The 144,179-nt window shown below is 43.3% G+C and overlaps 4 protein-coding genes, 1 long non-coding RNA gene and 1 pseudogene across 15 annotated transcripts in view; 2 read left to right on the forward strand and 4 right to left on the reverse strand.

The window, feature by feature from the left end:
- Positions 1 to 33,791: 33,791 nt before the first annotated feature.
- On the reverse strand, positions 33,792 to 37,273 carry LOC106581455 (uncharacterized). The gene is made up of 8 exons (XM_045703417.1): positions 37,207 to 37,273; positions 36,776 to 36,899; positions 36,615 to 36,685; positions 36,102 to 36,428; positions 35,661 to 35,951; positions 35,295 to 35,546; positions 35,031 to 35,144; positions 33,792 to 34,691 (listed from the first exon to the last, which is right to left on the reverse strand). Exons 1-8 carry the CDS (start codon positions 37,271 to 37,273, stop codon positions 34,621 to 34,623), a joined length of 1,317 nt encoding a protein of 438 aa, XP_045559373.1. The 3' UTR covers positions 33,792 to 34,620.
- Positions 37,274 to 42,825: 5,552 nt separating this feature from the next.
- LOC106581452 (vomeronasal type-2 receptor 1-like) lies at positions 42,826 to 45,872 on the reverse strand (annotated as a pseudogene).
- A 6,271-nt stretch (positions 45,873 to 52,143) lies between these two features.
- On the reverse strand, positions 52,144 to 80,991 carry LOC106581456 (GMP synthase [glutamine-hydrolyzing]). The gene is made up of 16 exons (XM_014163522.2): positions 80,736 to 80,991; positions 78,965 to 79,140; positions 78,128 to 78,242; positions 77,838 to 77,935; positions 73,787 to 73,890; positions 73,364 to 73,557; positions 72,896 to 73,061; positions 72,135 to 72,286; positions 71,612 to 71,785; positions 69,880 to 69,985; positions 62,255 to 62,370; positions 61,752 to 61,877; positions 55,550 to 55,665; positions 55,325 to 55,455; positions 54,216 to 54,388; positions 52,144 to 54,110 (listed from the first exon to the last, which is right to left on the reverse strand). Exons 1-16 carry the CDS (start codon positions 80,760 to 80,762, stop codon positions 54,009 to 54,011), a joined length of 2,076 nt encoding a protein of 691 aa, XP_014018997.1. The 5' UTR covers positions 80,763 to 80,991; the 3' UTR covers positions 52,144 to 54,008.
- A 6,095-nt stretch (positions 80,992 to 87,086) lies between these two features.
- On the forward strand, positions 87,087 to 98,675 carry LOC106581457 (acetyl-coenzyme A transporter 1). 8 transcript variants are annotated; one of them, XM_045704033.1, is made up of 11 exons: positions 87,169 to 87,397; positions 88,149 to 88,176; positions 88,897 to 89,339; positions 89,448 to 89,607; positions 89,699 to 89,894; positions 90,532 to 90,734; positions 92,806 to 92,910; positions 93,038 to 93,117; positions 93,237 to 93,354; positions 95,614 to 95,829; positions 95,977 to 98,675. In XM_045704033.1, exons 3-11 carry the CDS (start codon positions 88,939 to 88,941, stop codon positions 96,157 to 96,159), a joined length of 1,662 nt encoding a protein of 553 aa, XP_045559989.1. In that variant the 5' UTR covers positions 87,169 to 87,397; positions 88,149 to 88,176; positions 88,897 to 88,938; the 3' UTR covers positions 96,160 to 98,675. The 8 variants fall into 8 exon arrangements, with proteins under 8 accessions (XP_045559990.1, XP_014019003.1, XP_045559989.1 ...); XM_014163526.2 differs by lacking the exon at positions 87,169 to 87,397 and adding an exon at positions 87,407 to 87,968; XM_014163524.2 differs by lacking the exon at positions 87,169 to 87,397 and adding an exon at positions 87,408 to 87,983.
- Positions 90,526 to 90,934, reverse strand: LOC106581458 (uncharacterized). The gene is made up of 2 exons (XR_006761041.1): positions 90,905 to 90,934; positions 90,526 to 90,821 (listed from the first exon to the last, which is right to left on the reverse strand). It is a non-coding gene; the product is annotated as an uncharacterized lncRNA (long non-coding RNA).
- A 15,712-nt stretch (positions 98,676 to 114,387) lies between the features above and the next one.
- LOC106581476 (1-phosphatidylinositol 4,5-bisphosphate phosphodiesterase eta-1) overlaps positions 114,388 to 144,179 on the forward strand; it is a 154,715-nt gene continuing 124,923 nt past the window's right edge. For all 4 annotated transcript variants that reach the window (XM_045704035.1, XM_045704037.1, XM_045704038.1 and 1 more), the window contains exons 1-2: positions 114,388 to 114,593; positions 137,990 to 138,101. In XM_045704035.1, coding sequence (XP_045559991.1) covers positions 138,023 to 138,101 — 79 coding nt within the window. In that variant the 5' untranslated portion in view covers positions 114,388 to 114,593; positions 137,990 to 138,022. The remainder of the gene's footprint in view (positions 114,594 to 137,989; positions 138,102 to 144,179) is intronic.

Below are 144,179 nucleotides of genomic sequence, written 5' to 3' on the forward strand. Positions count from 1 at the left end.
TTTTTTGGTTACTACATGACTCCATCTGTGTTATTTCATAGTTTGGATGTCTTCGCTATTATTCTACAGTGTAGAAAATATTTTTTTAAATAAAGAAAAACCCTTGAATGAGCAGGTGTGTCCAAACTACTGACTGGTATTGTATATATATACTGGACCAGCCTGTGTTAAATGTGTCCTCAGGTAACAAAAACAGAATATTGGAGAGGAACATCACACTCTCACTGTTCACTACAGCCAATTCCTCCCACTGTTCACTACAGCCAATTCCTCCCACTGTTCACTACAGCCAATTCCACTAACTCCCACTGTTCACTACAGCCAATTCCTCCCACTGTTCACTACAGCCAATTCCACTAACTCCCACTGTTCACTACAGCCAATTCCTCCCACTGTTCACTACAGCCAATTCCACTAACTCCCACTGTTCACTACAGCCAATTCCTCCCACTGTTCACTACAGCCAATTCCACTAACTCCCACTGTTCACTACAGCCAATTCCACTAACTCCCACTGTTCACTACAGCCAATTCCTCCCACTGTTCACTACAGCCAATTCCTCCCACTGTTCACTACAGCCAATTCCTCCCACTGTTCACTACAGCCAATTCCACTAACTCCCACTGTTCACTACAGCCAATTCCTCCCACTGTTCACTACAGCCAATTCCTCCCACTGTTCACTACAGCCAATTCCTCCCACTGTTCACTACAGCCAATTCCTCCCACTGTTCACTACAGCCAATTCCTCCCACTGTTCACTACAGCCAATTCCACTAACTCCCACTGTTCACTACAGCCAATTCCACTAACTCCCACTGTTCACTACAGCCAATTCCACTAACTCCCACTGTTCACTACAGCCAATTCCACTAACTCCCACTGTTCACTACAGCCAATTCCACTCACTCCCACTGTTCACAACAGCCAATTCCACACATTCCCACTGTTAACTTCAGCTAATTCCACACATTCTCACTGTTCACTACAGCCCATTCCACACACTCCCACTTTTCACTCCAGCTCATTCTACACACTCCCACTGTTCACTACAGCTAATTACACAGACTCCCTATGTTCACTATAGCCAATTCCTCCCACTCCCACTGTTCACTGCAGCCATTTCCACACACTGCCACTGTTCACTATAGCCAATTCCTCCCACTCCCACTGTTCACTACATCCAATTCCACACACTCCAGCTGTTCACCACAGCCATATCAACACAATTTCACTGTTCACTACATCCAATTCCACACACTCCAGCTGTTCACTACATCCAATTCCACACACTCCAGCTGTTCACCACAGCCATATCAACACAATTTCACTGTTCACTACAGCCAATTCCACACACTCCCACTGTTCACTACAGGTAATTTCACTCACCCCCACTGTTCACTACAGCCCATTCCACACAAAGTGTTCTTTCTTTCTCTCTCTCTCTGTCTGTCTGTCTGTCTGTCTGTCTGTCTGTCTGTCTGTCTGTCTGTCTGTCTGTCTGTCTGTCTGTCTGTCTGTCTGTCTGTCTGTCTGTCTGTCTGTCTGTCTGTGGTGCGTCTATGGCTCTCCCAAACTTTTACTTTAATGCCTTCACAGGAACTTTTTCTTTGCCTTCGACAGGAACTTTATTTCTCGCTTGAATGCACCAGAGAGCGGGACACAACAGCAGCAACCACTAACTCACAGAAACCTCTTACCTGAAGGTGAGGGGAAGGACTTCACCGCCACACTCGTTCAATCATGGTTTCTGCGCCCAGAGCAGGCATATGCAGAGTAAGGGAATATTCCAGTCACGTAGGTAAGAAGGGGGCGGATGGCATAGAACACACGCTTCTGTTACTAAGCAAAACATCAGACAAGGCGTCTTCTAATCAGGCAAGTTCAGACAAAGTCACTGCATTATGACAGGGAGAGAACGAGAGAGGAGGAGGGGTCATGATATACAAGATGTACATTAGAATATAAAACGGTTTTGAAGAAGTGCTGATATTAATGTACTGGGGCAAGGACAAGGTTTAAAGTGGTATCTACTGTCGATGTAAGCAAGTAGGATTTGGTCAAGCAGTCCCATAATCAACCCAAGCTCAAGCAAAGACAGGGACAGGTGGCACAGTAACTACAGCACAGCAGTTGGGATGAAATGCTGTAGCTTTAATGTCTAAACTCTAGGGACAAGGACAAGTTTTTATGTGGTATCTACTGTGGACGTGAAGAGTACTCTGGTTGGAGGGAGGGGGTCTCCACAATGGGGGAGGGGGTCTCCACATTGGGGGAGGGGGTCTCCACATTGGGGGAGGGGGTCTCCACAATGGGGGGAGGGGGTCTCCACAATGGGGGAGGGGGGTCTCCACATTGGGGGGAGGGGGTCTCCACAATGGGGGGGGTCTCCACAATGGAGGGAGGGGGTCTCCACAATGGAGGGAGGGGGTCTCCACAATGGGGGGGGTCTCCACAATGGGGGGAAGGGGTCTCCACACTGAGAATGGCTTTAAATGTGTCCATAACCTTTAGGCAGTATCTATGAATATCCATAACCTTTAGGCAGTATCTATGAATATCCATAACCTTTAGGCAGTATCTATGAATATCCAGTATGAATACTGAGTTGATGAATTCTGAGTTAACCCAAACCGTGTCATCTCCTTCTGAGTAAAGGAGACACTCAGAGACTCTGGACAGATGAGTGATAGAGTCAACGCTAAATAACTGAACATGGTAATGACACCCTGGACAGAACGTGGACAGACCTGTGGGGACAGGACAAGGTAGGTAGGTAGGTAGGTGTCTGTGTGGTAGGTAGGTAGGTGTCTGTGTGTGTGTGTGTGTGTGTGTGTGTGTGTGTGTGTGTGTGTGTGTGTGTGTGTGTGTGTGTGTGTGTGTGTGTGTGTGTGTGTGTGTGTGTGTGTGTGTGTGTGTGTGTGTGTGTGTGTGTGTGTGTGTGTGTGAGAGATGGAGACACAGATATGGTAAAACTTTATGTGGATAGTCCACCATTAGATTATCTATCTACAGACTATCAGCGACATTTCAACTAACTATCTACTATCCCTAACCCTAAACATAACCCTTACCACCACCATAACCCTTATTCTAACCCCAACCTTAGCAAGCAGTTGCTTATACACAGACTGTTTGTTGATAGTATGACCATCTGTAGAGCATCTATAGGGACTATACGGACTATCCAAATAAAGTGGGACCAAATATTAAAAACATGGGACACTGGAGGAGACTGCAATCAATCAAGTCACCTAGACTGACCCCTGCTAATGCAGACAGACTGTCACTCTCTAGAAACAGACACTCTATACACAGAAACAAACACCATCTGACTCCTCATGTCCGTCACACTTTACAGCCTCAGACAGGCAACACAAACAAACATGAGAAGGACAGACAGACAGTCTACTCTGACTGAGTCGGGGAAAAAAACTAAGCTATAAGGACACACTGACGGCTAGGCAGAGCGAGAGAGACAGATAGACAGCATGACACTGACAGATAGACAGAGAGACAGCATGACACTGACAGAGAGACAGACAGCATGACACTGAAAGATAGACAGAGAGAGAGAGACAGATAGACAGCATGACACTGATAGATAGACAGAGAGACAGCATGACACTGACAGAGAGACAGAGCGAGAGAGACAGAGAGTGAGAGTGTGAGAGAGAGAGTGTGTGAGAGAGAGTGTGTGAGAGAGTGAGTGTTCACAAACAGACCCCACAGAGGCCCAGGACAACAACACAATTAGATCCAACCAAATCATGAGAAAATTAAAAGATAATTACTTGACATATTGGAAATAATTTACCAAACAGAGGAAACTAGAATGCTATTTGGCCCTAAACAGAGAATACACAGTGGCAGAATACCTGACCACTGTGACTAACCCAAAATTAAGGAGATCTTTGACTATGTACAGACTCAGTGAGCATAGCCTTGCTATTGAGAAAGGCCACCGTAGGCAGACCTGGCTCTCAAGGGAAGACAGGCTATGTGCACACTGCCCAGAAAATGAGGTGGAAACTGAGCTGCGCTTCCTAACCTCCTGCCTAATGTATGATCACAGGGACACATATTTATTATCTATTTCAGTTGCTTTTACAAACGTAAATGTGCCATGCCAATAAAGCCCTTATATTGGGAGAGAGAGAGAGAGAGAGAGAGAGAGAGAGAGAGAGAGAGATTGATTACAAGGTCTGAGGTCATCTGCCTTTGGCCTAAAGAGCAGGAACCCAGACTTCATCAGAGAAATTTGAAATACATGCACTGTCATCCTACAAGAAACATTGAATAGAGGACACTGACCCACTGGTTACCCTCTAGGTTACAGAGAGCTGTTTGTCCCATTCACCAAACTACTAGGTGTGACACAGCAAACATTTGGTTTAGACCAGACCTAACCCACTATTAAATTAGTCAAAGCAGGAACATATTACAGAAAAAATAAATAATCATGTGTGCTATCTATATCCCCCCACTAGAATCCCCATACTTTAACGATGACAGCTTCTCCATCTGAGAGGGGGAGATCAACCATTTCCAGGCCCAGGGACATGTACTAGTCTGTGGTGACTTAAATGCCAAAACTGGACAAAAACTTGACACTCTCAGCACACAGGGGTACAAACATCTACCTGGAGGTGACAGCATTCCCACCCAAATATGCTCCCCTAGGCACAACTATGATAAAACAACCAACAGAAATGGGTCACAACTCCTGCAGCTGTGTCACACTCTGGGTATGTACATAGTCAATGGTAGACTTCAAAGAGACTCCTATGGAAGGTACACCTACAGCTCATCTCTTGGCAGTAGTACTTTACTGTAGATTACTTTATCACTGACCTCAACCCTGAGTCTCTCAGAGAGTTCAGCCCACTGACACCCCTATCAGATCACAGCAAAATCACAGTCTACTTGAACAGAGCAGTACTCAATCATGAGGCATCAAAGCAAAAGGAACTAAATAATATTAAGAAATGCTATAGATGGAAGGAAAGTAGTGTGGAAACCTGCCAAAAACCAATTAGGCAACAACAAATTCAATCCCTTTTAGACAACGTCCTGAACAAAATGTTTCACTGTGACAGTGAAGGTATAAACAAAAAATGTCAATGCATAACACCTAAGAAAACTAACAACAATGACAAATGGTTTGATTAAGAATGCAAAAACCTAATCAAGAAATTGAGAAACCTATCCAAAAGCACAGAGACCCAGAAAACCTGAGTCTACGCCTTCACTATGGTGAATTACTAAAACAATACAGAAATACACTATGGAAAAAGAAGGAACAGCCCGTCAGAAATCAGCTCATTGTAATTGAAGAATCCATAGACTCTAACCACTTCTGGGAAAATTGGAAAACACTAAACAAACAACAACACGAAGAGTTATCTATCCAGAACGAAGATGTGTGGATAAACCACTTCTCCAATCTTTTTGGCCCTATAACAAAGAACAAACAGCAAAAACATACATGATCAAATACAAATCTTAGAATCAACTATTAAAAACTACCAGAACCCACTGGATTCTTCAATTACATTGAATGCACTACAGGACAAAACACAAACCCTCCAAACCAAAAAGGCCTGTGGGGTTGATGGTATCCTCAATGAAATGAAAAAATATACAGACCACAAATTCCAATTGGTTATACTTAAACTTTTTAACATCATCCTCAGCTCTGGCATATTCCCCAATATTTGGAACCAAGGACTGATCACCCTAAACAACAAAAGTGGAGACAAATTTGTTCTCAATAACTACCGTGGGATATGCATAAACAGCAACCTTGGGAAAAGTGCATTATTATTATTAACAGCAGACTCGTGCATTTCCTCAGTGAAAACAATGTACTGAGCAAATGTGAAATTGGATTTTTACCAAATTACCGTGCGACAGACCACGTTTTCACTCTGCACACTCTAATTGACAAAAAAACTAACCAAAACAAGGCAAAGTCTTTTCATGCTTTGTTGATTTCAGAAAGCTTTGACTCAATTTGCCATGCAGATCTACCATACAAATTGATGGAAAGTGGTGTTAGAGGAAAAACATACGACATTATAAAATGTATGTACACAAACAACAAGTGTGCTGTTAAAATAGGCAAAAAACACACATTTCTTTCCACAGGGCCATGGGGTGAGACAGGGATGCAGCTTAAGCCCCACCCATTTCAAAATAAATATATATATATAAACAAATTGGCGAGGGCACAGGAACAGTCTGCAGCCCCCGGCCTCATCCTTCTAGAATCTGAAGTCAAATATCTAGTGTTTACTGATTACTTGGTGCTTCTGTCCCCAATCAAGGAGGGCCTACAGCAGCACCTAGATCTTCATAACAGATTCTGGCAGACCTGGGCCCTGACAGTAAATCTCCGTAAGACAAAAATAATGGTGTTCCAAAAAAGGTCCAGTTGCCAGAACCACAAATGCAAATTCCAAATAGACACCGTTGCCCTAGAGCACACAAACAACTATACATACCTCGGCCTAAACATCAGCACCACAGGTAACTTCCACAAGGCTGTGAATGATCTGAGAGACAAGACAAGAAGGGCCTTCTATGCCATCAAAGGGAAAATAAAATTTGACATACCAATTAGGATCTGGCTAAAAATACTTGACTCAGTTATGAGGTTGTGAGGTCTGGGGTCCACTCACCAACCAAGAATTCACAAAATTGGACAAAACCAAATTGAGACTCTGCATGCAGAATTCTGCAAAAATATCCTCTGTGAACAATGTAAAACATAAAATTATGCATGCAGAGCAGAATTAGGTCGATAACCCGTAGTTATCAAAATCCAGAAATGAGCCGTTAAATTCTACAACCATCTAGAAGGAAGCGATTCCCAAACCTTCCATAACAAAGCCATCACCTACAGAGAGATGAACCTGGAGAAGAGTGCCCTAGGCACGCTGGTCCTGGGGCTCTGTTCACAAACAGAAACACACCCCACAGAGCCCCAGGACAGCAACACAATTAGACCCAACCAAATCATGAGAAAACAAAAAGATAATTACTTGACACATTGGAAAGAATTTACCAAAAACAAAGCAAACTAGAATGCTATTTGGCCCTAAACAGAGAATACATAGCCTTGCTATTGAGAAAGGCCAGCGCAGGCAGACCCGGCTATGTGCACACTGCCCACAAAATGAGGTGGAAACTGAGCTTCACTTCCTAACCTCCTGCCAAATGTATGACCATAATAGAGACATATTTCCCTCAGATTACAGACCCACAAAGAATTAGAAAACAAATCCAATTCTATTGGATCTATTGGGTGAAATACCACAGTGTGCAATCACAGCAGCAAGATTTGTGAGCTGTTGCCACAAAGGGCAACCAGTGAAGAACAAACACCATCGTAAATACAACCCATATTTATGTTTATTTATTTTCGTTTTTGTACTTTAACTTTTTGCACATTGTTACAACACAGTATACAGACAAATGTCTCTATTCTTTTTTGAGTGTAATGTTTACAGTAAAAAATATATATCTTGTTTATTATCTATTTCACTTGCTTTGGCAATGTAAACATATGTTTCCCATGCCAATAAAGCCCATTGAATTGAAGAGAGAGAGAGAGAGAGAGAGAGAGAGAGAGAGAGAGAGAGAGAGGACCAAGGGAGGTGGAGAGGTAAGCGACCTGAGGATGAATAAAAGAGGAGACACAGGAGAGAGGTAGAGGTGAAGAGAGAGGTATGAGGTGAGTAGGAGAGATTGTATAAGGTTGATAAAGGAGAAAGGAAAAGATAGAGGGGGAATCCAGCCGCAGGTGTCACAGACAGAGAGCCGGTGATACCCTATATTCCAAGCAGACAGCCAGGTGTCACGTCTCGGTAGTGTCACATTCTGCCCTGACGAGACAGAGGGATCCCTGGAACAAACCTTCACTTGCATGAAAACAAACACACACACTTTAGATTACATTTACATGATATTCAAATCTGAGCCCTCTCTTCCTGAAGGCTTTGCGTAACATATAGGAGTATATCAGAGAGCTATGTGTGAGGGGAGGATGTGAGGGGAGGGTGTGTGGGACAGATGTGAGAGGAGGGTGTGTGGGTAGGGTGTGTGGCTAGGTTGTGTGGGTAGGGTGTGAGGGGGGAGTTATACATTTCTGTAGAAACTGGTAACAGAAGTCTCAATATGAACAATAAGGGTTCTGTTGGGACAGGAGACAACCAGCCCTCTAGTCTAACTCAGTCTCCCAGCAGACAGGAGACAACCAGCCCACTAGTCTAACTCAGTCTCCCAGCAGACAGGAGACAACCAGCCCTCTAGTCTAACTCAGTCTCCCAGCAGACAGGAGACAACCAGCCCACTAGTCTAACTCAGTTTCCCAGCAGACAGGAGACAACCAGCCCACTAGTCTAACTCAGTCTCCCAGCAGACAACCAGCCCAATAGTCTCAGACAGTCTCCCAGCAGACAGGAGACAACCAGCCCTCTAGTCTAACTCAGTCTCCCAGCAGACAGGAGACAACCAGCCCACTAGTCTCAGACAGTCTCCCAGCAGACAGGAGACAACCAGCCCTCTAGTCTCAGCCAGTCTCCGAACAGACAGGAGACAACCAGCCCACCAGTCTAACTCAGTCTCCCAGCAGACAACCAGCCCACTAGTCTAACTCAGTCTCCCAGCAGACAGGAGACAACCAGCCCACTAGTCTAACTCAGTTTCCCAGCAGACAGGAGACAACCAGCCCACTAGTCTAACTCAGTTTCCCAGCAGACAGGAGACAACCAGCCCACTAGTCTAACTCAGTCTCCCAGCAGACAGGAGACAACCAGCCCACTAGTCTAACTCAGTCTCCCAGCAGACAGGAGACAACCAGCCCACTAGTCTAACTCAGTCTCCCAGCAGACAGGAGACAACCAGCCCACTAGTCTCAGCCAGTCTCCCAGCAGACAGGAGACAACCAGCCCTCTAGTCTCAGACAGTCTCCCAGCAGACAGGAGACAACCAGCCCTCTAGTCTCAGACAGTCTCCCAGCAGACAGGAGACAACCAGCCCACTAGTCTAACTCAGTCTCCCAGCAGACAGGAGACAACCAGCCCTCTAGTCTAACTCAGTCTCCCAGCAGACAACCAGCCCACTAGTCTAACTCAGTCTCCCAACAGACAGGAGACAACCAGCCCTCTAGTCTAACTCAGTCTCCCAACAGACAGGAGACAACAAGCCCTCTAGTCTCAGACAGTCTCCCAACAGACAGGAGACAACAAGCCCTCTAGTCTAACTCAGTCTCCCAGCAGACAGGAGACAACCAGCCCTCTTGTCTAACTCAGTCTCCCAACAGACAGGAGACAACCAGCCCTCTAGTCTAACTCAGTCTCCCAACAGACAGGAGACAACAAGCCCTCTAGTCTCAGACAGTCTCCCAACAGACAGGAGACAACAAGCCCTCTAGTCTAACTCAGTCTCCCAACAGACAGGAGACAACCAGCCCACCAGTCTAACTCAGTCTCCCAACAGACAGGAGACAACAAGCCCTCTAGTCTCAGCCACTCTCCCAACAGACAGGAGACAACCAGCCCACCAGTCTCAGCCAGACTCCCAATAGACAGGAAGATCAAGAAGAAGAACAACAAACAACAACAAGAATAAAATAAGAAGAAGAAGAACTCGTCTGTTACAACTCCTTCCCATAATGCTGCCTCTCTGGCCCATTTCCTGTTACAAGCAATTGATCATAGATTTTAAAATGCTTTTCAAGATTTTAAAGTTCTTTGTTGAGCAGTTAAAACACAATGATAATTGTTTATTATGCCTGCTGAGTCCTTTCAGGTTTACAATGGGGCACCAATACGTTTTTGGGCATTGGGATTTTACTGAGAAAACCCAGTGTATGTCCAGTAGATTGAATATCATTGTTGACAAGGCAACACTACACTTACAAAGCAGTAGTATCTGTGGGTATCCACCTCTGTTGGTCTGAAGCATAGACTGGACAAAGGTTGCTCCTACTGACAATTTGACAGAACTCAACACAAGCCTACACAGAGACAGACAGACACACACTAGCTGAACGATGGCTAGCTCATTAGACTTTAATTCCTTGCGTAAGGAGACAGAAAAGACGGAAAATCACACAGACACACAATCAAATACTTGCGCGCACCACACACACACACACACACACACACACACACACACACACACACACACACACACACACACCTGAAACAATGATTGATCACAAGGACGGAGAAATCAATCCCATCTTGATGATTACCGAGGCACCACTGCATCGTCTGTCTCTGCTGATTAAATGTTTATCTATTTTCTCCCCATTGGGGAGATGTCAGCAGCTCTCTGTAAACAAGGCTCTGTTTTAAAACCATCACAGGTGACTCCCTGAAACAAAAATTATAATATTCCCAAAACTCATTTCTAATTTGTTCAATGTTTCTTCTTTTATGATGCATCATCCTGAGTTTGAGATCAGACTGAAGAGACGCCTCCTAACTCTGGATAGGGACATTTACATGTCACTGATTTTGTCACACCCTGATTAGTTTCACCTGTCCTCTTTATTGTCTCCACCCCCTCCAGGTGTCGCTTGTTTTCCCCAGTGTCTTTATCCCTGTGTTTCCTGTCTCTCTGTACCAGTTCATCTTGTATGTTTCCAAGTCAACCAGCGGTTTTCCCGTTCTCCTTCTTTTTGCATTCTCCTCCTGGTTTTGACCTTTTTGCCTGTCCACGACCATTCTCTTGCCTACTGTCACGGGTGTCGTAGGGTTTAGACCAAAACGCAGCAGGAAAATGTATACTCATCTTCTTTTATTAATTTGGGATAGGGGGCAGTATTTTCACGGCCGGATAAAAAAACATACCCGATTTAATCTGGTTACTACTCCTGCCCAGAAACTAGAATATGCATATAATTAGTAGATTTGGTTAGAAAACACTCTAAAGTTTCCAAAACTGTTTGAATGGTGTCTGTGAATATAACAGAACTCATATGGCAGGCCAAAACCTGAAGATTCTATGCAGGAAGTGCCATGTCTGACCATTTCTTTTCCTTCTAGGGCATCTCTATCAAAAATACAGCATCTCTGCTGTAACGTGACATTTTCTAATGCTTTCATTGGCTCTAGAAAGGCGCCAAAAAGTGGAATGAGAGCTCTCCAGTCTCTGGGCGAAAAACAGCAGGGGTTTTTGTGAGTGGTCGTTCTGGGAACAATGACACTAAGGCACGCTTGCACGAGACGACTCCATTTTTTTCTTTCAGTGTTTGAACGAATACAACGTCGTGCGGTTGGAATATTATCGCTATTTTACGAGAAATTGCATAAAAATGTATTTTAAACAGCGTTTGACATGCTTCGAAGTACGGTAATGGAATATTTTGCATTTTTTTGTCACGAAACGCGCCCGTGCGTCACCCTTCGGATAGTGACTTGAACGCACGAACAAAACGGATCTATTTGGATATAACTATGGATTATTTCGAACCAAAACAACATTTGTTGTTGAAGTAGAAGTCCTGGGAGTGCATTCTGACGAAGAACAGCAAAGGTAATCCAATTTTTCTTACAGTAAATCTGAGTTTGGTGATGGCCAAACTTGGTGGGTGTCAAATTAGCTAGCCGTGATATCTACTCAGAATATTGCAAAATGTGCTTTCACCGAAAAGCTATTTTAAAATCTGACACCGCGATTGCATAAAGGAGTTCTGTATCTATAATTCTTAAAATAATTTATGTATTTTGTGAACGTTAATCGTGAGTAATTTAGTAAATTCACCGGAAGTTTTCGGTGGGTATGCTAGTTCTGAACAAAACATGCTAATGTAAAAAGCTGGTTTTTGATATAAATATGAACTTGATTGAACAAAACATGCATGTATTGTATAACATGATGTCCTAGGAGTGTCATCTGATGAAGATCATCAAAGGTTAGTGCTGCATTTAGCTGTGGTTTTGGTTTTTGTGACATATATGCTAGCTTGAAAAATGGCTGTGTGATTATTTCTGGCTGGGTACTCTCCTGACATAATCTAATGTTTTGCTTTCGCTGTAAAGCCTTTTTGAAATCGGACAATGTGGTTAGATAAAGGAGAGTCTTATCTTTCAAATGGTGTAAAATAGTCATATGTTTGAGAAATTGAATTATAGCATTTAATGTTTTTCGTATTTCGCGTCAGGCGCTACCATTGGATATTGGTGAGGCGTTCCGCTAGCGGAACGTCTGTCCATAAGAGGTTAACGGACAAAGAAGGAAATCCAAAAACAAACATGTATACAAAAAAACACGACAACAAAGAACAGGCCGGTAAGGCACAAAGCAGAGGCAACGATAACCAGCTGCCTCCAATTGAAGGTCCAACCCCAATTAACTAAACATAGAACTACAATAGACTAGACAGAACATAGAAATACACTAACATAGACTAACAAACCCCGGACCACATAAACCAAACACCCCTCTACCTAAATACATAGCCCGAACCACATAAAACAAACACCCCCTGCCACGTCCTGACCAAACTACAATAACAAATAACCCCTATTACTGGTCAGGTCGTGACACCTACCCCTTTGGATTAATAAAAATTGTAAGACTCCAACCATCTGCCTCCTGTGTCTGCATTTGGGTCTCGCCTTGTGCCTTGATAGATTTCAGGGGTTCAACTTCTTGCATAAATGTAGTGTTATAATGTATTTATGACTGAGCCCAAAGTGTAATGTTCCTCTCAGTGGACAATAAAGTTGTTTTAAAACATTGAAACAAACTGGGATAGGAGATGATAGGGACAGGAAGCATGGTAGAGACGTAAAGTCACAGTGCATGGTCGAGACAGGAAGTCACAGTGCACAGGACGTGATCTTCCTGTCCATGTTGGCGCCCCCCTCGGGTTCATGCCGTGGGGGAGATCTTTGTGGGCTATACTCGGCTTTGTCTCAGGATGGTAAGTTGGTGGTTGAAGATATCGCTCTCGTGGTGTGGGGGCTGTGCTTTGGCAAAGTGGGTGGGGTTATATCCTGCCTGTTTGGCCGTGTCCGGGGGTATCGTCGGACAGGGCCACAGTGTCTCCCGACCCCTCCTGTCTCAGCCTCCAGAATTAATGCTGCAATAGTTTGTGTCGGGGGGCTATGGTCAGTCTGTTATATCTGGAGTATTTCTCCTGTCTTCTCCGGTGTCCTGTGTAAATTTAAGTATGCTCTCTTTCTTCTCTCTCTTTCTCTCAGAGGACCTAAGCCCTAGAACCATGCCTCAGGACTACCTAGCCTGATGCCTCCTTGCTGTCCCCAGTCCACCTGGTAGTGCTGTTGCTCCAGTTTCAACTGTTCTGCCTTCGGCTATGGAACCCTTACCTGTTCACCGGACGTGCTACCTTGTCCCGGACCTGCTGTTCTGGAATCTCTCTCTACCTCACCTGCTGTCTCTATCTCTGAATGATCGGCTATGAAAAGCCAACTGACATTTACTCCTGAGGTGCTGATCTGTTGCACCCTCTACAACCACTGTGATTATTATTATCTGACCCTGCTGGTCATTTATGAAAGTTTGAACATCTTGGCCATGTACTGAGATAATCTCCACCTGGCACAGCCAGAAGAGAACTGGCCACCCCTCAGAGCCTGGTTTCTCTCTAGGTTTCTTCCTAGGTTCCAGCCTTTTAGGGAGTTTTTCCTAGCCAGCGTTCCTAGCCATCTGCATTGCTTGCTGTTTGGAGTTTTAGGCTGGGTTTCTGTACAGCACTTTGTGACATCGGCTGATGTAAAAAGGGCTTTATAAATACATTTCATTGATTGATTGATTGATTGATTGATTGATTGATTGATTGAGGAAGCATGGTAGAGACAGAAAGTCACAGTGCACAGGAAGCATGGTAGAGACAGAAAGTCACAGTGCACAGGAAGCATGGTAGAGACAGAAAGTCACAGTGCACTGGAAGCATGGTAAAGACAGAAAGTCACAGTGCACAGGAAGCATGGTAGAGACAGAAAGTCACAGTGCACAGGAAGCATGGTAGAGACAGAAAGTCGTATTCGAATCTCATCATAGACAACTTCATAATTTGCTAATTATCAACTCTGCAACTGGCTACTTTGAGATTACTTAGCACGTTACCTAACACTTTCCTTAACCCTAACCCCTAACCTTAACTCCTAGCCTAACTAGCGTTAGCCACATAGCTAACATGAACCACCTAGCTAAAGTTAGCCACAACAAATTGTAATTCGTAACATATACGTTTTGTGGATGCCCATTATTCATTTCGTATATATTACTAATTACAATTCATTTGTCATGTTACAAATTGCAATTCATACAATCAAATCAAATGTTATTGGTCATATACACATGGTTAACAGATGTTAATGTGAGTGTAGCAAAATGCTTGTGCTTCTAGTTCCAGCAGTGCAGTAATATCTAACAAGTAATCTAACAATTCCCCAACAACTACCTAATACACACAAATCTAAAGGGTGAATGAGAATATGTACATATAAATACATGGATGAGTGATGGCCAGGCGGCATAGGCAAGGTGCAATAGATGGTATAAAATACAGTATATACATATGATATGAGTATTGTAAGATACGTAAACATTATTAAAGTGGAATTATTTAAAGTGGCATTGTTTAAAGTGACTAGTGTTCCAATCATTAGAGGCTTTGTTTAAACTACTGATCCATTTGTTAAAGTGGCCAGTGATTGGGTCTCCATGTAGGCAGCAGCCTCTCTGTTAGTGATTGCTGTTTAGCAGTCTGATGGCCTTGAGATAGAAGTTGTTTTTCAGTCTCTCGGTCCCACCTTAGATGTACCTGTATTGACCTCGCCTTCTGGATGGTAACGGTGTGAACAGGCAGTAGCTTGGGTAGTTGTCCTTGATTATCTTTTTGGCCTTCCTGTGACATCGGGTGCTGTAGATGTCATGGAGGGCAGGTAGTTTGTCCCCGGTGATGCGTTGTGCAGACCGCACCACCCTCTGGAGAGTCTTGCGGTTGAGGGTGGTGCAGTTGCGATACAGCCTGACAGGATGCTCTCGATTGTGCATCTGTATAAGTTTGTAAGGGTTTGGGTGACAAGCCAAATTTCTTCAGCCTAATGAGGTTGAAGAGGCGCTGTTGCGCCTTCTTCACAACACTTTTGGCGTAGCAGTCGGACATGTGTTTGTCTTGTCCCGTGTAAATATCGTTTTCCCTCGTTTTTTTAATCTCACTTTTCATCTACGGACTGAATATACTCTCCTGCAACCCGCCTCACCCAATGTGGTACGGATCTGCTATTTTTATACTTTAGAACCGGAACTACTAGCTACTAGCTAGTAGTCAGTTAGCCACTGCTAGCGGTCTTCACCGTTAACTCGGACATCAGCCAGCCTCAGCTCGGTCAATTCCTGCCAGTCTGCACAGCGCGATATCAACCCAGAGCATATCGGACTGCTTTTTCTCTACCACATCTCCGGATTCCTACCGCAAACTTTGAATCTTTACACCGGATCATCACAGCTAGCTAGCTGCAATCTGAGTGGCTACTCCTGGCTAACGTCTCTGTCCCGAAGCAAGCACCAGTTAGCCTGGAGCTAGCCTTCGAGCTAGGCCCAGCTCCTGGCTAGCCGAAGAGGTACACCAGCCAATTCTTGGGCTACAATACCTCTTTTGCCAATTGGCCTGGACCCTTTACTGCCGACACGAAGCCTCGCCGATCCATCATGACTTGTCTGCCGACGTAACCGTCCGAGGTGGTTTCAACAGGCTCTTCCGTTGCGACGTCGCTGGCGGCCCATCTGCTAGCCCCGGCCCGCTAGCTGTCTGAATCTCCGTGTCTCCAGCTCGCCTAGCGTAATAGCGACTACTGAATCGGCTCCCTGACTCATCTATTGCTACTCATTGACCATATGATCACTAGGCTACACATGCCTCTCCCTAATGTCAATATGCCTTGTCTATTGCTGTTTTGGTTAGTCATTGTTGTCTTATTTCAATGTAGAGCACCCAGCCGTGAACAATATGCCTTAGACAGCCCTTTTGTTTCACCACCCACACATGCAGTGACCTCAACTGGCTTAACTGTTGCCTCTAGAGACAAAACCTCTCTCATTGTCACTTAATGACTAGGTTTACCTCCACTGTACTCACATCCTACCATAACTTTGTCTGTACATTATGCCTTGAATCTTTTCTTCCACGCCCAGAAATCTGCTCCTTTTACTCTCTGTTCCGAACGCACAAGACGACCAGTTCTTATAGCCTTTCGCCGTACCCTTACCCTACTCCTCCTCTGTTCCTAATGTAGAGTTTAACCCAGGCCCTGCAGCCCCCAGCACCACTCCCATTCCCCAGGCACTCTCATTTGTTCACTTCTGTAACCGTAAAAGCCTTGGTTTGATGCATGTTAACATTAGAAACCTCCTCCCTAAGTTTATTTTATTCACAGCTTTAGCATACTCCACCAACCCTGATATCCTAGCCGTGTCTGAACCCTGGCTTAGGAAGGCCACCAAAAATCCTGACATTTCCATCCCCAACTACAACATTTTCCGACAAGATAGAACTGCCAAAGGGGGCGGAGTTGCAATCTACTACAGAGATATAACTCTGCAGGCTGTCATACTATCCAGGTCTGTGCCCAAACAATTCGAGCTTCTACTTTTAAAAATCCACCTTTCCAGAAACGGGTCTCTCACCGTTGTCGCTTGTTATAGACCCCCCTCAGTCCCCAGCTGTGCCCTGGACATCATATGTGAAATGATTGCCACCATCTATCTTCAGAGTTCGTACTGCTCGGTGACCTAAACTAGGATATGCTTAACACCCCGATCGCCCTACAATCTAAGCTTGATGCCCTCAACCTCACACAAATTATCAAGGAACGTACCAGGTACAACCCCAAATCCGTAAACACGGGCACCCTCATAGATACGGTGGGGGGAAAAAGTATTTCATCCCCTGCTGATTTTGTACATTTGCCCACTGACAAAGAAATGATCAGTCTATAATTTTAATGGTAGGTTTATTTGAACAGTGAGAGACAGAATAACAACAACAAAAAATCCTGAAAAACGCATGTCAAAAATGTTATAAAATGATTTGCATTTTAATGAGGGAAATAAGTATTTGACCCCTCTGCAAAACATGACTTAGTACTTGGTGGCAAAACCCTTGTTGGCAAATCACAGAGGTCAGAGGTTTCTTGTAGTTGGCCACCAGGTTTGCACACATCTCAGGAGGGATTTTGTCCCACTCCTCTTTGCAGATCTTCTCCAAGTCATTAAGGTTTCGAGGCTGACGTTTGGCAACTCGAACCTTCAGCTCCCTCCACAGATGTTCTATGGGATTAAGGTCTGGAGACTGGCTAGGCCACTCCAGGACCTTAATGTGCTTCTTCTTGAGCCACTCCTTTGTTGCCTTGGCCGTGTGTTTTGGGTCATTGTCATGCTGGAATACCCATCCACGACCCATTTTCAATGCCCTGGCTGAGGGAAGGAGGTTCTCACCCAAGATTTGATGGTACATGGCCCCGTCCATCGTCCCTTTGATGCGGTGAAGTTGTCCTGTCCCCTTAGCAGAAAAACACCCCCAAAGCATAATGTTTCCACCTCCATGTTTGACGGTGGAGATGGTGTTCTTGGGGTCATAGGCAGCATTCCTCCTCCTCCAAACACGGCGAGTTGAGTTGATGCCAAAGAGCTCCATTTGGGTCTCATCTGACCACAACACTTTCATCAGTTGTCCTCTGAGTCATTCAGATGTTCATTGGCAAACTTCAGACAGGCATGTATATGTATTCTTGAGCAGGGGGACCTTGCGGGCGCTGCAGGATTTCAGTCCTTCACGGCGTAATGTGTTACCAATTGTTTTCTTGGTGACTATGGTCCCAGCTGCCTTGAGATCATTGACAAGATCCTCCCGTGTAGTTCTGGGCTGATTCCTCACCGTTCTCATGATCATTGCAACTCCACAAGGTGAGATCTTGCATGGAGCCCCAGGCCGAGGGATATTGACAGTTCTTTTGTGTTTCTTCCATTTGCGAACAATCGCACCAAATGTTGTCACCTTCTCACCAAGCTGCTTGGCGATGGTCTTGTAGCCCATTCCAGCCTTTTGTAGGTCTACAATCTTGTCCCTGACATCCTTGGAGAGCTCTTTGGTCTTGGCCATGGTGGAGAGTTTGGAATCTGATTGATTGATTGCTTCTGTGGACAGGTGCCTTTTTTACAGGTAACAAGCTGCGGTTAGGAGCACTCCCTTTAAGAGTGTGCTCCTAATCTCAGCTCATTACCTGTATAAAAGACAACTGGGAGTCAGAAATCTTTCTGATTGAGAGGGGGTCAAATACTTATTTCCCTCATTAAAATGCAAATCAATTTATAACATTTTTGACATGTGTTTTTCTGGATTTTTTGTTGTTGTTATTCTGTCTCTCACTGTTCAAATAAACCTACCATTAAAATTATAGACTGATCCTTTTTGTCAGTGGGCAAACGTACAAAATCAGCAGGGGATCAAATACTTTTTTCCCCCACTGTATCATCACTGTATCATGCCCCATTCAAAAAATGTAGAACTAAGAACAGATACAATGCCTTGGTTCACTCCAGACTTGACTGCCCTTGACCAGCACAAAAACATCCTGTGGCATTCTGCATTAGCATCGAATAACCCCCGCGATATGCAACTTTTCAGGGAAGTCAGGAACCAATATACACAGTCAGTTAGGAAAGCTAAGGCTAGCCTTTTCAAACATAAATTTGCATCCTGTAGCACTAATTCCAAAAAGTTTTGGGACATTGTAAAGTCCATGGAGAATAAAGGCACCTCCTCCCAGCTGCCCACTGCACTGATGCTAGGAAACACTGTCACCACCGATAAATCTTTGATAATCGATCATTTCAATAAGCATTTTTCTACGGCCAGCCATGCCTTCCACCTGGCTACTCCCTACCCCGGCCAACAGCTCTGCACCCCCTGCAGCAACTTGCTCAAGCCCCCCCTCTCCCCGCTTCTCCTTCACCCAAATCCAGACAGCTGATGTTCTGAAAGAGCTGCAAAATCTGGATCCCTACAAATCAGCTGGGCTAGACAACCCTAACCCTAACCCTCTCTTTCTAAAATTATCTGCTGAAATTGTTGCAACCCTTATTACTAGCCTGTTCACCCTCTTTCATATCATCTGAGAATCCCAAAGATTGGAAAGCTGCTGTGGTCATCCCTCTCTTCAAAGGGGGAGACACTCTAGACCCAAACTGTTATAGAACTATATCCATCCTGCCCTGCCTTTCTAATATCTTCGAAAGCCAAGTTAAGAAACAGATCACCGACCATTTCAAATCCCACCATACCTTTTCCGCTATGCAATCTGGATTCCGAGCTGATCATGGGTGCACCTCAGCCAAGCTCAAGGTCCTAAACGATATCATAACCTCCATTGATAAGAGACAGCCACCTTCATCGAACTGGCCAAGACTCTGTCAATCACCGCATTCTTATCGGCACTCAATAGCCTTGGTTTCTCAAATGACTGCCTCGCCTGGTTCACCAACTACTTCTCAGATAGAGTTCAGTGTGTCAAATCGGAGGGCCTGTTGTCCGGACCTCTGGCAGTCTCTATGGGGGTACCACAGGGTTCAATTCTCGGGCCGACTCTTTTCTCTGTATATATCAATGTCGCTCTTGCTGCTGATGATTCTCTGATCCACCTCTACGCAGACGAAACCATTCTGTATACATCTGGCCCATCTTTGAACACTGTGTTAACAAACCTCCAAAAGAGCTTCAATGCCATACAACACTCCTTCCATGGCCTCCAACTGCTTTTAAATGCTAGTAAAACTAAATGCATGCTCTTCAACCGATCTCTGCCCGCACCCGCCCGCCCGACTAGCATCACTACTCTAGACAGTTCTGACTTAGAATATGTCTACAAAAACCTAGGTGTCTGGTTATACTGTAAACTCTCCTTCCAGACCAAAATTAAATCTAGAATCGGCTTCCTATTTCGCAACAAAGCCTCCTTCACCCATGCTGCCAAACAGACCCTCGTAAAACTGACTATCCTACCAATCCTTGACTTCGGCAATGTCATTTACAAAATTGTCTCCAACACTCTACTCAGCCAACTGGATGTATTCTATCACAGTGCCATCCGTTTTTTCACCAAAGCCCCATATACTACCAACCTCTGTGACCTGTATGCTCTCGTTGGCTGGTCCTCGCTACATATTCGTCGCCAAACCCCAGGTCATCTATAAATCTTTGCTAGGTAAAGCCCCACCTGATCTCAGCTCACTGGTCAGCATAGCAACACCCACCCGTAGCACGCACTCCAGCAGGTATATTTCACTGGTCATCCCCAAAGCCAACAGTTCCTTTGGCCGCCTTTCCTTCCAGTTCTCTACTGCCAATGACTGGAACAAATTGCAAAAATGACTGAAGCTGGAGTCTTATATCTCCCTCTCTAACTTTAAGCATCAGCCGTCAGAGCAGCCAATATATTAATAGCACACCCAACTACCTCATCCCCATATTGCTATTTATCTTCTTGCTCTTTTGCACACCGGTATCTCTACTTGCACATCATCATCTGCACATCTATCACTCCAGTGTTAATGCTAAATTGTAATTATTTCGCATCGTTGGTCTATTTTTTGCCTTACCTCCCTTCTCTTCTACATTTGCACACACTGTACATAGATTTTTCTCTTGTGTTATTGACTGTACATTTGTTTGTGTGACTCTGTGTTGTGTTGTTGCTTTGCTTTATCTTGGACAGGTCGCAGTTGTAAATGAGAACTTGTTCTCAATTGTCCTACCTGGTTAATACATACCATACAAAACTCCACTATTAATACACACCATACAAAACTCAACCATTAATACATACCATACAAAACTCAACTATTAATACACACCATACAAAACTCAACCATTAATACATACCATACAAAACTCAACTATTAATACACACCATACAAAACTCAACTATTAATACATACCATACAAAACTCCACTATTAATACATACCATATAAAACTCCACTATTAATACATACCATACAAAACGTAACGTTTCATACTAATTGGAGTGTCCTGGAATTTATGTTACATCTAGCTTGACATAGGACCTGTACTAAAGATGTCTAATGCTGTCGGTCTTCACTACTTGTTTTGTTTCTGGCAATGAGAAGTGGACGGTTTTGAGTTCTGCTGTCAGGCATCTGCAGGAGACAAAACAGAAGGTTAAACAAGATACATGAAGTCACATGGTCTATTTTTACCTTGCAATCGATGGTCACTTCAATAATGGAACACTGGTCAATTTAATGTATTCTAGTCGATGCCACTCCGACATTGCTCGTCCTAATATTTATAATCCCATTTTTTTACTTTTAGATTTGTGTGTATTTTAGTGTGAATTGTTAGATACTACTGCACTGTTGGATCTAGGAACACAAGCATTTCGTTACACCCCGCAATAACATCTGCTAAATATGTGTATGCGACCAATAAAATGTGATTTAATGTGTGCAACTGGAACTGTGACGTCATGGCACGGTGTCTCTCTCTCTCTCACATACACACAAACCCTGGAGGTGTGATCTCACTGATGTGTGACTGCCAGCTTCACGCTCATTTTGAAAGCAGATACACACAAAAACACACACTAGCCTCTCAGCCGATCACAATGTCCCAGTCAGTGTCTGAGGAAGAGTATTTATAACCTGTCAGTATTTATAAACCGTCAGCCTGGGGATTACAAAACATAGGATGATATGGCTAAGCTCAGATCAGCAATATATTTGTCCACCGTAATAGCTACTGTAAATTGGACAGTGCAGTTAGATTAACAAGAATATAAGCATTCTGTCCATGTAAGACATGTCAATGTCCTGGAAAGTTTGCTGTTACTTACAACGTCATGCTAATCACATTAGCGCACGTTAGCTCAACCGTCCCGGCATAGGGACACCGAACTTAAGATCAGCTTTGCTTTTTAGCCATCTGTTTTTAATAATTGTTTAAGCGCACGCACACACAGTATTGTATAACTAAACCTGTGGGGACACACAATTCAGTCACATTCAAAATCCTATTTTCCCTAAACCTAACCCTAGCTCCTAACCCTAAACCTAATTCTAACCCTAATTGTAACCTTAACCCCCCTAGAAATAGCATTTGAATAACAAAATGTCCCCGGGACTAACAAAATGTCCCCAGTTGGTCGTAGTATTGTTAGTTTACTATTATTGTGGGTACATCTGGTCCCCACAATAATAGTTCAACACGTCCACACACACACTACTCCTGACCTGTGCTCTTGTAACACTCCTGTAAATTCTGTCGACACACTCCAAAATCACACACACACACACACACACACACACACACACACAGAGTTGTTGACTGTCAGAGGCAGGGCAGGGTGCAGGCTGACAATTTTCCACACGGAGTTCCTGAGAGTGTGTGAAAGTTGTGACAGGTGCAGGGAGAGGAAGAGAGGGAGAAGATGAGAGAGAGAGGGGGGGTGGATGGAACAGAGGGAGGCAGGAGAGGGAGAAGGGAACGGGAGGAGAGAAAGGGAGAAGAGATCGGGAGTGGAGAGAGGGAGAAGAGAATGGGAGGGGAGAGAGGAAGAAGAGATCGAGAGGGAGAAGAGATCGGGAGGGGAGAGAGGGAGAAGAGATCGGGAGGGGAGAGAGGGAGAAGAGATCGGGAGGGGAGAGGGAGAAGAGAGGAATGAGAGGACAGGATAGGGAGAGGAGCAGAGATGGGGAGAGAGGGAGGGGAGAGAGAACTTTGTTCTAAGAGCAGAATTAATCTGATTGGTTTAGGGCAGAACAAATCCAATTGGTTTCTAAAAGGTCAGTGCAAGCTAGCTAGCTAAGCATTTAGCAACCTCAGCTGCTCATGCTGAATTAATTAATAGATATAGCTAGCTACCCAGCTAGGTGTAAAAAATACAAGTCAGCTAACATTTGCTTTATTGAAATGTTAAGTTGAATAAGCTGTATAAACTTACAAATTGTAATGGACTGTTATGTTTCCCTGTGGACAAAAACGTCAAAATGTAGCTTAGCTGAGCAGAAAGCTACCTCCTAGTACTGTTGAATTATAAATAGAAATAGCTAGCAAGTTAGGTCTCAAATTTGCCAATAGGTCAGTTAACATTTGTTTTATTAAACGTTTAGTTGAAATGTTAGTTTGGGTCAATATCACTTGCGGCCATAAGGGCAGACTTCAAGCACAAAAGGTAATTTAAAGTCGTCAACGGCCCTCGGGGCAGCCATTTTTCTTCCATAGCCATTGCTAAGTAATAATTTATGTTTCCGCATTGTGCGGTTTAATAAAGTGGAGCCAGTTCAGAAGGGAAACCCAAGTGTGATCGTTTCAGCGGATATTGCACCAATCATATTCACACTTTACATACATGCGGTCGCTTTAAGATTTCTACACACACTTCGCAAATGCCGGATGTCAACTGATTAGTTAAGCTGTGATATATTTTCACACATCATCATCTGATCCAGGAAGGAATTTTCTGAATGACAGTCAAGTGGGGAACAGCTGTTGTGATGGAACAACAGCCCAATTGCAGGAAAAACTGTGTTCGTAGAGGAATGTCTAGAATATTTTGGTGTCTCATTCGTTACGCTGGTGAAGACAGTTGTGCCATATTGGATCTAATATCCACAGAGGGGGGAAGTATTTTGGGGTGGGGGTGCTGCTTTTGCCGGGGGGATGCAAAAATGTATTGCCCAGTGCTACAGACATCTATATAGGTCCTCTAATACAGGAATATAAAAATACTTGCTTGATATATGTTTTCCAGTTTCGTTAAATACTTTGCAAATGTAACTTATTTCTGTGAAAACTGAAATGGTCTATTAATTCCTTATCCATTTTAGTACAGTAGATGCTCTTATCCAGAGCAACTTACAGTAGTGAACTCTTTTTCAGACTGGTCCCCTGTGGGAATCAAACCCACAACCCTAGCTTTGCAAGTGCCATGTTCTACCAAATGAGCCACATCATCACATACCACTTCATGCCTCAATGCACTCAATTACTGTATTGTGCAATGTTTTTCTTAAAACCTGTTTAGGATAGAGGGCAGTATTTTCACGGCCGGATGAAAAACGTACCCGATTTAAACTGGTTACTACTCTTGCCCAGAAACGAGAATATGCATATTATTAGTAGATTTGGATAGAAAACACTGAAGTTTCTAAAACTGTTTGAATGGTGTCTGTGTATAACAGAACTGATATGGCAGGCAAAAACCTGAGAAAATTCCCAGCAGGAAGTGGAATGTCTGAGAATTGTCTGAGAATTCTTCTTTTGATTCTCTATCAAAACTACAGTATCTGTGGGGTTATGTTGCACTTTCTAAGGCTTCCATTGGCTGTCTAAAGCCTTCAGAAAGCGGATTGAGCCTTCTCCTGTCTCTGGGCAGAGTATAGTAGCTCAGTTTCTCAGTGGTCTGCCTGGAGACAAAGAGATTGGATATGCGCGTTCCCACGAGCACGCTGTTTTTTATTTTCCTCCTTGAATGAATACACTATTGTCCGGTTGGAATATTATCGCTATTTTACGAGAAAAATACCATAAAAATGGATTTTAAACAGCGTTTGACATGCTTCTAAGTACGGTAATGGAACATTTTGAATTTTTGTGTCTCGAAATTCGCTCGCACGTTAGCCTTTGGATCGTGACCTGAACGCACGAACAAAACGGAGGTATTTGGACATAACTATGGATTATTTGGAACAAAAACAACATTTCTTGTGGAAGTAGCAGTCCTGGGAGTGCATTCTGACAAAGATCAGCAAAGGTAATACAATATTTCTAATACTAATTCTGAGTTTAGTTTGCTCCGAACTTGGCGGGTGTCAAAATAGCTCGCTGCGATGGCTGAGCTATGTACTCAGAATATTGAAAAATGTGCTTTCGCCGAAAAGCTATTTTAAAATCTGACACAGCGATTGCATAAAGGAGTTCTGTATCTATAATTCTTTAAATAATTGTTATGTATTTTGTCAACGTTTATGATGAGTATTTTTGTAAATTCACTGGAAGTTTTTGGTGGGAATACATGTTCTGAACATCACACGCCAATGTAAAAAGCTGTTTTTGGATATAAATATGAACTTGATTGAACAAAACATACATGTATTGTATAATGTCCTAGGAGTGTCATCTGATGAAGATCATCAAAGGTTAATGCTTCATTTAGCTGTGTTTTGGGTTTTATTGACATATATGCTTGCTTGGAAAATGGCTGTGTGATTATTTTGGTCTATGTACTCTCCTAACATAATCTAATGTTTTGCTTTCACTGTAAAGCCTTTTTGAAATCGGACAATGTGGTTAGATTAACGAGAAGTTTATCTTTAAAATGGTGTAAAATAGTTGATTGTTTGAGAAATTGAATTGTGGTATTTTAGTAGTTTTTGTATTTCACGCCATGTGATTCCATTGGTTGTTGGCTAGGGGTCCCGCTGGCGCAACGGCGTTCCGCTAGTGGAAAGCCTGTCCACAACATTAATGGTGATGGAAAGTTTACAGGTACAATCCCAGATGACCAGCCAATATACAATACAGTAATGTACATTAAGTGGTTTGTAAGGATGGTAAATTAATACTACACAAAAAGTAGTTGTTTTCCATATTATTTGATCAAGAAAAATATTTAATTTCAAGTGGATGTTTTGTGTCTTTGCACATAACTTTGCACCTTTTGATGTAAATGTTTGAGGACAGGGTTTTGTTCTTTCTGGATTCCATTAGAATGACAATCACAGAGAAAGGGACAGGACAACAAATCTTACAATTCCAACTATTGAATCTTTCAAAATGCTCTTCTTAATTATACAACTACCTACTTTGCCAAATGGAGATGCTGAAAAAACCTTTTGGCCCGCGCTACAGACGTCCATATCGATCCATCAATACAGTGCATTAGGAAAGTATTCAGATCCCTTGACTTTCTCCACATTGTTAGCGTTATTCTAAAATGTATGAAATAGTTTTTTTCCACATCAATCTACACACAATACCCCATAATGACATAGCAAAAACAGATACTTTGATAAAAAAACTGAAATATCACATTAACATAATTATTCAGACCCTTTACTCAGTACTTTGTTGAAGCACCTTTGGCAGCGATTACGGCCTCGAGTTTTCTTAGTTATGATGCTACAAGCTTGGCACACCTGTATTTAGGTGTTTCTCCCATTCTTCTCTGCAGATCCTCTCAAGCTCTGTCATGTTGGATAGGGAGCGTCGCTGCACAGCTATTTTCATGTCTCTCCAGAAATGTTCGATCAGGATCAAGTCCGGGCTCTGGCTGGGCCACTCAAGGACATTCAGAGACTTGTCCTGAAGCCACTCCTGCATTGTCTTGGCTGTGTGCTTAGGGTCGTTGTCCTGTTGGAAGGTGAACCTTTGCACCAGTCTGAGGTCCTGAGCGATCTGGAGCAGGTTTTCATCAAAGCCGCTCTATCGGCTCTTAACCATCTATGCAATTTTGTTAGTTTTTTTGCGTTGTTCGTAACTTGTTTTGTACATAATGTTGCTGCTACCGTCTCTTATGACAAAAAAGATCTTCTGGACATCAGAACTAGGATTACTCACCTCAAATTGGACAAGGAGTTCTTCTTCAATGAGTCGGATGTGAGGGATATACTACGGACACCCGACCAGGCCCAGATCCCCGTGATTAGCAAGAAAAGGAAACGTAGGTTTCGTGGAAAGAGATCAGGATGCCTTGTGAGGATCAGGCGACGAGTGGCTAATCGGTCCTTGCCTTCCGTTCTGCTAGCTAACGTTCAATCGCTGGAAATTAAATGGGACGAACTGAAAGCACAAATATCCTACCAACGGGATATTAAAACTTCTTTGGGCTCAAATCCCGTTAACGGGATAGATTTGACAACATCCGGTGAAATGGCAGAGCGCCAAATTCAAAAACAATTATTACAAATATTTAACTTTCACAAGTGCAACACACCAAATTAAAGCTTAATTTCTCGTTAATCTAGCCACCGTGTCAGATTTCAAAAAGGCTTTACGGCGAAAGCAAACCATGCGATTATCTTAGGACAGCGCCCAGCATACATGAAAATCTGATTTCAACCCGCCAGGCGCAACACAAAAGTCAGAAATAACGATTTAATTCATGCCTTACCTTTGAAGAACTTCTTCTATTGGCACTCCAATATGTCCCATAAACATCACAAATGGTCCTTTTGTTCGATTAATTCTGTCGTTATATCTCCAAAATATCAATTTATTTGGCGCGTTTGATCCAGAAAAACACCGGTTCCAACTCACGCAACATGACTACAAAATGTCTAATAAGTTATCTGTAATCTTTGTCCAAACATTTCAAACAACTTTCCTAATACAACTTTAAGGTATTTTTTAATGTTAATAATAATAATAATAATAATAATAATTTAAGACGGGATGAACAGTGTTCAATACCGGATAAAAACAACGTGAAGCGCTTGACCTGGAGTGCGGGTCAAAACATTAGAGAGCACTCGGCTGGACCCTCATTCTGAACTGCCGTACTTCTTCATTTCTCTAAAGAAAAACATCAACCAATTTCTAAAGACTGTTGACATCCCGTGGAAGCGATAGGAACTGCAAGCAAGTGCCTTATAAATCTAGATACACATAGAAATCCCATTGAAAACACTGTCACCTCAAAAAACACATTTCCTGGATGGTTTGTCCTCGGGGTTTTGCCTGCCAAATAAGTTCTGTTATACTCACAGACATAATTTTAACAGTTTTAGAAACTTTAGAGTGTTTTCTATTCAAATCTACCAATTATATGCATATTCTAGTTTACTTTGGGCAAGTTTTTCATCCGGACGTCAAAATACTGCCCCCTAGCCCAAAGAAGTTAAAACTGTAATATCTTATGTTTCACCGAGTCGTGGCTGAATGACGACATTCAGAACACACAGCTAGCGGGTTATACACTCTATCAGCAGGACAGAACAGGAGCCTCTGGTAAGACACGGGGTGGGGGCCTATGCATATTTGTAAACAATAGCTGGTGCACGATATCTAAGCCTCAAGGTTTTGCTCGCCTAAGATAGAGTATTTCATGATAAGCATTAGACCACACTACCTACCCAGAGAGTTTATCTGTATGTTTAGTAGCTGTCTACATACCACCACCAACCGAGGCTGGCATTAAAACCGCACTCTTTGAGCTGTATTCTGCCATAAGCAAACAGGAAAACGCTCATCCAGTGGCGGTGCTCCTAGTGGCTGGGGACTTTAATGCAGGGAAACTTAAATCTGTTTTACTAAATCTCTATCCGCATGTTAAATGTGCAACCAGAGGGAAACCACACACAGAGAAGCATTCAAAGCTCTCCCTCGCCCACCATTTGGCAAATCTGACCATAACTCTATCCTCCTGATTCCTGCTTACAAGCAAAAATTAAAGCAAAAGCACCAGTGATTCGGTCTATAAAAAAGTGATCAGATGAAGCAGATGCTAAACTACAGGACTGTTTTGCTAGCACAGACTGGAATATGTTCTGAGATTTTTCTGGTGGCATTGAGGAGTACACCACATCTGGCTTTATCAATAAGTGCATCGAGGACGTCGTCCCCACAGTGACTGTACGTATATATATACCAACCAGAAGCCATAGATTACAGGCAACATTCGCACTGAGCTAAAGGGTAGAGCTGCTGCTTTCAAGGAGCGGGACTCTAACCCGGAAGTTTATAAGAAATCCCGCTATGCCCTCAGACAAACATCAAACAGGCAAAGCGTCAATGCAGGACTAAGATCGAATCGTACAACACCAACTCTGACGCTCGTCGGATGAGGCCGGGCTTGCAAACTATTACAGACTACAAAGGGAAGCACAGCCGAGAGCTGCCCAGTGACACGAGCCTATCAGACGCGCTAAATAGCTTCTGTGCTCGCAACGAGGCAAGGAACACTGAAACATGCATGAGAGCATCAGCTGTTCCAGACGACTGTGTGTTCACGCTCTCCGCAGCCAATGTGAGTAAGACCTTTAAACAGGTCAACATTCACAAGGACGCTGGGCCAGACAGATTACCAGGACGTGTACTCCGAGCATGCGCTGACCAACTGGCAAGTGTCTTCACTGACATGTTCAACCTCTCCCTGTCTGAGTCTGTAATACTAACATGTATGAAGCCGACCCCCATAGTTCCTGTGCCCAAGAACACTAAGGTAACCTGTCTAAATGACTACCGACCCGTAGCACTCACGTCTGTAGCTGTGAAATGCTTTGAAAGGCTGGTCATAGCTCACATAAACACAATTATCCCAGAAACCCTAGACCCACTCCAACCAACAGATCCACAGCCTATAGGGAGGAGGTCAGAGACCTGACCGTGTGGTGCAAGGACAACAACCTCTCCCTCAACGTGATCAAGACAAAGGAGATGATTGTGGACAACAGGAAAAGGAGGACCCAGTACGCCCCATTCACATCGACGGGGCTGTAGTGGAGCAGGTTCAGAGCTTCAAGTTCCTTGGTGTCCACATCACCAACAAACTAACATTGTCCAAGCACACCAAGACAGTTGTGGAGAGGGCACGACAAAGCCTATTCCCCCTCAGGAGACTGAAAAGATTTGGCAGTGGTCCTCAGATCCTCAAAAGGTCTTACACCATCGAGAGCATCCTGATGGGTTGCATCACTGCCTGGTATGGCAACTGCCTGGCCTCCAACCGCAAGGCACTACAGATGGTAGTGCGTACGGTCCAGTACATCACTGTGGCCAAGCTTCCTGCCATTCAGGACCTCTATACCAGGCGGTGTCAGAGGAAGGTCCTAAAAATTGTCAAAGACTCCAGCCACCCGAGTCACAGACTGTTCTCTCTGCTACCGCACGGCAAGCTGTACTGGAGCGCCAAGTCCAGTTCCAAGAGGCTTCTAAACACCTTCTACCCCCAAGCCATAAGACTCCTGAACAGCTAATCAAATGGCTACTCAGACTATTTGCATTGCTTGTCTATGCACAGCCACTTTAATAGCTCTACCTACATGTACATAATTACGTCAGTTACCTCGACACCGGTGCCCCCACACATTGACTCTGTACCGGTACCCCTGTATATAGCACAACTATTGTTATTTACTGCTGCTCTTTAATTATTTGTTATTCTTATCTCTTACTTTTTGGGGGGGATTTTCTTAAAACTGCATTGTTGGTTAAGGGCTTGTAAGTAAGCATTTCACTGTAACTTCTACACCTGTTGTATTCGGCGCATGTGACAAATAACATTTGATTTGATTTAAGTTCAGGTTTTGTGTCTTTTACATTTGGTTTTGTACACCAGCTTCAAACAGCTGGCATCACAATAGTTTTGGTCATGCAAAATATATATCACAGCAGTTTAGATGGTATAATGATTCTTTAGACAATACTTGCTTGTTTTGTCACATCATCTAATTTCAGTTTAACTGTTAGAATTTTAGCAACCAGGAAAATGGCAGAGCAATTTCTGCATAGTGCACCTTTAACTCTTTAACTAGCTAGTTAGTAGTCTTATGACTAGGGATTTGAAGCTGTTCATGGTCATATTGGTTCCAGACTTGGTTCAGAGAGAACAGTCTAAGACTTGGGTGGCTGGAGTCTTTCACAATTGTGATGATCTTTATGGCATTTTAAGAGCATTGTGGATTTTATAGGACCCTAGATATTCCATCCTCACCCCAGCCTCCACCTGTCTGGGTTCAGTGTTTCTTCCTTCAGGGGATTTGATATATACGGAAGTCCAGAGAGGATATATAGATCTCGTTATGTCGAGATCACGACTTACATATCTCATGATCACAACAAAACAAAAGTTATTTTGTCGAGATCACAAGAAAATGTTCTCGTGATCACGACATAACAAAAGTACACTTTGTAAATAAGAGTGGACGTATTGATGATAGATGGACAGTATGGCTGAGGCGGCAGAGCCCAGTGGATCAGCGCATACGTTTTTATTGATTGCTATACTATGGGATGGTACATTTCATGCTAACATCATGCTTTCATTTGTGTTAAGAGCTCATTTTTAGTATAAGTTAGAATTTTAGCAAGCTAAATGTCCCTTACCTTGAGCTAAGAGCTTGTGGGGAGGAGCTAAGCCCTCATGGGGTATTTAAGCACTGAACAATGCCTGAGAGGTAACTCTGTTTCCCAGGCTGTGTGCCACCCCAAGACCACAGCCAATCGCATGCAAGCAAACATAGCTAACTTAGTCTTGTGACGCGAGCAAGCTAGTTAGATAGGTAATCTTGTTAGCTAGATAGCTAGCTAGATGTCTATGCTGGTTGTTAGCTTACATACCTGATATGTGTATAATTGTAAGGGACATTTCATGTTTTATGGATAATATTTACAGTTTAGGTGAGCTCCATTCCTGACAGGCTGATCAGATTTAATTTCAGAGCTTGATCAGATTCAATAGCAGCCTCAGAGGCTGATGAATCAGGATTCTGCCTTGTAGGCTCTTCATAGACAAAGCACCTCGCAGGCAGATTAGCAGTCAGTGCATTATGTACGTGATCAAGAGTGGGTGTGCTCTATTCCTGGCAGTCTAATCAGATTAAATTAAAAATTCATCAAAGGATGCTGCCTTGTCTGCAAGGAGCTTTAACTATGAAACAGCCTACAAGGCAGAATCCTGATTTATCAGCCCGAGGCCAAAATTTGTGAACTATGCCTGTATGAGAGGAAACAAATAGTCCATAAGTCATTGTTTGGAATTGATTAATGTATTTGTTAGGTAAACTGATATCAGTAGCTTTGTTTCCATTAACTTGTCCAGTGACATTTAGAAAGCTCAAATAGAAAATCCCCATGGTCGGTGTCATGGTGAGACTTGCCCTCTTGTAGAACTGAAATAATTGTATTATGAAACTTGCATCCAGCCGATTAGAAAAACAAGTTGAAACAATTCAGCCATTCTTGAAAGTCAGGACAAGGATCCTACAAATAAACATATTTTTTTTGTTGAAAAATAGATTTAACAGGAGTGGAGCTTCATAGTTGCGTTGACATCAAGCACCTTGTGTACCTTCAGAATTATTCAGCAATCATAATTTATTTGAAAATACATTGTTTTGAATCCTAATTTGTCGCAATAAAGTTAGACAAAATAAAAATACACACCTGTCAAACGGATAGAAATGTTGTAGCGCTTCACACATTTACACGTGTTTTTTGCGACATTGCTTTTGTCGATTAAACCCGTGTCAATAGAAACCACAATGTTGTTATAATAAATTCTAGGCCAGGGGTAATCCATTGATGGACGCCAACTACCTTAAGCGTCTAATGATGATAATATCTTCTGGCCGGGGGAGTTTTGTTAAGAGCCCCGACTCGTTCTGAACGTTAAAACGCTTGTGGTACGGTTTTGGAAACATAAGGAATGTAGTATCTTTCACATCAGTGAGAAATTGTCTAAAAACAAAAAATATTAAATTACTACACACCTTTATAGAGTTAGGGTTTTCCACACGGACATGTTTCCACATTACAGCACTTGTTTACAGAAAACAGTGGTGTACCTGTGCTAAATTAGCTATTTGCGTCTCCGAACACCTGTGTGTAAACGGAATCCACAAATGTGTTGTTGCTAAAATAATACTGTCGGCTGCAAATGTGTGAAAACCAGTTAAAATCGTGCACGTTGGTGTATAATTTGGTGGAATTATTTTGATGTGATTTGAAAGTACTGGGATTTATATTTCACATTTAGATGGAGTATTTGCAGTGGTGTAAAAAGTACTCAATTCTCATACAATTGTCAGACATTTTCTATTAACCAAATGGCACCATTTTCATTTACGGAGAGCAAGGGGCACACTCCAACATAATTTACAAATGAAGCATGTGTGTTTAGTGAGTCCACCAGCTCAGAGGCAGTTGGGATGTTCTCTTGGTAAGTGTGTGAATTATAAAATTTTCCTGTCCTGCTAAGCATTCAAAATGTAACAAGTACTTTTGGGTGTCAGGGAAAATGTATGGAGTAAAAAGTACATTATTTTCTTTTGGAGTGCAGTGAAGTAAAACTAAAAGTTGTCAAAAATATAAAATAGTAAAGTATAGATACTCAAAACAACTACTTAGGAAGTATTTTTACACCACTGAGTATTTGGCTGTTTTGGCTTCCAGAGGCAATTCACCTTGAAACACATAAGGTCCTCTGACTATGGAGTAACATTAGACTCCTCTAGTCCATTATTGGGCTAGGCCAGGGGTACTCAAATACTATTTCAGAAGTTCCAATCACTCAAATCTCCTAGGTGGCTTCGTTCCAGATGGACATTGTAATTTATCAGCGTAGCAACCAACCCCCCTCCCCATAACCCAAACTGTTAACACAGCCCTCTTTTGGTTAGTTTCGGCCTCTCATGCGAGTTAGATTTAATATCAGGCAATACTGACCTCTACTGCATGACTAATAGAGATGCAGAAAGATTCCAAGAAGGACTTTAACGTGTCAGTGTCTCGGTGGAACAAGGAGGAATCGTAACATAATCAATAATACTGTACATAAACATGAATCGTTATTCTAAAACACACACACACACCAGTGTGTAATAGTCAGACTAAAACATTTCGGCCTACTGAACACTATACAATTTTACAATCTTGTCAGTACCTAACAATAGTATACTAGTTCCTCTCATGTGACAGTCAAGCAAAGTCAGACTGAAAATATATATTTATTTTATTGGCAAAAACATCAAATAAAGTATTTCTATTTAGCATTAAATTACACAGCTCCTGTCACTCTAAAACAAAGGTACATTAAAACCAAGAAAAGTTGGCAATCCATTTAGACTGATATTTAAGACAAGTAGATTTTACAGTTTGTAGGGTTATGTTATAGTATCATGGAAAGACCTACAGCCTGAATATTTAGTAAAAGAAACCAATCAATTAAATTTAAAAAAAATGAATAAAAATGAATAAAAATAATAGAAAAGGTCTTATGTGTGGCTGAGGGTGGCTTTGTGGCACATATACAATCCAATGCGAAAGTAACTTCCCCTTTACTTTCCTATCATGTCCCATGTGTACTGAATGGGCTTCAAGCTAATATCATAAAATTCATGAAAACGCATTTAAGATAAATGTAAAATAAGGTGTTTGTGGATGAATATACTTCTACCAGATGCATTTTATTTCGTTTTTTGCCCATTGAAGACAATTTTTTTAAAATGACAAAAGTTGAAAAACTACAAGGGTGAGGGAGTACAGTAGTCTTCTTGAAGTCTTCCTGGTTACCATCACAGTGTATTCCCATGCTGCGTGGGTACGAATGCTGGCACCTAGCCCTACTTGGTGTCTACCCTTCATTTCATCTCTCGCTCGGTCATTGAAAATCAATCAAATATTGCATGTCCACATTCATTTATAAAAATAAAATGTCTTCCTCAAAGCTCGAACATACATATTGAACACATGTTGGTGAAGATGGAAGCACAGCTTCGTCTCTCATGTTAATTACTGATAACTTGGTCAGATCCCAGTCTCTCATGTTAATTACTGATAACTTGGTCAGATCCCAGTCTCTCATGTTAATTACTGATAACTTGGTCAGATCCCAGTCTCTCATATTAATTCAAAACCGATGACTTGGTCAGTGGTGTTTCTGTCATTTCTCTTGTCTCTTGATCGAGCTGCTAAACACAGAAATAAAACCATGAGGAGGAATGAATGGTTTGTACCCAGATAACAGATATGAAGTAGTCGTCTAGTGGTTCAGAGCGTTGGGCCCTTAACAGAAAGGTCGCTGGTTCAAATCCATGAGCCAACTAGATGAAAAATATGCTGATGTGCCCTTGAGCAAGGCATTTATCCGGAACAACTTACAGGAGCAATTAGGGTTAAGAGAGTCTGCTAAATGACTAAAATATCAATCATTCGTTCAACATAGTAACTAATACACGTGGCGTAGTTAAGTTTTAGACAATAGTTAAAGCAGCCTGAGATGGAGTGTCTGTGGGTACAGGGGTTCTTACCTCGATCCCTACAGCATTTCACCACCAGTACAATGGTCACCAGCAGGAAGATAGAAATCACCAGTAAACTACACAGCAGAATAAGCAAAGAGATGGACCACACTGGGTCTGGAGCTAGAGAGCGATGGATGGAGGAGAGAGAGAGATGGAGAGAGAGGAGGAAGAGATGGAGAGGAATTGAGATCTACTGGTCATACAAACTGACACTGTGTACACAAACACCTTAGAAATAACATAAACACTAAAGGTGTATTCATTTCTCACCTCTCACAGACACCCAGCTCCCATGTGATTCTCCCTGGTCTAGTTGTTTACACCGGTACCATCCTTCATCTGACTGTGTTGCTGCAGGGATGGTCATCTCTCCTGTTAGCTCAGTCTTAGTGAGGTAGCCATTGTCTATCCATTTATGAAACTCAGCACTGAGGTTTGATGGGGTCCCCTGAAATCTGCAGCGTAGAGTCACGGTATCTCCCTCAGTCACAGGAAGGGCGGGGCTTTCCAGGGCCACACCCTCTGTACAGCACCAATCACATACAGTAACAGTCTATCATACTGAACAAACAAGTCATCACCATATAATTTGTGGATGCTGGGGTATAATTCATCTTATTAAAGGATTAGACTTACTAAGGGTCACTGTGATGTTGACGGCATTACTGTACTCTCCTGACTCAGACTCACACCAGTACACTCCAGTGTCTGACCAGACATCTGTAGTTGTGAAGATGCATGTGGATCCTGTCACTGATCCCCAGTCAGTAGGACACTCTAACACTTTGGCTTCTCCCCATCGTAAGTACCTCTTCACTCTCCATCTATTAGAATCCCCCTGCACCGCACAGCCCAGCGAGACAGACTCATTGTAAAAAAACTGAACTCTGTTGGGACTGACAGTCAGAGAGGCTGAAGGAGACTGACCTGAAACACACAGAAATACACACAGAGAGAGAGAGAGAGAGAGAGAGAGAGAAATACACAGAGAGAGAGAGAGAAATACACAGAGAGAGAGAGAGACAGAGATGAGACTGAGGTCAGGGTGCAGACTGTGACACAGAAAGAGTGACTCACCTTCTACCCAGAGAAACTTGAGTTCACTGAAGTCTGTGTAATAGACTGGGTCTCCTCTCTCAGCTCTACACACATATCTCTCTCTGTGATTCAGACCAACCAGGTTGAGAGAGTAGGAGCCTCCAGCCCCATCATCACTGTCCGGTAGCAGCTCTGGAAAGAAGTCCTTGTCTGGATAAGAGGGGAACCCTTCCCTGAAGGGTACAGCCTTGTACCAGGAGAACCTCCAGCCTGTAGACGAATCTCCAACCTCACAGCTCAGCGTTACTGAGTCTCCAGCATTCGCCCACCATGAAGGAGACATGGTCAGGTGAGGAGAAGCCATCCCTGAAGTGGAGAGGAGATCATTTGTTCCACAATGATCTGTTGTTACAGTTTTCAAAAATATTTTATACTTGAATAGTCCCAAAAGATTCATATTGCAGTCACTTATGAAACCATGGTCATGTTCTAACACTCCATCTAATATTACCTCACCACTTCTCTCTCAACAAGGCAGACCTATACACTCACATGACACGGTTAGTGTGACGTCTTCACTGATACTGGACTTCTGGGAGTTACTCCTCCGTACTCCCATACAGCTGTAGACACCATTATGAGACGGTTCAACAGGACTAAGACTGCATTCATTCTGGCTAGAGGAGTAAAAGAGGCCGTAAAGACCTCTGTACCATCGGTACTCCCAGTCAGTAACTCCGTCTTCCTGTATGTCACATCGGAGAGTAACGGTCTCTCCTTGGTATATCCCCGTCGGTGTCCGTTTAGGCTGCAGAGTTAAAACAGCTCTGGGTTGCTCTGGACAAACAAACACAGAGAAAATAAGCATCAACGTAACACAAATAGTCTTACTTTACGACAACACACAAACAAGTTATATCATTAATCAAACCATAAAAACTAACTGAACACATTGAGTAACTACATGATGTGAGCTCACAAATAAAATGCACTTAAATGTTATTTAGAGTTAAATGTTTTATTGATCATGTTATGGTCAGATTGTATTCTGATAAAAAATAAAATTCAATAGTATTTTAGATGTATTTTTAGTGACCAAATGTCTGTGTGTCTTCATGAGAGAGAAGAAAATAGAAAAAGCTACTGGTGCGCGTCTTCATTTTGTCTGCTGTGGTGGAGAGAAGAATGGGACTCACCTTGTCTTTGTCCATAGCAGGTGAGTGCACTCAGCACTAACACACACACACACACACACACACACACACACACACACACACACACACACACACACACACACACACACACACACACACACACACACAGAGAGAGAGAGAGACAGAGAGAAAACCCATCACGTCACACTATCACATAACAACCAACATTTCAACCTAACCGCAGCAATTAATGGGGCAATCTGGGAATTGAAAAACATCAAAAACTTTTTAATTAACAGCTCAGGGATGGAGCTGGAGAAATGTAACCCCTCAAATTCATAGACAAAGTCATGGATGCAGGGACTGACCATCCATGAGATACAAATTATCTGCTGTTTGATCTGACAATTAATCTTGATGGTTGTACAGTCGTCTCAAATAAAACTGAAGGACCTCGGCGTTACTCTGGACCCTGATCTCTCTTTTGACGAACATATCAAGAATACTTCAAGGGACAGCTTGTTTTCCATCTGCGTAACATTGCAAAGATCTGAAACTTTTTGTCCAAAAATTTGATTAATTGATTGTTGACAATTACCTTGTTTACAAACAATGGAGTAAAACAATACTCTTTTATGGGTTCTGATGTGGTATAACAGTTGAACTACGCTCATGAGGCCATTATAAGTTATAGCCTATTCTTCAAGAATCATTGGACAGCCTGTATGTAATTAATTTAAAATGTACCAATCCCAGAGGACCCCTATAAACAAATGCTTGCGCCAATATTGATAATGCAATCATTTAATCCTCCTTAGCATCTTTTTCTGTCCAAGGACAAAGTACAGCCATTGTAAGAGCCTGCCTGTCATGTAGGCTACATCTGAGTTAAGGATTGATCTCCATATTACGTTTAACTCACTTTCGTTAAAAAAATTAAAAAAATAAACTGTTGTTGACACTGCAATGGATATTACATTGATTTAGATTTACTGGACACACAAGCACACAGTACTCACAAAGAATTCCCCAGAGTGAGGTGTGCTCCATGCTATCCTGCTTGACAGCGTAAGTGTTGTGAAAGGTCATGGCACTCTAACAGGGCTTCCAATTACACCAGACCACTCCCCTTCCCTCCACACCTGTTCCCACTCACTAATCACCTTTCCTTTCAGTTCCCTTTATAAGCAGCATGATCCTTCCTACACGTTAGTATAGTTTTGATTGGTGATGCCTTTGGGAGGCTCCATCCTGGATGTAAGTGTGTACCATGTGTTGCCCTATAGCCTATGCTACCCATGTCCTCAGTTGGACCCTCTTATGTTTTGTTCTCCTTCATTTGTAGTTCTTCACCTGGCACTACTTTCATGTCTGCAATAGTTTTTTTTTGTTTTTAATGGTTCTTTTTTGTCTCCCTTCCAGACCACCACATCCTTGCGGTGTTGGAAAATAGTTTACCAAGTTACAAATTACTTCACACTGGAGAAAGTTAAACGGACTTAGTTACTTTGAAAAAGTAGTTGTTTACATCCAAACTACTTTGTAGGGTGGGAGTATAAATCTGAAATGTCATAAACCACAAATTGCGAGAACAGATTATTTTAGGGTCACGTGTTAACAGAATGTTTAATTTAGTCTACTGAACATGTTTAATATGGTAATTGGGCAGGTCTGATTGGGCCATTTTACCATTGTTTTTGAAAGGTGTCCTAGTAGTTGGCAACATGACTTTTTTGCCATCTACTGAAAACGGTACCTTGATAATGATTTTAGTTCAACTAAAAATCACTGAATTTAAGGTATTAGTTGCATTCCACTACTTCCCAACACTGTATCCTCGTTACCCTAACCTTCCTATTTGCCTTAATGCATTTTAACTTCAACTATAACCTCATTACTAAACTTCCCCATATGTCAACTGTCTTAAATGTGTGCAGATTGTTAAAGTGTAGTTACTTTTGATTCTCAAGGTAGAAAGAATCTGGTTTAGGGTAGAACAAACCTGTGTTTAGAAAGTCTACGGGTGCAGTTTATGATGAGCACTTTTTTTAACATGGCAGAGGTTTGAAGTGAGACTCTTGAAATAGAATTGGGTTAAAAGTTGTAATGTGGTGGTCATTGTTTGTCAGATAAATGTGACTCTAAGATGTAACTTTTCTCCTGATTTGAAGCAAACTGTCCCTCTATTTTATGATTTAGCGACAGTGTCCATCCTTTAAGTTCATATAGCTATTCAACCTAACATTTCTATGAAGCAAATGTTAAATAACTTGTGTATTTGACAGCTAGCTCTTTTATATTTTTTTAAAACTAATTCTACATGTGTATGTGGGAGGTTGCTAAATTCTTGGCTAGCTTTAACTTGTTTAGCATGTTTCTGCTAGCTTGCTACATTTGAATTACTTGCTTCAAATCAGGAGACCAGTTTTATCTTAGTATCACATTTGTCTGACTATTGTAACAATGATTATAAAAAATTTTGTACGACTTGTAACTCAACGTTTATTTACAAGATTCTGAATTTAAACTTTGCCTGTTGACCTGCTAGGAACTAATTGGGTGTTCTGCCCTACAACAAAAGCATACACACACTGCATTGATGTTTGCTATTGCAGGAAATGATTAATAAAACCAATGTCTTCAGCATCTTTATTTTACTATGCTATAACAATCATTACATTTTCTCTAGATTATGACCCTTGTTATCCCATTAGTCTTCTGGCTCTGAGTTGTAATAACATGTTCAGAGGCCATTAATTGCAATCAGCAGTAGAAACCGTGTCCTCCACACCTGATTCGGTTAAAAAGCTGAGGGATGTGTCTGGTGAAAGGAACCACTTATTCATACGGAGGTATGGTGGATCATGATAAAATTAGTTTTAACTGTTGGTGTATGTGTTTTACTTTGATATTTTGGGTTCTGATGGGGTATGACAGTTGTACTAAGAACATAAGTCATTCTTCAAGAATCAATGGGTGCATAAGTCAAATGGATGTCTTGACTGATTGCCCCTTTAAAATATGATTGGTTCAAAGTGTAGCCTAGATGAAAAACTGAGAATAGCAAAAGGAAGTTTCCAGTCCTGACTTATTAGAAAATATGTAAATAGTTTGAGATGCAATGTACAGGCGTATAAAGACTGATTGGCAATCAATTTAGGTTTTCTTTTCTTCTAAGTTATCCATATTGGGCATTACAATCATTTACAAAAAGACTTAGAAATCTATTTCAAATTACAAAAAATCTAATTAGCCAATGACGACAGCTAGTTTTACTGGGGTCCAACACATGAAAGAGATTACATAAGACTTTACAATTTACATTTAAAAAAACATGTCTCTGTTACACGTCAGTACATACAAGTAGGTCATGGGGAGAGGTGTTTCTTTACTGTTTTTTTAAACCAGGTTTGCTGTACACTTGCACTAATCCAGGACTAAAGTCTAACTGCTGAATTAAGTTCTGGTTCCATATGTTTTGAGAAGATATGCTAGACCGGAACAACCTCGATGAGCTCCACCCTCTCTTGGCATGTCTATGGGCAGAATGTCCCCTTTTCAGAATTTTTGTTGTTTCCCGCACTACACACTGCTATATTGGTATGCTAATACAGGACTAGTAAAGGCCCATTCAATTGATTGGACATGGGTTTTGGAAAGGCACACACCTGTCTATACAGTGAAAGGCTTTTGCCATTTTTTTTTTTATACACTGAAGAAAAATATGAACTTTACATTTTTACTGAGTTACCATTCATTTAAGGAAATCAGTCAATTGAAATAAATTCATTAGGCCCTAATCTATGGATTTCACATGACTGGGCAAGGGTGCAGCCATGGTTGGTCATAGGCTGGCATGGTTTCACGTGGTCTGCGGTCGAGGCCAGTTGGAAGTACTGCCAAATTCTATAAAACGTTGGAGGCGGCTTATGGTAGAGTAATGGACATTCAATTCTCTGGCAACAGCTCTGGTCAGCATGCCAATTGCACGCTCCCTCAAAACTTGAGACATTATGGTGTTGTGTGACAAAACTGCACATTTTAGTGGCCTTTCATTATATAGACAGGTGTGTGCCTTTCCAATACCATGTCCAATCAATTGAATTTATCACAGGTGGACTCCAAGTTGTAGAAACATCTCAAGGATTTTAAATGGAAACAGGATACACCTGAGCTCAATTTGAGTCTCATAGCAAAGAGTGAATACTTATGTATATAAAGGTCTTTGTGTTTTATTTTTAATACATTTGCAAAAATGTCTAAACCTGTTTTTGCTTTCTCATTATGTAACTAAAAAATAAATAAAATGTAATCCATTTTAGAATAAGGCTGTATCGTAACAAAATATAGAAAAAGTCAAGAGGTCTGAACTTTCAGAAGGCACTGAGATTATATATATATATATCATTTTTTCATTCTGATTTTTCAGGGGGTGCTGCACCCCTACTTCCTGTGGGTATGATTGCTGATGCTATGCATTGGCCATTGAGAGACTGAAGTCATGGTTGGCCACATAGAGCCCCACAGTATGAGTTATAATACCCATAAAACCTAGCAGGGAAATGGTTCCAATCGTTTTTCCGCCATAGATTTTTCCCATGGTGGATTTTATAAACACTTAAAATAAGGGCTGTGTTTTGTGTAGGCTTACCCTGGCGTGACGTTTTGATAACTGAGTAAATCTCTCTGACCGCTAGGTTTTATGGGTATTATGACTCATACTGTGGTACTTACTCTATTGGCTCTCCTCAGTAGGAGCAGTCCTCCATAGGAATAAATATAATTCTACAGTATTTTAATTAAACGTTTCAAGGACAATTGCATGTATTTAAGTATTTTTAGTTTTAATGGGGACAGCAACATTCATCTCAAAAGTATACATCATTTTGTTTGATGTTTAGCTCACATAATATACATTCAAAGTATGCATTAAGGTGTCTGTAATAGAATAAACATGGCAAAAACTAATGTAGGCATTAATATAAATGCAATATTTTGGTGGGGGAGTGACAAGATGGAGGCATGGTGGCTTCAACATAGTGTCCCATATGTCATCCTGTGTGCAGTAAATCATTGATTGCCACCTGTAGCCTACTTGCCTGCCACCCGGCGCCCAAGTCAAGAAAGTAACTTAAAGTCAAATGAATAATAGGCACTGGTAACACATCTTTAAGCTCCCGAGTGGCGCAGCGGTCTAAGGCACTGCATCTCAGTGCAAGAGGCGTCACTACAGTCCCTGGTTCGAATCCAGGCTGTATCACATCCGGCTGTGATTGGGAGTCCAATAGGGCGGTGATCATACTGATCATGGAGTATGGATCATCCCGATTTGGACCATATAGATTAATGTGCCAAATCTCTTTTTCGCCCATTTTCATATTCAAAAAGATCCGCCTTCTTGCAAATTATTCCTGATTATTGGCGCATTCAGATCGAAATTTTTGTTAATTAATATCATCACACCTTTTGAGTTCCTTTGTCCATGACAAACTATTTCACCACCCCATTCCTTTTTCCACGCAGCTTCATCTAAGGATGTAGAGTGAGTTTCCTGTAAACAGTATATGTTATATTCCTTTTCTTTTAGCCACGTAAAGACTGATCTTATTTTTTTATAATCTGCTAAACTTATTTCACTCCTACCTACCTGTATGTGAGGTGTAGCAGGGTCACGTCAGAGTAGGTATCTTATCTACCTGTATGTGAGGTGTAGCAGGGTCACGTCAGAGTAGGTATCATCATATCTACCTGTATGTGAGGTGTAGCTGGGTCACGTCAGAGTAGGTATCATCATATCTACCTGTATGTGAGGTGTAGCAGGGTCACGTCAGAGTAGGTATCATCATATCTACCTGTATGTGAGGTGTAGCAGGGTCACGTCAGAGTAGGTATCTTATCTACCTGTATGTGAGGTGTAGCTGGGTCACGTCAGAGTAGGTATCATCATATCTACCTGTATGTGAGGTGTAGCTGGGTCACGTCAGAGTAGGTATCATCATATCTACCTGTATGTGAGGTGTAGCAGGGTCACGTCAGAGTAGGTATCATCATATCTACCTGTATGTGAGGTGTAGCAGGGTCACGTCAGAGTAGGTATCATCATATCTACCTGTATGTGAGGTGTAGCTGGGTCACGTCAGAGTAGGTATCATCATATCTACCTGTATGTGAGGTGTAGCTGGGTCACGTCAGAGTAGGTATCATCATATCTACCTGTATGTGAGGTGTAGCAGGGTCACGTCAGAGTAGGTATCATATCTACCTGTATGTGAGGTGTAGCTGGGTCATGTCAGAGTAGGTATCATCATATCTACCTGTATGTGAGGTGTAGCTGGGTCACGTCAGAGTAGGTATCATCATATCTACCTGTATGTGAGGTGTAGCTGGGTCACGTCAGAGTAGGTATCATCATATCTACCTGTATGTGAGGTGTAGCAGGGTCACGTCAGAGTAGGTACCATCATATCTACCTGTATGTGAGGTGTAGCAGGGTCACGTCAGAGTAGGTACCATCATATCTACCTGTATGTGAGGTGTAGCAGGGTCACGTCAGAGTAGGTACCATCATATCTACCTGTATGTGAGGTGTAGCAGGGTCACGTCAGAGTAGGTATCATCATATCTACCTGTATGTGAGGTGTAGCAGGGTCACGTCAGAGTAGGTATCATCATATCTACCTGTATGTGAGGTGTAGCAGGGTCACGTCAGAGTAGGTATCATCATATCTACCTGTATGTGAGGTGTAGCAGGGTCACGTCAGAGTAGGTATCATCATATCTACCTGTATGTGAGGTGTAGCAGGGTCACGTCAGAGTAGGTATCATCATATCTACCTGTATGTGAGGTGTAGCAGGGTCACGTCAGAGTAGGTATCATCATATCTACCTGTATGTGAGGTGTAGCAGGGTCACGTCAGAGTAGGTATCATCATATCTACCTGTATGTGAGGTGTAGCTGGGTCACGTCAGAGTAGGTATCATCATATCTACCTGTATGTGAGGTGTAGCTGGGTCACGTCAGAGTAGGTATCATCATATCTACCTGTATGTGAGGTGTAGCTGGGTCACGTCAGAGTAGGTATCATCATATCTACCTGTATGTGAGGTGTAGCTGGGTCACGTCAGAGTAGGTATCATCATATCTACCTGTATGTGAGGTGTAGCTGGGTCACGTCAGAGTAGGTATCATAAAGATTCTCCAGGTACGTCTGCCTCAACACAGCCCCTCAGGCACCTCTCTGACTGCCCTGGAAAGGGTTGTGTTGTCCCACTGCTGCCCTAGCCATTTCTTTCGCCAGCCTCAGAGCCTGGCCGTGGTCCAGTGTGCAGTTGAAGGCCATTTCCCAGAATTCCTCGTAGGGGTTGTGTTTAGCAGGTGATGCTGGAGACTGGGGATCTCAGTACGTTTCAGGCCGAATCCCAGAGTACCACCCAGCACTGAACTCACCTGGACTCAGAAAACCCCACATCATCACACTAACAACACCCAACAAATCAGGGAACACTGCTTTGAATATAAAATGTTCACTCTGCTGACTAATTCTATGGTACCTGTGACCCCAGGTTGAACCCTAACCCCTAGTTGACCCCTCACCCCAGGCTGGTTGAGTGCGGAGGTGACCCAGGCCTCGCTGGCGATCCTGGTGCGTTTGGTGACATTGTGTTGGACCAGCTCCTGGATCAGAGAGCTCAGGTCCACTTCAGAGGAGAACATCACAATGATCTTAGCTGTCGACGACTCCACAATACACTGGATGTCCTCTGGAGAGCTCACCTGCACAGGAGGTTCCAACACTTTATTAACTTGTTTATGTTGCAAGCAAACTGCATTAACTTGTTTATGGTACAAGCAAACTGTATTAACTTGTTTATGGTACAAGCAAACTGTATTAACTTGTTTATGGTACAAGCAAACTGATATAGAGGAAAAGAGAGAGAGAGAGAAGTTGACAGAGAGAGACATACTGTGGAGAGACAGAGACATTGAGGGGCTTGTTGTAATGGAAACCTGTCACCTTGGGCAGGGTCTCAGAGAAGGAGATGCAGACCTCAGCCTCATCCACCTGTTCCTTGAAGGCCTTGATGCAATACTTCTCATAGTCGTCGTCCGCGGCGGTGGTTCCCACCCAGGCCCAGCTGAAGTGCAGCACCAGGCAGGTCATTGACTGGTAGACGGCGTTAGGAATTGTCATCAAAGGGTGGGGAACTGAAACTTACTTTCCAACACAGAGCAGGACAACGAGGAACTCACCTAGAGACAAGGACAGAGGGAAGAGAGAGAGGAGAGGGGGAGGAGAGAGAGCAGAGCAGAGAAGAGGAGAGAAGAGGGAGAGGGAAGAGGAGAGGGGGAAGGAGAGGGAAAAGCCCACTAGATTAGGCCACACTGCACCTAGGTAGGTAGATATAGTAGCTGTAGTGAAGAGGAGATGAGAGGAGAGGGGAGGGAAGAGGGAGGGAGAGGGAAAGGAAAAATCCCACTAGATTAGGCCACACTGCACCTAGGTAGGTAGATATAGGAGCTGTAGTGAAGAGGAGATGAGAGGAGAGGGGAGGGAAGAGGGAGGGAGAGGGAAAGGAAAAATCCCACTAGATTAGGCCACACTGCACCTAGGTAGGTAGATATAGGAGCTGTAGTGAAGAGGAGATGAGAGGAGAGGGGAGGGAAGAGGGAGGGAGAGGGAAAGGAAAAATCCCACTAGATTAGGCCACACTGCACCTAAGTAGGTAGATATAGTAGCTGTAGTGAAGAAGAGATGAGAGGAGAGGGGAGGGAAGAGGGAGGGAGAGGGAAAGGAAAAATCCCACTAGATTAGGCCACACTGCACCTAAGTAGGTAGATATAGGAGCTGTAGTGAAGAGGAGAGTACATGTATTAATGAGGGTATGTAGATGGACAGAGATACCTGGGGGAAATAGTTGAGTCCCAGTATGCGGGCGTTGGCAGGTCTAACCCCCCCCCCCCAACCCCCACCAGAGCGGCCACAGCGTTAGTTTGGCACGGCCTTGTCCTGCCCTGTCAGGTAGGTGAGGGTGCCCTCCACAGCCTTGGAGATGGTGACGCAGGAGTCATAGATGACATAGCCCAGGTCTGTATCAGGGAGTCGGTCTGTCTGCTTGTTGATCTCATCAATGGCGAAGAGCATCGTCTGAGTCTGGAGGAACGTCCGGAAGTTAAACCTGGATGAGAAGTGATGATGATGATGTTGGTAAATAGTAGTAGTAGTAGTAGTAGTAGTAGTAGTAGTAATAGTAGATAGTAGTAATAGTAGTAGTAATAGTAATAGTAATAGTAGTAATAGTAATAGTAGTAGTAGGAGTAGGAGTAGTAGTAGTAGTAGTAGTAGTAAAATCCTGACATTACTTTTAGGTAATCTCGAGTAGTACCTGCAATGCATAACATTGCATTAAACTGCCACTTGAGGGCGACAAAGATCAATATGTACCTTCTCAGATGAGCCCAAATCATCATCGCTTAGTTCATTGGTTAATATAAGAGGACAGGTCCAAGGGGCTGAAGGGATGGAAGATTGTTGAGTCACAGATTGGATGAGGGAGCAGGACCTTGACAGAAGGAGGCGACTCAGTAGAGAAGCATTTCCATAATATTCTGTTTCTAAATTGTATTCAAATTATATTTGAAAACACAATAGGGCTAATTTATTATAATAGCATTTTAAAAATCCCACATTGACAACTTCATTCTCTCCATTTCTCTAGTTTCACTGCCTTAAACTCCTGAGTAATATAATGTAATTGCATCCCAAGACATTAATTTTACTCACCCCTCGCATCCCAGGGATACCGGCACCGGGGAGGAGTTGGTATCGGCTGAGGCGATGGTGAACGGGGAAACATCCCTCCCACAACCACCTTTTTCTTCTCCACGTTCTTGTACCCACTCAGGTTATGCTTGGCCTTCAGTTTACAATTGGACTCGCCGAGATGGACGCGTAAAAGTGGAGAAAAGCATTTAATCTACACAGTAACCGTTTTTTTTTTCAATTTAATCCAGTAACATCCATGATGTGAATGTCTGGTATAAAGTGTTCACAATGATAGACTCTGAAGGAACAGCATCCACAACAGATAACATTCGCCAAATCTCGGGATGAAATTAGCCATGTTGCACAAAACAGCCTCCTCACAGAGACGTGAGATAAACAGGACCGTTAAGGTTTATAGATTATGGAAATGATCGACTATAATAAATTAAATAAATTGACAATTTCGTTTCATTTGTATAATAAAAATAATAACTAAGAATTGAGCATAGTATAAACCTAGGCTATATGCACCGTAGTGTTTGAATATATTTTGTGCGTATTGCATTACTTTAAAATAGCCTATAGGGTTTAGAATTTTAGGGCTTGAAATCAAAATTATAGTTTTAAATTAAGGAGACAATGACAGTAGAATAGTAAATAACGTTGTGTGAAGTGTGATGCGCAATGAGCTGGCAAATTACAAATACATATAGTAAATTCACTGGCATGTGAATGTCGGTCTGTATTCATGTTAATGACATAGCACAAAGCGCCACAAGGCTACGATTTAATTGGCAATAGCATGTGGCGACGCGGATGAGCGCTCATGGGACATTGGCCTTAATGCTCAATAATAAACCTCGGATACTGTAATTGTTTATTCCGAAGCATCCTCTGGGTCTTTCGCTGTTGTGAGTCTGAGCTTGTCGACACTTGTCTTTCAATCATCCGGGAGAGAAACACCTGAGCCCCCGCAGTGGAGACGCCCACGGGACAGGATCGCTGGCGGTGCTCGGTTTGCACAAACAGGTAGCTTCACGTGTTGACTCCTGAAAGTAATTTAACCCACATTTATAACTTCTTGTAATGAAACGTACACCATTACAATCCATATTCCATGAAATAGGCTTATATAAGCAGGGCATATTTTTCTGTCTTGAAAATGTATCTTCATAAGCAACATTCAAACCAATAGTCTCCAAGCTGGGTCCTGGAGAGCTGCAGGGGGTGTTAGGCCTCTCTGTAAGTCTAGACTATCACATCTACTATCCTAACCTATATAGGCTATAAGGATGTAGACTGAAGAGTCAATGGAAATTGAACTCTCATGACCTGCCCAACCCTAAGGCACTTGAAAAGGTTCTAGTCACTCGTCATGAGCAGTGGCGTGTATGGATGCCAAGGGAAGCAATGCTTCCTCCCCCAAAAATGACCATCCCCAAAATAAACCCTGAAGAAGGCAGGTGATGACGAAACGTTGGTGAATGCCCAGTAGATTGCTTGGAGTTTATGTTGAGTGTGTGACTCTGTTTTTATTTTTGAGTTGCAAACCACCAAAACATATAATCATTTATTTTGTTTCTGTGTTTCATAACTTTCCTTAAAATGTACATGTCTAATTAAATAAAAATAAATACAAGTCATTTAAGAGCAAATTCTTATTTACAATGACGGCCTACACCGGCCAAACCCGGACAACGCTGGGCCAATTGTACGCCGCCCTATGTGACTCCCAATCACGGCCGGATGTGATTCAGCCTCACAGGAGAAAGCATCCGAGCGAGCGAAACAGCGCCCCTCTGTCTCTCTACGTCAATCAATCAATCAATCAATCAATCGAATGTATTTATGAAGCTCTTACATCAGCTGATGTCACAAAGTGCTGTACAGAAACCCAGCCTAAAACCACAAACAGCAAGCAACGCAGGTGTAGAAGCACGTGTATGCCATCTATCTGACGCTGTCTGGTCCAAACAAGTATGACATTGTTGCCACCTGTAGCATTTAAGGCAAGAGAAGCCAGCGAGCATCTGGCCTCCCTTAACAAAAAAAAGTAAACAAAATTTGCCAAACAGGGTTGAGCTAAACTGAGCGAGCTCAACTGTGAATGGTCCTGGCGCACCAAAAAAAAAAAATGTCAAGGGAAGCCAATTTGGATTTGCCGTCACTCCTATCAAATCCCAATGAGCGCATACGTCATTGACAGAAAACCTTGACTTGTTGCATCTCGTTGTGTTATTTTCCTCCGGTGGCTACCAAGTTAGCTAAAATTGTCCCTTTCCTAAATTAGCCATGGATGTAGGTAGGGATTTGGACTTGTGGTTTTACTTAGTTCTCCATACTGGCCAATGAATATAACGGCGATTTTGATCCAATCATTAATTCCTACATTGTTATGCCCCTGGCCTAAGACGATGGAAGTTCAATATGTACGGTAGCTAGATGTAGAAGGCTAATGTTAACTAGTTAACGTTGCCCATGAAAGGAAGTTAGGCTAGCAAGTAATCATTTTAGCCAGGTAGCCTAGGACAACAAAATATAGAAGCTTGTACTATGACAGACTGAGAGACTATTTCATCAATATGAAAGAGAGGAGGAAGGCATTGGTATTTCTCTACAAGTAGAGTGAGTCAACATGTTCTTCCACTTGCATACAGACACACACAGAACCATGGACAGCCACATATTTAGCTTACGTTGATTGGACTAAATTGTTTTTGGTATCTTTTGTCACTGTATGAGACCAAGCAGAGGTTATTTGATGTTGAAATGGTGCTGGAATAGTGAAGGCAGCTCCTGTTTTCTTTGGCACTTGCGGTAACTCTCTGTAGTTCTAAATCAATAGTAGTTCTGTGGTCCGAAAATGTCAGAAACATTAACTTCCTTGACCATGCTGTAGGTCATGTCACTGTCTGTTACTGTACATGCAATATGCTTTGTGGACTTCACTGGACAGAGGTTGGTCTCCGGTTTTCTGATAAAACAAAGGTGTTGTTGAATTTAATCTTTCACCGTTTTATTTGAAATAAAAAAAAACTGAAATATCACATTTACATAAGTATTCAGACCCTTTACCCAGTACTTTGTCAAAGCACCTTTGGCAGCAATTATAGCCTGGAGCCATCTTGGTTATGATGCTACAAGCTTGGCACAACTGTATTTGGGGACTTTCTCCCATTCTTCTCTGCAGATCCTCTCAAGGTCTGTCAGGTTGGATGGGGAGCGTTGCTGCACAGCTATTTTCAGGTCTCTCCAGAGATGTTCAATTGGTTTTGAGTCCGGGCTCAGGCTGGGCCACTCAAGGACATTTAGAGACTTGTCCCGAAGCCACTCCTGCATTGTCTTGGCTGAGTGATTTGGGTTGTTGTCCTGTTGGAAGGAACCTTCACCCCAGTATGAGGTTCTGAGCACTCAGAGCAGGTTTTCATCAAGGATCTCTCTGTACATTGCTTCGTTCATCTTTCCCTCGATCCTGACTAGTTTCCCAGTCCCTGCCACTGAAAAACATCCACACAGCATGATGCTGCCACCACCATGCTTCACCGTAGGGATGGTGCCAGGTTTCCTCCAGACGTGACGCTTCGCATTCATGACACAGAGTTCAATCTTGGTTTCATCAAACCAGAGAATCTTGTTTCTCATGGTCTGAGAGTCCTTTAGGTGCCTTCTGGCAAACTCCAAGTGGGCTGTCATGTGCCTTTTACTGAGGAGTGGCTTCCATCTAGCCATTCTACCATAAAAGGCCTGATTGGTGGAGTGCTGCAGAGATGGTTGTCCTTCTGAAAGGTTCTCCTATCTCCACAGAGGAAGTCTAGAGCTCTGTCAGAGTGACGATTGGGTTCTTGGTCACCTCCCTGACGAAGGCGCTTATCTGCCGATTGCTCAGTTTGGCCGTCCGGCCAGCTCTCGGAAGAGTCTTGGTGGTTCCTAACTTCTTCCATTTAAGAATGATGGAGGCCACTGTGTTCTTGGGGACCTTCAATGCTGCAGAAATGTTTTGGTACCCCCTTTCCCAGATCTGTGCCATGACACAATCCTGTCTCAGAGCTCTACGGATAATTCCTTCACCCTCATGGCTTGTTTTATGCTCTGATATACACTGTCAACTGGGGGACCTTATATAGACAGGTGTGTGCCTTTCTAAATCATATCAATTGAATTTACCACAGATGGACTCCAATCAAATTGTAGAAACATCTCAAGGATGATCAATAGAAACAGGATGCACCTGAGCTCAATTTCAAATCTGAATCTGAGGATCTGAATACTTATGTAAATAAGGTATCAGGTTTATCTGTAATAAATTTGTAAACATAAAAAAAAAAAAAAAAAAAAAAACTTGTTTTCACTTTGTCATTATGGGATGTTGTGTGTAGACTGCTGACAATTTATTTATTTATTTAATCAATTTTAGAATAAGACTAACATAACAAAATGAGGAAAAAGTCAAGGGATCTGAATACTTTCCAAAGGCACTGTATATACAAAAGTATGTGGACACTCCTTCAAATTAGTGGATTCGGCTATTTCAGGTGTATAAAATCGAGCACACAGCCATGCAATCTCCACAGGAAAATATTTGTGGTAGAATAGCCTTACTGATGAGCTCAGTGACTCAACGTAGTAACGTCATAAGAAGCCACCTTTCCAACGAGTCAGTTCCTCAAATTTCTGCCCTGTAAGAGCTGCCCCAGTCAACTCTTAAGTGCTGTTATTGTGATGTGGAAACCTCTAGGAGTAACAATGGCTCAGCTGTAAAGTGGTAGGCCACACAAGCTCACAGAACAGGACCACCAAGTGCTGAAGCGCGTAGCGTGTAAAAATTGTCTGACCTCGGTTGCAACACCCACTACCGAGTTCCAAGCTGCCACTGGGAGCAACGCCAGCACAATAACTGTTCGTCAGAAGCTTCATGAAATGGGTTTCCATGGCCGAGCAGCCGCACACAAGAGCACTATGCGCAATACCAAGAGTCAGCTGGAGTGGTGTAAAGCTCGCAGCCATTGGACTCTGGCACAGCGGAAACACGTTATCTGGAGTGATGAATCACACTTCACCATCATGATTTTGGAATGAGATGTTCAACGAGCAGGTGTCCACATACTTTTAGTCATATAGAGTAAATGTAGACATTTTGATTAGTTGGTAAAGAGTGTGAGAAGATTCAACAGGGACTTCTTTACTAAAGCTTGGTTTTTCATTATACACATTTCATAGTTGAAACTGCATGCAGTGGCTTGCTTTGAGGCACGTTACTAAGGACAAATTAGCTGTGATCATTTTACAACAAAACAAACAAAAAGAATATCAAACACAGAATTGCATAAATTAATCTTATTTCAATATTGCAGTAAAATCCAACTACAAAAATTAAACATCCATTAATTTTAAGCTGTTTTTGTTTTCCAAGTAGACATATGCATCATAAAATACACAAGTAAAGGCAACACAAAGGGAGAGACGCTAACGACAAGTTGCAATTAAGACCGTTAAGGAACAGATTCATTTTGCATTGGGTATTCAGCTGTCATAACAAAATAATATTGAAGGTGAGGGGTAAAGTCAAACACAGAGGCATGTAAATCAGTATTATCGCACAGTAAAACATTACCTACAGGCTGGACATGGGGCAGACAGGGGTCCTTAAAATGACATGCTTCAGGTCCAGTAAAACAGTTAGTCCTGGACTAACTGAGGACTCTCAGTAAATGAGTGTTGAAAACATTGAACTGAGAGCCAGGTTACAGGCAATGCCTACTCAGGAGTCCTCTAGCAGATGCAACGCTCAAGATGGCCACTGCCAGTTTTCAATTTCACCCTATAAAAAAAAGCAGGATGTTTTCGTGATTGGGTTTTAAAATCCATCAGCTGTAAGTACTATAACTTCCCAAACGCGTTAGGAAAGCACCAAGGCTTTATGTGCAAAAGTTGCTCCTACACAACTGTAGGAGGTGCCACGTGCCAGCATGATCATGATAACAAAGGTGTTCACACAACAATTGTTGTTTTGACTATACTAACATCTTAATTCTCAGTCCTTTTGTCATCTTGTTTCTCTTAAACAGCATATATTGCAGCATGAAGTAACAGTTCTCACCAGTCAGGGGGCGTGTCAAACAAAGGGGAAGAGAAATGAAAAAAACAGGCACAGAAAAGGGGACACCCAGTCATTTTGGGGGTTTCCCAAACAGTCACCAATCTCTGAAAATTAACTCATTTTCCTTTGGCCACTGTGTTGGTAGTTTAACATCACATTTTTCATTTAAGTGAATCGTCAACAAAAACCCAGATCTAATTTCACCACAGCTTATCTACATTTGGCAAAAATAAAAGTTTTAAAAAATGATATTGGTCACAGTTTCTCTGCTGAATGACTTTGGACAGGCAGCCCCTGTCTGTCTCTTTGCACAGTATACAGTTGGAACAGAAATGGTTGAGTAAAAATAATCATGGGACAAAAAGAATCATCGGAAGTGGAACAAAAAAGCCAAAACGCGATGGAAGACTTTAAGCCACTGGCTAGTTGCTGCTCTTCCTTCTCCTGTATGTTATACAATTATGTGGTTTTTTCTTTCTTCTGTCGTTGGTCTCACGCTGCAATCTGAGGCACGCCGTTTACACAATCCACTTCCTGAACTCTCTGACTCTCTTAACCCTTGAATCTCAACTGGCTGTTTCCAAAAGCAGGAAGCAGCACTTATGCCAAAGAAGGAAAAAAATAATGCATTGTCACGCATGAAGAAACTGATCCAGAAGTAAGGATGAATAGTCATCATATCTATAATAACAATAATACAAACACACCTCCCAAAAACTGAGAGGGGGGGGGGGCAGAGTAGCGGCTTCAGGTGTGTGCTGGTCACAGTACTGCCTGCTTTCCATAGGAATGTTCTAGAGAAGGGGGGGGGGGTGATCTGAAAGGAGAGGTGAGATGGGGGGGATAGGTGTTAGGAGAGGGAAAGAAAGGAGGAGGAGAAGAAGAAGAGAGGAGCTCACATCTCCTCTCTCTCTCTCTCTCTCCATGAGCTCTACTCCCACTCTGTGGTGCCGGGAGGTTTGGAGGTCAGGTCAAACATCACCCGGGAGATGCCAGGGATCTTCTTGATCTCATTTACCATCTTCAGCACCACCTGGGGAGACATGCGAGAGAGAGAAGGGTTAGAGCTGGAGACCGTGGTTTATACATCTGCTCTGAGAGTAATGTCTGATCCCCATCTCGCGGCGAGCCGTAGTACCTCCTCAGGGATGTGGTTTCCAGGCGTGGCAGGTATACCGGTCATGAAGTCGCTGGTGATGAACGTTCTGACGACCACAGAGCGTCGGCAGGACGGCTGCCTCTGTGAGGAATCACGGTCAAAGTGCAGAGGGGTCAGGATGACCGGCATCTGACTGATCTTCCCAGAGTAACCTGGGAGAAAGAGGGTACAGAATTACCACACCAGACAGGGTTAGCAACGAGCACCTCATAAAGGGAGGTTGGTTCTACAGGGATGGGGGGGTTTGAAATCTTTTCACTATTCAAATAGCATCATGATTGTTTTGTCGGATATCTGAAATACATGTTTTTGTTTAAACTTAAGGTTTTAACCTGAGTAATGCTGCGCGAGGGAAAAGCTAGCGCTCTATTGCTGCATCAGTATACAGCCTGGTGTGTGTGTTGGGAGCGACCAGACGGAGGGAGAGAGCGAGACGCCAACGCAACGCTAGCTAACTTGTAGCAGCCACAGTGTTATTTCTCATCCCATATAATAGCTAGCTAGGCTAATTAAGGCTGCATGCTGTGCTTTCTTCCCAACCCCATAAACAGCAGCCTATCAAATCTAATGTTTCACATGCGCGGAATACAACCTGTCGGTTCCTCGTTGTAGCCTGCTCCTTCTCATTTCGCTAACTTTCAAATCCCTCATTTTATTTCAACTTGCATTGCATTAGTGAACTCACTCCACATTGAGCCTCTCGGCTTCTTTGATTGGCCAACAAACAAAGTTACCCGTCTTCATGGGGCGCACCGTGCACATCGTAAAAACTACCTTGAAAAGTGTGTTGTTTCCAATACGTTAATAATTTGAAAATGTCATAGTATATCCTTGTATGTAACAAAGTCACATTAACGTTTTAATATAATTCCGAAAAAGCCTTTTCAGTGTTAAAATAGGCCTATAATTTCTCTCTCGCCAAAATGAATACTGACAAGTATTTCAATACTAACGTCCGTTTAAATATTCGAATAACCGTGCACATCCCTAGAGTTCTACACATTGTATTTCTATACTCTCTATACTGAATCCAATAATAATTTCTATCCAGCCCTTCTGCTCCCCTCCTGAAGCAGGAAACCACTTACCAGACTCTCTGAGGATGGAGTGGGCCACAAAGTCTGCCTGTCTGAGTGTGCTGAGAACGCCCGTGGTCAGGAAGGTGGGGGTGATGTCTGTGGGGGGCTCCTTCACGTGGGACCCAAATACATACACAACTCTGGAGGGAGGGAGGGAGGGAGGAGAGAGGAGAGTCCATATGGCATCCTGCTAGCAGTAACTGGTTCTACTTCATCTACTGTGTACTGGGTTACCTGTTGATGGTGTGGCACATGCGAGGGATGAGTCTGGCCAGGAACATGAGGGATTCCCAGTGTGGTGCCTCTTTACTGGTGACCCCACACACATAGCTATAGGACCGACAGTCACCCTACACACACACACACACACACACACAGAACACATGGTAAAGCTTCAGCTAGATCACTTATGCATGCTGTAGAGGTTCACTTGACCAACACTTCATTATTGTGATGATTAGTTAATCAAAAGTGATCTATCGGGGTCCATCCTTCACATTTAGACTTCATTAAGAGACTGGGGTTATTTGAGGCCTTTCTCTTCTCCCTCTGCTCCCAGCCAAACTCCACAGAGAACAATAAGCCCCTCTCTGTTAACACTCCTGTGTCTCTCCTGGTCCACTTACCAACACACACAGTCACACTTTCTGAGGTAAAAGTAGCGCTCCGTCTCTCCTGCCTCCTTTATCCAACACACAGACACACATTCACTGTTTCTGGGATAAATATATCTCTCAGTGGCTTTCAGCAGGAAGTGTGGAGGAGACATCCACCACTGAATGGGCGGAGCCAGCTGTGTCATCATTCCATTACCATGCACTTGTCAACAGACAGACATTGTTTAACCAAAGCCTGAAGGAAATTAACAGAGAGCAGTAAATCTCCAAAATACCCATTGGCAGACATTGCCACTAACCACAGATCTAGGATCAGATTACCCCTCCCCAATACTAACCTTAACCATTAGCTGGATAAACAAATATATCTGACCCGGTATCAGCAATTATGGGAAGAGTTCTACCTACTCAGCCCTGGCGGTAGCAGTGCCATCCTGTTATAGTGAGAAGGAGATGGCTGCTGGGTGAAGGAATAACAGGAAGAGTCTAACTAGTCGTGGCGTCAGAGCCCAAACCACAGGCTAACATTAGGCCTAGCTACACCACACACCCGTCAGAAGAGAGGGACAGAAAAGAAAAAGACAGGTTCGTACTGTGCTGTCTGTTCTACAGTGTGCAGACACTATGGATTTCTCATTTCATGGAAACAAAGCTTTTATGAATTTCAGAAATAAACCAATGGAAAAACAGACCGAGACTTATAGACCACTGGGTCATAAAGGCTGTCGTTGACCATATAGCCTAGATAATGTAGTGGGGCAGACAGAGCCATATAGCCTAGATAATGTAGTGGGGCAGACAGAGCCATATAGCCTAGATAATGTAGTGGGGCAGACAGAGCCATATAGCCTAGATAATGTAGTGGGGCAGACAGAGCCATATAGCCTAGATAATGTAGTGGGGCAGACAGAGCCATATCGCCTAGGTAATGGCGGACAGAGACATATTGCCCAGTGGGTAATGTAGTGGGGCAGACAGAGACATATTGCCCATGTAGTAGAATTCTTCCGCTGCTCTGTTTGCTACATACTTCAGTCTGAGACTCAAAATGAGCGGTGTTGTACCAAACAAAGTCATCAGTGATTGGATCATCTCTAACAAAATCAGAGTATCCAAGCAAATAACGACTTTTTTAAATGCTGCTTTACCCATGTGTGTTCTGGCTCTGGTCCAACCCCTCTGTGTCTGGGACCAATCAGTATGGTCATAATGTGTTTGCGTTCTAGAAATCATCAGGGGAGGTACTCAGGTCCAGACGCATTGCTGAGAAGAAACTAACGTCTGTGGGCGTGGCATAGCATTTGGACGGAGCAAGGAGTTTGGGTAGCCAGGCAAGTTGACCACAGAGCCCAGTTTATGTAGTGGGGCAAATGTAGACAGAGAGAGTGAAGAGGCCTACTCCAGAGAGAGTGAAGAGGCCTACTCCAGAGAGAGTGAAGAGGCCTACTCCAGAGAGAGTGAAGAGGCCTACTCCAGAGAGACAGAGAGAGTGAAGAGGCCTACTCCAGAGAGACAGAGAGAGTGAAGAGGCCTACTCCAGAGAGACAGAGAGAGTGAAGAGGCCTACTCCAGAGAGACAGAGAGAGTGAAGATGCCTACTCCAGCAGTACCAGAGGGAGCATTTTGGTCAGCTACTGCCCTGACTCATACTCCCTTCATCAAGAGAGAAACTGAGGGATGGTCAGAGAGATACTCTCAGAAAAGGGGAGATATGACTAGACTCCAGCATCAGAGGTGCTGAGCGATTAGCTGAAATTTCGGTTTAGTTTTGGTTTTTAAATATCAAATAAAATAAAATAAGTCCACATGTAATTGGTATGAAATGACTAGCTAGTTAGCGGTGCACACTAGTAGCATTTTAAATCAGTGACGTCACTCGCTCAGAGACCTTGAAGTAGTTGTTTCTCTTGCTCTGCAAGAGCGACAGGTAACGATGCTTCGTGGGAGGCCGTTGTGTTCAGCAGGTCCCCGGTTTAGAGCCCAGGTTGGGAGGGTCAGAAGCAACACTTACTGTGTGTGTGTGTGTGTGTGTATACACTGCTCAAAAAAATAAAGGGAACACTTAAAAAACACAATGTAACTCCAAGTCAATCACACTTCTGTGAAATCAAACTGTCCACTTAGGAAGTAACACTGATTGACAATACATTTCACATGCTGTTGTGCAAATGGAATAGACAACAGGTGGAAATTATAGGCAATTAGCAAGACACCCCCAATAAAGGAGTGGTTCTGCAGGTGGGGACCACAGACCACTTCTCAGTTCCTATGCTTCCTGGCTGATGTTTTGGTCACTTTTGAATGCTGGCGGTGCTTTCACTCTAGTGGTAGCATGAGACGGAGTCTACAACCCACACAAGTGGCTCAGGTTGTGCAGCTCATCCAGGATGGCACGTCAATGCGAGCTATGGTAAGAAGGTTTGCTGTGTCTGTCAGCGTAGTGTCCAGAGCATGGAGGCGCTACCAGGTGACAGGCCAGTACACCAGGAGACGTGGAGGAGGCCGTAGGAGGGCAACAACCCAGCAGCAGGACCGCTACCTCCGCCTTTGTGCAAGGAGGAGCAGGAGAAGCACTGCCAGAGCCCTGCAAAATGACCTCCAGCAGGCCACAAAATGTGCATGTGTCTGCTCAAACGGTCAGAAACAGACTCCATGAGGGTGGTATGAGGGCCCGACGTCCACAGGTGGGGGTTGTGCTTACAGCCCAACACCGTGCAGGACGTTTGGCATTTGCCAGAGAACACCAAGATTGGCAAATTCTCCACTGGCGCCCTGTGCTCTTCACAGATGAAAGCAGGTTCACACTGAGCACGTGACAGAGTCTGGAGACGCCGTGGAGAACGTTCTGCTGCCTGCAACATCCTCCAGCATGACCGGTTTGGCGGTGGGTCAGTCATGGTGTGGGGTGGCATTTCTTTGAGGGGCCGCACAGCCCTCCATGTGCTCGCCAGAGGTAGCCTGACTGCCATTAGGTACCGAGATGAGATCCTCAGACCCCTTGTGAGACCATATGCTGGTGCGGTTGGCCCTGGGTTCCTCCTAATGCAAGACAATGCTAGACCTCATGTGGCTGGAGTGTGTCAGCAGTTCCTGCAAGAGGAAGGCATTGATGCTATGGACTGGCCCGCCTGTTCCCCAGAACTGAATCCAATTGAGCACATCTGGGACATCATGTCTCGCTCCATCCACCACGCCACGTTGCACCACAGACTGTCCAGGAGTTGGCGGATGCTTTAGTCCAGGTCTGGGAGGAGATCCCTCAGGAGACCATCCGCCACCTCATCAGGAGCATGCCCAGGCGTTGTATGGAGGTCATACAGGCACGTGGAGGCCACACACACTACTGAGCCTCATTTTGACTTGTTTTAAGGACATTACATCAAAGTTGGATCAGCCTGTAGTGTGGTTTTCCACTTTAATTTTGAGTGTGACTCCAAATCCAGACCTCCATGGGTTGATAAATTGTATTTCCATTGATTATTGTTGTGTGATTTTGTTGTCAGCACATTCAACTATGTAAAGAAAAAAGTATTTAATAAGATTGTTTCTTTCATTCAGATCTAGGATGTGTTGTTTAAGTGTACCCTTTATTTTTTTGAGCAGTATATATATATATATATATATATATATATATATATATATATATATATATACACACACACACACACACAACCACACATATATATATATATATATATATATATATATATATATTTTATATATATAAACACACACACATATATATATATATATATATAAATATATATAAAAATATATATATATATATATATATACACACACACACACACACAACTGAAATTAAATCAATGTAAATAAAGGATGGTTTATAGGGAGAAGCCGTAATGGGCAGTCACTAGTCCACCATCATTGTACATGGTAGACTAGTACATTTTTGTTTTTAAATCACATACTAAAAACAAATGTAATAAACAGAACCTAAACGTTTTATTAAAGTAAAGTGAATAAATGATGGTTAGTCTAATAACGAATGTAATGGGCAGTCACTACCATCAATTGTTTTAGGTGTTTTTTTTACAGCATTCCACCCACAATGCATTTAGCCTATTGTTAAAAAATATAAAATATTAATTAAAAAAACAGAAGCGAAATTTAAAACCTTCATTATCGGTTTAAAACCGAATCCGAACAGACATGGTCGCTCAGCAACAAGAATCAGATAAACCCATCTATCCATGCTCGACTATAGAGGAGCAGCCAGACATGTCGCTCAGCACCAGAATCAGATAAACCCATCTATCCATGCTCGACTATAGAGGAGCAGCCAGACATGTCGCTCAGCACCAGAATCAGATAAACCCATCTATCCATGCTCGACTATAGAGGAGCACCCAGACATGATAAAAGGCCTCAGTCAGGTGACCAGTAGCCTGTTACATTCCCCAGCAAGAAAACCAAATAATGGTCACTCAAACAGAAGGGGAAACTAACAAAGAGTCACTGACAACAGCCAAATCTAAACAGGTGGAGTTTTGGGAGGGGTTCTGAAAGACAGTCATGGTTGGCGTCCACTGAAAGTTGCATAGCAACAACAACTGGGACCTAAAAGACACCCACCATGAGACCCACTAAATTTACCCAAGAAGAGGCTAAATAATGTTTTGTTATAAATCAAATTAGGGAGAGCCAAAGAAAGGCATTGACCCTCCACATCTATCAAGACAACTGGAACACTGGGCCAACCACTCTTAAATAGCAGCTGGGCCAGGACAGGTGAAAGACCTTCCCACTAACGAGATGGACACGCCAGCAAAGGTGTAACACATTCTGACTAATGAGGTGACACCGATCGGTGCGCCCCACATGCTAACCAGCTATACACAGTGGCGACCCGTCATTCAGAGTCCCACCTGTTTAGCAAAATGAAATAATAATCATTGAGTTATTAAAGCCGCATATAAAACAGGTGTTTCAGCCTCGCTCAGTGCTTTCTGTGGTTGTGGTGGGGCAGCCAGCAGAAAATATGGAGTGTAAGGGTTGGTAACTTTCTCTAGTTGGGTGTGTGGAACTAATGAACTTATCCTCTGCAGCAGAGGTAACTCTGGGTCTTCCTTTCCTGTGGCGGTCCTCATGAGACAGACAGTTTCATCATAGCACTTGATGGTTTTTGCGACGGCACCTGAAGAACCTTTCAAAGTTTTTGAAATGTTCTGCATTGACTGACGTTCATGTCTTAAAGTAATGATGGACTGTCATTTCTCTTTGCTTATTTGAGCTGTTCTTGCCATAATATGGACTTGGTCTTTTACCAAATCTTCTGTATACCAACCCTACCTTGTCACAACACAACTGATTGGCTCAAACGCATTAAGAAGGAAAGAAATTCCACAAATTAACTTTTAACAAGGCACACCTGTTAATTGAAATGCATTCCAGGTGACTACCTCTTAGAAGCTGGTTGAGAGAATGCCAAGAGTGTGCAAAGCTGTCATCAAGGCAAAGGATGGCTCCTTTGAAGAATCTCAAATATAAAATATATTTTGATTTGTTCAACACTTTTTTTTGGTTACTACATGATTCCATGTACAATGTAGAAAATAGTATAAATAAATAAAAACCCTTGAATGAGTAGATGTGTCCAAACATTTGACCGTATGCATGTATGCATGTATGTATGTATGCATGCATGCATGCATGTATGTATATATGTATGTATGTATGTATGCATGTATGTAATGTATGCATGTAATGTATGTATGTGTATAAGTCAGAGGTCACATTCCGACAGACACCTCATGTCAAGCAGTGCCTAGAGTGAGTAATACTGTAAGAAGTGATACCTGGACTCCCACAGTCTTGATTGGCAGCAGGAAGGCATTGAGTGAATGTAGACTGGTGATCTGCAGGAGTTTTTCCTCCTCCTCGTCTGATATACACGACTTCACTCTCTGCAGCAACGTGTGGGGCTGGAGGGACAGAGTAAGTGATGATTATTATTAGCTAGTCTGACATTTATTTACCTAGGCAAGTCAGTTAAGAACACATTCTTATTTTCAATGACGGCCTAGGAACAGTGGGTTAACTACCTTGTTCAGGGACAGAACGACAGATGTTTACCTTGTCAGCTCGGGGATTCAATCTTGCAACCTTTCGGTTACTAGTCCAACGCTCTAACCACTAGGCTACGCTGCCGCCGACATACGTAAGTTATCAGCATGTTGGTGCATAAAGAAGGACAGTTGGGGTCAATTGCATCAACAGTCCAACAGTCCAGAGCTCCATGTCCAAAACTCTTATTAGTACCGTGTTCCTGTCATAGACTAGTGATGCTCTGCTCTCTGACCTTTTTCACCATGGCAGAGAAGTCTGTGATGATCTTGAGGATGTTGTTGGTCTCAGCAAAGTCCTTACAGATGTAGGGCTCATCTGCACAGATCACTCTGATGGCCAGGCCAGGACCTACAGCAGAGGGTTAACAATACAGATCACTGATGGCCAGGACCTACAGGAGAGGGTTAACAATACAGATCACTCTGATGGCCAGGACCTACAGCAGAGGGTTAACAATACAGATCACTCTGATGGCCAGGCCAGGACCTACAGCAGAGGGTTAACAATACAGATCACTCTGATGGCCAGGACCTACAGGAGAGGGTTAACAATACAGATCACTGATGGCCAGGACCTACATGAGAGGGTTAACAATACAGATCACTCTGATGGCCAGGCCAGGACCTACAGCAGAGGGTTAACAATACAGATCACTCTGATGGCCAGGACCTACAGGAGAGGGTTAACAATACAGATCACTGATGGCCAGGACCTACAGGAGAGGGTTAACAATACAGATCACTCTGATGGCCAGGAACTACAGGAGAGGGTTAACAATACAGATCACTCTGATGGCCAGGCCAGGACCTACAGCAGAGGGTTAACAATACAGATCACTCTGATGGCCAGGACCTACAGGAGAGGGTTAACAATACAGATCACTCTGATGGCCAGGACCTACAGGAGAGGGTTAACAATACAGATCACTGATGGCCAGGACCTACAGGAGAGTGTTAACAATACAGATCACTGATGGCCAGGACCTACAGCAGAGGGTTAACAATACAGATCACTGATGGCCAGGACCTACAGGAGAGGGTTAACAATACAGATCACTCTGATGGCCAGGACCTACAGCAGAGGGTTAACAATACAGATCACTCTGATGGCCAGGACCTACAGGAGAGGGTTAACAATACAGATCACTCTGATGGCCAGGACCTACAGGAGAGGGTTAACAATACAGATCACTGATGGCCAGGACCTACAGCAGAGGGTTAACAATACAGATCACTGATGGCCAGGACCTACAGGAGAGGGTTAACAATACAGATCACTCTGATGGCCAGGCCAGGACCTACAGGAGAGGGTTAACAATACAGATCACTCTGATGGCCAGGACCTACAGCAGAGGGTTAACAATACAGATCACTCTGATGGCCAGGCCAGGACCTACAGGAGAGGGTTAACAATACAGATCACTGATGGCCATGACCTACAGGAGAGGGTTAACAATACAGATCACTCTGATGGCCAGGCCAGGACCTACAGGAGAGGGTTAACAATACAGATCACTGATGGCCAGGACCTACAGGAGAGGGTTAACAATACAGATCACTCTGATGGCCAGGACCTACAGGAGAGGGTTAACAATACAGATCACTCTGATGGCCAGGACCTACAGCAGAGGGTTAACAATACAGATCACTCTGATGGCCAGGCCAGGACCTACAGGAGAGGGTTAACAATACAGATCACTCTGATGGCCAGGACCTACAGGAGAGTGTTAACAATACAGATCACTCTGATGGCCAGGCCAGGACCTACAGGAGAGGGTTAACAATACAGATCACTCTGATGGCCAGGCCAGGACCTACAGGAGAGTGTTAACAATACAGATCACTGATGGCCAGGACCTACAGCAGAGGGTTAACAATACAGATCACTCTGATGGCCAGGCCAGGACCTACAGCAGAGGGTTAACAATACAGATCACTGATGGCCAGGACCTACAGGAGAGTGTTAACAATACAGATCACTCTGATGGCCAGGACCTACAGAAGAGGGTTAACAATACAGATCACTCTGATGGCCAGGACCTACAGGAGAGGGTTAACAATACAGATCACTGATGGCCAGGACCTACAGGAGAGTGTTAACAATACAGATCACTGATGGCCAGGACCTACAGGAGAGGGTTAACAATACAGATCACTCTGATGGCCAGGCCAGGACCTACAGGAGAGGGTTAACAATACAGATCACCCTGATGGCCAGGCCAGGACCTACAGGAGAGGGTTAACATTACAGATCACTCTGATGGCCAAGACCTACAGGAGAGGGTTAACAATACAGATCACTCTGATGGCCAGGACCTACAGCAGAGGGTTAACAATACAGATCACTCTGATGGCCAGGACCTACAGGAGAGGGTTAACAATACAGATCACTCTGATGGCCAGGACCTACAGCAGAGGGTTAACAATACAGATCACTGATGGCCAGGACCTACAGCAGAGGGTTAACAATACAGATCACTCTGATGGCCAGGACCTACAGGAGAGGGTTAACAATACAGATCACTCTGATGGCCAGGACCTACAGCAGAGGGTTAACAATACAGATCACTGATGGCCAGGACCTACAGCAGAGGGTTAACAATACAGATCACTTTGATGGCCAGGACCTACAGGAGAGGGTTAACAATACAGATCACTGATGGCCAGGACCTACAGCAGAGGGTTAACAATACAGATCACTGATGGCCAGGACCTACAGCAGAGGGTTAACAATACAGATCACTTTGATGGCCAGGACCTACAGGAGAGGGTTAACAATACAGATCACTGATGGCCAGGACCTACAGCAGAGGGTTAACAATACAGATCACTTTGATGGCCAGGACCTACAGCAGAGGGTTAACAATACAGATCACTCTGATGGCCAGGACCTACAGGAGAGTGTTAACAATACAGATCACTCTGATGGCCAGGACCTACAGCAGAGGGTTAACAATACAGATCACTCTGATGGCCAGGACCTACAGGAGAGTGTTAACAATACAGATCACTCTGATGGCCAGGACCTACAGGAGAAGATGGGGTTAACATTAAAGCCATAGACATTCTGCAAAACATTACAAATTACAGTAACAATTCCCTGTCTTGGGTCAGTTAGGATCACCACTTTATTTTAAGAATGTGAAATGTCAGAATAATAGTAGAGAGAATTATTTATTTCAGCTTTTATTTCTTTCATCACATTCCCAGTGGGTCAGAAGTTTACATACACTCAATTAGTATTTGGTAGCATTGCCTTTAAATTGTATAACTTATGTCAAACATTTCAGGTAGCCTTCCACAAGCTTCCCACAACAAGTTGGGTGAATTTTTGCCCCTTCCTCCTGTTAGAGCTGGTGTAACGGAGTCAGGTTTGTATGCCTCCTTGCTCGCACACGCTTTTCAGTTCTGCCCACAAATTTTCTATAGGATTGAGGTCAGGGCTTTGTGATGGCCACTCCAATACCTTGACTGTTGTCATCCTTAAGCCATTTTGCCACAATTTTGGAAGTTTGCTTGGGGTTATTGTCCATTTGGAAGTCCCATTTATGACCAAGCTTTAACTTCCTGACTGATGTCTTGAGATGTTGCTTCAATATATCCACAATTTTCCTACCTCATGATGCCATCTATTTTGTGAATTGCACCAGTCCCTCCCGCAGCAAAGCACCCCCACAACATGATGCTGCCACTCCTGTGCTTCACAGTTGAGATGGGGTTCCTCGGCTTGCAAGCATCCCCCTTTTTCCTCCAAACATAACGATGGTCATTATTGCCAAACAGTTCTATTTTTGTTTCATCAGACATGAGGACATTTGTCCAAAAAGTACGATCTTTGTCCCCATGTGCAGTTGCAAACCGTAGTCTGGCTTTTTTATGGCGGTGGCAGTGGCTTCTTCCTTGCTGAGCGGCCTTTCAGGTTATGTCGATATTGGGCTCGTTTTACTGCGGATATAGATACTTTTGTACAGGTTTCCTCCAACATCTTCACAAGGTCCTTTGCTGTTGTTCTGGGATTGATTTGCACTTTTCGCAGAAAAGAACGTTCATCTCTAGGAGACAGAACGCGTCTCCTTCCTGAGCAGTATGACGACTGCGTGGTCTGATGGTGTTTATACTTGCGTACTATTCTTTGTACAGATGAACGTGATACCTTCAGGTGTTTGGGAATTGCTACCAAGGATGAACCAGACTTCTGGAGGTCTACAATTTTTTTTCTGAGGTCTTGGCTGATTTCTTTTGATTTTCCCCATGATGTCAAGCAAAGAGGCACTGAGTTTGAAGGTAGGCCTTGAAATACATCCACAGGTACACCTCCAATTGACTCAAATGATGTCAGAAGCTTCTAAAGCCATGACATTTTCCAAGCTGTTTAAAGGCACAGTCAACTTAGTGTATTTAAACTTCTGACCCACTGGAATTGTGATACAGTGAATTATAAGTGAAATAATCTGTCTGTAAACAATTGTTGTAAAAATGATTTGTGTCATGCACAAAGCAGATGTCCTAACCGACTTGACAAAACTATAGTTTGTTAACAAGAAATTTGTGGAGTGGTTGAAAAACGAGTTTTAATGACTCCAACCTAAGTGTATGTAAACTTCTGACTTCACCTGTACATAAAACATTCTATTCTGTGTTAGTTCTAAATGTTCCATGACTATATATAATGTTCTGTCGTGTGTTGGTTCTAAATGTTCCACGACTATATCTCTGGTCTAAAAAAAATATATCCCAATGCCCCAGGGCAGTGATTGGGGACTCTGCCCTGTGTAGGGTGCCGTCTTTCGGATGGGACGTTAAACGGGAGGTCATTAAAGATCCCATGTCACTTATCGTAAGAGTAGGGGTGTTAACCCCGGTGTCCTGGCTAAAATCCCAATCTGGCCCTCAAACCATCACGGTCACCTAATAATCCCCAGTTTACAATTGGCTCATTCATCCCCCTCCTCTCCCCTGTACCAGGTCGTTGCTGTAAATGAGAACATGTTCTCAGTCAACTTACCTGGTAAAATAATGGATAAATAAAAATAAATACAAAATATATAGAACATTCTATTTTGTGTTGGTTCTAAATGTTCCACGACTATATTTAGAACATTCTATTCGGTGTTGGTTCTAAATGTTCCACGACTATATTTAGAATGTTCTGTCCTGTGTTGGTTCTAAATATTCCATGACTATATAGAACATTCTATTCGGTGTTGGTTCTAAATGTTCCATGACTATATAGAATGTTCTGTCCTGTGTTGGTTCTAAATGTTCCATGACTCTATATAGAACATTCTATTCGGTGTTGGTTCTAAATGTTCCATGACTATATATAATGTTCTGTCCTGTGTTGGTTCTAAATGTTCCATGACTCTATATAGAACATACTATTCTGTGTTGGTTCTAAATGTTCCATGACTATATATAATGTTCTGTCCTGTGTTGGTTCTAAATGTTCCATGACTCTATATAGAACATTCTACTCGGTGTTGGTTCTAAATGTTCCATGACTATATATAATGTTCTGTCCTGTGTTGGTTCTAAATGTTCCATGACTATATATAACGTTCTGTCGTGTGTTGGTTCTAAATGTTCCATGACTCTATATAGAACATTCTACTCGGTGTTGGTTCTAAATGTTCCATGACTATATATAACGTTCTGTCCTGTGTTGGTTCTAAATGTTCCATGACTCTATATAGAACATTCTACTCGGTGTTGGTTCTAAATGTTCCATGACTATATATAACGTTCTGTCCTGTGTTGGTTCTAAATGTTCCATGACTCTATATAGAATATTCTACTCGGTGTTGGTTCTAAATGTTCCACGACTATATATAACGTTCTGTCCTGTGTTGGTTCTAAATGTTCCATGACTCTATATAGAACATTCTATTCTGTGTTGGTTCTAAATGTTCCATGACTATATATATAACGTTCTGTCCTGTGTTGGTTCTAAATGTTCCATGACTATATAGAACATTCTATTCGGTGTTGGTTCTAAATGTTCCATGACTATATATAATGTTCTGTCCTGTGTTGGTTCTAAATGTTCCATGACTATATATAACGTTCTGTCGTGTGTTGGTTCTAAATGTTCCATGACTCTATATAGAACATTCTACTCGGTGTTGGTTCTAAATGTTCCATGACTATATATAACGTTCTGTCCTGTGTTGGTTCTAAATGTTCCATGACTCTATATAGAATATTCTACTCGGTGTTGGTTCTAAATGTTCCACAACTATATATAACGTTCTGTCCTGTGTTGGTTCTAAATGTTCCATGACTCTATATAGAACATTCTATTCTGTGTTGGTTCTAAATGTTCCATGACTATATATATAACGTTCTGTCCTGTGTTGGTTCTAAATGTTCCATGACTATATAGAATGTTCTGTCCTGTGTTGGTTCTAAATGTTCCATGACTCTATATAGAACATTCTATTCTGTGTTGGTTCTAAATGTTCCATGACTATATAGAATGTTCTGTCGCGTGTTGGTTCTAAATGTTCCATGACTATATATAATGTTCTGTCCTGTGTTGGTTCTAAATGTTCTATGACTCTATATAGAACATTCTATTCTGTGTTGGTTCTAAATGTTCCATGACTATATATATAACGTTCTGTCCTGTGTTGGTTCTAAATGTTCCATGACTATATAGAATGTTCTGTCCTGTGTTGGTTCTAAATGTTCCATGACTCTATATAGAACATTCTATTCTGTGTTGGTTCTAAATGTTCCATGACTATATATATAACGTTCTGTCCTGTGTTGGTTCTAAATGTTCCATGACTATATAGAATGTTCTGTCCTGTGTTGGTTCTAAATGTTCCATGACTCTATATAGAACATTCTATTCTGTGTTGGTTCTAAATGTTCCATGACTATATATATAACGTTCTGTCCTGTGTTGGTTCTAAATGTTCCATGACTATATAGAACATTCTGTCCTGTGTTGGTTCTAAATGTTCCATGACTCTATATAGAACATTCTATTCTGTGTTGGTTCTAAATGTTCCATGACTATATATAATGTTCTGTCCTGTGTTGGTTCTAAATGTTCCATGACTATATATAACGTTCTGTCCTGTGTTGGTTCTAAATGTTCCATGACTCTATATAGAATATTCTACTCGGTGTTGGTTCTAAATGTTCCACGACTATATATAACGTTCTGTCCTGTGTTGGTTCTAAATGTTCCATGACTCTATATAGAACATTCTATTCTGTGTTGGTTCTAAATGTTCCATGACTATATATATAACGTTCTGTCCTGTGTTGGTTCTAAATGTTCCATGACTATATAGAACATTCTATTCGGTGTTGGTTCTAAATGTTCCATGACTATATAGAATGTTCTGTCCTGTGTTGGTTCTAAATGTTCCATGACTCTATATAGAACATTCTATTCGGTGTTGGTTCTAAATGTTCCATGACTATATATAATGTTCTGTCCTGTGTTGGTTCTAAATGTTCCATGACTCTATATAGAACATACTATTCTGTGTTGGTTCTAAATGTTCCATGACTATATATAATGTTCTGTCCTGTGTTGGTTCTAAATGTTCCATGACTATATATAACGTTCTGTCGTGTGTTGGTTCTAAATGTTCCATGACTCTATATAGAACATTCTACTCGGTGTTGGTTCTAAATGTTCCATGACTATATATAACGTTCTGTCCTGTGTTGGTTCTAAATGTTCCATGACTATATATAACGTTCTGTCGTGTGTTGGTTCTAAATGTTCCATGACTCTATATAGAACATTCTATTCAGTGTTGGTTCTAAATCTTCCATGACTCATATATATATATATATATAAATAAATAAAAAACATTCTGTACGGCGGGGTACTGACCAGGGAAAGGGTGTCGACAGACGATGTCCTCTGGCAGTCCCAGTTCTCTGCCCAGTGCCCGAACCTCATCCTTATGGAAGTCCTTCAGTGGCTCAATGACTTTTCCCTGGAGGGAGTGAGAGAGGAGACAGTTCAGATCAGAGTTGTGGACTCAAGTCGCATGACTTGGACTCGAGTCACAAATGTCATGACATAAAATAAAATAACTTCAGAATTGACTTGGACTTGAGACTGATTTGTAATGTTTTGTCATTAATTTTGTGGCACAGAGACTCAGTGAATAACTCTCCACGCAGCCAGAGACAGTATCGCACTTTCAAAAAAATAACAAAAAAAGATTGCCTAATTAAACGCACTCTGCCCTCGGATTGGACCAGCAAACTGTCAATCAACACAGGTTGGGTGAGCTAGCATAGTGAGAAAGTTTTGGGGGATTGTATTTTAATAGGCTACATATAGTCTACCATTTGTATTTATTACTTGGCTTATTCGATCTGTTCACTAACACAGGCCTACGGCATTACACCAAATTCTTGTTTCAAAATGATCAAATTTTTGCTTCAGAACCAAAAAGTAGTGCATCTTGACTGTTTACCAGTCATTAGCATTGGTGCGCAAAGAGTAGCCTACCTATGCTAATATTTATCCATATAAAGTACCGTTTAGCAATCTGCTACGGATGCATCTTTTCCACAACAATAGGCTAGCTGGTGATTTGGTCATTTTCCTATTTCAGATAGGCCTAGTTTGCGTGGGTTATAATTCTATACCTCAGTGGTGGTACTATGTCTGAAGATAGCTGTGACGTTGCACTACCTTCATTTCTTATGAAGATGTCAACAACAACAACAAAAAGAGTCTGGGGATTTAATTATGATATTTGAAATTGACTGCTAACATGAATTACTTTCAGCTCAAAATGCAGGTGTAAAACGTACTTTATTTCTGCATCTTGCGGTTTTGAAAATGCACCACCACCCAGGGCACGGGGGTGGCAAGCTTTGAACCACTCCTTTTTGTGGGTCGCAGGTCAAATCCACTGATCTAGCGAAAAGATGGCTGATTTGCTATAGGATCAGGTGCAGTGCAAATGTTACATTGCAGGGAGAGAGAGGATTGACATAAATATCGTTTGGTGATAAGAATATGAACCGGCAAGCTCACCAGCAATGGGGTATCAAGCAACAACTACTAGCAGATTACTGGTCTTTTTGTATGTCAAAATGGCTTGAAATTGATATTTGTATGTCAAAATTGCTTGAAATGTGTTGTCTGTAATGTGCGGGTGAATAAGGGAATCTGACAATGTTACTGTCGATGTCCAATGTTTACTTGACCCTCTGCATTTCATACATGATACATCTTGTGTCACACTCAATGCGGTCCCCACACACCCCACTTGTACTCCATTAGTTCCTGGTGGAACACTCACCCATCTATAATTGTCAAAAATGTGTTGTAGACAAAATAATGAAAAGGGCTATCTGGTAGCCTCAATAAATAAACAGATTTTTTTGTTGAACAAGTAATTGCCTGTATAGATTTTTTTTACATGACTTGCTTTTAGACTGCACGACTTGGACTTGACCCGCTCAACTTGGGATTCGACTTGAGACTTGGACCTTGTGACTTGAATAATAGTGACTTGGTCCCACCTCTGGCTCAGAAAGCTCTGATACATGCTTTCAAGGTTGTGTTTGAAGTTTGTTTCAGTGTGTGTGTGTGTGTGTACCTCGTCTCTGAGCTTGCGGATGAGTTCTGTGTCGTTGTGGTGTGTTTTGATGACCTCTGCCTTGCCGCTGGCGAGGTGAGAAGCACTCTCTATGAGGTCTGGCCTTAGGGTGCCCTGGGCTAGGAACACCTCCTCCGGCTTCAGGTTCATCTCCCCTATCACCTCATTGGCCACCTACAGACACCAACCACACACACAGGAAGTCAATTCAATAGTTTTTTTTTATTTATTATTTTTTTAGACAGACAGACAGAGACTCGCAGACAGAATCTCAGAAAGACAGACAGACAACAGACTAGGACTAAGATAAAGTTCAGGACAAGGTATGAATCCATGTGGAAACTTTTCGAATATTAACAGATTCATGGGACCAGCTCCGTTGCTAACTACCTGTGCCATTGCTAACTAGCATAGCTGGTCCATTGTTCCAAAGAGTTATAGGATATTAGAATGATCTTGTCTTAACCCTTGTCATCTTCCACCTAGATAACAGACAGGCAAGACACACTCACAGACACAGTACCTTGACGAAGGTGTCTCCAATGATCTTCCTCTTCTCCTCAGGGTTGGTGGTCATGTTGAGGGTCTTGCTGATGCGTTTCCGTGGCGTCCGGTCCTCGTCGGAGATGGGCAGGGTCGTTGTGCCGTTATAGAAGGTGTGTGCTGCGTTCACCACTGGAGAGAGAGAGAATTATAGTTAAGTTAGTGATATTTTTTTCATATACACAGCCAGGCACATGTATGCTACATTCGAGTCCATTCTGGACAGGTGTAGCACACCAACATAGCTTTACCTATCACTTTTAAGGTTGACCCCCAGCTTGGCTTGACCTCTCAGCTTTTGAGGTTGACCCCCAGCTTGGCTTGACCTCTCACCTTTTGAGGATGACGCCCAGCTTGGCTTGGCCTCTCACCTTTTGAGGATGACGCCCAGCTTGGCTTGGCCTCTCACCTTTTGAGGATGACGCCCAGCTTGGCTTGGCCTCTCACCTTTTGAGGATGACGCCCAGCTTGGCTTGGCCTCTCACCTTTTGAGGATGATGCTTGGCTTGGCCTCTCACCTTTTGAGGATGACCCCCAGCTTGGCTTGACCTCTCAGCTTTTGAGGATGACGCCCAGCTTGGCTTGGCCTCTCACCTTTTGAGGATGACGCCCAGCTTGGCTTGGCCTCTCACCTTTTGAGGATGACGCCCAGCTTGGCTTGGCCTCTCACCTTTTGAGGATGACGCCCAGCTTGGCTTGGCCTCTCACCTTTTGAGGATGATGCCCAGCTTGGCCTCTCACCTTTGAGGTTGATGCCCAGTTTGGTGAGGGCCTCCTCAACGCTCTGGCTCTCTCTCTTCCTCATGAAGCCGTTGTCGATGTGCACCGCGATGACCTGCTCCTGGTTCAGAGCTTTGTTCAGCAGGGCCGTACACACCGTGGAGTCCACCCCGCCACTCAGCAGAACCTGGGAACAACATTGGACCAGACATGTCAATCAACACAACGCCAGGACTAGAAAAACATTCTTTCACCTCCATTTCCCTCCCCCTCTCTCTCTCTCTCTCTGGAGGGACAGCCCGCTTTCTGGGAGCAGAGGAAGTCGATCACATTGTTTCAGCAGAGAAAACAGTGTAATTTCACTGTCTAATTGAGTGTTTAATAGCTCAGGTTAACTTACTACGCCCTCCCAAGGTCTCTATGTTCTATACTATGGGGCTCATGTTGTACACCCACATACTGCATCTAACCATACTATAGATTCCTCACCAGTACTTTGGACTTGCCAACTTTCTCCTGAATCTCTGTGATACAGGACTGCTGGCGGTTCTGGACGGTGAAGTTGGAGGTGCAGCCGGCGATCTCAAACAGGAAGTTACGTAATATCTCTGTTCCCCGCTCCGTCAGGTCCACTTCCGGGTGAAACTGGGTCCCATACAGCTTCTTCTGCTCGTTGGCAATACCTGTCAGAGAACAACGTGGGGGGGCGGCAGTGGTGAGATGTGGGTGATCAAAGATGAGGCGAATTAAGGAAGGGAAGAAGGGGATGGGGAGGGAAGAAGGGGATGGAATGCCAATGGTCTTCATGATCATATTGTGTAATTGACTGAACGTAGGGAAGTATGGCAGTAGACTAAATTAGTCTCAAATATAATTTTCTTCCAGGCCCAGGACCTTTCCCAAAATACTTACCCGCAATGATGCTTCCTGACTGGGCCACCACCTTGAAGCCATCAGCCACCTTGTCCACACTGTCCCCATGAGTCAACAGCACCAGCTCCTCCTTCTTAAGGCCCCTGACAACATCAAGTCACACACAGGGTCAAAGGTCAGACAGGAAGTACATTCACACACAGGCATAATGAAACCTAAAATAACTCCACCCATATCTGGAACCAGAGGGAACAAAGCAGCAGCAAGCAGCCACATGGTGCTTGTGTCAAACTGTGTGTGTCTGAAAGATGACTCGCTCGCCGGCCGCTATTCTCTGGACTGTGCGGTGGTGGCAATTTTCCTTTTTCTTCACCATAGTAAGAGGAAAATTCTTTGAGGGAGGAACGGGTACAGCTGTGACACGGCTAACTCGTTTTACGACCAAGTCAGCTGTATCCAAACAGCGACTAATTGTTAGCAAGCTAGCCACCATGCTAGTTCGCTTTTGTGGTTTTACTTCGACAAGAAAAGTGTTTTACTGGCTACACCAAGCTATCCTTTCTAATATGTCTTTTCGGAAATGGTATCCAGCCATTACACCGAGTGCCACCGTCGGAGATAGCTCGCGATTAGTGGGTTATCTGACTAGCCTACCACGCTAGTTTTTTCTGACAGCTAAAAACATAGCATCCCAGCTATGGCGACAAAACCATCTCCCACTCCAAGGAGAAGATCCCGGCACAAATGTGCTCCTGTGGAAACACGATATCGGCCAAGGACAACCACTCGTTCTGCTCCGCTTGCCTTGGGCTGCAACATGCCAGGGAAGCATTAGCCTCCCCCAGCTCCTGTCCCCACTGTGCCCACTTCACTGTGAAGAGTCTCCGTTGCAAGCTGGCACGCCAAGCTAGCCTGAGTCAACAGGACCCTAACATGGGTGCTTGTGCCCCCAATGGCTCATCAGAGGCGATGGATATCCCCACAGGGAATCCTGAAGCGGCGGCTAGTGCAAGCTGGGGCAACCAGCTCCACGCTATTGCCCCGCTGTTGGAGGACTCTAGCAACGACCTCGCGGCCTCCCTGCCAGGCTTCCTGACTGGAGGTGAAAACTACTCCATGGGGTTCTCCTTTGAAATCGTCGGACGGCGACGAAGACTGCTTCATCCCTTCCGGCCAGGCCACCAAGCCTCCTGCCAGGGAATCCGAAACTGGAGACGCAGGACGGGGTCCATCCCTACCAGCTCGCAGTGTGGACCTGCAGGATGTGTGCAAGCGCGCTGTAGACAAACTGGTGATTCCCTGGCCCAACGCAGTAACAGAGAGCACCACGTCCCGCTACCAAGGTAAGAGGCTACCCAAAGCCAAACGGGCGGCAAGGCAATTACTACCAGTCTTCCCAGAATGCCTGGAGGTTATCCGTACACCTTTCTCCTCCAAGAACCCTGTCCAACGTGGGTTCGGTGTTGGACTGTGTTGACATGGAAGGGATTGGGCTTGCCCACATGCCTCCCATCGAATCCCTGGTGGTTTCCCATCTACACCCCAACCAGAAGTCCTGCTTTAGTTTTTGTTTGTAAGCAGGAGTATAGAATTATGGTCAGATTTGCCAAATGGAGGGAGCGAGGGAGAGCTTTGTATGCGTCTCTATGTGTGGAATAAAGGCGGTCTAGATTTTTTTCCCCCTCTGGATGCACATGTGACATGCTGGTAGAAATGAGGTAAAACTGATTTAAGTTTGCCTGCATTAAAGTCCCCGGCCACTAGGAGCGCCGCTTCTGGATGAGCATTTTCATGTTTGCTTATGGCCTTATACAGCTCGTTCTTAAGTTGGGGTGTGACCCACGAGGGCAGAACGGTGAGTGGGGACCCCATCTCCATTTTATAGACAAACAGTCTGGAACTCCTTGGTGTCCCTAGCATTAAAGTATTTCCTCCCATTTCTGGAGGGTCGTCATGTTCCTAGTCATAACAGACAATACCACTGTTGTGGCTTACATAAACAAACAAGGGGGACTGCGATCCCTTCACTTACACACAGACTTAATATGTGGAACAGTTTGCATCTCCAGTCACTGAGACCTACTCATGCACCGGGAGTACTGAATCTGAGGGCAGATTTACTCTCCAGGGGGAACCCTCTATATGAGGAGTGGAAGCTCCACCCAGAGGTAGCCAATCAGGTTTGGATGCACTACGGCACCCCAGCAGTGGAGCGTTATGCATCGATGGAGAATAAACACTGTTCCTGAGGGATCGAGACGCACCGATAGGAGTGGACGCATTAGCGCACGAGTGGCCACGCGTCCTCCTGTATGAATTCCCCCCGACTGGCCCCTATTTCCCCCACCCTAGCCAGGGTGCGGGAGAAGGGTAGGTCTCTCATAAAAATAGCGCTGCATTGGCCAGAGAAACACTGGCTAGCAGAGATCAGTCAACTACTATGCAGTGAACCATGGCCCCTCCCTCTGCGTCGGGACCTACTGTGCCAGGCGCACGGCGAGATGTTCCATCCTCACCCAGAACGGTTAGTACTCTGGGCCTGGCCCGTGAACCGCTTAACTCTAACACTGCCGGGCTTCCCCCAAAATGTCATTGAGACTATTCAGAGTGCTAGAGCCTCATCCACCAGCTCCCTTTAAAGAGCACGTGTTTGAGGAATGGTGCAACAAGTCACAGACAGTGTCATTCCAGTGCTTTGTCTCTGTAATCATGTCGTTTCTACAGGAATTATTATTAGACAAAGGCTTTTTCTACTATTAAAGTATCAGGCAGATATTTTGGCTTGTCATGTAGGTTTTGGGAGCACGACAGTTTTATGAAGGGTGCATGTCGTTTGTGTCGTTTGTGTTGCCCCGTCGTGGGACAGTTGTTTTGGATGCTCTATGCCAACAGCCTTTTGCGCCCCTGGATCAGGTGGATCTGAAGATGCTTTTAATTAAAGACAACTCTATTACTAGCACTGGCCTCTGCCAAGCGTGTAAGTGACATTCAGGCACTCTCAGTGCACTCGTCATGTGCAGCCGGTACCCAGTAACGATAGCATCATTGTGGCCAAACCCCTTGCCTTTATCCGTAAGGTTATTAACCCAACTTTGATGCGTCTTCCCCTTGAGCTGAAAGCTTTTTTTTATCCCCTACCGTTTTCCTCTCCGGATGCATATGTTGTGCCCAGCACTCTACATGTACAGGACTAAGGGGTTTAGAAAATGTCATTAGATGTTCATTTCCTGGGCGAAACCTTACACCAGTGAAGCGTTCACAAAACAGCGCCTATCCCACTGGATAGTGAGGGCCATTGCGTTGGCCTACACAAGTAAGGGTCTCCTGCTGGCCTGCGGCTCATTTCACTAGAGAAATGGCTACATCCTGGGCTTTATTTAAGGGCATATCTATCCAAGATATTTGCTTAGCAGCGAGTTGGGCTTTTCCACATACATTTGCAAAGTTTTATAGGCTTGATGTCACTGCACTGACCCTGGCGCATACTGTTTTACGTGTAGGATCTTCTCAGGGAAGGGCCCATTGTGTGGTGTATTAAACAGGGCAGTCGGTCATCAGGATAACTTGTCTGGCAATACGGGAGTCAGATTATCCCATAAGGGAAATACCGAAACTGATACTGGAAAGAGAACTTCAGGTTACGACCGTAACCTCGGTTCTCTGATAGCATGAGTGAGGTATTTCACCAGACCGCCAACCTTGCACGAGCAACGAAGAGGCGTTGCTTATTTTTGAATGACTCAGAGACGCTGCGTCAGACCTTTTATAGGGTAGAAGGGATGTCCCTCCCCGACGCACAAATCTCGACATCCAGCCTATCATGGCTGGCGTAGTGTAATAAAGGCTTCTGACGAATACACTGGGGGCGTATCTCATAAGTGAAACACCGAAATGAATACTTGAAAGAAAACTGAAGTATGTGACCGTTGGAATTTTGATCCAGTTCGCGTCAAACACATGGCTCTGGGACAAACCAATCAAAAACACTAGTTTTTGCTCTTCTAACCATTAACCTATTTTCTCAGAGTGGTTATGGTGAAACTGTTTTCTATCTGCCTACACTGAAGAATATTTAGTTCTTCCAACACACCTGAAGAGAGAACAGGTGTTGTCCAGTCCGATGTTGAATACTCCATCCTCTCTCACACTCTTCCTGTGTACTGTTCCTCCAAAAACTTTATTCATCATCTGTGGAGAGGACAATTGATCATTAGCCTCTTAAATCTGCATCTTGTATTGATTGAAATAACTCCTTTCATTTGTATGTGATGTGTACATAAGAAAGTGATTCTTAGTGGGTTTTATCCAAATGATCTGTCTTATGCTAAGGTCTTCCAGGAGGGAGGTTTCATGTGTGTGTATTTCTCAGGGCCCTCCTACCTGCATTCCATAGCAGATACCCAGGACAGGCTTTCCAATGGTGAATATGGCAGGGTCAAACCAGGGGGCATCCTCAGCATACACAGAATTAGGACCACCAGAAATGATGATCGCTCTGGAGACAGAGAAAGGGGGAGGAACGTTTTTTTTTAAAGTGTAGAAGGAAGGAGGATAAATATTGAAAGGCAAAAGACAAACAATCAATGTCATCATACACAACAACAGAGTAGTCATTTCATACTAATAGCATAGACATGAGCATACAGCTGTTTGAAAGCCCCACCTCTCTCTAGTGGGCCCATAGTTTAGACATTCTCTATTGTCTGTTCAAACCGAAGCATTCCAAAAAGGTGAGTGTGTGTGCACATCTATTCTGTAGGGGCGGAGACACGATTTAGCAAACTGTAATGGAAAAATAGTGTCTCCTAAAAAAGCCCCCCATGCCCTCTCTCTCCTTTCTGCAGAGAGACGGGGACCTCTCCTAAGCAGTAGAATGCAGTGTAAACACACACTCCCTCCCTCCAAGGTCAGATAATACAAAATATACAGTAACATTTCATATATTTACAAAGACCTGCTTAGTCTAGCCACTGGTTTGTATTCCTTTGTATAGGGCTCCAGGCTCTCTCATTGGCTGTCCTGACAACTGTGTTCTTCCACAGACGATGGACAGATAAAGAGGGGCTCTTGGGAATTATCACAGTGTCATTATTCTGACAGGTTCTCTCTCTCACACCTACATTTATGCATTTTCTTGTTTATTTCAAAATGTTTGGTCCAGGTTGGTTGACTTTGTAAATGCCACCCAGGTGCAAGTGTGATGTCAGTCAGTCTCACCTGAAGCCTTGTTCTCTGATGGCGAAGGCTGGCGTCTCTAGTGGGAGGATCTCTGAGCGGACAAACAGCTCTCTGATCCGCCTGTCAATCACCTTGCCGTACTGAGCCCCGGCGTCCAGGATGACCACTGCCCCCTCACATGAACCATTCTGAGGCTCAATGCTGCTGATGTCCAGCTGGGGGAGAACACACACACTGTCCTGACCACGTACCAACACTCAATCAGGATAACCACATAGGCCTACGTGTGGAATAGCCTTCAACAATGTTGTTTTTAATGAAGATACAATAGTCTATTTTCCCAACACAATGGTTGAACCAGCGGGTGTTCAAAAAGCGTTGCAAACCGTTAAATTCATTCAAAGACAGGCAAAACCATTTGCGATGGTGAATGGCCCCACTTCGGTAATCTCATTGTGAGGAACGGGATTCATTAAGGCCAGAACACAATTTGAGACATGTGAGTCTCAGTACTGAGAATAGGACGTGCAGAATCACGAGTCCAACAGAAGCTAGGGGCCTGAGCATGGTCCAGTAGGGAGCAGCTTTGGTAAACTGTTCAGTCAAGTAGGGGCTTTAACCTGCCTTTTGAGATTTCTAGTGACCAGATAGATGCTTCAAGCCAGGATTCACAAGCCAGAGGACGTTACTCTAGAATAGATATATCGAAACAAGTTGTTTTTCAGTTAAATCTATATACCCGCCCCTTATGCATGATTTATGTAGGCAGCCATTGATTCATTGATATGGCAGTCAAGTGTTATCAAGGGAGATAGATAGTGACTGTCTTAAAAATCACTATGGTTACAAGCTTAATATTCTTATCAAAACTGTACATTTCTCATTCAATACATTGGGGCATTAGACGTGGGCAAAACAAATTCAACTCACTGCTCTAGTAGTAAATTGTGAAACTGAGATGTCCCCACGTGGTTTCTGACACTCCGTACTTCCGTCAATGAAAAACAACAGGCATTCGCTCGTGTATCAAGCACTGCAAGTGACACCATTATTAAAGCCCTAAAACTGCGAACCACACATTGCATATAAAACCGCGTCGATATTGGATGTGGAGTTGTTATACTGGGCCTGCTTTCCCGGAGAAAAGTAAATACGATGGTTGGCCTTTGCTGCAGCTGGCACAACTGTGTGGTGGGTGGACAGACTGGAGACCGGGCGCTAGTTAGCTGGCAAGTCATAGTTAGCTAGCCACCAACCCGATTCTTTATGTTAAATGACAGAAAAAACATGCATGCTCGTAACACAATCTCGAACTGTTGCTACGAAGTTGAAATGTATAAAGTCCACGACAATCTGTAACTACATTGCTAGCTATCATGCTAGTGAGCTAACAATATCGGGCTATTGCTAACGTTAGTTAGCCAACTACAGTAGTCGATATCCAGCTGTGCGGCTACCGTGCGGCTGCAGCTAGCTAAGCTAAATTACACGCGGCTTCTGCTAGCAATGTCTACACCATGAAAGATACAATAGTGGCATAAAAGTTAAATTCACTATCTGCTGGAGGTTTATAAAACCCTCCAAAACATACATTTAAAAGACGAGGCAACAGGCATGGAGACGGGCATCTCCGACGGAGGTGAACGCACGCCGCAAGTTTGCTGAAAACACGACACAGGCCGTAGCTAACCGGGGACTCCCAGCGCCCATGTCCCGCAGCCGACAACCACCGACAGACAGCCGATACACATTGAACGAGAAACGGGATATGTTGCTTCCTTGGCGGCACACAGGCCGTTATTTGACTGACCTTGGTATCTCCGTTGCACAGAGCCATGGATGAGTGTAGCGGAATGGACTCTGCTCCTCGGTCTTCCAGATAGTACGCAACAGAGAGAGACTAGTGGCTGCTCGCTGAGTTGTTGCGCCGACCGCTGACGAAAATGTGTGCTAACTAGCGCTTCCGTAGCTACAATACTCACTGTCTGGCTGGCTTTCTATGACCGTGCACTGTCCGACCACTTCGCTCAAAGACTGTCGCTGTCCCCTCCCCTCTCGGAGAGTAGTGACTGTCTGCGTGGGAATAAGGGCTTCCAGGGAGGAGTACTCCTGGATAATTTAGTGGAAAAGTTTATTATGGAAAAGCTGCTGCAGTTTTACAAGGGGATGAATTCGACCCATGTCTATCTATATCACGTGAATAATGTAAATAGTATGTAATTGATGGAGGACTAAACACCACTCCACTGAGAAAGACGTTTCTGGGGATAATTTTGGATCCCTCTGTGGGTGAAGTATAACGGGAGCTATGAGGGGAAATCCAGACAACGGTATGTCTGGATCATGGGTTCAGCTTCAACTAAAGGAACAGAGTGTTTGTACACTCACTGTGTGTTAACATGGTACACTGCATGTAATAGACAAATATGAAGAGGAGTCTTATGATCACACCATGAAAGATGCAATAGTGGCATAAAAGTTACATTCACTATCTGCTGGAAGGGACTGTTAAAGAAGGTTCTCTGCTGTTGGAGTAGATGGAAAATGGACATGTGAACTTTACTGACTTTATTGTCCCCATGGGGAAATTTTGTTGCAGTGTCATGTACACGTTTAAAGTGGTGTTTAAATACAAAACAAATTGACAATACAACTTTCATAATGGTTACATACCAATAAAAAGAGGCTAGCCTGCCGGCCTTCCTGGGTTGATAGGAACATTAGCCAAAGCTATTTAGGAGGGATATCACACCTGGCACAAATGAATGTCTAGTTGTGTTTTTCCTGCTGATGGCTGCCCTATACCTGTGCCCAGAGGGGAGTAGTTCAAAGTCTGGGTACATGGGGGGCTTGGTCTAAAAAGATTTTGTGAGCCTTGCAGAGGGCCCTGACCTTAAAGATCTCATCCAGGCCTGACTGTTTGGCTCCAAGTACCTTGCTTGCTGTGGTGATAATCCTTCTCAGCATAATTCTCTGGCTGACAGTGGCATTGCCAAACCAACAAACAATACAAAAAGTTAAAATACTATCAATGAAAGATTTGTAAGACAGAGTCAGTAAAGTACAATTAACATTAAAAGATCCCAGCTTGTTGAGGAAGTACAGTCTCTGTTGACTCTTTTGTAGATCAGGTCTGTACATTTACTCCACTGAAGCTTATTGTCCAAGAGTACACCCAGATATTTGTATTCCTCTACAATCTCTATGTTCTGACCTCTGATAGATGTTGTACACTTCCTGAAGTCAATGCACATCTCTTTGGTCTTGTTGGTATTGAGGACCAAGTGTGATTCATCACACCACTCTACAAAGTCATCTAGGACCGGGCCATGGTGTTCCACATCATCATGCAACAGCCTGACGAGGGTAGTGTCTTCTGCAAACTTAAGGTGTTTGTCAGGATGGGAACTAGTACAACTATTAGTGTACAGGAGTGGGGACTAAAAACATCCCTGAGGAGTGCTTGTGTTGGTGGTGCGTATGTCCCACATGTGGGGACCCACCTTGATCCGCTGTGACCGCTGGCTCAGGAAGTCCAACAGTCACAAAACCAGCCCTCCATCTAAGGAGAAGTCCTGAATGAGTCTGTGCCAGAATGTTTATTTTATTTATTTTATTTCACCTTTAACCAGGGAGGCAAGTTGAGAGCAAGTTCTCATTTACAATTGCGACCTGGCCAAGATAAAGCAAAGCAGTTTGACACATACAACAACACAGAGTTACACATGGAGTAAAACAAACCTACAGTCAATAATATAGTAGAAAAATAAGTATAATATATACAAAGTGAGCAAATGAGGTGAGATAAGGGAGGTAAAGGCAAAAAAGGCCATGGTGGCGAAGTAAATACAATATAGCAAGTAAAACACTGGAATGGTAGATTTGCAGTGGAAGAAAGTGCAAAGTAGAAATATAAATAATAGGGTGCAAAGGAGCAAAATAAATAAATGAATACAGTAGGGAAGGAGTAGTTGTTTGGGCTAAATTATAGATGGGCTATGTACAGGTGCAGTAATCTGTGAGCTGCTCTGACAGCTGGTGCTTAAAGCTAGTGAGGGATATAAGTGTTTCCAGTTTCAGAGATTTTTGTAGTTCGTTCCAGTCATTGGCAGCAGAGAACTGGAAGGAGAGGCGGCCGAAGCAGGAAGGCTGGATGTAAGGCTGGATTGTGTTGAAGGCAGAAGAAAAAGTCAACAAACAAAACCCTGACATTGACAAAACCCTGAACCTTTGTTCAAGTTCTGTATTGTGTACCTTCAGTTAAATTATGGAACACCCGAGGAGGGCAGAGGAGAGGAATCTCACAGCAAAGAGACAGAATGCCACTACTGGAACAAAATGATTCAACTGTTGTGCTGTAGGGTCATGTTTCACCCGGAACATTCTGGTTTGTTCATGTGGGATTATTATCATTATTTTAAAGATGAATCATATTTGTAAAATAATAAAGAAAGCCGCTGGATATATAATTTGACTCGTGGTTGGATGGATGCAGTTATCAGGGAGGTTTCTCTCTAACAGCATCTCTCCCATGTATCAAATGCTGAGAGGAGGAAATTAGGGGAGAAATGATCCATTCTAAATGGCAAATTGTCAGAAAAATACTGTAGAAATGAGTACCACTAGATCAGGCCAAGACGGGAAATTAGAAGATAAATAAAATGGTTATTATTTTGTAGTTATAATGTAATGTCAAATAATACCCATATATAGCCTCTCTACTGTATATAGCCTCTACAGTATGTAGCCTCTACTGTATATAGCCTCTACTGTATGTAGCCTCGCTACTGTTATTATTCACTGTCTTTTTACTGTTGTTTTTTATTTCCTTATCTATTGTTCACCTAATACCTATTTTTTACTTAAATATTGCACTGTTGGTTAGGGCCTGTAAGTAAGCATTTCACTGTAAGGTGTTGTATTCGGCACACGTGACAAATAAACTTTGATTTGATATAGTGGACTGTCAATTCAAGTTTGAGGCCTAGCAATCCACCCCAAACCCTCATCCCCTTTCTATCTGAAACAGTGACTTCTTGTGTATGGGGTTAGCTAACGCAGTGTCACATGCTTTATCCTAGTTTGCCTGTCTGCCTGGTCTGGTCACATGACATTAAGCAGTTTCACATGGTCCTCATAGCTGTGGCATATAGGAGCGTGCAGTCATTCATTACCTTAGACACAGAATGGAGACTCACCCTGGTTGACACGATGGATGCTTTACATCGGCATTTACTTATATTACTATGAAAGGGGGCCCCTCACAACATAGCTCTTGTTTTAGGTCGGGTGAGTTGGTAGGAGCAGGGTGATATGGGCCAAAGGGCTATCAGTTACCCCTCTAAAGTCTGTTTAAGAAACACCTCACCTTGACACTGTCACGCTCAGCATGAAAATATAAGTAACAGATCCATTCACAAACTGACAAATTATATCAGATTTAGAAAATGTCCTGCATTAATTCAACTGCAGCCTGTATGAAATAAAACTGTTTTCAAGCTATCAGTGGAGGGCAGAGATTTGCTCTGAGGAATTTGCTATTAATGTATCATAGGATACAGCCTCCATATTGTGAGAGAAATCAGCGCCGGGTTAAAGGAAAAGCTATTCAGCGGCCTTACACAATCTCTCTCATTCTATTCCTCTCCCGACACTGCCCTGTCCCCCAATCCTTCCCTCTCTATGACAAAGTGATGCATAAATGTACAATGGTAAACAGCCCAAAAGTACTGCTGTGGATAATATTTCACTTGGTTAATTATCACAGTATGAGAGAGACAGGGAGAAAACCTATCTGGGGGTTAAATTATCCCAGTGTCAATGGATGTCAGGTTTCTCTTGAAACTGTATTTGTACCAAATGACCACTAGAGGATGAACGTCAGTCAATTTTCAAAGGTGCTGTTCCCACCTTAGAAAAAAAAGACTTACCTTAAATGTAACATTTCTAAGAAAATTGGGGAAAACAGTTCCTTCCCTGTGGCTCAGTTGGTAGAGCATGGTGTTTGCAATGCCAGCATGGTGTGTGCAACGCCAGGGTTGTGGGTTCGATTCCCACGGGGGGCCAGTACAAAAAATATATATAATAACAATAATAATAAAATGCATGAAATGTATGTATTCACTACTGTAAGTCGCTCTGGATAAGAGCATCTGCTAAACGACTAAAATGTAAAAAAAAAAATATTTTTGTAGAAATGTCAAGCAGTAGGAGTATGAGTATTACCACAAACCAGCTGAGTTAACAAGTAACTACATCTACTAATGTACAATATTGTGTGTGGAAGTACATCATTTCTATCCTATCAAATGATCAGTGTGCCTACTAGTAACTTATAATGTGAGATCAATGAAACATGGAGATGTGATGAAATCCTTGGTGAGATATTACCATGTGTCTCACAGGACATGGGCTCAAAAAATAATGGCAGGTTCATTAGAGACTGAAAATATTTGGCATGGGTCCCCAGATCCTCAAAAGTTCTACAGCTGCACCATCGAGAACATCCTGACCGGTTGCATCACTGACTGGTATGGCAACAGTTCGGAATCCGACCGTAAGGCGCTACAGAGGGTAGTGCGTACAGCCCAGTACATTACTCGGGACAAGCTTCCTGCCATCCAGGACCTATATACTAGGCGGTGTCAGAGGAAGGCCCAAAAAATTGTCCCCCAAGTCATAGACTGTTCTCTCTGCTACCGCACGGCAAGCGGTACCGGAGCACCAAGTCTAGGTCCAAAAGGCTCCTTAACAGCTTCTACCCCCAAGCCATAAGACTGCTGAACAATTAATCAAATGGCCACCCAGATTATTTGCATTGACCCCCCCTGTTTATTATCTATGCAGTCAGTTTACCCCTACCTACATGTACAAATTACCTCAACTAACCTGTACCTCCGCACACTGACTCGGCACTGGTACCCACATTATTGTTATTTTATTGTGTTATTTTTTACTTTAGTGTATTTAGTAAATCTTTAATTAACTCTATTTTCTTAACTGCATTGTTGGTTAAGGGCTTGTAAGTAAGCAATTCATGGTAAGGTCTACACCTGTTGTATTCGGTGCATGTGACAAATAACATTTGATTTGATTACATTAAGTAATAGGCATAAACGTAGGATCGAGAGTGTGGTCACTTTTTATTTATTTTATTTTTCCGTTATTTTACTTAAATCCATGGCCCTCTAATTATTAGTCACAATCTATAACTATAATCTATAATTCTTAGATATAATATGTAACAAAAAGTTAGAAGAGATTAGCTATTAGATTCAATATATACAAGTGCCCTCCTTAATTATTGGGACAGTGAAGCATTTTTTCTTCTTTTGGATCTAAACTCAAAATATATGAGGTTAAAGTACAGACTGTCAGCTTTAATTTGAGGATATTTTCATCCATATCGGGTGAACAGTTTAGAAATTACAGCACTTTTTGTAAGTAATCCCACCATTTTATGGGAGCAAAAGTATTGGGACAAACTTATTGAAGTATTAAAATGCTAGGTATTTAGTCCCATATTCATAGCACGCAATGACTACATCAAGCTTGTGACTACACATTCTCTGGACACATTTGCTGTTTATTTATTTATTTTTTATTATTATTTTGTGCCCAAAAGAAATGAATGGTAAATAATATATTGTGTAATTTTGTACTGACTTTTATTTTAAATAAGAATATAATATGTTTCTAAACACTGCTACCATGATTGTGGATAGTCCTGAATTAATTGTGAATAATGATGAGTGAGAAAGTTACAGATGCACCAATATCATACCACCAAGACATGCTAACCTCTCATCATTACAATAACGGGAGCTTAGCACTTTTGGGGAGTATGATATTTGTGTGTCTTTAACTGTGTGTGTATATATATTTGGCATGGGTCCCCAGATCCTCAAAAGTTGCAAATGTCAATCTTTAATAAAAATAATAAGAATTAAAAAAAACATATATACATATATAACATATATGTAAAAAACATATATACATATATATACATATATACATACTATATATTTTTATATATATATATATTTTTTTTTAAATTCCTATTATTTTTATTAAAGATTGACATTTGCAACTGTAGTGAGTGACCTTTGATCATGACTCTCAGTTCCACTACATAACATATACGAGTCGATGGACGAAGGCGTCTTCTGTACTGGGGAGTTTTGTTATTAAGAGCGCTAACGATCGGTCTGAACATTAACACTTGCGATACGGTTTTGTAAGCATAACGACCTTCCTATCTTTCATATCATCGAGAAATACTTTTCGAAAGAAAAGGTTAAATTGATACACAGTGTTATGGCATGTGACAATGTTACGGCGCATATATGTTTACAGAAAACGACCTGCGTCTCATAACACTTGTGTGTAAACGGAAGGCAGACTCCACAAACTCTTTTCACTAAAAAATACTTTCGACCGCAACTGTGTTAAAACCGGTTAAAACAGTGTACAGTAAGTGTGTATTTTGCATTTGTGAAATGATTTTGATGTGATATGAAAGTACAGGGATATATATGTTTCTTGAACCATAACACAAATGAGAATCTATTCACGTTTAGATGGGACTATTTGGCTGTTTTGGCTTCCATAGTCAATTCAGCTTTAAACAAAACATACAAGGTCCTTGGACTATAAGGAGTAACGTTATTCTACCTTTATTTCAACAAGAAACACAGACTGAGACCAAGGTCTCTTTTACAGCTGGGCCCTGGTATACATGTTTACACGTACAGTTTAGGTACAATGATTAGAAACTTAACAAGACAAACAAAACGATCACAGATAACACAAAAAAATACAGTAGCAGATTATTAAATGTACACATAGGTTATTCCCCTAACAGCGTTAGGCTCATTATTGGGCTGAACCACACGAAACGCATAAGAATGTGTACGCAGATCCAAGCGGAACCTTTATTAACATCATTTTGACACGTCATCTGAAGCACACGGACTCATGTCGACGTTACACACATAGCTACACTTCCTCGCCCTCTGAAAAAACGATCTACCGATGTAACCAGGTGAAGGCCAAATAGGTAGCTATGTCTGTGTTTTTGACCGTATTAAATGCAATTCATACATAGTTCAAGGCAACGTTCGCAGTCGAATCAACTACAATCCATTTTTTTTAATGATAGTCGACACATTCATTCATTAATCATTCATTGTTTGGTTTGGCATGTGGTGTCGCATGACAACAGTCAACACAAGGTCGCATGACAACACAAGGTAACGTCAAAGATTGTTATAACGTTATGATAACATGCTTAGCTTGCTAACTATCTTGTCATCGCTCATTCATTGTCTAATGTTTGATCTTCAATTACCATTTGAACCCATATTTATTTAATTCACATGGCCTTTTTGTTGTGTGTATTAGCTAATAAAAGAAACTCCAGGAAATACGTTGTTTTGGTTCCCACCCACATCATGAGCTTGCTGGTGCCTGCTTGGGCTTAGTCAACAGGAGAACGATGATTATTCAAAATGTATGCCTTCTCTCTCCCATGGATTAAGACTTCTAACTAGCAACCTTCTCTCTCCAATTGGTCTGGATTAAGACTTCTAGCTTGCAACCTTGTTTATGCAGTAGCTGAGCATTACTGTACTAGCTGGAGATGCTAATTAGGGTCTCATCCAGACAAGGAATTCACTTGTTTGTAGTTGTACATTGCTTTGACAAAGGAAACCAACCTCAGACAAGTGTTGGCAATGAACATTGAGACCTAGAGCCCTCAAACTCAACTCTGGACCTTGAAGCCAGTTCCAATGCATTTTCTAATTGTTCCCCTCCAATCAGGGACTGATTTAGACCAGGGACACCAGGTGTGAGCAATTCATTATCAGGTTGAGCAGAGTTGAGTACCCTTGGCCAAGACGTAACCCATATAAAAACACAAACGGAGGGAGAGAACATGACTAACCCCTGCCTGCATCCTTCCTCTCCAGGTTCCCAGAGGGCACAGCTGGTTTGATGCCCGCGGCTCCACAATGGAGCTATCTGACTCAGTCACACATAAGAACGGGCGGCAGAGGAAGCCTGCTGTCCCCCAGGGGGACATGAGTGACGGGAATAGGGTTCGCAACACCACCCCTGACCTGGAGGAGGAGGGGGAAGCGTTGCTTCAAGGATCCGACACGGAGAACAACGGACATCCCAGTGTGCAGCCTGGGATCAGAGGGGAGCTGGGGAATGTATCTCTGCTGCTCTTCCTTTATGTCCTCCAGGGCATCCCTCTGGGCCTGGCCGGGAGCATCCCTCTCATCCTGCAGAGTAAGAACGTCAGCTACAAGGACCAGGCCTTCTTCAGCTTTGTTTTCTGGCCCTTCAGTCTCAAGCTGCTGTGGGCCCCGCTGGTTGACGCGCTCTACCTGACCAGGTTTGGACGCCGGTAAGACAATGATTTATAAGACTGATACGTTAACTTTATGTTTTATATTGTGTCTGATGGGTTGACTGCTGCAATCAAATGAGTCAAAGCCTCATCTCTCCCTCTTAGGAAGTCATGGCTGGTGCCCACCCAGTACCTGCTGGGTCTCTTCATGCTGTACCTGTCGGTTATCGTGGATACGCTGCTGAAAAGTGATGAGGGGCAGGGCCCCGATGTGATAACCCTGACGGCGGTGTTCTTCATGCTGGCCTTTCTGGCAGCCACCCAGGTAACTAACACACACACACACACACACACACACACTCACACTCACACTCCAAGTTATTGTGATACAGAACTCTGTTATATTCCCATCCCAGGACATAGCAGTGGATGGCTGGGCTCTGACCATGCTGTCTAGGGAGAACGTGGGCTACGCTTCCACCTGTAACTCTGTAGGACAGACTGCTGGCTACTTCCTAGGCAATGTGCTCTTCCTGGCCCTGGAGTCAGCTGACTTCTGCAACAAATACCTGAGAGCAGAGCCTAAAGAGACTGGCATCGTGACACTGTCAGGTACAGAGGGAGGGCGGGAGGGAGGGAGGGAGAGACAAAGATGAGAAGGCAGAGATCAATGTCATCTATGAAGCAGGAGGAAGAACGTTAATCAAGATAATCAAGAACGTTAAGCAAGAACTGGTATTAAATACAATTACAGACATGCAAAGCTCTATGAACCCTTCCTTGCTGAAGATGGAATGTCCGTTGGCCAGGTTTTGCATTCGATCATCTTGCCCTGAGTAAACAATAGGTACTAAAGACGATGGTATCAGAATTGTAGGACATCTTTGTTTCCTTGTAATCTCTTGATAACCATAGTTGCGTATAACACGTACCAGGCATGTGCATTTCCTTGCATTTTAGAACATTGATACACTTTTGAGTGCAATTTTGAGGCCAGGCAACTTTTTCTTATCTGGGGAAATTTGATCAGAGCATAGATGTTGGTCATTTTTGAGCTGAAGTGAGAGAAAATAAACTCTGGTTTTGGAGTGAACTTTTGGCTGATGATTTTCCGTACGGTTTTGCCAGTCAACAGACTGTAACATGCTATAGAAGATGTGTGAATAAACCTTGACCATCATTGCACTGCTTTGCTGTTGTAATCACTCTGTAACATTGTTGTTGTCTGTGATTGGCTCCCTTGGCGCAGACTTCCTGTTTTTCTGGGGTGTGGTGTTCCTGGTGTCGACCACGCTGGTGGCCATTATGAAGAAGGAGAACGCCAGGGGACAGCACGGGAAGAAGAAGGTCCGGGAGGAGACGCAGAGCGTCGTGGAAACATACAAACTGCTGGTCTCCATCATCAAGATGCCTGCCGTGTTCACCTTCTGTAGCCTGCTGCTCACTGCTAAGGTACCTACAGCTTACTGCACCTGACTTATCTTTACATGATGCCTGCCGTGTTCACCTTCTGTAGCCTGCTGCTCACTGCTAAGGTACCTACAGCTTACTGCACCTGACTTATCTTTACATGATGCCTGCCGTGTTCACCTTCTGTAGCCTGCTGCTCACTGCTAAGGTACCTACGATACAGCTGCAACTGTAACTTACCTGACATATCTATACATGTCACCCAGTACAGATTACTGCACCTGTAATTTACCTGACATATCTATACATGTCACCCAGTACAGATTACTGCACCTGTAATTTACCTGACATATCTATACATGTCACCCAGTACAGATTACTGCACCTATAATTTACCTGACATATCTATAGAAATCACCCAGTACAGATTACTGCACCTGTAATTTACCTGACATATCTATAGAAATCACCCAGTACAGATTACTGCACCTGTAATTTACCTGATATATCTATATATAACACCCAGTACAGATTACTGCACCTGTAATTTACCTGACATGTCTATACATGTCACCCAGTACAGATTACTGCACCTGTAATTTACCTGACATATCTATAGAAATCACCCAGTACAGATTACTGCACCTGTAATTTACCTGATATATCTATATATAACACCCAGTACAGATTACTGCACCTGTAATTTACCTGACATGTCTATACATGTCACCCAGTACAGATTACTGCACCTGTAATTTACCTGACATGTCTATACATGTCACCCAGTACAGATTACTGCACCTGTAATTTACCTGACATATCTATACATGTCACCCAGTACAGATTACTGCACCTGTAACTTACCTGACATATCTATATATATATATATATCACCCAGTACAGATTACTGCACCTGTAATTTACCTGACATATCTATACATATCACCCAGTACAGATTACTGCACCTGTAATTTACCTGACATGTCTATACATGTCACCCAGTACAGATTACTGCACCTGTAATTTACCTGACATATCTATACATGTCACCCAGTACAGATTACTGCACCTGTAATTTACCTGACATATCTATACATGTCACCCAGTACAGATTACTGCACCTGTAATTTACCTGACATATCTATAGAAATCACCCAGTACAGATTACTGCACCTGTAATTTACCTGACATATCTATAGAAATCACCCAGTACAGATTACTGCACCTGTAATTTACCTGACATATCTATACATGTCACCCAGTACAGATTACTGCACCTGTAACTTACCTGACATATCTATATATATATATATCACCCAGTACAGATTACTGCACCTGTAATTTACCTGACATATCTATACATGTCACCCAGTACAGATTACTGCACCTGTAATTTACCTGACATATCTATACATGTCACCCAGTACAGATTACTGCACCTGTAATTTACCTGACATATCTATACATGTCACCCAGTACAGATTACTGCACCTGTAATTTACCTGACATATCTATACATGTCACCCAGTACAGATTACTGCACCTGTAATTTACCTGACATATCTATACATGTCACCCAGTACAGATTACTGCACCTGTAATTTACCTGACATATCTATACATGTCACCCAGTACAGATTACTGCACCTGTAATTTACCTGACATATCTATACATGTCACCCAGTACAGATTACTGCACCTGTAATTTACCTGACATGTCTATACATGTCACCCAGTACAGATTACTGCACCTGTAATTTACCTGACATATCTATACATGTCACCCAGTACAGATTACTGCACCTGTAACTTACCTGACATATCTATATATATATATATCACCCAGTACAGATTACTGCACCTGTAATTTACCTGACATATCTATACATGTCACCCAGTACAGATTACTGCACCTGTAATTTACCTGACATGTTTATATAAATCAGGTTAAGCAGGCCAGAATGTGGTCTCACTGTTTAGCCTGTCTCTAATTTCTGAGGTGCCTACACTAACCAACCTGCCTGGACAACTAGCCTAATTGACCTGCAGTATCTAACCCAGTCACTGTAAAGGTACCTGTGGGACTTAGCAGTCTGTCTCTGTCTGTCTCCAGATGGGTTTCTCTGCAGCAGACGCAGTGACCGGTCTGAAACTGGTAGAGGCAGGTGTTCCTAAAGAGCAGCTGGCGTTACTGGCTGTCCCCATGGTCCCACTGCAGGTACTACTACCACTCATCATCAGTAAATACACCGCTGGACCACGACCACTAGACGTCTTCTACAGGGCCTTTCCCTTCAGGTATATATATACACACACACACACACACATCAGTAAATACACTACAGGTACTACTACCACTCATCATCAGTAAATACACCGCTGGACCACGACCACTAGACGTCTTCTACAGGGCCTTTCCCTTCAGGTATATATATACACACACACACACACACACACACACACACACACACACACACACACACACACACACACACACACACACACACACACACACCTCATGTACATTTGTGTTTTCCTGTGTAGGTTGTTGATAGGTCTGGGGTATGCTGTGTTGGTGTGGTGGACTCCCAGTTTAAAGCAGGATGGGGGATTCCCCCTCTACTACTACGCTATAGTACTGTTCAGCTACGCACTGCACCAGGTAATACTACTACACTATAGTACTGCACCAGGTAATACTGTTCACTGTCTATCCCATCTCTGTTCTCTCTACTACTACACTATAGTACTGCATCAGGTAATACTGTTCACACTATCTATCCCATCTCTGTTGTCTCTACTACAACACTATAGTACTGCATCAGGTAATACTGTTCACACTATCTATCCCATCTCTGTTGTCTCTACTACTACACTATAGTACTGCATCAGGTAACACTGTTCACACTATCTATCCCATCTCTGTTGTCTCTCTCTCCTCTTTCTTTCATACAGTGCCTTGCGAAAGTATTCGGCCCCCTTGAACTTTTCGACCTTTTGCCACATTTCAGGCTTCAAACATAAAGATATAAAACTGTATTTTTTTGTGAAGAATCAACAACAAGTGGGACACAATCATGAAGTGGAATGAAATTTATTGGATATTTCAAACTTTTTTAACAAATAAAAACGGAAAAATTGGGCGTGCTAAATTATTCAGCCCCTTTCAGTGCAGCAAACTCTCTCCAGAAGTTCAGTGAGGATCTCTGAATGATCCAATGTTGACCTAAATGACTAATGATGATAAATAGAATCCACCTGTGTGTAATCAAGTCTCCGTATAAATGCACCTGCTCTGTGATAGTCTCAGAGGTCCCTTTAAAGCGCAGAGAGCATCATGAAGAACAAGGAACACACCAGGCAGGTCCGAGATACTGTTGTGGAGAAGTTTAAAGCCGGATTTGGATACAAAAAGATTTCCCAAGCTTTAAACATCCCAAGGAGCACTGTGCAAGCGATAATATTGAAATGGAAGGAGTATCAGACCACTGCAAATCTACGAAGACCCGGCCGTCCCTCTAAACTTTCAACTCATACAAGGAGAAGACTGATCAGAGATGCAGCCAAGAGGCCCATGATCACTCTGGATGAACTGCAGAGATCTACAGCTGAGGTGGGAGACTCTGTCCATAGGACAACAATCAGTCGTATACTGCACAAATCTGGCCTTTATGGAAGAGTGGCAAGAAGAAAGCCATTTCTTAAAGATATCCATAAAAAGTGTTGTTTAAAGTTTGCCACTAGCCACCTGGGAGACACACCAAACATGTGGAAGAAGGTGCTCTGGTCAGATGAAACCAAAATCGAACTTTTTGGCAACAATGCAAAACGTTATGTTTGGCGTAAAAGCAACACAGCGCATCACCCTGAACACACCATCCCCACTGTCAAACATGGTGGTGGCAGCATCATGGTTTGGGCCTGCTTTTCTTCAGCAGGGGCAGGGAAGATGGTTGAAATTGATGGGAAGATGGATGGAGCCAAATACAGGACCATTCTGAAAGAAACCCTGATGGAGTCTGCAAAAGACCTGAGACTGGGACGGAGATTTGTCTTCCAACAAGACAATGATCCAAAACATAAAGCAAAATCTACAATGGAATGGTTCACAAATAAACATATCCAGGTGTTAGAATGGCCAAGTCAAAGTCCAGACCTGAATCCAATCGAGAATCTGTGGAAAGAACTGAAAACTGCTGTTCACAAACGCTCTCCATCCAACCTCACTGAGCTCGTGCTGTTTTGCAAGGAGGAATGGGCAAAAATTTCAGTCTCTCGATGTGCAAAACTGATAGAGACATTCCCCAAGCGACTTACAGCTGTAATCGCAGCAAAAGGTGGCGCTACAAAGTATTAACTTAAGGGGGCTGAATAATTTTGCACGGCCAATTTTTCTGTTTTTTATTTGTTAAAAAAGTTTGAAATATCCAATAAATTTCGTTCCACTTCATAATGGTGTCCCACTTGTTGTTGATTCTTCACAAAAAATTACAGTTTTATATCTTTATGTTTGAAGCCTGAAATGTGGCAAAAGGTCGAAAATTTCAAGGGGGCCGAATACTTTCGCAAGGCACAGTATATCTCATATATATATATTTATTTATTTATTTATATATATATATATATATATATTTATATAAAAAAATAATAATAATAATTGTTTGGCAGGCAGGAGGTTAGGAAGTGCAGCTCAGTTTCTACCTCATTTTGTGGGCAGTGTGTGATAAAACCGGTCTTCTCTTGTGAGCCAGTTCTGTTTACGGCAGCCTTTCTCAATAGCAAGGCTATGCTCACTGAGTCTATATGTAGTCAAAGCTCTCTGTCTGTGTGGAATTAGGCAGTATAAATCAACTTGATCCAGCTTGGGACGCTATACATATACATTTTCTCAAACTCCTGCCTTTCCCCTCCTTGCCCACAGGTGGCGCTGTACAGCATGTATGTGGCCTGTATGGCTTTCCATGCTAAAGTGAGTGACCCAGTGATTGGTGGGACTTACATGACCCTGCTGAACACTGTCACCAACCTGGGGGGAAACTGGCCCTCCACCCTGGCATTGTGGATGGTCGACCCACTCACCTCTAAGGAGTGCCAGGGAGCTGCTGGGCAGAATTGTGGCTCCCCAGAGGAGACGGGGGTAAGTGGGAGAGTGTGTCTACATGGAAGAGAATTACCTGACAATTATACCATTGTACTGTCGTAGTACATTAAATAGCTAGTATGTGAATTCTGTGGAAATACTTCTCTTAAACGTATGTCTTTTTCTCTCTCTTCCCTCCTACAGCTGTGTGTTAAGGAGGGCGGTGTGTGTGTGACGTCATTGGATGGTTACTATGTGGAGTCGGTGGTGTGTGTGTTGATAGGACTAACGTGGTGGGTGTGGCTAGGGAAGAGGATGAGAAGGCTACAGGACCAGAGCCCTGCAGCGTGGAGGTGCAGGATCGGCCAATGTTCACCCAGCTCCTGACCTGCACCACCCCTTCCTGACCCCAGCAAGGCCAATCGCCAGACAGCTACAGTCTGATATAAAAGCTTCTGTCAGCTCAGCCTTTAACCCTGGCCTGAACGTCACTTCCTCTCTCTCTCATTTCTGTTTCTGTCTTCCTCCGACTCTCTTTATTTCTCTCCTTTCTCTGTCCCTCTTTCTCTCGTTCTCTGACTCTTCTCAGTGTCCCTCTTTTTTCCCTCCCCTCCCTTCTTCCCACCCTTTGCTCAGTGTATATATTATCTTTCAGCAGTCTTTCTTTGCGTTAACTGTAACTGTGGTCCGGCCACCACAAGACTATGGACCATAACGGTCAATAACCACACTCTCTTGGAGAGTCAAGAGTTATATTTCTCCTTGCAACGTCACATCCTCACCATGGCTTCTGTGGGTGCCGCTTCAACTATGTCCCATTGGAAACAAAAGAAGGAACTATTCTTCTTGCTAGGAATATTTACAGTAGACATAGCTGCTCCTTCTCAATCCACATTGTCTGCTACTTAAACTATTTAACTTTCTGTCACTGTTATTTGTGCCTTGCTCTGTTCTTCAAAGACTCTGATTTTAAAGTTGGTCGGATATTTAGAAAAGGCATTCATCAACGAACGGTCATAAAAAGCAAACCACATTATATATAGATGGTTAAATATGAACTTTGAGATGGTCAGCCAAGACCTACTTGATAAATAGGTCAAATTTCTTTGTGTAACATGGAGTCAGAAATCACATTTGTATTCTTCATGGTAATCTATAGTCCCTTTAAAAGAAATGCCTAAATTATAACAGTACTGTTTTAATATACACTGAGTGTACAAAACATTAGGAACATCTTCCTATTGAGTTACTATGTTACACCTTCCTAATGTTGAGTTGCACCCCCCTCCTTTTTCCATGTTGACTCAATGCTTCCCACAGTTGTCAAGTTGGCTGGATGTCCTTTGGGTGTTGGACCATTCTTGATACACATGGGAAACTGTTGAGTGTGAAATTCAGCAGCGTTGCATTTCTTGACACAAACTGGTGTGCCTTGCACCTACCATACCCTGTTCAAAGGCACTTCAATATTTTTTTCTTGTCCATTCACCCTCTGAATGGCACAAACACAATCCATGTCTCAATTGTCTCCAGGCTTGAACATCCTACTTTAACCTGTCTCCTCCCCTTCATCTACACTGATTGAAGTGGATTTAACAAGTGACATCAATAAGGGATCATAGCTTTCACCTGGACTCACCTGGTCAGTCTGTCATGGATGGTTCTTTATGTTTTGTACACTCAGCGTATTTCTCTAATGTTTTGAATACAACAGTATTTTCTCTAAATCAGCAATGAGAGGTCAGAGGTTGTGTGAAAGGGAGAAGGCAGGTAACAGTCAGGTCAGGATCTGGGATCACCTATATCGGTTCTGTTTGGTTTATGTCATAGAAAATATCAATGTTTTTCTGTTAATTCTCAAGAGTTATTTTTATTTATTTTGGGGCTCTTTGCTCTATACTACATCAGGCTGAACAAAATAATTTGCATTGATCCATGTGTGGAACGCTGATAAATCAGATTCTGTGTTTCTCCCTTCATTTCTGCCCCTAACCACCGGTCCACATTCAGATGGGGCTCAGCTCCTGAAGGTGAAAGTCAGGGTTGGGGTGTGGGGGAAAGAGCACGCTGAGTTTCCACACCAATGCAAAGCCTTCATACTGGAACTGAGACACTTGTTAGCCTTGAACATTTCATTTTTTTAACTTTCTCTTCATTTTACATCTTGTGATGCTGATGTATGTACATTGCCTTTTATCTCTGTCAGTACTTTTAACAATTTCAAATATTGCCTAAACTCTACCAGCATTCATTTACATATGGATATGTTTGACTTGTTTTGACTTACCAAATATTTAAATTAATGTTTTTTTTATGTTTATTTTTTTTCTTGTCGGTTTGTCTTAATTTCAGTTGTACATTCTTTAAAAAAATAAAACTCCACTAGTTATTTTCCAAGATGAGTGGAGGGTTTTTAAAAGAATGTTCAACTACTGAATTTCCCATGGAATACAAATGATTTGTGATGGGCTGCTGGAAACAAATCTTTGATTCCCAACTCCCATTTATAAAAGCTGACGTTAAAGACCTGCTTGGTATTGGAGTTGTCCCTAGTGGGAACAACTCAGTGGGAATCGAACCCACAACCCTGGCATTGCAAGGGCCGTGCTCTACCGGAGGGTGACTACCCGGGTTGGGATCAATTCCATTTAATTTCCAGTCAGTTTGGGAAGTACACTACAATTCCAATCCATTCTATTCAATGCTTTTCAATTAGAAACATTTAGAGAAGAAAAAAATAAATTGACTAGAATTTTAATGTGATTGACCCGAACTCTGCACTTGTACCCTGTGAGACTTGTACGCAATGCTGTAAAATGTTCTGAGTAACTTTTGTACCAACATTCCCAAGATGTAATATTGAAAATATTTACAATAATAAATATCTTATGTAATACAATGAATATACACTGGTTTCAAATGGTTTTATCTGATTACTCATAACGTACTGTACTTTACATTATTAAATCATTTGTTAATCCTTTGTGGGTCTGTGAAGTAATAAGAATATTTGTTATATATCTCACACCTAATTTATGCAATGCATAACATTTTCTATACACGATATATAACTTTCATTTTAGCAGCAGGATTAGATAATGAAACATTTACGAAAACGCCACACCAGACGTTTTATTTGAGTGGGCAGACGGACTTTTGTAGTCTTTCAGACATTTTAACAACATGCCGGTGTCCAGGAGTGAGGCTGGGGCAGACGAGAAAGGAGAAAATACTTCTTAAAAACTATTCATGTAGTTTCTCAGTTCGCTGACGGTAATTGAACCATTGTCCGGGTAAGAACCGACTGGGACATTCAAGCATTGAGGGGGAGGGAGTAGACGGTTCGTTCAAATGAGACAGCAGATCAGCTGTTAAAATGGACTAAAGGTGTCGCTAACACGTTCCGACATCTTTAGGTAACATCTCTGTTTTCTCTTCTAGAACATCAGTACTGGACTAGCAATTGCTGGGGTAATAGTACTATCAAGGAGTATTAAATTGATAAGTAGTTTAGGTGATGCATAAAAAGCCAAATGGGATGCAGGCATGTTCCACCAAGAGGCGGTAGCGAGTCAGATTTCACACAAACCCTGGTTGAAAGAAGACGGGAGAAATTCTGTCTCTAGCCAATGTCAAGGGAATACTCATAACGACATCGACAGATTGTGGTGTTTTAACTAGACGAGATGAGTCCTTCCCTCTTGTTCAATGAAATGCCAGCTCTGCATAGGTTATAAGGTCAGGATCAATTTAGGATGGCAGTTGAGCTGTTTGCCTAATGTGTTGTTTAGTTAGTCGGCCTAACAGCCTTTTCTTCTTATAGAGATTATCAATCTCCATCCCTTGGTTTTAGAAAGGTCCTGATCTGTCGTTTTGTTTAGCTAATAGGATGATCTGTCGTTTTGTTTAGCTAATAGGATGATCTGTCGTTTTGTTTAGCTAATAGGATGATATGTCGTTTTGTTTAGCTAATAGGATGATCTGTCGTTTTGTTTAGCTAATAGGATGATCTGTCGTTTTGTTTAGCTAATAGGATGATCTGTCGTTTTGTTTAGCTAATAGGATGATCTGTCGTTTTGTTTAGCTAATAGGATGATCTGTCGTTTTGTTTAGCTAATAGGATGATCTGTCGTTTCTGTTTAGCTAAAATACTGAACAAAAATATAAACGCAACATGTAAAGTGTTGGCCCATGTTTCATGAACTGAAATAAAAGATCCCAGAAATGTTCCATATACACAAAAAGTTTATTTCTCTCATTTTGTGCACAAATTTGTTTACATCCCTGTTAGCAAACATTTCTCCTCTGCCAAGATAATCCATCCACCTGACAGGTGTGGCATATCAAGAAGCTGATTAAATGGCATGATCATTACACAGGTGCACCTTGTGCTGGGAACCACAAAAAGGCCACTCTAAAATGTGCAGTTTTGTCACACAACACAATGCCACAGATGTCTCAAGTTTTGATGAAACGTGCAATTGACATGCTGACTGCAGGAATGTCTACCAGAGCTTTTGCCAGAGAATTTAATTTTAATTTCTCTACCATAGGCTGCCTCCAATGTCGTTTAGAGAATATGGCAGTACGTCCAACTGGCCTCAAAACCGCAGACCATGTGTATTCACGTCAGAGCCACGACCTCCACATCCGTCTTAATCACCTGTGGGACCGTCTGAGACCAGCCACCCGGACAGCTGATGAGACTGAGGAGTATTTCTGTCTGTAATAAAGCTCTTTTGTGGGGAAAAACTGATTCTGATTGGCTGGGCAAGCTGCCCCTGCCCAGTCATGTGAAATCCATAGTTTAGGACCTCATTTATTTATTTCAATTGACTGATTTCCTGAACTGTAACTCAGTAAAATCATTGAAATTGTTGCACGGTGCGTTTATATTTTTGTTCAGATTGATCTGTGGTTTTGTTTAGCTAATTGCATGCTAGTAGAGGTTCAAATTTTGTGTTTCCCAAACAATATTTCATGGTGACTTAATAGGAAGGTTCAGTGTAACTTATTACAACACATTGTACTTATAACCGTTTTTTCCCATTAGGAATGCTTTTCTAACAAGGTCTTTCATGCCTCAGCACCCTCGTCAGATGACTAGGTTTTGGTGTAGCCTCGGAGATCCCAGTACGGTTCATAGAGAAAAATGTAAGCCTCAGAGGGAGAGTCCAGACCATCACAGAGATCCTCAGAGGGAGATTCCAGACCATCACAGAGATCCTCAGAGGGAGATTCCAGACCATCACAGAGAGCCTCAGAGGGAGATTCCAGACCATCACAGAGAGCCTCAGAGGGAGAGTCCAGACCATCACAGAGAGCCTCAGAGGGAGAGTCCAGACCATCACAGAGATAGGCCTGGAGGTGGAGCACCATCTCCATCTACATCCCTCTCCTCTCCCCCCTGCTGGCTAAAGGTATGGAAGACCCCCTGCTGGCTAAAGGTACGGAAGAATGGATGGGTTCACATTCCCTTCAACTTTCCCAACACACGCAGACACACAAAGCCCACAGGGTAACGGTCAATTGCGCTGTGATAACGAGGATTAGGATTCACCTCCCAGCTGTTGGAAAGTCTAGTCTGGTCATTCACACAGCTGTCCCCAATTAGACATTCATGTATTTACTAATCCCAAGCTGTGGACACATCAAAACAGATCTATTAGTTCGTGGCAATTAGAGCGTCATAGAGTGTCAGCCGTCGACCATCTGCTGCTCTCTTTAACATAACTGTCAGCCATAGACCGTCTGCTGCACTCTTTAACATAACCGTGTCAGCCATAGACCGTCTGCTGCACTCTTTAACATAACTGTGTCAGCCATAGACCATCTGCTGCTCTCTTTAACATAACTGTGTCAGCCATAGATAGTCTGCTGCACTCTTTAACATAACTGTGTCAGCCATAGACCATCTGCTCCTCTCTTTAACATAACTGTCAGCCATAGACCGTCTGCTGCACTCTTTAACATAACTGTGTCAGCCATAGACCGTCTGCTGCGGTCTTTAACATAACTGTCAGCCATAGACCATCTGCTGCACTCTTTAACATAACTGTTAGCCATAGACCATCTGCTCCTCTCTTTAACATAACTGTCAGCCATAGACCATCTGCTGCACTCTTTAACATAACTGTGTCAGCCATAGACCGTCTGCTGCACTCTTTAACATAACTGTGTCAGCCATAGACCGTCTGCTGCGGTCTTTAACATAACTGTGTCAGCCTTAGACCGTCTGCTGCTCTCTAACATAACTGTCAGCCATAGACCATCTGTTGCGCTCTTGAACATAGCTATGACCGTCTGCTGCTCTCTTTAACATAACTGTCAGCTGTAGAACGTCTGTTGCGCTCTTGAACATAGCCATAGACCGTCTGCTGCTCTCTTTAACATAACTGTTAGCCATAGACCGTCTGCTGCTCTCTTTAACTATGCTGTATGCTTTAGTGATATTTGCTAAAGTATTGTAGTCAACCTAATGGTTGGTATCTCCTGTAGAGACAGTTTATATATTTTCCTAAAACCAAAGTAAATAATACTTTAATCCAATTAATTTTATTTGATAGGTATTGGATCATGGCTTGATGTCTGATAAAGGTCATTGTGATTGAAACGCGACCATCTTTTTCATCTTAAACTAATTAAGACAAACATTTTTCTAAAGAGTGAGTGAGTTTCATGCCTTCTGCCCGCAATATTTAGTTTAGCTCCCTTCATCGGACTGAGTTAGCATAGTAACCCTGTTAGAGAAGAGGCTAGCTGCAGTATTAAGTTATGGTTCTGCCCTGCAGTCAAACTGACTATTAGATACTGCTCTTTCAGCTACAGTGGCTTGTGAAAGTATTCACCACAGTGGCATTTTTCCAATTTTGTTTCCTGACAACCTGGAATTAAAATGGATTTTTGGGGGGTTTGTATGATTTGATTTACACAACATGCCTACCATTTTGAAGATGCAATATGTTTTTTTATTGTGAAACAAACAAGAAATAAGACACAAAAACAAAACTTGAACGTGCATAACATCACTATTTTTGGCCATTCTTCAAGGCAAAACTGCTCTAGCTCCTTCAAGTTGGATGGGTTCCGCTGGTGTACAGCAATCTTTAAGTCATACCACAGCTTCTCAATTGGATTGAGGTCTGGGCTTTGACAAGGTCATTCCAAGACATTTAAATGTTTCCACTTAAACCATTTGAGTGTTGCTTTAGCAGTATTCTTAGGGTCATTGTCCTGCTGGAAGGTGAACCTCCGTCCCACTCTCAAATCTCTGAAAGACTGAAACAGGTTTCCCACAAGAATTTCCCTATATTTAGCGCCACCCATCATTCCTTGAATTCTGACCAGTTTCCCAGTCCCTGCCGATGAAAAACATCCCCACAGCAATGATGCTGCCACCACCATGCCTCCTGTGGGGATGTTGTTTTCGGGGTGATGAGAGGTGTTGGGTTTGCGCCAGACAGTGTTATCCTTGATGGCCAAAAAGCTCATTTTTAGTCTTATCTGACCAGAGTACCTCCTTCCATATGTTTGGGGAGTCTCCCACGTGCCTTTTGGCGAACACCAAACGTGTTTGCTTATTTTTTTCTTTAAGCAATGGCTTTATTCTGGCCACTCTTCCGTAAAGCCCAGCTCTGCGGAGTGTATGGCTTAAAGTGGTCCTATGGACAGATGCTCCAATCTCCGATGTGGAGCTTTGCAGCTCCTTCAGGATTATCTTTGGTCTCTTTGTTGCCTCTCTGATCAATGCCCTCCTTGCCTGGTCCGTGAGTTTTGGTGGGCCCTCTCTTGGCAGGTTTGTTGTGGTGCCACATTCTTTCAATTTTTTTATAATGGATTTAATGGAGCTCCGTGGGATGTTCGAAGTTTCAGATATTTTTTTATAACCCAACCCTGATCTGTACTTCTCCACAACTTTGTCCATGACCTGTTTGGAGAGCTCCTTGATCTTCATAGTGCCGCTTGCTTGGTGGTGCCCCTTGCTTAGTAGTGTTGCAGACTCTGGGGCCTTTCAGAACAGGTGTATGTATACTGAGATCATGTGACAGATCATGTGACACTTAGATTGCACACAGGTGAACTTTATTTAACTAATTATGTGACTTCCGAAAGTAATTGGTTGCAACAGATCTTATTTAGGGGCTTCATAGCAAAGGGGGTGAATATATATGCGTGCACCACTTTTCAGTTTTTATTTAATTTAATTTTTTGAAACAAGTAATTTTTTAATTTCACTTCACCAATTTTTTACTATTTTGTGTACAGTGAGGGAAAAAAGTATTTGATCCCCTGCTGATTTTGTACGTTTGCCCACTGACAAAGAAATGATCAGTCTCTAATTTTAATGGTAGGTTTATTTGAACAGTGAGAGACAGAATAACAACAAAAAAATCCAGAAAAACGCATGTCAAAAATGTTATAAATTGATTTGCATTTTAATGAGGGAAATAGGTATTTGACCCTCTCTCAATCAGAAAGATTTCTGGCTCCCAGGTGTCTTTTATACAGGTATGAGCTGAGATTAGGAGCATACTCTTAAAGGGAGTGCTCCTAATCTCAGCTTGTTACCTGTATAAAAGACACCTGTCCACAGAAGCAATCAATCAGATTCCAAACTCTCCACCATGGCCAAGACCAAAGAGCTCTCCAAGGATGTCAGGGACAAGATTGTAGACCTACACAAGGCTGGAATGGCCTACAAGACCATCACCAAGCAGCTTGGTGAGAAGGTGGCAACAGTTGGTGCGATTATTCGCAAATGGAAGAAACACAAAAGAACTGTCAATCTCACTCGGCCTGGGGTTCCATGCAAGATCTCACCTCGTGGAGTTGCAATGATCATGAGAACGGTGAGGAATCAGCCTAGAACTACACGGGAGGATCTTGTCAATGATCTCAAGGCAGCTGGGACCATAGTCACCAAGAAAACAATTGGTAACACACTACGCCGTGAAGGACTGAAATCCTGCCGCGCCCGCAAGGTCCCCCTGCTCAAGAAAGCACATATACATGCCCATCTGAAGTTTGCCAATGAACATCTGAATGATTCAGAGGACAACTGGGTGAAAGTGTTGTGGTCAGATGAGACCAAAATGGATCTCTTTGGCATCAACTCAACTCGCCGTGTTTGGAGGAGGAGGAATGCTGCCTATGACCCCAAGAACACCATCCCCACCGTCAAACATGGAGGTGGAAACATTATGCTTTGGGGGTGTTTTTCTGCTAAGGGGACAGGACAACTTCATCGCATCAAAGGGACGATGGACTGGGCCATGTGCCGTCAAATCTTGGGTGAGAACCTCCTTCCCTCAGCCAGGGCATTGAAAATGGGTCGTGGATGGGTATTCCAGCATGACAATGACCCAAAACACACAGCCAAGGCAACAAAGGAGTGGCTCAAGAAGAAGCACATTCAGGTCCTGGAGTGGCCTAGCCAGTCTCCAGACCTTAATCCCATAGAAAATCTGTGGATCGAGCTGATGGTTCGAGTTGCCAAATGTCAGCCTCGAAACCTTAATGACTTGCAAAGAGGAGTGGGACAAAATCCCACCTGAGATGTGTGCAAACCTGGTGGCCATCTACAAGAAACGTCTGACCTCTGTGATTGCCAACAAGGGTTTTGCCACCAAGTACTAAGTCATGTTTTGCAGAGGGGTCAAATACTTATTTCCCTCATTAAAATGCAAATCAATTTATAACATTTTTGACATGCGTTTTTCTGGATTTTTTGTTGTTGTTATTCCTTCTCTCACTGTTCAAATAAACCTACCATTAAAATTATAGACTGATCATTTCTTTGTCAGTGGGCAAACGTACAAAATCAGCAGGGGATCAAATACTTTTTTCCCTCACTGTATGTCCATTACATGAAATCCAAATAAAAATCTATTTAAATTACAGGTTGTAATGCAACAAAAATAGGAAAAAGCCAAGGGGGGTGAATACTTTTGCAAGGCACTGTACATCTGAAGCCAGGGAGATTTTCTTACTAAGCTTTCCTCTAGTTAAAGATATTAGAGGTTTTTCTTTCTATTGCTTTGTCCCTTTGACCTCCTTTGACCTCCTTTTTTTGCATGTATTTCCTTGTCTGTGCCTAAGATAATACAGTATCTAGACTGCTGTGGTTGTACAGCTCTGCATAGTGCATGTCTGCTACTATATTTTTCAACAGTCTGTCTTTCTGTTTGTTCTTTCAGTTTGTCAGGATCTTGACTGTGCCATCTTCAGATTTATGCAATGGACCACAGCAATAGTTAAGGATCCAGGTCCACTATACAGGGGTCAAGAGGTCAGGTGTAGTGTATGTGTGTCTCACCTGGGCAGGTCTTCTCTCTTCAGGTGGTGGTGGTGTGTTTCCCCTGGCTGTTAGCAGGGTTAGTTACGGTCTGTCTGTTAGCAGGGTCAGTTACTGTCTGTTAGCAGGGTCAGCTACTGTCTGTGTCTGTTAGCATGGTCAGTTACTGTCTGTTAGCAGGGTCAGTTACTGTCTGTTAGCAGGGTCAGCTACTGTCTGTGTCTGTTAGCAGGGTCAGTTACTGTCTGTTAGCAGGGTCAGTTACTGTCTGTTAGCAGGGTCAGTTACTGTCTGTGTCTGTTAGCAGGGTCAGTTACTGTCTGTGTCTGTTAGCAGGGTCAGTTACTGTCTGTGTCTGTTAGCAGGGTCAGTTACTGTCTGTGTCTGTTAGCAGGGTCAGTTACTGTCTGTGTCTGTTAGCAGGGTCAGTTACTGTCTGTGTCTGTTAGCAGGGTCAGTTACTGTCTGTGTCTGTTAGCAGGGTCAGTTACTGTCTGTGTCTGTTAGCAGGGTCAGTTACTGTCTGTGTCTGTTAGCAGGGTCAGTTACTGTCTGTGTCTCTTAGCAGGGTCAGTTACTGTCTGTGTCTGTTAGCAGGGTCAGTTACTGTCTGTGTCTGTTAGCAGGGTCAGTTACTGTCTGTGTCTGTTAGCAGGGTCAGCTACTGTCTGTGTCTGTTAGCAGGGTCAGTTACTGTCTGTGTCTGTTAGCAGGGTCAGTTACTGTCTGTGTCTGTTAGCAGGTCAGTAATGCTGCACTTACACAGGCAGCCCAATTCGGATGTTTTTTTTCTTCCACTAATTGGTATTTTGACCAATCAGTTCAGCTCTGAAAAATATCTGATGTGAAACGATCTGATGTGATTGGTCAAAAGACCAATTAGTGGAAAAAATATCAGAATTGGGCTGTGTGTACTGTCTGTGAGTGGAGTAACATTAGTTAGTTGCTGACTCTCTGATGTCTTCAGGACTCTTTATGACTGTATGAATTAACTGCATGTTGAAGACAATGGAACCTACAGATAAGTGTTATTAACCTCCCTCTGTTCTCTCTCCCCCAGGGGTCGCTGAGGAGTCTGCGTCTGAATGAGGTGTAGTATAGGTTGGGTCTGGCACGAACCGTCCCAGTCTCTGGACTACACCCCCAGTTCCGTCTCTACCTGCGGCTCCACCAACGGCTGCTCAGGGTAGAGGTCAAGGCAGAGCGGAAGGGGCGGGGCATGTGGAAAGAGGACAACCTATGGGAAAGGACCTCACAGGCCGTCAGAGACAACTCACTGGTCAGACTCATCAGGAGGATCTTCAAGTGGACGTGATTGGTTGATTGATTGACTGACTGATTGGTTGACTAACTGACTGATTGGTTGATTGACTGACTGACTGAATGGTTGGTTGATTGACTGACTGGTTGACTAACTGACTGACTAATTGGTTGATTCAAGTGGGCTTGAAAGTCATTTTTATGAACGTAGCAAGGTGTAGACTCTCTGGGCTATGTGGGACGCTACCGTCCCACCTGCGGGACACAGCCAGTGAAATAGCAGGGCGGCACATTCAAAACAGCAAAAATCTCATAATTCAAATTTCTCAAACATACTACTATTTTACACCATTTTAAAGATACACTTCTCCTTAATCAAACCACATTGTCCGATTTCAAAAAGGCTTTACGCCGAAAGCAAAACATTAGATTATGTTAGGACAGTGCCTAAAAAATAAAAGCCACACAGCCATTTTCCAAGCAAGGACAGGCGTCACAAAAACCAGAAATACAGCTAAAATGAAGCACTAACCTTTGATGATCTTCATCAGATGGCACTCATAGGACTTCATGTTACAAAATACATGTATGTTTTGCTCGATAAAGTTCATATTTATATCCAAAAACCCCATTTTACATTGGCCCGTAATGTTCAGAAATGCTTTTCCTCTGAAAACTCCCGGTGAATGAGCACATCAATTTATAGAAATACTCATCATAAACGTTGATAAAATATTAAACTGTTATTCAAAGAATTTTAGATAAACATCTCCTTAATGCAACCATTGTGACAGATTTCTAAAAAGCTTCACGGGGAAAGCACACTTTGCAATAATCTGAGTACTGCGCTCAGAAAACAACAGCAGGCAATACAGATACCCGCCATTTTGGAGTCATCTAAAATCATAAATAGCATTATAAATATTCACTTACCTTTGATGATCTTCATCAGAATGCACTCCTAGGAATCCCAGGTCCACAATAAATGTTGTTCTGTTCGATAAAGTCCGTCATTTATGTCCTCTTTGTTAGCTCGTTCAGTAAGCTACTCCAAATGTAGGTAGCGCGCAGAAAATTTCACGACGAGAAGTCAAAAAAAGTTATATTTACGTTCGTAGAAACATGTCAAACGATGTATAGCATCAATCTTTAGGGCCTTTTTAACATAAAAGTTCAATAATATTCCAACCGGACGATTCAAACGTCTTCAAAAATGTAATGGAACACAGCTACCTCTCACGTGAATGCGCGCAATTGAGGCCATGTCCTTTCCTGAGTCAACAACTTCCAACTTCCTTTGTTCGCTCTCTGTTCACCATAGAAGCCTCAAACAACTTTCTAAAGACTGTTGACATCTAGTGGAAGCCCTAGGAAGTGCAAAATGAACCCTAAGTCACTGTATACTGAATAGGCCCAGTCTTGAAAAACTACAAACCACTTCCTGGTTGGATTCTTTCTCAGGGTTTTGCTTGCCATATGAGTTCTGTTATACTCACAGACATCATTCAAACAGTTTTAGAAACTTCAGAGTGTTTTCTATCCAAATCTACTAATAATATGCGGATCCTACGTTCTGAGCCCGAGAAGTAGGCAGTTTAATTTGGGCACGTCATTCATCCGAATTTCCGAATACTGCCCCGTCAAGTTAAGCGACGCCCACCTGAGAATACAGCTCTGCCATCATTTGTCTATTTTTGAGAACTGGGCCATCTAAACTCAGCAAAAAAAGAAACATCCTCTTACTGTCAACTTCGTTTATTTTCAGCAAACTTAACATGTGTAAATATTTGTATGAACATAACAAGATTCAACAACTGAGACATAAACTGAACAAGTTCCACAGACATGTGACTAACAGAAATGGAATAATGTGTCCCCGAACAAAGGTCAAAATCAAAAGTAGGTCAGTATCTGGTGTGGCCACCACCTGCATTAAGTACTGCAGTGCATCTCCTCCTCATGGACTGCACCAGATTTGCCTGTTCTTGCTGTGAGATCTTACCCCACTCTTCCACCAAGGCACCTGCAAGTTCCCGGACCTTTCTGGGGGGGAATGGCCCTAGCCCTCACCCTCCGGTCCAACAGGTCCCAGACGTGCTCAATGGGATTGAGATCCGGGCTCTTTGCTGGCCATGGCAGAACACTGACATTCCTGTCTTGCAGGAAATCACGCACAGAATGAGCAGTATGGCTGGTGGCATTGTCATGCTGGAGGGTCATGTCAGGATGAGCCTGCAGGAAGGGTACCACATGAGGGAGGAGGATGTCTTCCCTGTAACGCACAGCGTTGAGATTGCCTGCAATGACAACCAGCTCAGTCCGATGATGCTGTGACACACCACCCCAGACCATGACGGACCCTCCACCTCCAAATCGATCCCGCTCCAGAGTACAGGCCTCGGTTTAACGCTCATTTCTCCAACGATAAACGCAAATCCGACCATCACCCCTGGTGAGACAAAACCACAACTTGTCAGTGTAGAGCACTTTTTGCCAGTCCTGTCTGGTCCAGCGATGGTGGGTTTGTGCCCATAGGCGATGTTGTTGCCGGTGATGTCTGGTGAGGACCTGCCTTACAACAGGCCTACAAGCCCTCAATCCAGCCTCTCACAGCCTATTGCGGACAGTCTGAGCACTGATGGAGGGATTGTGCGTTCCTCGTGTAACTCGGGCAGTTGTTGTAGCCATTCTGTACCTGTCCCGCAGGTGTGATGTTCGGATGTACCGATCCTGTGCAGGTGTTGTTACACGGGGTCTGCCACTGCGAGGACGTTCAGCTGTCCGTCCTGTCTCCTTGTAACGCTGTCTTAGGCGTCTCACAGTACGGACATTGCAATTTATTTATTGCCTTGTGTTTAGTATTCTGGATGACATCAATCAGGAACTGCTTGAACTCAGTGACAGTTGTGGGTTTTCAAGCATGAACTGCTCGTTTCAAGTCCTGCAATAACATCAATAATGGGATTAGGTCTGGACTTTGACTAGGCCATTTAAAAACTTCAAATGTCTTGCTTTTTAGCCATTTTCATGTAGACTTGATTGTGTGTTTTGGCTCATTGGATCATTGTCTTGCTGCAGGACCCAACTGCGCTTCAGCTCACAGACGATTGGCCTGACATTCTCCTGTAGAATTATCTGATACAGAGCGGAATTCATGGTTTCTTCTATGAAGGCAAGTCGTCCATGTCCCACTGAGGGACATTTAACCATTATCACTGCTAGTCTGAAGCCCTTATGCTAATCCCTTGGCTTTCAATTCCCTTTTAAAAACCCAACCCAAATCCCTCTGTTCCCCTTTCCCCAGAGAAGGGATTGTGTGTTAGAGAGGGGAAAGGGGTGGGGGGTTGGATTGTCACAGAGATAGAACTGTCGGGGTCTACTGGTCTCCCCCAAAGAGATCACCGTTGCCATGGTAACACACCATCTGAGTGTTGAAACCCTGGGGGGGGGGATGAGAAAGAGAAGGGGGTGTTGAAGAGCTTATCAAAGGGGCCTTTAGAGATAACACGACTCAGCCATTAGAGTACTCGCTCAGTCTTAAAGCAGGACGTAGAGACTAGAAGGCCCATAAACTATGACCCAATGAGAGACAGACACAGAGAGGGGGGCCATAAACCAGGCTCTATAACCCAATGAGAGACAGACACAGAGAGGGGGGCCATAAACCAGTTTCTATGACCCAATGAGAGACAGACACAGAGAGGGGGGCCATAAACCAGTTTCTATGACCCAATGAGAGACAGACACAGAGAGGGGGGCCATAAACCAGCTTCTATAACCCAGTGAGAGACAGACACAGAGAGACAGACACAGAGAGGGGGGCCATAAACCAGCTTCTATGACCCAATGAGAGACAGACACAGAGAGGGGGACCATAAACCAGCTTCTATAACCCAGTGAGAGACTGACACTGGAGCAGTCTAATACACGGAGAGAAGAGAGGCTTACTCCTATGGCTGCTTTTCAAATAGACATTCTATAATGTTGTTTCTGTTAATTACTATGATACAACGCAGTTGTCTGATGATTTACTGTGTCCATGTTGTTGACAGTATCTTTCCCCATCAAATAAACTATTTGAAAGAACCACCCTTCACTTACCATGTGTTTGGGGTGACAGTGTTACCATGTGTTTGGGGTGACAGTGTTACCATGTGTTTGGGGTGACAGTGTTACCATGTGTTTGGGGTGACAGTGTTACCATGTGTTTGGGGTGACAGTGTTACCATGTGTTTGGGGTGACAGTGTTACCATGTGTTTGGGGTGACAGTGTTACCATGTGTTTGGGGTGACTGTGTTACCATGTGTTTGGGGTGACAGTGTTACCAGGTCACAGGGTTACCATGTGTTTGGGGTGACAGTGTTAACCATGTGTTTGGGGTGACAGTGTTAACCATGTGTTTGGGGTGACAGTGTTACCATGTGTTTGGGGTGACAGTGTTACCATGTGTTTGGGGTGACTGTGTTACCATGTGTTTGGGGTGACAGTGTTACCATGGGGGTGACAGTGTTACCATGTGTTTGGGGTGACAGTGTTACCAGGTGACAGTGTTACCATGTGTTTGGGGTGACAGTGTTACCATGTGTTTGGGGTGACTGTGTTACCATGTGTTTGGGGTGACAGTGTTACCAGGTGACAGTGTTACCATGTGTTTGGGGTGACAGTGTTACCAGGTGACAGTGTTACCATGTGTTTGGGGTGACAGTGTTACCATGTGTTTGGGGTGACTGTGTTACCATGTGTTTGGGGTGACAGTGTTACCAGGTGACAGTGTTACCATGTGTTTGGGGTGACTGTGTTAACCATGTGTTTGGGGTGACTGTGTTAACCATGTGTTTGGGGTGACAGTGTTACCATGTGTTTGAGGTGACAGTGTTACCATGTGTTTGGGGTGACAGTGTTACCAGGTGACAGTGTTACCATGTGTTTGGGGTGACTGTGTTAACCATGTGTTTGGGGTGACAGTGTTAACCATGTGTTTGGGGTGACAGTGTTAACCATGTGTTTGGGGTGACAGTGTTACCAGGTGTTTGGGGTGACTGTGTTACCATGTGTTTGGGGTGACTGTGTTACCATGTGTTTGGGGTGACAGTGTTACCAGGTGACAGTGTTACCAGGTGTTTGGGGTGACAGTGTTACCAGGTGACAGTGTTACCATGTGTTTGGGGTGACAGTGTTACCAGGTGACAGTGTTACCATGTGTTTGGGGTGACAGTGTTACCAGGTGACAGTGTTACCATGTGTTTGGGGTGACAGTGTTACCATGTGTTTGGGGTGACAGTGTTACCAGGTGACAGTGTTACCATGTGTTTGGGGTGACAGTGTTACCATGTGTTTGGGGTGACAGTGTTACCAGGTGACAGTGTTACCATGTGTTTGGGGTGACAGTGTTACCATGTGTTTGGGGTGACAGTGTTACCAGGTGACAGTGTTACCATGTGTTTGGGGTGACTGTGTTAACCATGTGTTTGGGGTGACTGTGTTAACCATGTGTTTGGGGTGACTGTGTTAACCATGTGTTTGGGGTGACAGTGTTACCATGTGTTTGAGGTGACTGTGTTAACCATGTGTTTGGGGTGACAGTGTTACCAGGTGTTTGGGGTGACAGTGTTACCATGTGTTTGGGGTGACTGTGTTACCATGTGTTTGGGGTGACTGTGTTAACCATGTGTTTGGGGTGACAGTGTTACCATGTGTTTGGGGTGACTGTGTTACCATGTGTTTGGGGTGACTGTGTTACCATGTGTTTGGGGTGACAGTGTTACCAGGTGACAGTGTTACCAGGTGTTTGGGGTGACAGTGTTACCATGTGACAGTGTTACCATGTGTTTGGGGTGACCGTGTGACTGTGGGTGGGTGGGTGGGTGGAGGGAGGGAGGGAGGGAGGGAGGGGGAGGGGAGGGAGGGAGGGGCAGCGGGTTGAATCAACCTGTTTGTCTTTTGTTGTGTAAAGGTCACTAGCGGTTGTTGCTGTCTTCGTGGACTCTCATTGGTTGGCTGGTTTGAATTGTAAGGTGCATGGATCCCTGACGACTGGAGTTGGCAGACTTTGAACTGCCACTGGGGGAATTGTGGGAAGGAAACCACGGAGAGAATCAGCCAGAGCCGTTAGTGTATGTTAACTGTAGAGCACCCTCACTACAAGCCTGTCTGATTCACACTGCACTAGAAAATAACAGATGGTACTACACAATAACTCACTGCACTACACAATAACAGACGGTACTACACAATAACTCACTGCACTACACAATAACAGACTGCACTAGATAATAACACACTGCACTACACAATAACACACTGCATTACACAATAACAGACTGCACTACACAATAACTCACTGCACTACACAATAACACACTGCACTACACAATAACTCACTGCACTACACAATAACTCACTGCACTACACAATAACACACTGCACTACACAATAACTCACTGCACTACACAATAACACACTGCACTACACAATAACTCACTGCACTACACAATAACTCACTGCACTACACAATAACACACTGCACTACACAATAACTCACTGCAGTACACAATAACATACTGCACTACACAATAACTCACTGCACTACACAATAACACACTGCACTACACAATAACTCACTGCACTACACAATAACTCACTGCACTACACAATAACACACTGCACTACACAATAACTCACTGCACTACACAATAACACACTGCACTACACAATAACTCACTACACTACACAATAACACACTGCACTACACAATAACACACTGCACTAGATAATAACACATTTTTTATTATTTATTTCACATTTTGATTTATTATCTATTTCACTTGCTTTGGCAATTTAAACATGTATAAATCCGTTAGAATTTAATTGAGTTACAGACAATGAAATAACTTTAGAATTCCATTTTTGTGGTCTTTTTCTTGAGCTTCAATTTCTAAGACAGATCAGAGTAGGATTCCATGTGTAGTAGTAGACCCCCATCAGCGACCTAAGGGCAGCAGAGAGAATTTTCAGGAACCCGTTCCAAGAGGTCCTTTCCGGGTTTTCACACGCTGCCTGGTCTCTAAATGTACTTACGGGTTTGAATGGGGACTCGGCTGCTGGTGGCCGTGGGGACTTGCTCAGGACAGTTGGGCACTCCCTTCGCAACTAGAGGGGAACAGGATATTATTGATGTACTTCATGACAGGAACCTGAAGGAATAATATTTTGTTCAATAGATGTTAATATTTTATTAGAAGTTGATTCTGGTAAGATCGGACAAACGTAAGTACCTATTTATTTTATTTGTTGGACTAGCTGATGCATTTTATGGAAAAATCAATGTGGCATATGTTGCATGTGTTCTTGGCACAACGTCAAGTGACCATGTTGTCGTTGACAATGTTAAAGTTGCCAGATTGTTTTCATGAGATGAGCTGGCGCCAGAAGGCTACAGTAGAAGGAGCCAGTGAACTTGCTGACCAATGCGTCTGCCCTTGTGTTTTGTTAGGCTACTGTGGTTACCACATAAAACAATGGCAGTCTTATGTTTTGAATAGGCTATCTGTCCAATGTTTTGTCACAATGTGTCTTATAGGCCTAAGGAGTTAAAACATAATAATAGTTTTGTCGTTTATTAGAAAGACACTACAATAGGATATTTATGAAAACTTTATTGCGTCTCTTACATTTTAAAGTTTTTGATTAGGCTGTATTTTTCTTTTTACTATTACACATTTTAGGCTACGTTCTTTCTTTGTTGTGCAAACAGCCTAATTAAGTGAGCATTGAAGGCATATGAATCATGTGACATCAAAATCATGACTTCATCTGCAATATTGATACAAACCAAAGTTGTGAAAGTGCTTTATGCATTTTTTAAATAATTTTGGAATTCCGCGTTCTCCCGCCTCTGGTAGTTCTAGAGTCAGTTACTTATTTGTTTCTGAGTTTTAAAAAAAAGCCATAAAGTTGGAGCCGTTATAATTGTTAATCATAAACTGCGCTATAGTCCCGGGACGCACTCTGTTTACACTCCTCACTCTTCAGTGAGTCGGTTGGTCAAAGTGTCACACGAAGAGTCATAAAGATCAGGAGCAATAAAACAGCCCATTAAAGTAACAGGATGAAGCGCTCAGTACCCCCTGTCTCCCCACGCGTATCCCTCCTCTATCAGGCACTGCAGCTCCACTACAGGGATCAGATGGCCAAGCCTGGGTGCCAGTCCGGTTATGCTTCAGTCAACTTGTCCTGGTCACGCATGGTTCCTCCTCTGACACAGTGATGATATTGACCTAAACAATGTTGACAGCACCTGTGTTTGTTATAGGATATCTTTGTGTTGTGTGTGTTGTTTTACTAGGACATTGAGGTAGACACCGGTGCAGATTATATCTAGGTCTGAATGTGTACAGAACATCAAACACACTCAAATGTTATTGTCTGTCTCCTGGACACTTGTGGTGACAGGATGATGGACAGTGTGTCTGTGTAACTCCCTTCATCCCTTCCTCTCTCTCACTCAAGGGAAAATAATCCCACTTGCACAGGAAAGGAATGCCCCTCGTGAATAAGTAAACAGTCTTCTCGTTGTCACAGGGATCTGATGTGTGTCTGTGTGTATGTGCATGTGTTTGTGGGAGGGTGAAGTGATTTCAGTGTAATGTGAGTGGAGTACTCTGGGTAGTTCAGTTTGCTGGGTGTAGGGTTGGAGTGGAGTACTCTGGGTAGTTCAGTTTGCTGGGTGTAGGGTTGGAGTGGAGTACTCTGGGTGTAGGGTTGAGGTGGAGTACTCTGGGTGGTTCAGTTTGCTGGGTGTAGGGTTGGAGTGGAGTACTCTGGGTGTAGGGTTGGAGTGGAGTACTCTGGGTAGTTCAGTTTGCTGGGTGTAGGGTTGGAGTGGAGTACTCTGGGTGTAGGGTTGGAGTGGAGTACTCTGGGTGGTTCAGTTTGCTGGATGTAGGGTTGAGGTGGAGTACTCTGGGTGGTTCAGTTTGCTGGGTGTAGGGTTGAGGTGGAGTACTCTGGGTAGTTCAGTTTGCTGGGTGTAGGGTTGGAGTGGAGTACTCTGGGTAGTTCAGTTTGCTGGGTGTAGGGTTGGAGTGGAGTACTATGGGTGGTTCAGTTTGCTGGGTGTAGGGTTGGAGTGGAGTGGAGTTCTCTGGGTGGTTCAGTTTGCTGGGTGTAGGGTTGGAGTGGAGTACTCTGGGTAGTTCAGTTTGCTGGGTGTAGGGTTGGAGTGGAGTACTATGGGTGGTTCAGTTTGCTGGGTGTAGGGTTGGAGTGGAGTACTATGGGTGGTTCAGTTTGCTGGGTGTAGGGTTGGAGTGGAGTGGAGTTCTCTGGGTGGTTCAGTTTGCTGGGTGTAGGGTTGGAGTGGAGTACTCTGGGTGTAGGGTTGAGGTGGAGTACTCTGGGTAGTTCAGTTTGCTGGGTGTAGGGTTGAGGTGGAGTACTCTAGGTGGTTCAGTTTGCTGGGTGTAGGGTTGGAGTGGAGTACTCTGGGTAGTTCAGTTTGCTGGGTGTAGGGTTGGAGTGGAGTACTCTGGGTGGTTCAGTTTGCTGGGTGTAGGGTTGGAGTGGAGTACTCTGGGTGGTTCAGTTTGCTGGGTGTAGGGTTGGAGTGGGGTACTCTGGGTGTAGGGTTGAGGTGGAGTACTCTGGGTAGTTCAGTTTGCTGGGTGTAGGGTTGGAGTGGAGTACTCTGGGTAGTTCAGTTTGCTGGGTGTAGGGTTGAGGTGGAGTACTCTGGGTAGTTCAGTTTGCTGGGTGTAGGGTTGGAGTGGAGTACTCTGGGTGGTTCAGTTTGCTGGGTGTAGGGTTGGAGTGGAGTACTCTGGGTGGTTCAGTTTGCTGGGTGTAGGGTTGAGGTGGAGTACTCTGGGTGGTTCAGTTTGCTGGGTGTAGGGTTGGAGTGGAGTTCTCTGGGTAGTTCAGTTTGCTGGGTGTAGGGTTGGAGTGGAGTACTCTGAGTGTAGGGTTGGAGTGGAGTACTCTGGGTAGTTCAGTTTGCTGGGTGTAGGGTTGGAGTGCAAACAATGTATTTGTTAGTATAGTGAGTCCTAATGAATAATTTAACTATTTCTCTCAGAGGCCTGGAGGAGTAGAGGAATGAAGAGACGGTTTTGCGTGGGAAGGGAGGAGGAGAGGACTGGAGGAGTAGATGAATGTAGAGATGGATTAGTGTGGGAAAGGAGGAGGAGAGGACTGGAGCGGGCAGATATTGGGTTGAAGTGAACCCATTTCTTTGTGGGTCCACTGCTGTAGTGTGTCAGTCGAGACAGACAATAATGTGAACAGTATGGAGACTGTGTCTGTGGTTGTGTGTGAACAGTAGGGAGACTGTGTCTGTGGTTTTGTGTGAACAGTAGGGAGACTGTGTCTGTGGTTTTGTGTGAACAGTAGGGAGACTGTGTCTGGTTGTGTGTGAACAGTAGGGAGACTGTGTCTGTGGTTGTGTGTGAACAGTAGGGAGACTGTGTCTGTGGTTGTGTGTGAACAGTAGGGGGACTGTGTCTGTGGTTGTGTGTGAACAGTAGGGAGACTGTGTCTGTGGTTGTGTGTGAACAGTAGGGAGACTGTGTCTGTGGTTTTGTGTGAACAGTAGGGAGACTGTGTCTGTGGTTTTGTGTGAACAGTAGGGAGACTGTGTCTGTGGTTGTGTGTGAACAGTAGGGAGACTGTGTCTGTGGTTGTGTGTGAACAGTAGGGAGACTGTGTCTGTGGTTGTGTGTGAACAGTAGGGAGACTGTGTCTGTGGTTGTGTGTGAACAGTAGGGAGACTGTGTCTGTGGTTGTGTGTGAACAGTAGGGAGACTGTGTCTGTGGTTGTGTGTGAACAGTAGGGAGACTGTGTCTGTGGTTGTGTGTGAACAGTAGGGAGACTGTGTCTGGTTGTGTGTGAACAGTAGGGAGACTGTGTCTTTGGTTGTGTGTGAACAGTAGGGAGACTGTGTCTGTGGTTGTGTGTGAACAGTATGGAGACTGTGTCTGTGGTTGTGTGTGAACAGTAGGGAGACTGTGTCTGTGGTTTTGTGTGAACAGTAGGGAGACTGTGTCTGTGGTTGTGTGTGAACAGTAGGGAGACTGTGTCTGTGGTTGTGTGTGAACAGTAGGGAGACTGTGTCTGTGGTTGTGTGTGAACAGTAGGGAGACTGTGTCTGTGGTTGTGTGTGAACAGTAGGGAGACTGTGTCTGTGGTTGTGTGTGAACAGTAGGGAGACTGTGTCTGGTTGTGTGTGAACAGTATGGAGACTGTGTCTGTGGTTGTGTGTGTGAAAGATGGAGATTTTAAAATAAACAAACACAGTGTGAGAGGAGAGAAGTATGAGGACAGTCAGTCTGTCAGTTTGTGTGTGTGTGTGTGTGTTCTCTGTGTCTCTGCCCAGTGTCCGCTCTCTCTTCCGAAACATTGCCCAGTGTCCACTCTCTCTTCCTAAAGATTTCCCGGTGTCCACTCTCTCTTCCGAAACACTGCCCAGTGTCCACTCTCTCTTCCTAAAGACTGCCCAGTGTCCACTCTCTCTTCCTAAATACGCCCAGTGTCCACTCTCTCTTCCGAAACACTGCCCAGTGTCCACTCTCTCTTCCTAAAGACTGCCCAGTGTCCACTCTCTCTTCCTAAAGACTGCCCAGTGTCCACTCTCTCTTCCTAAAGACTGCCCAGTGTCCACTCTCTCTCTTCCTAAAGACTGCCCAGTGTCCACTCTCTCTTCCTAAACACTGCCCAGTGTCCACTCTCTCTCTTCCTAAACACTGCCCAGTGTCCACTCTCTCTCTTCCTAAACACTGCCCAGTGTCCACTCTCTCTTCCTAAACACTGCCCAGTGTCCACTCTCTCTCTTCCTAAACACTGCCCAGTGTCCACTCTCTCTCTTCCTAAACACTGCCCAGTGTCCACTCTCTCTTCCTAAACACTGCCCAGTGTCCACTCTCTCTCTTCCTAAACACTGCCCAGTCGTCTCATACAAGGCCCTCTTTTCATCTCTCTGACCTCATTTGGGATGTTTATAAAAATACTAACACCGAGATGAAGATCAATGTTCAGTGATGAACTGAGACAGCTGGATTCTGACAGCGTATGACCTTGCTCTGGTTGTCTTTTGTTTAATAAGTTGTGTGTTTCTGACTACAGAGACGACTTTCAGATGGAATAAGGATTAAACTATTTTTTGTTCAGTTTCCTACAGTAGTCTCAGAAATCCCAGACCAAGGACAACAGCACATTGGTTAAATTGTGGGAGGCAACCAGTCTGTCTAGTTTTACTGTACTGAAGGGTGGTCAGGATCACAAGGTCAACCAGTCTGTCTAGTTTTACTGTACTGAAGGGTGGTCAGGATCACAAGGTCAACCAGTCTGTCTAGTTTTACTGTACTGAAGGGTGGTCAGGATCACAAGGTCAACCACAGATCTATTTCCAGGTCTGACCAACTCCCTCCCTCCTCTCCTCCTCTCCCCTCTCCCCTTCGCCCTCTCTCAATTCAATTTAATTTCAAAGGGCTATTGGTATGGGTGGTTCAAAAGTGAAATAAACAATAAACAGCAGTAAACATGGCCATGATAACTCAGTGGTATTTCAGCTGATAGGAGTGACATGGAGAGCATTAGGTCAGGAGGTTAGAGGGGGGTCTGGGGAGTGTTACAGAGCAGAGGTGGAGGTGTTGAAACTGCAGCAACCCTTTAATGAGTAGGTGTGTCCAACATTTTGACTGGAATATACAGTACCATTCAAAAGTTTGGACACATCTACTCATTCAAGGGTTTTTCTTTATTTTATTGTAGAATAATAGTAAAGACATCATCAACACTATGAAATAACACATTTGGAATCATGTAGTAACCAAAAAAGTGTTAAACAAATCAAAATACATTTTCTATTTTAGATTCTTCAAAGTAGCCACCCTTTGCCTTGATGACAGTTTTGCACACTCGTGGCATTCTCTCAACCAGCTCCATGAGGTAGTCACCTGGAATGCTTTTCAATTAACAGGTGTGCCTTGCAAAGGGTGGCTACTTTGAAGAATCTAAAATAGAAAATGTATTTTGATTTGTTTAACACTTTTTTGGTTACTACATGATTCCTTATGTGTTATTTCATAGTTTTGATGTCTTCACCATTATTCTGCAATGTAGAAAATAGTAAAAAATAAAGAAAAACCCTGGAATGAGTAGGTGTGTCCAAACTTTTGACTGGTACTGTATATTATTTTGTTAAATATATATTTTCCTTCTTTATTACATTCCCCTAATCCTACTACCCCTCCCCTAATTGGAGTAAACTAATGGTCAACAATACTTAGGCTTCTATCTCCAGCTTATACATACTATATCAAATACAAATGTATTGGTCACATACACATGGTTAGCAGATGTTATTGCAGGTGTAGTGAAATGCTTGTGCTTTTAGTTCTGACAGTGCAGTAATATCTAACATGTAATCTAACAATTCCACAACAACTACCTAATGCACACAAATCTAAGTAAAGGAATGGAATAAGAATACATACATATAAATATATGGATGAGCAATGACAGAGCGGCATAGGCAAGATGCAATAGATAGTATAGAATACAGTATATACAGTTGAAGTCGGAAGTTTACATACACATTAGCCAAATACATTTAAACTCAGTTTTTCACAATTCCCGACATTTAATCATAGTAAAAATTCCCTGTTTTAGGTCAGATGGGATAACCACTTCATTTTAAGAATGTGAAATGTCAGAATAATAGTAGAGATAATTATTTATTTCAGCTTTTATTTATTTCATCACATTCCCAGTGGGTCAGAAGGTTACATACACTCAATTAGTATTTGGTAGCATTGCCTTTAAATTGTTTAACTTGGATCAAACATTTCAGGTAGCCTTCCACAAGCTTCCCACAGTAAATTGGGTGAATTTTGGCCCATTCCTCCTTACAGAGCTGGTGTAACTGAGTCAGGTTTGTAGGCCTCCTTGCTCGCACACACTTTTTCAGTTCTGCCCACAAATGTTATATAGGATTGAGGTCAGGGCTTTGTGATGGCCACTCCAATACCTTGACTTTGTTGTCCTTAAGCCATTTTGCCACAACTTTGGAAGTATGCGTGGGGTCATTGTCCATTTGGAAGACCCATTTGTGACCAAGCTTTAACTTCCTGACTGATGTCTTGAGATGTTGCTTCAATATATCCACATAATTTTCCTTCCCCATGAGCCATCTATTTTGTGAAGTGCACCAGTCCCTCCTGCAGCAAAGCACCCCCACAACATGATGCTGCCACCCCCGTGCTTCACGGTTGGGATGGTGTTCTTTTTTATGTTGGTTTTGGATCAGTGGCTTCTTCCTCACTGAGCGGCCTTTAAGGTTATGTCGATATAGGACTCGTTTTACTGTGGATGTAGATACTTCTGTACCCGTTTCCTCCAGCATCTTCACAAGGTCCTTTGCTGTTGTTCTGGGATTGATTTGCACTTTTTGCACCAAAGTATGTTCATCTCTAGGAGACAGAACATGTCTCCTTCCTGTGCGGTATGATGGCTGCGTGGTCCCATGGTGTTTATACTTGCGTACTATTGTTTGTACAGATGAACGTGGTACTTTCAGGCGTTTGGAAATTGCTCCCAAGGATGAACCAGACTCGTGGAGGTCTACAATTTCTTTTTCTGAGGTCTGATTTCTGATTTCTTTAGATTTTCCCATGATGTCAAGCAAATAGGCACTGAGTTTGAAGGTAGGCCTTGAAATACATCCACAGGTACACCTCCAATTGACTCAAATGATGTCAATTAGCCTATCAGCAGCTTCTAAAGCCATGACATCATTTTCGGGAATTTTCCAAGCTGTTTAAAGGCACAGTCAACTAACACGGGACCCAAACTGGCTGCGCGCGTGCGCCATCATGCATACATTTATTTTGTCCTCCCGCACTAAACGCGATCACGACACGCAGGTTGAAATATCAAAACAAACTCTGAACCAATTATGTTAATTTGGTGACAGGTCGAAAAGCATTAAACATTGATGGTAATTTCGCTAGTTAGCTTGCACTTGCTAGCTAATTTGTCCTATTTAGCTAGCTTGCTGTTGCTAGCTAATTTGTCCTGGGATATAAACATTGAGTTGTTATTTTACCTGAAATGCACAAGGTCCTCTAGTCCGCCAATTAATCCACACATAAAACGGTCAACCGAATCGTTTCTAGTCATCTCTCTTCCTTCCAGGCTTTTTCTTCTCTTGACTTTATATTGCAATTGGCAACTTTCATAAATTAGGTGCATTACCGCCACTGACCTTGTTCGTCTTTCAGTCACCCACGTGGGCATAACCAATGAGGAAATGGCACGTGGGTACCTGCTTCTATAAACCAATGAGGAGATGGGAGAGGCAGGACTTGCAGTACGATCTGCTTCAGAAATAGAACTGATTTCTATTTTAGCCCTTGGCAATACAGGCGCTCGTTGGCGCTCGCGAGCAGTGTTGGTGCAATAATTGAATAACATAGATTTCTACATTTATTTTGCAACGGTCGTGCACGCGACGCGAGCGGTGTGGTCAGCCTGTTAGTGTATGTAAACTTCTGACCCACTGGAATTGTGATACAGTGAATTATAAGTGAAATAATCTGTCTGTAAACAATTGTTGGAAAAATGACTTGTGTCATGCACAAAGTAGATGTCCTAACTGACTTGCCAAAACTATAGTTTGTTACCAAGAAATTTGTGGAGTGGTTAAAAAACGAGTTTTAATGACTCCAACCTAAGTGTATTTAAACTTCAGACTTCAACTGTACATATATAAGTAATGCCAGATATGTAAACATTATTAAAGTGACCTGTGTTCCATTCTTTAAGGTGGCCAGTGATTTCTAGTCTATAACTATAGGCAGTAGCCTCTAATGTGCTAGTGATGGCTGTTTAACAGTCTGATGGCCTTGAGATAGAATCTGTTTTTCAGTCTCTCGGTCCCAGCTTTAATGCACCTGTCTGACCTCGCCTTCTGGATGGTAGCGGGTGAACAAGCAGTGGCTCGAGTGGTTAATTACATTTTATGAATGAATGAATGTGCCACTAGAGATTCTGGGTTAGAGTCCAGGCTCTGTCGTAGCTGGCCGCGACCGGGAGACCCATGGGGGCGGCGCGCAATTGGCCCAGCGTCGTCCGGGTTAGTGGAGGGTTTGGCCGGCAGGGATGTTCTTATCCCATCGTGCACTTTGGCTGGTCGAGCGTGGTGCACGCTGACACGGTCGCCAGGTGTACGGTGTTTCCTTTGACACATTGGTGTGGCTGGCTTCCGGGTTAAGTGGGCATTGTGTCAAAAAGAAGTGCGGCTTGGCTGGGCTGCTCTCGACCTTCACCTCTCCCGAGTCCATACGGGAGTTTCAGACTGTAACTACCAATTGGATATCACGAAATTGGGGAGAAAAATGAATGAATGACATTTTATTTTTGTGTCAAATCGCCAGTTGGCAACCCATCTCTTATGGGATTAATTGACACATAAACAAACATTACAATAATTTACTGTGATATTTCAGTGATCATTCTTCTTCCGGCGTTCTCTGCATTGCGCATCACATAAAGAGTAAATGTATTATTATTTTAAATAAATAAATCAATACCTAATAGTAAATAAGGTTATCCAGAAAATAATTAAATCCCTAGAGCAGTACAATAATATACGTAGATAAATGATATACATACATAAATACATACCATATACAGACAAATAATACAGATAGAAAAGAAAGAAAGAAAAGTCACTTCAACCCAGTTTGACATAAAGAGAATATTCATATGGGAGACAAGCCAATACATTATCTGAATACACACCTGCCATTAACCACATAGAAGCTAAATATTTTTACAATTTAATTATAGGTATCCCCTTTTGTTTTATTCCAGGCTTTATCTAAATATTCTGAAAATGGAAATACACAATGGGCAAAAAAACATTTCAATTTCTCCTCATCACTCAGCCACATAATGCCAGGGTATATCTGGTGGTCTGTCTCCTCATCGCTCAGCTACATAATTCCAGGGTGTATCTGTTGTGCTTTCTGGAATAATAGCAAGCGTATATTGTGGTAGAAAGGGCAATAGAGGATAAAATGAGTTTCATTCTTTATTTCTTCGAGGTCCCAATAGTTACATAGGCTTTCCTCTTCCATTTCACCACAATACTGACCTGTTTCAATACGCAGAGGCAATATCCCTGATCTGACCTGTTTCAATACGCAGAGGCAATACCCCTGATCTGACCTGTTTCAATACGCAGAGACAATATCCCTGATCTGACCTGTTTCAATACACCGAGACAATATCCCTGATCTGACCTGTTTCAATACTCAGAGGCAATATCCCTGATCTGACCTGTTTCAATACGCAGAGGCAATATCCCTGATCTGACTTGTTTCAATAAGCAGAGGCAATATCCCTGATCTGACCTGTTTCAATACGCAGAGGCAATATCCCTGATCTGACCTGTTTCAATACGCAGAGGCAATATCCCTGATCTGACCTGTTTCAGTACGCAGAGGCAATATCCCTGATCTTACCTGTTTCAGTACGCAGAGGCAATATCCCTGATCTTACCTGTTTCAATACGCAGAGGCAATATCCCTGATCTTACCTGTTTCAATACGCAGAGGCAAAATCCCTGAACTTACCTGTTTCAATACGCAGAGGCAATATCCCTGATCTGACCTGTTTCAATACGCAGAGGCAATATCCCTGATCTTACATGTTTCAATACGCAGAGACAATATCCCTGATCTGACCTGTTATAATGCGCAGAGGCAATATCCCTGATCTGACCTGTTTCAATATGCAGAGGCAATATCCCTGATCTTACCTGTTTCAATACACAGAGGCAATATCCCTGATCTTACATGTGCACGTAGCGATCGCTTGCTTTTAGGTATGTCATACATAATATATCTCTCATACACAAATTCACCCTTAATCTGTCACGCCCTGACCGTAGAGAGCCCTTGGTTCTCTATGGTATAGTAGGTCAGGGCGTGACTAGGGGGTGTTCTAGGTTTATTATTTCTATGTTGTTGTGCTTGGTATGGTTCCCATTTAGAGGCTGCTGGTAATCGTTGCCTCTAATTGGGGATCATATTTAGGTAGCCTTTTTCCCACCTGTGTTTGTGGGATATTGTTTTGAGTTAGTGCATGTTGCACCTCTGATGTTACGGTTCGTTGATTGTTTGTTTCTTTTTGTTTGGAAGTTTTGCTTAAATAAATATGTGGAACTTTAATCACGCTGCGCCTTGGTCCGTCACTCCACACGTCCGTGACATAATCAAACAAAAGGTTCTCCATTTTGGTTTATGATTAATCTCCTCCATCCATTTTTTTTCATATTGCATCAACAGTTGTTTTTTAATCATATCTATGTCTCCCTTAATTAGTTTTTCGTGCATATGTTCATAGTCAGACTGTTGAAAAAGGTCAGACATTTCAGTTGCCCAGGCTCCCCCTATGGATAGATCCCATTGAAAACTTGACTAGCTATTCTGGCAGTTGGTATATCCAACAGTCTATTCCAAAGTCTCACCATACATGCCTTCCATCTCACCTCACAGGGTTCCCAGCCAATGAAAGTCCCAGTTATAGCAAGTATCGGGGCAAACTTGTGGACACCTAAAAAGAAACGTACTGCTCTGTTATAAACATGTTTGTTTTTCAAATACATCTTAGCACCCCACACTCCTGCTGAATAGTCCAGAACAGGACACACGCATGTCTGATACAGTTTGGAATACGTAGCATAACCAATATCTTTGAGTGTTTTAGTTTTTCTTATAACCCCCCCAAGAGCTCAACTTGTTGAGTCGGCCAGGGCAGATGTTGCGTATAGAAAGGTAATATGTTCGTTAATAAAAATACCAAATATTTATAAATGCTAGTAAACTCAAGAATGTCTCCACCTAAACAAAACTGAAAAACACTTAGTAGCTGCTTTTGTAAAAGTCATTATCTGTGTGTTTTTGTCTGGTTAATCATGAGTCTCCATCTTTTACAGCAATTGACTGCACATAATAACTTGTTCTGCAGGTCTTGTTCAGTTCTGACATCAAAATAAGATCATCAGCATATAAAAGGATACTTAGCATTTCATCATCATATCTTACTCCAATATTTACCGGTGGTTGTTGTCCATGATGATCTTTTTGGCCTTCCTGTGACATCAGGTGCTGTAGATGTCCTGGAGGGTAGGTAGTTTGCCCCCGGTGATGCGTTGTGCAGACCGCACCACCCTCTGGAGAGCCCTGCAGTTGTGGGTGGTGCAGTTGCTGTACCAGGATGTTCTCAATTGTACATCTGTATAAGTTTGTGAGGGTTTTAGGTGACAAGCCAAATTTCTTCAGCCTCCGGAGGTTGAAGAGGTGCTGTTGCGCCTTCTTCATCACACTGTCTGTGTGGGTGGACCATTTCAGTTTGTCCATGATGTGTACGCAGAGGAACATAAACTTTCCACCTTCTCCACTGCTGTCCCGTTGATGTGGATGAGGGGGGTGCTCCCTCTGCTGTTTCCTGAAGTCCACGATCATCTCCTTTGTTTTGTTGACGTTGAGTGCCAGGTTATTTTCCTGACACCACACTCCAAGAGCCCTCACCTTCTCCCTGTAGGCCGTCTCGTCGTTGGTAATCAAGCCAATGGCATTGAGGAGTACACCACCTCTGTCATCGGCTTCATCAATAAGTGCATCAACCACATCGTCTCCACAGTGACTGTACGTAAATATCCCAACCAGAAGCCATGGATTACAGGCAACATCCGCATCACGCTAAAGGTTAGAGCTGCTGCTTTCAAGGAGCGGGAGACTAATCCGGATGCTTATAAGAAATCCCGCTATGCCCTCAGACGAACCATCAAACAAGCAAAGCGTCAATACAGGATTAAGATTGAATCCTACTACACCGGCTCTGACGCTCGTCGGATGTGGCCGGGCTTGAAAACTATTACGGACTACAAAGGGAAACCCAGTCGCGAGCTGCCCAGTGACGCAAACCTACCAGACGAGCGAAATACCTGTTATGCTTGCTTTGAGGCAAGCAACACTGAAGCATGCACAAGAGCACCAGCTGTTCTGGATGACTGTGTGATCACACTCTCGGTAGCCGATGTGAACAAAACCTTTAAACAGGTCAACATTCACAAAGCCGCTGGGCCAGACGGATTACCAGGACGTGCACTCAAAGCATGCGTGGACCAACTGTCAAGTGTCTTCACTGACATTTTCAACCTCTCCCTGACCGAGTCTGTAATACCTACATGTTTCAAGCAGAACACCATAGTCCCTGTGCCCAAGGAAGCAATGGTAACCTGCCTAGATGATTACCGCTCCGTGGCACTCATGTCGGTAGCCATGAAGTGCTTTGAAAGGCTGGTCATGGCTCACATCAACAGCATCCTCCCGGGCACCCTAGACCCACTCCAATTTGCATACCACCCCAACAGATCCGCAGATGACGCAATCTCAAATGCACTCCACACGGCCCTTTCTCACCTGGACAAAAGGAACACCTAAGTGAGAATGCTGTTGATTGACTACAGCTCAGCGTTCAACACCATAGTGTCCATGAAGCTCATCACTAAGCTAAGGACTCTGGGACTAAACACCTCCCTCTGCAACTGGATCCTGGACTACCTGATGGGCCACCCCCAGAGTAGGCAACAACACGTCTGCGACGCTGATCCTTAACACTGGGGGCCCTCAGGGGTGTGTACTTAGTCCTCTCCTGTACTCCCTGTTCACCCACAACTGCGTGGCCAAACACGACTCCAACACCATAATTTAGTTTGCTGAGGACACAACAGTGGTAGACCTGATCACCGACAACGATGAGATGGCCTACAGGGATGAGGTCAGAGAACTGGCAGTGTGGTGCCAGGACAACAACCTCTCCCTCAATGTGAGCAAGACAAAGGAGCTGATCTTGGCCTACATGAAAAGGTGGGCTGAACAGGGCCCCATTAACATCGACGGGGCTGTAGTGGAGCGGGTCGAGATTTTCAAGTTCCTTGGTGTCCACATCACCAACAAACTATCATTGTCCAAACATACCAAGACAGTCGTGAAGAGGGCACGACAAAACCTTTTCCCTTTCAGGAGACTGAAAAGATTTGGCATGGGTCCCCAGATCCTCAAAAGGTTCTACAGCTGCACCATTGAGAGCGTCCTGACCGGTTGCATCACCGCCTTGTATGGCAACTGCTCGGCATCTGACCGTAAGGTGCGACAGAGGGTACTGCGAACGGTCCAGTACATCACTGGGGCCAAGCTTCCTGCCATCCAGGACCTAGATAATAGGCGGTGTCAGAGGAGAGCCAATAAAAAAAATTGTCAGAGACTGCAGTCACTCAAGTTATAGACTGTTTTCTTTGCTATCGCACTGCAAGCAGGACTGGAGCGCCAAGTCTAGGACCAAAAGGCTCCTCAACAGCTTCTACCCCGAAGCCATAAGACTGCAAAACAATTAATAAAATTGCCACCAGACAATTTACATTGACCCCCCCCTTTGTACACTGCTGCTACTCGCTTTTTGTTATCTATGTATAGTCACTTCGCCCCCACCTACATGTACATATTACCTCAACTAACCTGTACCCCCGCACACTGACTAGGCACCGGTGCCCCCTGTACAGTGCCTTGCGAAAGTATTCACCCCCTTGGCGTTTTTCCTATTTTGTTGCGTTACAACGTGTCATTTAATATTTTTTTTGGGGGGGGTTTCCTTTAATGGACATACACAAAATAGTCCAAATTGGTGAAGTGAAATGATATATATATTTTTTTTAAATCTGAAAAAAATAAAATTAAACGGAAAAGTGGTGCGTGAATATGTATTCACCCCTTTGCTATGAAGCATCTAAATACGATCTGGTGCAACCAATTACCTTCAGAAGTCACATAATTAGTTAGATTGCACACAGGTGAACTTTATTTGAGTGTCACATGATCTGTCACATGATCTGAGTATATATACACCTGTTCTGAAAGGCCACAGAGTCTGCAACACCACCAAGCAAGCGGCACTATGAAGACCAAGGAGCTCTCCAAGCAGGTCAGGGACAAAGTTGCGGGGAAGTACAGATCAGGGTTGAGTTATAAAAAAAATGTCAGAAACTTTGAACATCCCACAGAGCACCATTAAATCCATTATTAAAAAATGGAAAGAATATGTCACCACAACAAACCTGCCACCAAAACTCACGGACCATGCAAGGAGGGCATTGATCAGAGAGGCAACAAAGAGACCAAAGATAACCCTGAAGGAGCTGCAAAGCTCCACAGCGGAGATTGGAGTATCTGTCCATAGGACCAGTTTAAGCCGTACACTCCACAGAGCTGGGCTTTACGGAAGAGTGGCCAGAAAAAAGCTATTGCTTAAACAAAAAAATAAGCAAACACGTTTGGTGTTCGCCAAAAGGCATGTGGAAGACTCCCCAAACATATGGAAGGAGGTACTCTGGTCAGATAAGACGTTCACCTTCCAGCAGGACGATGACCCTAAGCATACTGCTAAAGCAACACTTGAGTGGTTTAAGGGGAAACATTGAAATGTCTCGGAATGGCCTAGTCAAAGCCCAGACCTCAATCCAATTGAGAATCTGTGTGTGTGTGTGTGTGTGTGTGTGTGAGAGCACATACTCAGGGGAGACAGATGCTCTCTTTGGCCTGCACATCAAAATTACACACAATCTAATTTAGACACACAGACACATTTAACGACACTGGACTGAGCGCTGGTAAAGCCGATCGATCACCTTTTGATTTATTGAGTTATCTCAAAAACCACAGGTGGTGTTTCAGTTTGGGATGAAATCAGAAGCACTTTAGCACTCGTGTGTGTGTGTGTGTGTGTGTGTGTGTATGTGTGTGAAAAATACATGGAAAGACAGGACTGAGGAGAGATGAGGAGAATGAAATGAGGTGAAAACAGAATAGAAAAATCTCTCTAGTATAGAAAAACCCCTGTAGTGTAGAAAACCCCTCTAGTATAGAAAAACCCCTCTAGTATAGAAAACCCCCGTAGTGTAGAAAAACCCCCTCTAGTATAGAAAACCCCCCGTAGTGTAGAAAAACACATCTAGTATAGAAAAAAAAACTCTAGTATATAAAAACCCCTGTAGTGTAGAAAAAAACCCTCTAGTATAGAAAACCCCCTCTAGTATAGAAAAAACCCTGTAGTGTAGAAAAACCCTCTAGTATAGAAAAAAACCCATCTAGTATAGAAAAAACCCCTCTAGTATAGAAAACCCCCTGTAGTGTAGAAAAACCCCTCTAGTATAGAAAAAAAACCTCTAGTATAGAAAAACCCCTCTAGTATAGAAAAAAACCTGTAGTATAGAAAAACCTCTCTAGTATAGAAAAACCCCTCTAGTATAGAAAAACCCCTCTAGTGTAGAAGAACCTCTCTAGTATAGAAAAAAACTCTCTCGTATAGAAAAAACCCTCTAGTATAGAAAAAAAACCTCTAGTATAGAAACCCCCTCTAGTATAGAAAAAGCTATTTGTGAGCAAAGAGCAGTGTAAAAAGAGAAACAGATTATATAATACCCGGTCAATCGTTGACCAGTCTAACTCTGTGGACGCTCACTGATGGTTATATCAAAGAGTTTATAGTGCCCACCACAGTCACTGATTGACAGTGAAGTTAAATAGGGATGCACCACACTACCTCAGGCTTTCCTGCCACATCACAGAGGATCTGATATCATATCATGCTAGTACTGTGGTGTGTACAGCTGATGGCCAGCCAGAGGAGGTTGACCATCACCCTCTCTTTTGACCTCTTAAAAGTAATGGCAAAAATGTAGATTTCCACCTCAATAGACTTACCCAAAAGTAATTGTAAATGAGAACTTGTTCTCAACTTGCCTACCTGGTTAAATAAAGGTGAAATAAACATTTAAAAAAATAAAATTGCTTTTAATGAACAGTTCTATGATAAGGACATACATAAACTTGGTATCATTAGAAAGAAAACATCTGGGAGATTATAAGGAAATGGTCAGAACATAGATAGGAATGGCACAGTTCAGATGACACACAATCAAGCACACACAAAGTAATCGTTTTATTTTTATTTGTTGAATTCATCTTTCATGGACAAGCTGTAAGTCAATTATTGATGAATAGAGCTGGAAACGCATCAGATGCCTTCCACAACAAGTCAAAAACTTCTGGGAAAAAAATGGGATTGAAAGGCACAACAACAAGAACTTGACGGATGCTTTAGTCAGGGGTGTCAGGTGTGGTCAAGGGACATCTCCAAGTGTCCACTCAACCTCTCCAATGTGTCCTAAGTATGTCAATTAGGTTATTCCATTGCTATTCCACATTGAATATGCCTAAAAGTTCATGGTTAATATAAAAACACAATTTCTGCAATATCAACCTCTCTCAAACATTGTGGTGGTGTCAGGGGACATCCAAGTGTCCTTTCAACCTCGCCAAAGTGTCCAAATGGGGTAATACCACTGCCATTACACATTGAATAAGCCTAAAAGGTATTGGTCCCACATTAATAAGAACTATTGGCAGGAAAAATAATGAAGACACATATGCATTATAAGTGTAACTGGGCGTGAGTCTTGCGAAACGATCATATGCTGCAGTCCCCTTTATTCTCCTCATCCTTCTCTTGGTCACTCATGTAAAGAGAATGGTTGATGGCCAAGAAACAGCTTTCACTCACGGAGGCGGGGAACTCGAATCGGTAGAGTGGGGACTTGCTCCACTAGTCAACTAGTCTTGATACCTTCACCAGTCTTAATACTTTCACCAGTCTTGATACCTTCGCCAGTCTTGATACTTTCGCCAGTCTTGATACCTTCGCCAGTCTTGATACCTTTGCCAGTCTTGATACTTTCACCAGTCTTGATATCTTTGCCAGTCTTGATACCTTCGCCAGTCTTGATACCTTCGCCAGTCTTGATATCTTCGCCAGTCTTGATACCTTCGCCAGTCTTGATACCTTCGCCAGTCTTGATACCTTCGCCAGTCTTGATACCTTCGCCAGTCTTGATACCTTCGCCAGTCCCACGTACATCACCAGGGACATGTAGGAGAGCATGTCGCCCATGGTGACATGTTTCCAGTACATTGCTGTAAGATACACGTCACATTCTTTGCCTGATTGTCCAGGTCGCTGGCAGCGTCTGTGTTCGGCTCGCTGAGAATTTCCTCCAAGGTCTCTTTCTCTGTATACCTGGCTTTTGTCATGTTTTTACCCCATGTTGGCTAGTATTTTAGATTTTGGCCTTCTTTTTACATTTCTGAGATACAATTTTTATCCAAAAGCGATGAAAGAGTCTGTTCAAAATACTATAAAACTAAAATTCAAAAATACTATAATACTATAATGCTATAATACTAAAATACTATTTAGAGGACCCTACATTTAAGAGTTTACACCCCATCCCTCTCTCCCCCATCCATCTCTCCTTAACCCCCATCCCTCTTTCCCCCGTCACCCTATCCTTAAACCTCCATTCCTCTCTGCCTCATCCATCCATCTCACCTTAACCCCATCCCTCTCTCCCCATCTCCCTCTCCTTAACCTCCATCCCTCTCTCCCCCATCCATCTCACCTTAACCCCATCCCTCTTTCCCCCGTCTCCCTCTCCTTAACCTCCATTCCTCTCTGCCCCATCCATCTCTCCTTAACCCCCATACCTCTCTCCCTGATCCCTCTCTCCTTAACCTCCAAGGGGGAGGAGGGGGGTGTACTAAGCTAACATGGAATTATTTTAAGATGGTCATACCATGGATCATTTAGCCAGTTGATTTGGAATTTTAGTTTGTATGGGTTAACTTCAGATTAAGGTTTATTGTCTATCTATCTATCTATCTATCTATCTATCTATCTATCTATCTATCTATCTATCTATCTATCTATCTAATCTCCATTCATTTGTATGGGTTTCCTTCAGATTAAGGTGTAATATCTATATACAGTATATCTCTGTACTTCCATTCATTTGTATGGGTTACCTTCAGATGAAGGTTTAATATCTATATATATCTCCATACTTCCATTCATTTGTATGGGTTACCTTCAGATGGAGGTTTAATATCTATATATATCTCCATACTTCCATTCATTTGTATGGGTTACCTTCAGACCAGTCCCGTGACACTTGTGGGCCTTCAGTATGAGAGGACAACTGGTAGGACTGCATTTATTTATGAGGGCAGGTTTTCACACTACCCCGTTGGACAGGAAGGAGCAGATTGTGTTCCCCTGGGCTAGGTGCCCTCCCATCCTCCCATGTCTGAGTGGGTGGCTTGGGTTACAGAGAGGAGAGGAGAGGAGAGGAGAGGAGAGGCATGTTCACATTACCACAGCATGACAACACACTCATGCCCATTAATACCCCCCTGGGCCAAGCCACCGTGGATCTCAGCAACAGCCATTCTATGTCTAGTTACAGATGGAGTACGGAGTATATGTGGCAGATTTATATTAGCTTCCTATACGAGATCTGACAATGCTATTTTCCTTTATGGAAGAGAGGAGAGAGAGCCAGGCAACATTTCACTGTTTCATCTATGTGCTCGTATAAATGTAATTTATTTTTCACATTTGATCAGTGTTTGGATGTCACAGTTGTACAGTCTACAGGGATAGATATTATGATATTGTAGGGGCTATATTAGATACATCTTAATGAACCCTTGCAAACAAAGAACCATATATGTGTTTTTATAAATTCTGATATTGGCCAAAAACTAGCCTAATTATAAAGCTATGGAAGGTGGTGTGAATAGCAAACAAACAAAATGTCTTCTATCATAAAACTCAAATCAAATCAAGTTGTATTTCTCCCATGCTTCATAAACAACAGGTGTAGACTAACAGTGAAATGCTTACTTACGGGCCCTTCCCGACAATACAGAGAGAAAAGTAGAGAAGTAATAACACGTAATAATAAATACACAGTGAGTAATCATAACTTGGCTATATACACGGGGAAGCAGTACTAGTCATCTACACATGTTTACCATATCAGAATAAACACACGCAGGTTAAACATGTGTGGGAGTCATTAGCAACTTCCTGTCTCTAGCCTGTCATGTCTCTGTCACAGTGGAGCAGTTAAACAGGGCAGTGACCTCTCACATTCAACCCCAGTCCAGACCACCCCTAATCTCCTGCTACTTTAGCCTGGCTCACCTATAGACTGGCTCACCTATAGACTGGTTCACCTATAGACTGGCTCACCTATAGACTGGTTCACCTATAGACTGGCTCACCTATAGACTGGATCACTTATATAGTGCTCAAGCTCCCATTCTGTTTAGTCCCCTCTCACCTCCAACCCCAGTCCAGACCAGCTCCCGTTCTGTCAGTCTCCTCTCACCTCCAACCCCAGTCCAGACCAGCTCCCGTTCTGTCAGTCTCCTCTCACCTCCAACCCCAGTCCAGACCAGCTCCCGTTCTGTCAGTCTCCTCTCACCTCCAACCCCAGTCCAGACCAGCTCCCGTTCTGTCAGTCTCCTCTCACCTCCAACCCCAGTCCAGACCAGCTCCCGTTCTGTCAGTCTCCTCTCACCTCCAACCCCAGTCCAGACCAGCTCCCGTTCTGTCAGTCTCCTCTCACCTCCAACCCCAGTCCAGACCAGCTCCCGTTCTGTCAGTCTCCTCCCACCTCCAACCCCAGTCCAGACCAGCTCCCGTTCTGTCAGTCTCCTCTCACCTCCAACCCCAGTCCAGACCAGCTCCCGTTCTGTCAGTCTCCTCCCACCTCCAACCCCAGTCCAGACCAGCTCCCGTTCTGTCAGTCTCCTCTCACCTCCAACCCCAGTCCAGACCATTTATTTTATAATGTTGAATTCCATTTTAATGCCTGAATTCCTGGAGGGCCTCTATTATCATACACTGCTCAAAAAAATAAAGGGAACACTTAAACAACACAATGTAACTCCAAGTCAATCACACTTCTGTGAAATCAAACTGTCACTTTGGTCACTTTTGAATGCTGGCGGTGCTTTCACTCTAGTGGTAGCATGAGACGGAGTCTACAACACACACAAGTGGCTCAGGTAGTGCAGCTCATCCAGGATGGCATATCAATGCGAGCTGAGGCAAGAAGGTTTGCTGTGTCTGTCAGCGTAGTGTCCAGAGCATGGAGGCGCTACCAGGAGACAGGCCAGTACATCAGGAGACGTGGAGGAGGCCGTAGGAGGGCAACTACCCAGCAGCAGGACTGCTACCTCCGCCTTTGTGCAAGGAGGAGCAGGAGAAGCACTGCCAGAGCCCTGCAAAATGACCTCCAGCAGGCCACAAATGTGCACGTGTCTGCTCAAACGGTCAGAAACAGACTCCATGAGGGTGGTATGATGGCCCGACGTCCACAGGTGGGGGTTGTGCTTACAGCCCAACACCGTGCAGGACGTTTGGCATTTGCCAGAGAACATCAAGATTGGCAAATTCGCCACTGGCGCCCTGTGCTCTTCACAGATGAAAGCAGGTTCACACTGAGCACGTGACAGACGTGACAGAGTCTGGAGACGCCGTGGAGAACGTTCTGCTGCCTGCAACATCCTCTAGCATGACCGGTTTGGCGGTGGGTCAGTTATGGTGTGGGGTGACATTTCTTTGGGGGGCCGCACAGCCCTCCATGTGCTCGCCAGAGGTAGCCTGACTGCCATTAGGTACCGAGATGAGATCCTCAGACCCCTTGTGAGACCATATGCTGGTGCGGTTGGCCCTGGGTTCCTCCTAATGCAAGACAATGCTAGACCTCATGTGGCTGGAGTGTGTCAGCAGTTCCTGCAAGAGGAAGGCATTGATGCTATGGACTGGCCCGCCCGTTCCCCAGACCTGAATCCAATTGAGCACATCTGGGACATCATGTCTCGCTCCATCCACCAACGCCACGTTGCACCACAGACTGTCCACACACCCTACTGAGCCTCATTTTGACTTGTTTTAAGGACATTACATCAAAGTTGGATCAGCCTGTAGTGTGGTTTTCCACTTTAATTTTGAGTGTGACTCCAAATCCAGACCTCCATGGGTTGATAAATTGGGTTTACATTGATTATTTTTGTGCGATTTTGTTGTCATCACATTCAAGTATGTAAAGAAAAAAGTATTTAATAAGATTATTTCTTTCATTCAGATCTAGGATGTGTTGTTTAAGTGTTCCCTTTATTTTTTTGAGCAGTATATTTGGACCAGAATGAAATTCTCCACTACCTATTGTTCCTTCATCGGATGTTTTCATAATTAATCTGCAGATAATTGCCAAAAACATAGGTCTCTACCAGTACCCAAAGTAAATTGGAGAGCCAAATGAACGGCTTTCTCACCAATACGATTCGATAGGCTACACTGACTGACGAGACAAGAGTCACTCACTTTAGCGTCACTGTCTGGCAAGCCCCAACATCGTACAAAAGAAAATCTAGGAAATCTTTTGGTTCACTGGTCCCGAAGTGATACCATGGACATATAAACCCGTTGCATGAATTATGAACGACAAATGGATATAGAAAAATTGACTTTATTCAGTTAGTTCGACATCTTTTATTAATTAGTCAACACTTGCTGTTCAGTTGTCAATCTACACACAGTTAATAGCCTAGTCCTACTATGCGTCACAACTCTGTGTGCCTGGCTATGTGATGAATGTGTCAGAAAACAATAATTAGTTGTGGATTTTGACTCATCGATACCACTTATATTACATGCGACGTGCAACAAAAAAATAGGAGAAGTATGAAAAACCCAACAGCGTTGCAATTCTTGACACATTCAAACCAGTGCCACTGGTACCTACTACCATACCCCGTTCAAAGGCACTTCAGTCTTCTGCCCACAGATCTATCCTTAATTCTCTCCTCTACCTCCCCTCATCTTTCATATCCCTTTCTCCCTATCATGTCTCCCCCCACTCTAACACACTGTTTTTCCATTGCTCCCCTTAACCCTCAGTCCTTTCCCCTCTCTCTTCTCATCTTTCCTCTCCTCTCCTCCTCTTTGTTTTCCCATCTGTTCCTGGTCTATCACCCTGTGATTTACAGCCTCTGTCTACATAGTTCAGGAGATGCTCCTGACAGGCTGGGGTGTCTGGTGTCAGCTGACCTGAGAGGTGGAGTCTGTCTAGACCAGATTTCAGGAGAGGCTCCTGACAGGCTGGGGTGTCTGGTGTCAGCTGACCCGAGAGGAGGAGTCTGTCTAGACCAGAGTTCAGGAGAGGCTCCTGACAGGCTGGGGTGTCTGGTGTCAGCTGACCCGAGAGGAGGAGTCTGTCTAGACCAGAGTTCAGGGGTGGTAGTCCTTACATTATGCTCTATAGTTGAAAGTGGTATTTCATTCTAAATGCTGTTGTGCGTCATCACATCACACCAAGAGATGTCATGTCTGTGGTGTCTTATTCCACACAAAGTAATGTCAGTGACTCAAGAGCATGCTACACTAGTTGAATCAATCAATCAGATCTTATAGAGTCCTTTTTACATGAGCAGTTGTGCTCATGTAAAAGTGCTTTACAGATACCCAGGCTAAAACCCCCGAAGATCATGCAATGCAGAGGCAGAAGCACAGTTGCTCGGAGAGACACCCTAGAAGACAGGAACCAAGGAAGAAACCTAGATAGAATGCTTAGGCCTATGGTGAACTGTATTGTGTCCAGACCCACTGAGCCTCAGTCTTTTCTCCTCTTTCACAGGCTTCCCATTGCACCCTCCATCATCCATCCATCATGAGTTCCTGGGTTGTGAACAGGAAAGGAGAGCTGCGGTACTGCCACCACTTCCTCACAGACAACAGCATCTTTCATGGTGAGTGTCTCACACACACACACACACACACACACACACACACACACACACACACACACACACACACACACACACACACACACACACACATATCAGATCTTAATTTGACCAGTTTCTCACAGCAGGAAAATAATCTTGTAGTAACAGGAAATGTGAATTATTACGTGCACAATGATTAATGGCTATTTTTGTAGGGGTTGATACATTTTTCATTAGGTTAAATCAAGTCATACATTTTAGTGGAAATTACAAACTTTAGAAGCCTTTTTAAACCTCGAATACATTTCCTGCTTCCAGGAGAGTTCTCTGCGACAACAGAGTGATCATATTAAGAGAGATTACGTGGGTGATGGCAAAACATTTATTTATTAAATTGTATTTAACTTGATGGAACACAAGGGGGCGATATGCCTCAGCTGTTGCGGCTCTGCAGTTCATTCTGCAATACTATAACGCATTACACGGAGCCCAAGAGTCATCACCAACCATCATCACTAAGACAAGAAAACACTAAATGGCACAACATGACAATTCACCAGGTAATGTAACAAACCCTGCAGCACCATTGGGAGAATCAAAATAACAACCTGCAGGGGCGTCTGTATATTTGAGGAGAGAGTGTGTGACACACTTTGGTTATTACAGAGAGCCACAGGTGGCCCTCACAGTGAAAAAATTAGGTTATGATCTATTCTAAGTTTGCATAGGAAGACAGCTCACCGATGAGGGAGCGAGGAGAAGAAATAGACTGTGTGTGTTTATATTGACAGCTAAGGTTGCTTTAATGGTGGGGTTTTGACTTTGGTCATGCATCATTTGGTTAAATTCTAAACCCAGGTGCCCCAGGGTTGAACAACTCAAGGGCAAAGCATTGTCTGCTGGTTGTCACGTCTCATGCCCATCAGTTGATTATCATTGATTAGCTGGACGTCCTTTAAGTTAGTCTGGTCTGAATAGATGTTGAAAGGTCAACCTGATGAAGACTGGTACGGCTGAACATTTGCTGCTCAGAGAAACATCCCACTGCATTTACTCCCACTTCAGTTAAATGAATATGAAAAGAATACTGAAAAACATTCTGTCTTCAACGGGTTATAGACGGGGCAACAGGGGACGTTTTCAAACAGAACAGACACATCGATCTGCACAGACAGACAGACAGACAGACAGACAGACAGACAGACAGACAGACAGACAGACAGACAGACAGACAGACAGACAGACAGACAGACAGACAGACAGAGTACATGGCGCCGATCATTCTTCAACATGGCGCCGACAGAGATGGTCGCCTCGCTTCGTGTTCTTAGGAAACTATGCAGTATTTAGTTTTTTTATGTATTATTTCTTACATTATTACCCCAGGAAATCTTAAGTCTTATTACATTCAGCTGGGAAGAACTATTGGATATAAGAGCGACGTCAACTTGCCAACATTACGACCAGGAATACGACTTTCCCGAAGTGGACCCTCTGTTTGGACCACCACCCAGGACAATGGATCAGATTCCAGTAGGCGACCCAAAACAACGGTGCCGCAGAAGGAGCAGACCTGCCCAGAGACAGCGGTTGAAAATTAGCCTGCAGGCTAAAACCGGCACTTTTACTGAAACGTTGATTAATGTGCACTGTCCCTGTAAAAATAAAATAAACTCAAACGGAGGGGTCTTCTGGTCAGGCTCTGTAGACGGGCACATCGCTCACCGCTCCCGAGTCGATGTGCCCGACTACTCGCCAATGTCCAGTCTCTTGACAACAAGAGAGACGTCAGAGAGAGACATCAGAGATTGTAACATTCTCTGTTTCACGGAAACATGGCTCACTTGGGATACGTTATCAGAGTCGGTGCAGCCACCCGGTTTCTTCACGCATTGCACCGACAGAAACAAACATCTCTCTGGTTTGAAGAAGGGCGTCAAAATGAGTAGACCAAGGTGCAGCGTGGAATATGTTCATCTTGATGTTTAATGAAAGAATGAACACTTTCAAATTAAACAAAAATGACAGCAGACAGTTCCGTCAGGTACTCACAACTAAACGGAAAACAACTACCCACAAAAAAAACAAAGAAAAACAGGCTGCCTAAGTATGGCTTCCAATCAGAGACAACAATAGACACCTGCCTCTGATTGGAAACCATACCCGGTCAAAACATAGAACACAAAACATAGAATGCCCACCCACCTATCACACCATGGCCTAGCTAAATAGAGAAAACACAGCTCTCCTAGGTCAGAGCGTGACAGCGGGGGTGTATGCCTTATGATTAACGAGTCGTGGTGTGATCATAACAACACAGAGGAACTCAAGTCCTTTTGTTCACCTGACCTAGAATTCCTTACAATCAAATGCCCACCGCATTATCTACGAAGAGAATTCTCTTCGATTATAATCACATCCGTGTATCCCCCCCCCCCCCCCCAAGCCGACACCTCGACGGCCCTGAAAGAACTTCATTGGACTCTATGTAAACTGGAAACCACATATCCTGAGGCTGCATTTATTGTAGCTGGGGATTTTATCAAAGCTAATCTGAAAACAAGGCTCCCTACATTTTATCAGCATATCAAATGCGCAACTCGGGCTGGCAGCATTCTGGATCATTGCCGCTCTAACTTCCACGACGCATACAAAGCCCTCCTTCGCCCTCCTTTCGGCAAATCTGACCACGACTCCATTTTGTTGCTCCCAGCCTATAGACAGAAACTTAAACAGGAAACGCCTGTGCTCAGGTCTGTTCAATGCTGATTCCAGGCTTCAAGATGCTTCGATTACGTTGCCTCGGATATGTTCCGGATAGCCTCAGACAACAATATTGATGTATACGCTGATTCGGTGAGTGAGTTTATTAGCAAGTGCATCGGTGATGTTGTACCCACGGTGACTATTAAAACCTTCGCCAACCAGAAACTGTGGATTGATGGCTGTGAAACCAGCCTCGTCGTGGACACTGACGTCTTGCTCCCAGACAAACTAAACATCTTCTTTGCTTGCCTTGAGGACAATACAGTGCCACTGACATGGCCCGCTACCAAAACCTGTGGGCTCTCCTTCACCACAGCCAACGTGAGTAAAACATTTAAACGTGTTAACCCTCGGAAGGCTGCCGGCCCAGACGGCGCATCCTCAGAGCATGCGCAGACCAGCTGGCTGGTGTGTTTACGGACATATTCAATCAATCCCCATCTGCTGTTCCCACATGCTTCAAGAGGGCCACCATTGTTCCTGTTCCCAAGAAAGCTAAGGTAACTGAGCAAAATAACTATCGCCCTGTAGCACTCACTTCCGTCATCATGAAGTGCTTTGAGAGACAAGTCAAGGATCATATGACCTCCACAATACCTGACACCCTAGACCAACTCCAATTTGCTTACCGCCCCAATTGGTCCACAGACGACGCAATCACAATCACACTGGACATCTGGACAAGAGGAACACCTATGTAAGAATGCTGTTCATAGATTACAGCTCAGCATTTAACACCATAGTACACTCTAAACTCATCATTAAGCTGGACTTTCTGACGGGTCGCCCCCAGGTGGTAAAGGTAGGAAACAACACCTCCACTTTGCTGATCCTCAACACAGGGGCCCCACAAGGGTGCGTGCTCAGCCCCCTCCTGTACTCCCTGTTCACCCATGTCTGCGTGGCCACACACGCCACCAACTCTATCATCAAATTTGCAGACGACACAACAGTAGTAGGCCTGATTACCAACAATGACGAGACAGCCTACAGGGAGGAGGTGATGGCCCTGGCAGAGTGGTGCCAGGAAAATAACCTCTCCCTCAATGTCAACAAAACGAAGGAGCTGATCGTGGACTTCTGGAGACAGCAGAGTGTGCACGCCCCTATCCACATCGACGGGACCTCAGTGGAAAAGGTGAAAAGCTTCAAGTTCCTTTGAGTACACATCACTGACAATCTGAAATGGTCCACCCACACAAAGAGTGTGGTGAAGAAGGCACAACAGCACCTCTTCAACCTCAGGATGCTGAAGAATTTTGGCTTGGGGCGTAAAACCCTCGCAAACATTTACAGATGCACAATTGAAAGCATCCTGTCGGGCTGTATCCCCATCTGGGAAGTAACACATTACAGATACTTTTGAAAAACGACATGATAACTTCGAGAATTACTTTTAAATTCAGAAAGGAGTGTCGTGTCTTCAGCTATGCCGGATTAAGGAATATGACATGCTATTCTATAAAATCCTTTCTCTGTAATTAATATTATCTGATTAAGCTAATCATGTAAATGTAATTAACTAGAAAGTCAGGACACAACAAAAGAGTGTTTATAGAGCTGTTATCTTCCGAATAAACTCTTAAAGACCTAGTAATATTTTACATCAATGGCAGTCAATATTAATCGTCACCTTATTTCAGTCTCATCTGAAAGTTGTAAATTCTTGGTTATCTTCACGAACCCTGGTTAACAAGTTGAATCAGCAATACAAAATTGGGTTTAATTATTTATTTACTAAATACCTAACTAATCACACAGAATTACATATACACAGAAATCTAATTATGTCATACAGAAAACGTCGCTGGTGGACGGAGCCGACATGACGGCTGGTTACACAAAGGAAAGGGGGTTGGGTTTGAGTGAAAGAGCGGGAAGACTGAGGAACAAAGGGAGAAGCTCTGCTATCGTAAATACAGTATCTTATGCATTCTAAAATTACCGCCCATTTGGAAAAGGAAAATGCAATAAATATTTACTCTGAGCTGCGCTTCGGCAGGTTGGTCGTAGATACTGGCCGTGTTGCCCAACAGAGATCTTGCTGTCCTCGGAAGAATGTAGTATCGTCGTAGTGTGTTAGACTGGATACGTCGTCCGTCCTTTCCTAGCCCACGTTTACAGCGGCCGCTGCTAACTCAACGGCTAGGAGGTATCACTTCTGTAGTGAATAAGAGTTCAAAGTTCATACCATTCGCAACCAAAGCTCACGCTGAGGTTGGCTCAGTTCTGTAGTTATTATCTGAATCCTTCTGACATCGGACCGTCGCCCTAATGTACCCGGAACAGAAAGTTATTCGCCCTTTTAACACAGAGGCTGCAGGCCTCGCGTACTCAGAACAGGAGGTTACATTTTCGTCAAGGGCTTATATAGTGGACGGAGAGAAGGGTGTGTTTCAGAGTTTATAACCAATGTCTCTTCACAGGGGCGGGCCACTGATTGAGCAGAGCTCTAACCTTATGAAACCCAATTCTCTCATTTGGAAGCTAAAATTACATTTAATCTTTTCACAAATAGTTTCATATTCAAACATTTAAATTGCACAACAATTCTATGTGAATCTGATAACTACAGTGTGTAGACTTTACCAGATACAGTTTATGTCGTCCTGTCATCAGTCATAATGTCTCAGATGACCACTGAACAGACATCATATTCATTAAGTACCAACGCATATTTTCAACTGGTTCTATTACCGAAATATGGTTCCTTTCCCCCCACTTGTTTTATGTTCCCAGACTCTCTATGTTTAACAAAGGCTATTCAAGAGTCCTTCAGTAGAGTCAGAGAGAGAGGGAAGGGAGAAAGGTATTTATGGGGTGGTCATAAACCTTACCCACAGGCTAAGGTGATGACAGTAGGTTTTGGGAAAAAAAAATATTTCACACTGTTTTCTCAATGACATTAAAATCAGCATTGAAAAAATCTTGCAGTTTTAAGTTTGTTCCACCTGAGTGAGTCTGACCACAAGTCAGATTCCACTATGATGACACAACAAATGTGTTTGATGGATCACGGGAAAAGAGTAGGAATGGGCTTTTGTAGGCAACAGACCAAGTAATGTTTTCCAATGATGTGATCGCTGTCGCCATTCAAAGATGATCCAACTTCAATAAACACTTGGAGGTAAGGATGACAGCAGTGCTGTAGTCTACGGCGATACGGATATCACTTATTATTGATATCTACATAGCGCATTGATGTGAATCACACTGTTGCTCTCTCATTTAGCTATTTGCATTTTACGAATTGTGGTTGTTGTGGGTGGCTGTTCACAAATCTAAATGTATAGTTGAACCCAATAATGGTTGAATTCAAGACGTTTAAGCTGC

This window comes from Salmo salar, chromosome ssa20 (genome assembly GCF_905237065.1).
Source record: "Salmo salar chromosome ssa20, Ssal_v3.1, whole genome shotgun sequence".
NCBI lineage: Eukaryota > Metazoa > Chordata > Actinopteri > Salmoniformes > Salmonidae > Salmo > Salmo salar.

Bases quoted from the DNA above. Each gene is read 5' to 3' on its own strand.
- LOC106581456 (XM_014163522.2), bottom strand. From the start codon at position 80,762: ATGGCTCTGTGCAACGGAGATACCAAG. The intron at 73,891-77,837 runs GTGTGTTGGAAG...TGATGTTGTCAG, and splicing joins AACACCTGTTCTCTCTTCAG to GGGCCTTAAGAAGGAGGAGC. The intron at 61,878-62,254 runs GTCAGAGAGCAG...CTGTCCCTCCAG, and splicing joins TCTCTGCCATGGTGAAAAAG to CCCCACACGTTGCTGCAGAG.
- LOC106581455 (XM_045703417.1), bottom strand. From the start codon at position 37,273: ATGGACAAAGACAAGGTGAGTCCCATTCTTCTCTCCACCACAGCAGAC. The intron at 36,900-37,206 runs GTAGCTTTTTCT...TTGTTTGTCCAG, and splicing joins CAAAATGAAGACGCGCACCA to AGCAACCCAGAGCTGTTTTA. The intron at 34,692-35,030 runs GTAAGAACCCCT...TTCTGTGTTTAG, and splicing joins GAAATGCTGTAGGGATCGAG to CAGCTCGATCAAGAGACAAG.
- LOC106581457 (XM_045704034.1), top strand. From the start codon at position 88,939: ATGGAGCTATCTGACTCAGTCACACATAAGAACGGGCGGCAGAGGAAG. The intron at 90,735-92,805 runs GTACCTACAGCT...GTCTGTCTCCAG, and splicing joins GCCTGCTGCTCACTGCTAAG to ATGGGTTTCTCTGCAGCAGA. The intron at 93,118-93,236 runs GTATATATATAC...TTTCCTGTGTAG, and splicing joins TACAGGGCCTTTCCCTTCAG to GTTGTTGATAGGTCTGGGGT.